The 144,179-nt window shown below is 39.4% G+C and overlaps 2 protein-coding genes across 9 annotated transcripts; one reads left to right on the forward strand and one right to left on the reverse strand.

Moving 5' to 3' along the window:
• The first annotated feature begins 44,254 nt into the window (after positions 1 to 44,254).
• LOC121315151 (protein tyrosine phosphatase type IVA 3) lies at positions 44,255 to 98,013 on the forward strand. 5 transcript variants are annotated; one of them, XM_041249123.1, is made up of 8 exons: positions 44,255 to 44,352; positions 67,310 to 67,369; positions 67,572 to 67,630; positions 88,894 to 89,534; positions 90,363 to 90,455; positions 95,369 to 95,499; positions 96,543 to 96,617; positions 96,872 to 98,013. In XM_041249123.1, the coding sequence occupies exons 4-8, from the start codon at positions 89,430 to 89,432 to the stop codon at positions 96,987 to 96,989; spliced, it is 522 nt and encodes a 173-aa protein (XP_041105057.1). In that variant the 5' UTR covers positions 44,255 to 44,352; positions 67,310 to 67,369; positions 67,572 to 67,630; positions 88,894 to 89,429; the 3' UTR covers positions 96,990 to 98,013. The 5 variants fall into 5 exon arrangements, with proteins under 5 accessions (XP_041105057.1, XP_041105058.1, XP_041105054.1 ...); XM_041249124.1 differs by lacking the exon at positions 67,572 to 67,630; XM_041249120.1 differs by lacking the exon at positions 44,255 to 44,352 and having other exon boundaries at positions 67,195 to 67,369.
• A 12,967-nt stretch (positions 98,014 to 110,980) lies between these two features.
• On the reverse strand, positions 110,981 to 135,711 carry LOC121315152 (casein kinase II subunit alpha-like). Of its 4 annotated transcripts, XM_041249125.1 has the most exons (15): positions 135,664 to 135,711; positions 134,564 to 134,693; positions 131,853 to 131,954; positions 121,296 to 121,435; positions 120,867 to 120,978; positions 117,476 to 117,577; positions 117,020 to 117,070; positions 116,570 to 116,629; positions 115,099 to 115,182; positions 113,594 to 113,704; positions 113,049 to 113,150; positions 112,654 to 112,754; positions 112,097 to 112,245; positions 111,751 to 111,840; positions 110,981 to 111,527 (listed from the first exon to the last, which is right to left on the reverse strand). In XM_041249125.1, the coding sequence occupies exons 4-15, from the start codon at positions 121,394 to 121,396 to the stop codon at positions 111,412 to 111,414; spliced, it is 1,179 nt and encodes a 392-aa protein (XP_041105059.1). In that variant the 5' UTR covers positions 121,397 to 121,435; positions 131,853 to 131,954; positions 134,564 to 134,693; positions 135,664 to 135,711; the 3' UTR covers positions 110,981 to 111,411. The 4 variants fall into 4 exon arrangements, with proteins under 4 accessions (XP_041105059.1, XP_041105061.1, XP_041105060.1 ...); XM_041249127.1 differs by lacking the exon at positions 131,853 to 131,954; XM_041249126.1 differs by lacking the exon at positions 134,564 to 134,693 and having other exon boundaries at positions 135,664 to 135,697.
• Positions 135,712 to 144,179: the final 8,468 nt, after the last annotated feature.

Consider the following 144,179-nt stretch of genomic DNA (forward strand, 5'->3'; position numbering starts at 1 on the left):
ACGAGATAGAGAGAGAGAACGGGGAATCCTTGGGCAGACCCTGATAGTGTGCTAGGTAGCTGAGGAAACAGCAGAGTAGGACGGAGACCCGAGCCCTGCGGGTAGTGACGGCTGGGGTGAAGCTGCCAAGTGCAGCACCTTTTATTTGTAGTTTGTTTACCTTTTATTTGTAGTTTTATTTTCATTTTTTCTTTCGCCTTTGGTTTTGATTATTCTTTTGAGCACCTGAGAGTGTGCCCGCACTTGTACTGTTTACCACTCGCGGTATTCCTAGGTTTTGTTATTCTTATGTCCGTGGATGGTACAAAAACCTTTCTTGGACTCAGGGTGTCATCAGTCCCTATACAGGAGAGCCTAATCTCACCGGGCCATAAGCAAATATTGGGACGGATGCATATTAAATTTATTCATGGGGATGCTTGCTCTTATCCTAAGGTTAGCATAACTATAAAAATTGGCCAGCAGGTGCAAGTGGGGTTGTGTCCTCAATTGCCAGTCCCGGTAGTTCTGGAATGGGACTGCGGGCAGTTCAAGGATTGGTTAGCTGCCCTGATGGCCCTGTCCTCCCTATTGGCTAAGAAAGAGGTAATTGGGGAGATCTATCCTTTTCATGACCCAGAGGTTTTGGCATAAATTTAAACACCGTAAAACTAAATGGTAGCTCCGGGCCGCTAAGAATGAGGGCTGGCAATGGAGGGGGGTCTGAGAAGTTTCAGGTGTGGGCGATTAGTGAAGAGTCCAGGGGGAGACTGTGGAGCCAGCGCAGGGGTCTGGTTCGGCTGTCTCTATTCAGGACTGAGCGATTTTTTAGCTCTCTCCCGTGACTTCCGACTCGAGCAAGGAAGTGACAGTGTGCTGGGCAAGCTCTTTGACCAAGCAGCGGTGGTTAATGGTTGGGTGGTCAAGCCTAGATGCATCGCCACATACCCTCACTTTGAAATCACTCGAGATCTCCTGTACCGTGTTGAGAAATTGCCCCATACTGGGGAAGTGCATCACCAGTTGTTCATTCCTCAACCCTTTAAGGAGGATTTGTTGCAATTGGCTCACACTATTCCCCTGTCTGATCATTTGAGAAGGGATAAGACTAGAGCGAGGCTTGTGTCATGGTTCTACTGGATGGGACTGGATGGTGATGTTAGATGTTTTTATGAAAATTGTGGGGAGTGTCAGAAGGCCAGTCCTAGAGTCGTTCCATGAGCCCCATTGGTGCCTTTGTCCCTAGTGGAAGCTCCATGAGCATATTGGGATGGATTTGGTTGGGCCGCTGGAGAGGAGTGCGGCAGGATACACGCACCTATTGGTCATTCTGGATTGCACTACGTGTTATCTCAAAGCCATTCCCCTCCTCTCCGCCTTGGCCAAATCTGTTGCCAACAAGATTATGAAGGTCTTTTCATGAGTCGGGATCCCCAAAGAAATACTAACCGACCAAGGCACCAACTTTATGTCCTGGCTAATCCAGAGAACATGTAAGCTTTTGGGGATTAAGACCATTATGACATCGGTGTTGCATCCTCAAACCAATGGTCTGGTGGAGCGTTTTAACAAGACCCTTAAGAACACGTTGCATAGATTTATTGATAGTGAGTTACTGGGACCAGCTGATTCCTCCCCTTCTTTTTACGATCAGAGAGGTACCCCAGGCTTCTATGGGGTTTTCACCATTCGAGCTGTTCAATGGGTGGAGACCCTGGGGTGTGCTTGACCTGGTCAGAGAGATGTGGAAGGAGCAGCAGGACAATTCGACCAATACCGTTCGGTATGTGTTGGACTGTAGGAAAGTGGCCGCATGACAATTTGCAGCAGGCTCAGTACAGACAGGAGAAAGAGTACAGCCAAGGAGCCCAGTTGCGCACATTTCAGTCGGGGGACAAGGTGCTTCTATTATTACTTAGTTCTGAGTCAAAACTTCTGGCTAAGTGGCAAAGACCCTTTGAGGTTATACGCCGGATTGGGAGGGTGGACTATGAGATTTGCCAGACGGAGAAAAGCACATTTATTATGTTAACCTCTTGAAGCCCTGTTTGCAAAAGGAGGCATTGGTACTGGCGCAGGCAGGTGACATCACAGACCTGGAACCAGATCTTTCTGTGTTGGCAAAAACAGGGTCAGTACAGATTGCAGACAGTCTGACACCAATAGAGAAATGTCAGGCTTGGGCGCTGGTGACTGAATTTCCTGATGTGTTTTCTCTCAAGTAGCCTATAAATGAATGGTCTGTTGTTTCATCAGATCTGACCCTTTAGACCAGACCTGTGGAAGCACGGCTAGTCCTGGATGAACAGAAAAGGGAAAATGAAAATGAAAATTCAGCAAGAAGGCGCAAACGAGATAGAGAGAGAGAGAGAACAGGGAATCATTGGGTAGCTGAGGAAACAGCAGAATAGAACAGAGACCCGAGCCATGTGTGCAGCAATGGCTGGGGTGACACTGCTGAGTGCAGCACCTTTTATTTGTAGTTTGTTTACTATGTTTTATTTTCATTTTTTCTTTCGCTTTTGGTTTTGATTATTTTTTTGAACACCTGCGAGTGCGCCTGCACATGTATTGTTTACCGGTCACGGTATTCCTGTGGTCCTGTTTACCATAGTTGGTAAGCAGGCCACAGATAACAGCTCCCTCTGAGGGCTAAACATAACATAACAAAAGAAACAAACTGAATAAAACAGGGCACCTGTGTGGTGTTCCAATTACACTTCTCTGTCTCTGTGTCAGTGAATTCCCCACTCTTCTACAGTCACACTAAGATGCTGAATAACAGCCAAATACACCCAAACCAAATAAGACAATATCCACCACCTGCTGGAGAAAAGGGAACATAGTCAGTTTACATGAATGAACAAGACAATTAAAGGCTTTCTTATCTGGCTTATGGCTTAGGTACATCCATAAAATAATTGAAAAATAAAGTTTAAAATTCATATAAGCTCTTGAGGTAATTAGTTCCTTATACCATTGCTACTCCTGTAGAGTGCTACACACACAGCGGTGCTAGTCTGAGCAACAAAGTGAAGATGCATACAACTATTTATGTGATTCATGTTATAGTATCTAAAGCAAAACTGACATTTCTTGATTAAAAGGTTGGGTCTTTATTAACGAATCTCCATACTACAGTAAAAGACTTGGTCACATGACATCTACTTCTAAAATCCGGCATATAATAATATATATATATATATATATATATATATATATATATATATATATATATATATATATATATATATATATATATAACATAAAACTAATGTCACCTTACAATAATTGATTTTGAGCTTAAGTGTTTTAAAAAAAAATATCAAACAGAACGAAATTTCAATGTACCATTTGTAATTCAGTAATATGAGAGAATTGGTCAGGGGCTGAATACTTTTGCAAGGCACTGTGTGTGTATATATATACAGTACTGTGCAAAAGTTTTAGGCAGTTGTGAAAAAATGCTGTAAAGTAAGAATGCTTTCAAAAATAGACATGTTAATAGTTAACAGAAGAAAAATCTACATCAAATCCATATTTGGTGTGACCACCCTTTGCCTTCAAAACAGCATAAATTCTTCTAGATACAATTGCACAAAGTCAGGGATTTTGTAGGCATATAGTCAGGTGTATGATTAAACAATTATACCAAACAGGTGCTAATGATCATCAATTCAATATGTAGGTTGAAACACAATCATTAACTGAAACAGAAACAGCTGAGTAGGAGGAATAAAACTGGGTGAGGAACAGCCAAACTCAGCTAACAAGGTGAGGTTGCTGAAGACAGTTTACTGTCAAAAGTCATACACCATGGCAAGACTGAGCACAGCAGCAAGACACAAGGTAGTTATACTGCATCACCAAGGTCTCTCCCAGGCAGAAATTTCAAGGCAGACAGGGGTTTCCAGATGTGCTGTCCAAGCTCTTTTGAAGAAGCACAAAGAAACGGGCAACGTTGAGAACCATAGACGTAGTTGTCGGCCAAGGAAACTTACTGCAGCAGATGAAAGACACATCATGCTTACTTCCCTTCACAATCAGAAGATGTCCAGCAATGCCATCAGCTCAGAATTGGCAGAAAACAGTGGGACCCTGGTACACCCATCTACTGTCCAAAGAAGTCTGGTTAGAAGTGGCCTTCATGGAAGACTTGTGGTAAAAAAGCCATACCTCCGACTTGGAAACAAGGCCAAGCGACTTAACTATGCATGAAAACACAGGAACTGGGGTGCAGAAAAATGGCAGCAGGTTCTCTGGACTGATGAGTCAAAACTTGAAATATTTGGCTGTAGCAGAAGGCAGTTTGTTCACCGAAGGGCTGGAGAGCGGTACACGAATGAGTGTCTGCATGCAACAGTGAAGCATAGTACAGGTTCCTTGCAAGTTTGGGGCTGCATTTCTGCAAATGGAGTTGGGGATTTGGTCAGAATTAATGGTCTCCTCAATACTGAGAAGTACAGACAGATACTTATCCATCATGCAATACCATCAGGGAGGCATCTGATTGGCCCCAAATTTATTCTGCAGCATGACAACAACCCCAAACATACAGCGAAAGTCATTAAGAACTATCTTCAGCGTAAAGAAGAACAAGGAGTCCTGGAAGTGATGGTATGGCCCCCACAGAGCCATGATCTGAACATCATCGAGTCTGTCTGGGATTACATGAAGAGAGAGAAGCAACTGAAGCTGCCTAAATCCACAGAAGAACTGTGGTTAGTTCTCCAAGATGTTTGGCCCAACCTACCTGCCGAGTTCCTTCAAAAACTATGTGCAAGTGTACCTAGAAGAATTGATGCTGTTTTGAAGGCAAAGGGTGGTCACACCAAATATGCATTTGATGTAGATTTTTCTTCTGTTCACTCATTTTGCATTTTGTTAATTGATAATTATAAACTATTAACATGTCTATTTTTGAAGGCATTCTTATTTTACAGAATTTTTTCACACCTGCCTAAAACTTTTGCCCAGTACTGTGTGTGTGTATATATATATATATATAGCACCAAAAAGATAGCATCATAACAATTGTGTTTTTTGAAAAAAACATTACTTGCTAAACAATTTGACTAGAAAATATGTTGTACATGAAGGTTGACAGTACATAGACTACCAAGTACAGCAAACATAGGTATGGACTGTAAAATAGCTGGTGGGAACTGGTGATGGTAAAGTGCTTATTCAGCTGATGCTGTTGGTTAAACCAACATGGCTTTGCTAACCTTTGTATCATGCATTGCAGAGTCCGAACAGCAGTGATCTGTGCAAACACTGTTTAGTTACTCTTATCGTTTACTTACCTTGACATATGAAATCATTGCATTACTTTGTAACTGTGGAAATAATTTTCTGCCCAGCTCAGAACATGGTAACATGCCTGTCTTTCACAAAATGTTTTTATCCAGACAGGTTAAAACGAGAATCATTATTGCTCAATTAAGGATGCTGTTAACACATATTTTATGTTTTAATAAAAGGAAACCGAGAGCTTTTATGTTATGTTTTAAAATGAAAAAATACCAGTATTTGCTATAATGTGTGTCTTTCAAAACAACACATTATATATAGAAAAGGGAAGTGCATTACATGTGGTTTACTGAATTATTTTGTTAGTTACACAACAATTATAGCATATATATACACACACACACACACACACACACACACACATCTACGTGTTGTTTAAATCTTCTGTAGTATAAACTGGTTGCAAATGCATTCTGAAACAGAATGATAATGTACCTTATACATACAGTACCGTGAAAAAGTATTTGCCGCGTTTGATTTTCTGCATTTTTGCATATTTTTGACACTGAATGTTATGAGATCTTCAGCCAAAATCTAATATTAGATAAAAGGGACCCTGAGTGAACAAACAACACAAAATGTTGATACTTATTTAATTTATTTATTAAAGAAAGTTATGCAACACCCAATGCCCCCGTGTGAAAAAGTAATCACCCCCTTAAACTCAATAACTGGTTACGCCACCTTTAGCAGCAATAACTGCAACCAAACACTTCCTGTAGTTATTGATCAGTCTCTCACAGCACCGTGGAGGAATTTTGTCCCACTCCTTCATGCAGAACTTCTTCAACTCAATGACATTTGTGGGTTTTCGAGCATAAGCTGCTCGTTTCAAGTCCTGCCACAACATCTCAATGGGGTTTAGGTCTGGACTTTGACTAGGCCATTCCAAAACTTTAAATTTCTTGTTCTTCAACCGTTCTGATGTAGACTTGCTTGTGTGTTTTGGATCATTGTCTTGCCTCATGACCCAGCTGTGCTTCAGTTTCAGAACACGGACGGATGGCCTGACATTCTTCTGTAGAATTCTCTGATACAGAGCAGAAGTCATAATTCCTTCAATGATGACAAGTCGTCCAGGTCCTGATCTGGGAAAGCATTCCCAAATCATGACACTACCACCACCATGCTTGACCGTCGGTATGAGGTTCTTACTGTGGAATGCAGTGTTTGGTTTTCACCAGACATAATGGGAACCATGTTGGCCAAAAAGTTCTACTTTTGACTCATCTGTCCATAGAACATTGTTCCAGAACTCTTGAGGATCATCCAGGTGCTTTTTGGCAAACTTGAGAGGAGCATTCATGTTCTTCTTACTGAGCAGTCGTTTCTGCCTTGCCATGACATCCATTTTTTCCCAGTGTCTTTCTGATAGTGGAGTCATGAACACTGACCTTAGCCGAGGCGAGAGAAGCCTGCAGATCCCTAGATGTTGTTCTAAGGTTCTTTGTGACTTCCTAGATGATTTTATGCCTTGCTCTTGGAGAGATTTTGGCAGGACGGCCACTCCTGGAAAGATTCACTACTGTCCTAAACTTTCTCCATTTGGACAGTATGGGTCTGACTGTGGTATGGGGGGCAATAACATTTTCAAACCTGAAGATTGCATGTTTGATTACCTTGCACACCAAACAAATGAAGAAGCACCAAACTTTGGTGTCCTTTTTTCTTTCAGACTCCCTCTATATACTACTACAACCCATGAAAAAATCTGACCAAATTCAATGTGAAAAATGTGCAGAAATGCAGAAAATCAGAAAGGAAACAAATACAAATACTTTTTCACAGCACTGTATATATATATATATATATATAGAGAGAGAGAGAGAGAGAGAGAGAGAGAGAGAGAGAGAGAGAGAGAGTTGGCAACTGTCTCTGTCTTTAATTAGCAAAACTGAGACAGAACTCAGAGGCTCCTGGGAACTTTTCTGTAAATGAAAAAAAGAAAATCTTGATACAGTTTGAGATTTTTTTGAATCCCAATTGCTCCCAAAAAATATGGTAAATTATACTATTCTTTTTTATTGCATAATTATTTTCTTCCATAGCACATTTTTTCTTTAGTTGAAACAATATATATAATTAATATTTATCACCTGTTCCAAAGTATGCTATTATAAGCACAATACAAAAACTAAACTGAAACATTCTTGATAAACCTGTATGCTTATTAATAACTGTTCTTGTAATACACTTGTCTGGCTATCTATGAAGATTTTCACATTTGAAATTGCACAAGAGTTAAACTTCATTAATTAATGATTGTGTACCATGGCTGAAAATGTTCAATGTTTAAAAGAGAAGAACATGTACTAATATTTTACATCATGTTGAGCTTGGCTTTAGCGTGAACAAGGTCTGTCTCCTTTCTAGAAGTGTTGATGTGCCCTCTTCTGGTAAAGAGGAGTAAATACACTAGAAATTCCATAGGTTAATTTTTGGATAAAATAACAAATACATATTATTTCAGGGTTTTTCAATAGAAAACTTATTGGCCACAGTCTTTTTTGGGGGTTTATTACTTGCAGTCAAATTTGTACTGGTAATAGAAACAGGACTGATGAAAGAGAAATACTTATATTTTAAGCCTAATATACACTCCTTGCAAAAAAGCCGGCACCTTTGCAAGGAGCGTATATCAGGCTTATGTTTTCGTATGTGATTACGTCACCTACCAGCCCTGCTGCCGCAAGTCTGCCCTGGGCTTGCTCATATGGGGTACCTGTATCCCATTCTAAAACCAGTTTAGCGATCTCAGTTAACACAGGCAGGTACATCACACAGGGTGAAGCAATCCACACACAGGTGAATATTTAACGTGGCATATATTATTTCTATAAAAATAAGTGCTGCTGTATATTTTTTAAGAAATGGACATTATGTTTTCTTTCAAATAAAAACAGAGCAAACTGACCCAATGGCTGATAGTATCTTGTTAATTCATGATAACAGGTTTTAATGACAAATCGGCCTAATGGTAGGTAACGGTTATTGTCTTGATGTCTTGAGAAGCAATGTGTTGCCTACATATCTGCTAACAAAACGTAATATTCATGGTCTGGGGTACTTCCACAAGCAGACATTTATGGCCACCTTTTTGTTTTGATGGCAAAAATACAGACAGTAGTGATTGGAGTAAAATACAATTATCTGACAAATGGAGTACTGCAAACATGCCCCTATTAGTAGGCCTGTATTTCCTAATGGCTTATTTCAATATATTTCATGGTTAAATGTAATATTTATTAAAGCAGATAACAAATCCGTTGTCACCTTAAATTTTCTCTAGTTATTATACAACGTTAGGTTATTACCATAACCCTGGTTCCCTGAAAAAGAATAACAACCATTACCGAATGGGAAGAGCCCTCTATGATATCAATCACTGAGCATATATAAAAAAGCTGCCCTATCAGGGCCCTGCTGTGAGGAGGAAGTCCCTCCCACCTCCTGTTGAAGAGGGTCATTCTCACAGTAGCATTTCGCCATTTTCTATAGAAATCAGAGGTCAGCTGGGGACACGACCTCAAAGAGAGGGTAATGGTTGTCATTCTTTTTCAGGGAACCAGGCTTATGGTAATAACCTAATGTACCCTTTCAATGGAGTGACAACCATTACCGAATGGGAAACAGTGCTCTTGCAAAGCATTGCAAAGCTCATCCAAAGAGGCGCCATGAAAGTCGCTTGGCTCCTGATTAAATGGACTGTAATGTCCCCCGGCATGGGGGCATCCGTCTATTCATACGCCAAGCGTAGTGCATCTGCCACCCAGTGAGCTAGATGTTGCTTCGATAGGGTCTGACCTCTAGAGCGGACAATCAGCTGGTTGGATTGTCTCCAGGATGCTGTCCTATCCAGGTAACAGAGCAAAGCTCGGACCGGGTAAAGCGTGTGCTGTCTAGGGTCCTCTTCTGACTCATGCGAGTGTGACAGAATTAATCTAAACCCTTGAGCCTGGCAAGGTCTGGAGAATACATAAAATAAATACTGGTATTCAGGTAGGCTCCTTATCTAATCTGTTGTTGCAAATACCCACTGACTGTAGCTACAGCATGGAGGAGTGGAAATTGGCAGAGGAGGTGAGTCCATATTATATTAGAGACATTAAAATGGCTCATGGTGTGCCTAAATTAGTGTGTGAGCAGACTGAGATGGACAAGTATGGGACTTTCCACAACTGTCCAGCAGGGGGATTCCACAAGATTTGGTGATGAATTCCAAGAATAAACAAGCTTCTCTAAGACACCCTGATTGTTGTTGTGACACATGCCAGCTAAGTTTGTATCGTTTGCTCCCCTGGAAGATGTTGTGTTTATACTGAGGTTAGCTCAGGAGAGCCAGTGGTTAATTTCAGTGGAAAGAAAATAATAAGAGCAACCTGCCTTAAGTGTAAATAACTAGTAGACTGGAGAGCAATGGGAAGCATGATATGCCTGCAGTGTAGGGAGCTTAGTGAGGGAGCTGCAGTACATTACAGGTGTCAACCACAGAGAGATCGTCATACCGGGACGGACGTTGCTGTTTGAGGGGGAAAGGAAAACAGAAAAAGATGGGGTCCCTCTTGACCTGAAGAGACGAGCTTGCTTGCTTGCTGCTGAATAGTTTTTATTGTAAAGTATAGTTGCATACTGCATTTTCTATAATTAAAAATAAACTTATGTTTTTGGTCACTAGCATCAGTTGTTCTCTAGAGAATGAATCATAGTTGTTTTTTTTTTCTTTTAACACCTTTTCAGTGAAGCAGCAACACCTCAAGTATTTATAAACAAGGCCAGAGCTAGGGGCTTTTTCTAACTAACTACTTTTTTGAACGATGAACTTTTTATCCGTCAAAAGGTCAGGGTGTTGTTTGGTCTTGCAGCAGGTTTTTAAAGAAGTAGGCTGAGATCTATTTTCTGTGAAGGTGTTAAGTCAAGATATATTATTAACATGATGAACTTATTCATTAACTGTGATGAGCTTATGATTTATATTTACTTAAAATAATACATTATAATTATATTTACTTAGAATAGGATTTGCATTTTTGCTTGAATGTGCTAAATATTTTGTAGTATGAATCTGAACATTTAGGGAAGCTTGATAGCTAGCAGACGCATTGTAACCACATACTGCATGAGCAGGGGGGGGTTGTGATGACGTCATGAATGGTGGGTAGGCAACTGAAAAATTGGTTATAAAAACTTTAGTCAAACGGTTGCCAAATGGTTCTTTTTCTGACCTCCGATCCTCAACTGAGCTTGTGAGAATTTGAACCCAGCCTCTGAAGAGTAATCCTGATTTGAGACTGCCTGAAAAGCATTTACCTACTGTTTGACTTCATCAAATTGCTCTGAATCAATTGCACCTCAAAGAGAAGGGTAAGCATATATCCATTGCCTGAATTATAGATGTCTTAAGTATGAATAATACAGCCATGATGTGAGGTGGTTTAGTTAGATTAGTATGCTTGATTGAAAGCAGTAACTGGTTTGAATTGTTTCTCGTTTGATTGTTCTTTAAATACTTGTATGATATTTTACAAACATGATAAAACATTTAGAAACTTAAGTATTATTAAACACTTGTATTATTGTGGCAGTAATATTTCTGATTAGGTAGAGTTTCGGATAAAACATTGTTAAAAACGTTGTAATATTGTCACTATTGTGCTTCATTAAATATAGTCTCTCAGAAGAAAAGATAGGATATATTGTGTTTTTTCATTTGAATGTTTTTTGAAGTTATGTAGATTACTAAATTAGTCTGGCTGCCAGTGCACCACTGAAGTGTGTGATTTACCAGAGTAAGGTCAGATATGTAAAAAAGCAGATAAATGAATCCTGTTTTAAATACCATTATACACAGCTGTAACAATTACTATATGCACACAATTATTGTTTTGCGATTCATCCTTGTTAGGGAGCTCTCCTAAATCCCTTGTTTAGAAAGATAAACGGTTTTAATGCTTGTGTAGCAGGGGGAGATCTGTGCCGACTACTGCTGGAGTGTTCATAGTGCTGCAGGAAGAGGGCAGCAGTCATCCAATAACCGCCTGCGGGTCATGGCAGTGACAAGGGGCAGGGGGAAAGGGGGTGTGTGGACTTTACCTCTCTCTGAGTGGCTGGGAGGCGAATCTTGGTGAGATTGTTAGCCCTATAAGATAATGCTCTGTTGTTTCCTCAGGTCTGCCCTTTTAGACGCGTTGAATATGCAGAAACGCTGGTCGAGGACCGAGAACCAGCTGGGAGAAAGAAAAGAAACCAACAGCAAGACAGTGACAGCGGGGAACCCTTGGGCAGACCCCCGAAATATTGTTTAGAGCAGGCTAGGGAGCCGCTAGTGTAGATCGGTGATCCGGGTCGTACAGGTTTTCCTTTTTCCTTTTGCCTTCAGTTTTTGAATTATTCTTTGGAGCACCTGTAAGAGCGCCTGCACTCTGAACTGTTTACAGTCGTTTGGTATTCCCGTGGTTCTGTTTACCATAGTTGGTAAGCAGACCACAGCCTACAGCACCAACAACTTGAAAATAAAACTGGGCACCTGTGTGGTGTTTTCAAGTACACCTGTCTGTCTCCTGTGTCAGTGAATTACCCACCACCCTTCCACAGCTTGTGACAGAGTAGCCGCCTGCCGTGTGGGTGCATGCATTTGCTGCTGAGTAACAGGAGGGAGATGGAGACGGAGGCTGAAGTTGATACCCCCCTCCCCCCCGCAGACGAACAGGATTTATTTACATATCAACACACTGAACAGGTCACGTGACACTACCAGCAATGGCAGCGCATGGACCACATACAACACAGTATACAAAAACTTTGGTAGGATCTACAATATCTGAACTAATCTTCTCTGTTCAATAATAAACTAATGTCGCTGAAGAGATTCATCATAGCAGATATGTGGTGGGGTATATGCGATGGATTACTGTATGTCTGTGTTTAAAGTTTACTTGCATGGAAACTGGGGATCATGAGTTGTTCACCCCCAGAAAAAAGGGGTCCCAGACTGAAAACGTTTGAGAACCCCCGGGTCAAAAAGAGAGAGAGAGAGAGAGAGAGAGAGAGAGAGAGAGAGAGAGAGAGAGAGAGGTGTCAAGAAAGAAAGAGAATGAGACAGAAAGGTGTACACATCAAGAAAGAGAGAGAATGATAGACAGAAAGGTGTACAGAACAAGAAAGAGATTGAGAGACAGAAAGGTGTACAGATCCAGAAAGAAAGAATCAGAGACAGAAAGGTGTACAGATCGAGAAAGAGAATGAGACAGAAAGGTGTACAGATCAAGAAAGAGAGAATGAGAGACAGAAAGGTGTACAGATCAAGAAAGAAAGAATCAGAGACAGAAAGGTGTACAGATCAAGAAAGAGAATGAGAGACAGAAAGGTATACAGATCAAGAAAGAATGAGAGACAGAAAGGTGTACAGATCAAGAAAGAGAAAATGAAAGACAGAAAGGTGTACAGAACAAGAAAGTAAGAATCAGAGACAGAAAGGTGTACAGAACAAGAAAATGAATGAGAGACAGAAAGGTGTACAGATAAAGAAAGAAAGAGAGAATGAGAGACAGAAAGGTGTACAGATCAAGAAAAAGAATGAGAGACAGAAAGGTGTACAGATCAAGAAAGAGAAAATGAGACAGAAAGGTGTACAGATCAAGAAAGAAAGAATCAGAGACAGAAAGGTGTACAGATCAAGAAAGAGAATGAGAGACAGAAAGGTGTACAGAGCAAGAAAGAATGAGAGACAGAAAGGTGTACAGATCAAGAAAGTAAGAATCAGAGACAGAAAGGTGTACAGATCAAGAAAGAAAGAGAGAGAATGAGAGATAGAAAGGTGCAAAGATAAAGAAAGGCATAGAGGGAGAGGCATATAAAGATAGAAATGGGCAGAGACAGACAGACTGCCAGCTTGGTTATCTTTGCTCTCCCTTCATGCTGTCACCTCACTTCGTCCACTAGCAGATACAATCCCTCACTGGCTGTGAATCGAATCACCTCAATGGACTGCCTGCTCTGAACATGACCTGAGAGCACAGAAGAGAGGAGAGAGGGGAAGAAGAGGGGAGAGGAGAGGGGGAGAGGAGAGAAGAGAGGGAGAGAGGAGAGAGGGGAGAGGTTCGAGGAGAAGGAGGAAAAGGGGAGAGGAGAGGTGATAGGAGTGAAGAGGGGAGAGGAGAGGTGATGGGGGTGAAGAGGGGAGAGGAGAGAGGGGAGAGGTTAGAGGAGAAGGAGGAGAAGAGGGGAGAAGAGAGAAGGGGAGAGAATGGGGAGGAGAAATTTATACTTCTGAAAACTATAAGAATGAGGAGAGCTTCAATGGGAATTGTGTCTACAAGTTTATAATATCCCCCCTATGGCAGTTCCTTAGTAGTGAAACTTCCATAGTATTTTATTATTTATCACATTTCATAATCATATGAAAAAATCAACTGTGTGTCTGTTTTTCTACTCACTCGGATCACCACTGAAATCTGCTCTGAGAGAAAGGAGAGGGGAGAGAGCTGCTCTGATCATCTTACTTAACACATCTATGTCTGTCTGTCTCTGGGTCTCACTCTCTCTCTTTACATAACAGCCTGTGTTTGTGTCTGTCTGTCTCTCTTTCAGTTTCTCTGTACCAATGAGGTTTCCAGGGTTGTTAATGTACATAGCGCACACTGGCTGACTGGATGACTCTCCGCAGCTCCTGCACCTCCAGCTCCCAGCATGCACCCTGCTCGGAGAGGAAGTAGGGCAGTCTGACTCCTCCCACTTCATGAAAGCCAAACTGGACCAATGAATGCAGGGGGCTGGGACCAGAACCACAACCAGAGGTGTGGACCAGGAGCTTCAACAAGAGCTGAGAGGGGGACAATTTAATTTGAGAGGGAAGATGAGAGAGAGAATAGAAAGAGAGATAGAAGAGAAAGAGACAGGAATGGGAGTGGAGAGGTGAGGGGACAGAGAGATGAGAGAGATAGGAGAAAGAAGAGACTGAGAAGAGAGGTGAGAAAAACTTCAATATGAGATGAGAGAGGGGACGAGAGGACAGAAGGGAGAGAGGTACTTCAATGAGAGAGAAGAGAGAGGTACAGTGTGACTCTACTCTCACATGTGCTTTCTGGCTCCCTGCAGGCAGGAAGATGTTTTGGGAGTCGCAGGGAAGTATGCACTGTACCGTCCATGCAGTAGAAATAGAAAAAGAAACTCAATCAATTAAATGACAAATGTTTGAAACATTAGACATTGAATTTACATTGAAGACACTGAGAAAGATTTCTATTCAAAACGTTTATCATTCAATGTATTACATTTCTTATAATATTCCTATATTCAGCACTATTAATGGTTTAATGGGGAACTGTAATGCAAATGAATCTATAACCATTTCAATAGAAAACATGGTAACATGATGCATTTTCAGCATCTCCTTGAACAGCATATGGTATAAAAACCATTAAAGAAATTTACACTGAATGTATTGGAGCTCTCTTCTGTCTCGCTTTGTGTGACATCCTGTCACTGACTCGCTCTATAGTCACACATAGTGTTCTATTGAGTATATGTCCCTGTAACAGGACGAGGAGCCCTGTACATGCATTTGTTTGGTTATTTTTAGAACGGGGTCTCCCCCTCCGCCCCTGTGTTATTTTTTGTGTGTTTATTATGATTTATTGTATTGTATTTGGTTAAGAGACGGCGAGAGCCGTGTGTGTTTTGCCAGCTCGTCCTCTTCCAGTGTAATTAATAAATTCATGCAGATTGTGTCCGAGGGGTAATAGAATAATTACGAGCTAGTTAAACCACTCGGCTACTGTATATAAACCTGCAGTTCTCCCTGCTCTGGGTGGGCATACGGAGGAGAGTACGAGAGCGAGAGGAGAGAGAAATTTAAAATAATTTACAGGCTCCATGAAGGCTACTGCCCAGCCGGATCTATGATTTATGTTAGTGATTTGTTTTTGTTTGCCTTGTTGTCTTTGTGCTCTGTGAGCATTTATTTTTGTTCAAATATTTATTTATTTTTTGTCTAATAAAAACGGTGCACCACGCGTCTTTTGTTCAAAGACGTGGTTTCCACATGTATTATATTAAGCACGGGCAAGAGCATATATATGTACTGGCATATATTTAACCGGTGGGATATATTGTGTTGTTATGAGTAGGGGTCTACTTAAATCACGGTAAATGTATTTATTTTTCACGGGTAGGGTGCAGAATAAAATTAGGATTTTGCGGATCTGTTTAAACATTAAATATACCTAAGTAGACAGTATTGCAGAACACTATGTAGCCTAAAAAATAGTGTTACTTGCTTCCTTGCTAAAACAGAGTGCTGTCATTTGTTAAAGGCCAGCATGCAGCATCCCCCTGCAGCTGACTTGCCCATGCATTGAGACTGCACATTCTGCACCCACTCAATTGGTTGGAAGTTAAGGCAAAGCTTTGCCAATTTATACAGATGTGGAAATCGATTAGAAACAGACCCAAAACTCGGTTACCCTAGGCATCTGGCATGCTTTAATAAAGTCAGTGTATGCATCACGTTCGTTGTCGTGTTATTTGTCCCATCCAATAATTTATTTTATTAGTACCGAGTCAAAACAAAGAAAACGTGGCTATTGGGGTCTAAAATTCCAACTGCGGAAAAGTAAGCAGCAGGTTGAAGCGAGGTGGCTGTGCTAGATTGTTTTAGTACTGATTTAACTTGCAGACAGGAATACTTTTTGTCTGGGCTGACTTTCCAGTTTGTTTTCTGAAAGCTGTTTATTTTCCGTTCTGTTCAGCAGCCTCTGTAGTAGTCACATTGTTTCAAGTGTTTCATTGTTCTTCCTTACATAGTTTCAGTAACAGCAACTCGTTTACAGTTAAGTTTACATTATTTTTTATTTCACAAGTATTCAAAACAGATACAGCCACACAAACACAGCACTAGCACGGACCGGAGGTTCCCAAATTAAACACGGACAACAACAAATGAAACAAACAGTGCTCAACATAAAAGTTAAGACAAAAAGATAGCCTTGCCCTTGGAGTCAGGGATGGCAGCGGAACTTTCTTCCAAAACCAAATCCTCAGATAAAGAGCTGTCTGCTACAGACATCTCACCGCTATGGATACACCAAATGCACAACAGCTCGCAAACGGGTGCTTTCCAACCCAGCGCGTACATTGCCTGTTAATCGCTCAATTGATTCTCTGCAGCCACAAGCTCCAACCGTGACTCCCAGGACGAGTCTAAAACACAAAGGGGCCCATGAATCTTTTCCCGGACAGCTTTTGAAAGAAACAATAAAGGGATTTACAGCACACGCTGCTTAAATCACCCAATCACTGAGGACTACCACACAATCTGGAGAACAGGCTTTTTCCACAACACGCCCACTGCTGATTCGTCTTAAAAGGAAATATAATTTCAGCAAATTTGTAGGGGGAGGAAGGACATACATACGCAGAAATAAGGTGCTAAAGTGGAAATCATAAAACGTAAATGAACAAATGACAAACTCAAGTGCAAAGTGATTTAAATGTTTCTAAGTGAAAATTCCAATGAAACGTGCTTACAAATACAAATAAATTCACCCTGTTACAAATGCTAGGCTTTTAAACTTCGATGTCATCTGAAAGGTAAACAAGGACGTTAACGGCTTTGGGTGTATATATATATATATATATATATATATATATATATATATATATATATATATATATATATATATATTGTAAATGTTATTTGTGCACGTTTTTTGTTTGTTTGTTTTTTGCTTAAGTTCAATGCACACAAGGAATAAAAAAGGGCTATCCACAGAAGGAAGATGCGTAGTTTGTGTCGCTTGCGTTGTGCAGTAGTTAATTTAAACAGTTTTTTTTTCCCCTCTCCGTACTTGTTCGGTATGCATTGGCCCCTAAAAGAGGTGAATTTCGCAGTGACCCCTCAATTTCACTATTTCCGCAAAATCCACAAAATCGCGATTTAGGTAGACACCTTATTATGAGAAACCCAGAGACGATTCCAACACCTCCAGATCACCTATCCACCACCCGAAGGACTCATTAGAAACAGGTAACTAGGCCATTGCCTTAAATCTGCTGTTTGATGCCAGGGGCCGTCTTGCATAACTCAATGGAACAGAACGTTTAATACATGTAAATGTGTGGTTTGTAATCAAATAAATGTAATCTTGTTACGTTTCAATTATGAGTGATTTGAATTGAGTCATTCTTAATTATACTTTATTGATAATTGGTAGTGACAATTAATGAATTAATGTTGAAAATGTAAGAAATTGAACAACAAACCCTACAGCCCGTTCGTGTTTGGATCTTTTCGACTTTCCATAATTAAAGTATTTTAAAGTTTATGTGTAACAGTGTAAGTTATTTCCACCAAAGGTCTTTGTTTTCCCCAACTCTTACAATAAATCACACGAGCATCGGTGCATATATTACAATATAACGCCAATATATTAACCAGTGGTGTGTTTCAAAAAGGGAAAGATGTATCGATATAAACACAGTATAATGCAAGTTTGATACATTTATGTGATAATGATCAGTGTGCATTCTAGCAATAAGGTCTATAATATTTTACAGTCTTTACTGGTACATGTCTTGGAATGCATCGTCCATATTGCTGTGTATCCACATGCCCAAATGGATTACACAGCTGGCTGTTTAAATTAGCTGTTAGATGGTGACATGAATCCATATTGACGAACTGGTTAACGTGGCAAACAGAAACGTTAAAGCCGGACGGGAAAACATATGTTGGCAACTCTCTGCATAAATTAGGTCTTTTTGCGTATGGAGTAGAAGTCGTCTTCTGAATTTGCAAGATGTTCGCTTCTGGAGACCTACCGGAGTAATCACTGTCTGAGAAGCGTTTTCTTTTCTGTGCTTGTCTGGAGAAACCAATGTTTGCCTCGACTCGCCTCTCCTCAAACCCTTGAAAAGTTCCCCGACTTTCATGTAACGGTGTAGGTAAGGGATATCCATTACAAACATGCAGGTCGTTTGTTTTCTGGGCTTGTGTATAGCCACCTCCAGCTGAATCCGCTTGTGAGTACAAGTTTCTGTAGCTGTGATTCTCTCTCAGGCAAAAACCATTCGTTCTGTCGAAGGAACTTGGCAGTTTTGGGCCCGGCTGTGCACTGCATGTGTTTTTTAACAGAGATTCTATGGAAAATGGGCTATTAAACTTCTTCACAACGTCCCCAGTAACCTGCAGAGTGTCTAAAGCTCCTGAAGGCGGGGCGTTTTCTTTGCAGCTCACTTGTGAAGGAGACATATCAGGAAAGATCTCCATCGTGCCTTGGAGGTGACGTCGTAGTGCATTTGGTGGGATGCGATTGACATCAACTCTCCAGAAATTCTTTTTTCCATTGGGATTCGCGGGATTCAACGGCACCTACAAATACAGAAGAGAAGTTAAGAGTTTGGTGTTGTTATTTTGAAAATGTTACTTGGAGTGAAACCTTTACAATGAATACATTATTCATTACAGATTTACTGAGGTGTTTGTGGTTAACAGCGTGACGATGTGTTCTCAGTCATTATAAATAAACTGATAACTAGTATTGAAACACATATTTAGTAATAGCACAACCGGGAATGTAAACTTACCTTAATGAAACATTCGTTGGATGACAAGCAGACTCTGACATTGTTTGCCCATCCTTTGCTTTCTCCTCCGATGAATTCTCTTAACTTAGCGATGATCTGAAAGGCAAACAGAAAGGTAAGACCACAAGTTATTCTCAAAGTGTTGCCGTGCATTCGTTTCTATATAATAATAATCATATTCACAGCAGCGTTCGTCTGTTGCTCTCCAAGACGTACCTGAGGAAAGGTCAAGCTTTTCTTTGTCGAGGTTTGAATCACAAACGCGATCATGTCCAGGTATGTGCAGCGGGGTTTGGCATAGCGCCGGTATTTCCTTCTCCGTTTCGATTCTGGCTGCATTCTGTCTGCAGCATCACTTCCTGACATCTTCGGTTTTGCTGCTGAATGTAATCGCTTCAATTTCGGAGCAGTCTTCCTCTTCGGGTTTGCTTGTATGACTGAGTTTGCAATGGGCAGTGGGACTGAGTGGATGGATATTTATACAGTATACTCATTGTACAGACAATTAACAATCATTAGCATAATACCTTGCAAAACATTATCAAGTGATAACTGGGAGGAACATTGCGAATGCTAATAAGCAGAAACACAACAAACTAAAATATTTGCAGTCTAACTTAGAATGAGTGAAGACTGCTATGGGCAAACTGTATTCGTTCCAATTATAATTAACTTGTAATGTTATATAACATAAGTATATAATGTATGGGTCGGAATGTATACCACACAAGTATATAATGTATGAGTCAGAATGTATAACCAAGATGAGATTCTGGGATTAATAAACTACTAACAACCAAACGAGCAAGATAGGCCGAATGGCCTCCTCTTGTCTGTAAACTTTCTTATGTTCTTATGTATGGGTCAGAATATATTGTTACACATTAATATGTCTCTGGTTGGTTTGGGGCAGTAACGCACGAGTGGCACAGTCATGGTTATTAACGGAAAAACAACCAGACATCTTTTACATGCTATTGTACAGATGCTATTTTATATGTCCTGTGTTTCTTGAAGCATACAAAGGTGAATAGAACATGTATATAGTTATTGTTTGTCAGTTTATTTTCAAAAAGTTCTTAAAAAGTTATAATTTATTAAATGCCTGTCTTTAATTTTACCTTGAATTAGGATATAATAATTGTCGCGTGCCAGTATTTTGTCTGTTACTGTATGTACAGGACGATTACAGGATGTGTATTTATTACAGTTCATGTGTAAAACTGTAAATCTGTAGAATAACCAGTAAATGTGTAGATTTACCAGCTCAGTGGTCAATGTATAAAATAACAAAGGAGATGGTAGTTTATACAACAATTGAGGTGAATTCGGAAATAAAGTAACATCAGGGAGCTTAATTGCAATAAATAAATAAATAAATAAATAAACCCATTTAATTAAGTCATTAACAAGAAATAAAAGGATCCTAGGTCGGAATCCTTTTTTATTTTTTATTTTATTTATTTATTTATTTGTTAATCGACAAATTGTCATCCAAACAATATTTCAGTTTTGTACCCACCTCTTGGCATTTGCAAGTTTGCTGTATGTTAAGTGTTCTTCACATTTGTAATGTTCCTCCCACAGTTATCACTTGATAATGTTTTGCAAGGTATTATGCTAATGATTGTTAATTGTCTGTACAATGAGTATACTGTATAAATATCCATGCACTCAGTCCCACTGCCCATTGCAAACTCAGTCATACAAGCAAACCCGAAGAGGAAGACTGCTCCGAAATTGAAGCGATTACATTCAGCAGCAAAACCGAAGATGTCAGGAAGTGATGCTGCAGACAGAATGCAGCCAGAATCGAAACGGAGAAGGAAATACCGGCGCTATGCCAAACCCCGCTGCACATACCTGGACATGATCGCGTTTGTGATTCAAACCTCGACAAAGAAAAGCTTGACCTTTCCTCAGGTACGTCTTGGAGAGCAACAGACGAACGCTGCTGTGAATATGATTATTATTATATAGAAACGAATGCACGGCAACACTTTGAGAATAACTTGTGGTCTTACCTTTCTGTTTGCCTTTCAGATCATCGCTAAGTTAAGAGAATTCATCGGAGGAGAAAGCAAAGGATGGGCAAACAATGTTAGAGTCTGCTTGTCATCCAACGAATGTTTCATTAAGGTAAGTTTACATTCCCGGTTGTGCTATTACTAAATATGTGTTTCGATACTAGTTATCAGTTTATTTATAATGACTGAGAACACATCGTCACGCTGTTAACCACAAACACCTCAGTAAATCTGTAATGAATAATGTATTCATTGTAAAGGTTTCACTCCAAGTAACATTTTCAAAGTAACAACACCAAACTCTTAACTTCTCTTCTGTATTTGTAGGTGCCGTTGAATCCCGCGAATCCCAATGGAAAAAAGAATTTCTGGAGAGTTGATGTCAATCGCATCCCACCAAATGCACTACGACGTCACCTCCAAGGCACGATGGAGATCTTTCCTGATATGTCTCCTTCACAAGTGAGCTGCAAAGAAAACGCCCCGCCTTCAGGAGCTTTAGACACTCTGCAGGTTACTGGGGACGTTGTGAAGAAGTTTAATAGCCCATTTTCCATAGAATCTCTGTTAAAAAACACATGCAGTGCACAGCCGGGCCCAAAACTGCCAAGTTCCTTCGACAGAACGAGTGGTTTTTGCCTGATAGAGAATCACAGCTACAGAAACTTGTACTCACAAGCGGATTCAGCTGGAGGTGGCTATACACAAGCCCAGAAAACACACGACCTGCATGTTTGTAATGGATATCCCTTACCTACACCGTTACATGAAAGTCGGGGAACTTTTCAAGGGTTTGAAATAGAAAACATGGTAACATGATGCATTTTCAGCATCTCCTTGAACAGCATATGGTATAAAAACCATTAAAGAAATTTACACTGAATGTATTGGAGCTCTCTTCTGTCTCGCTTTGTGTGACATCCTGTCACTGACTCGCTCTATAGTCACACATAGTGTTCTATTGAGTATATGTCCCTGTAACAGGACGAGGAGCCCTGTACATGCATTTGTTTGGTTATTTTTAGAACGGGGTCTCCCCCTCCGCCCCTGTGTTATTTTTTGTGTGTTTATTATGATTTATTGTATTGTATTTGGTTAAGAGACGGCGAGAGCCGTGTGTGTTTTGCCAGCTCGTCCTCTTCCAGTGTAATTAATAAATTCATGCAGATTGTGTCCGAGGGGTAATAGAATAATTAATAGCTAGTTAAACCCCTCGGCTACTGTATATAAAACCTGCAGTTCTCTGCACTCTGGGTGGGCATACGGAGGAGAGTACGAGAGCGAGAGGAGAGAGAAATTTAAAATAATTTACAGGCTCCATGAAGGCTACTGCCCAGCCGGATCTATGATTTATGTTAGTGATTTGTTTTTGTTTGCCTTGTTGTCTTTGTGCTCTGTGAGCATTTATTTTTGTTCAAATATTTATTTATTTTTTGTCTAATAAAAACGGTGCACCACGCGTCTTTTGTTCAAAGACGTGGTTTCCACATGTATTATATTAAGCACGGGCAAGAGCATATATATGTACTGGCATATATTTAACCGGTGGGATATATTGTGTTGTTATGAGTAGGGGTCTACTTAAATCACGGTAAATGTATTTATTTTTCACGGGTAGGGTGCAGAATAAAATTAGGATTTTGCGGATCTGTTTAAACATTAAATATACCTAAGTAGACAGTATTGCAGAACACTATAGTAGCCTAAAAATAGTGTTACTTGCTTCCTTGCTAAAACAGAGTGCTGTCATTTGTTAAAGGCAAGCATGCAGCATCCCCCTGCAGTTGACTTGCCCATACATTGAGACTGCACATTCTGCATCCACTCAATTGGTTGGAAGTTAAGGCAAAGCTTTGCCAAGTTATACAGATGTGGAAATCGATTAGAAACAGACCCAAAACTCGGTTACCGAAGGGCATCTGGCATACTTTAATAAAGGCAATGTATGCAGCACGTTCGTTGTCGTGTTATTTGTCCCATCCAATAATTTATTTTATTAGTACCGAGTCAAAACAAAGAAAACGTGGCTATTGGGGTCTAAAATTCCAACTGCGGAAAAGTAAGCAGCAGGTTGAAGCGAGGTGGCTGTGCTAGATCGTTTTAGTACTGATTTAACTTGCAGACAGGAATACTTTTTGTCTGGGCTGACTTTCCAGTTTGGTTTCTGAAAGCTGTTTATTTTCCGTTCTGTTCAGCAGCCTCTGTAGTAGTCACATTGTTTCAAGTGTTTCATTGTTCTTCCTTACATAGTTTCAGTAACAGCAACTCGTTTACAGTTAAGTTTACATTATTTTTTATTTCACAAGTATTCAAAACAGATACAGCCACACAAACACAGCACTAGCACGGACCGGAGGTTCCCAAATTAAACACGGACAACAACAAATGAAACAAACAGTGCTCAACATAAAAGTTAAGACAAAAAGATAGCCTTGCCCTTGGAGTCAGGGATGGCAGCGGAACTTTCTTCCAAAACCAAATCCTCAGATAAAGAGCTGTCTGCTACAGACATCTCACCGCTATGGATACACCAAATGCACAACAGCTCGCAAACGGGTGCTTTCCAACCCAGCGCGTACATTGCCTGTTAATCGCTCAATTGATTCTCTGCAGCCACAAGCTCCAACCGTGACTCCCAGGACGAGTCTAAAACACAAAGGGGCCCATGAATCTTTTCCCGGACAGCTTTTGAAAGAAACAATAAAGGGATTTACAGCACACGCTGCTTAAATCACCCAATCACTGAGGACTACCACACAATCTGGAGAACAGGCTTTTTCCACAACACGCCCACTGCTGATTCGTCTTAAAAGGAAATATAATTTCAGCAAATTTGTAGGGGGAGGAAGGACATACATACGCAGAAATAAGGTGCTAAAGTGGAAATCATAAAACGTAAATGAACAAATGACAAACTCAAGTGCAAAGTGATTTAAATGTTTCTAAGTGAAAATTCCAATGAAACGTGCTTACAAATACAAATAAATTCACCCTGTTACAAATGCTAGGCTTTTAAACTTCGATGTCATCTGAAAGGTAAACAAGGACGTTAACGGCTTTGGGTGTATATATGTATATATATATATATATATATATATATATATATATATATATATATATATATATATATATATTTGTAAATGTTATTTGTGCACGTTTTTTGTTTGTTTGTTTTTTGCTTAAGTTCAATGCACACAAGGAATAAAAAAGGGCTATCCACAGAAGGAAGATGCGTAGTTTGTGTCGCTTGCGTTGTGCAGTAGTTAATTTAAACAATTTTTTTCCCCTTTCGTACTTGTTCGGTATGCATTGGCCCCTGAAAGAGGTGCATTTCGCAGTGACCCCTCAATTTCACTATTTCCGCAAAATCCACAAAATCGCGATTTAGGTAGACACCTTATTATGAGAAACCCAGAGACGATTCCAACACCTCCAGATCACCTATCCACCACCCGAAGGACTCATTAGAAACAGGTAACTAGGCCATTGCCTTAAATCTGCTGTTTGATGCCAGGGGCCGTCTTGCATAACTCAATGGAACAGAACGTTTAATACATGTAAATGTGTGGTTTGTAATCAAATAAATGTAATCTTGTTACGTTTCAATTATGAGTGATTTGAATTGAGTCATTCTTAATTATACTTTATTGATAATTGGTAGTGACAATTAATGAATTAATGTTGAAAATGTAAGAAATTGAACAACAAACCCTACAGCCCGTTCGTGTTTGGATCTTTTCGACTTTCCATAATTAAAGTATTTTAAAGTTTATGTGTAACAGTGTAAGTTATTTCCACCAAAGGTCTTTGTTTTCCCCAACTCTTACAATAAATCACACGAGCATCGGTGCATATATTACAATATAACGCCAATATATTAACCAGTGGTGTGTTTCAAAAAGGGAAAGATGTATCGATATAAACACAGTATAATGCAAGTTTGATACATTTATGTGATAATGATCAGTGTGCATTCTAGCAATAAGGTCTATAATATTTTACAGTCTTTACTGGTACATGTCTTGGAATGCATCGTCCATATTGCTGTGTATCCACATGCCCAAATGGATTACACAGCTGGCTGTTTAAATTAGCTGTTAGATGGTGACATGAATCCATATTGACGAACTGGTTAACGTGGCAAACAGAAACGTTAAAGCCGGACAGGAAAACATATGTTGGCAACTCTCTGCATAAATGAGGTCTTTTTGCGTATCGAGGAGAAGTCGTCTTCTGAATTTGCAAGATGTTCGCTTCTGGAGACCTACCGGAGTAATCACTGTCTGAGAAGCGTTTTCTTTTCTGTGCTTGTCTGGAGAAACCAATGTTTGCCTCGACTCGCCTCTCCTCAAACCCTTGAAAAGTTCCCCGACTTTCATGTAACGGTGTAGGTAAGGGATATCCATTACAAACATGCAGGTCGTGTGTTTTCTGGGCTTGTGTATAGCCACCTCCAGCTGAATCCGCTTGTGAGTACAAGTTTCTGTAGCTGTGATTCTCTATCAGGCAAAAACCACTCGTTCTGTCGAAGGAACTTGGCAGTTTTGGGCCCGGCTGTGCACTGCATGTGTTTTTTAACAGAGATTCTATGGAAAATGGGCTATTAAACTTCTTCACAACGTCCCCAGTAACCTGCAGAGTGTCTAAAGCTCCTGAAGGCGGGGCGTTTTCTTTGCAGCTCACTTGTGAAGGAGACATATCAGGAAAGATCTCCATCGTGCCTTGGAGGTGACGTCGTAGTGCATTTGGTGGGATGCGATTGACATCAACTCTCCAGAAATTCTTTTTTCCATTGGGATTCGCGGGATTCAACGGCACCTACAAATACAGAAGAGAAGTTAAGAGTTTGGTGTTGTTACTTTGAAAATGTTACTTGGAGTGAAACCTTTACAATGAATACATTATTCATTACAGATTTACTGAGGTGTTTGTGGTTAACAGCGTGACGATGTGTTCTCAGTCATTATAAATAAACTGATAACTAGTATCGAAACACATATTTAGTAATAGCACAACCGGGAATGTAAACTTACCTTAATGAAACATTCGTTGGATGACAAGCAGACTCTAACATTGTTTGCCCATCCTTTGCTTTCTCCTCCGATGAATTCTCTTAACTTAGCGATGATCTGAAAGGCAAACAGAAAGGTAAGACCACAAGTTATTCTCAAAGTGTTGCCGTGCATTCGTTTCTATATAATAATAATCATATTCACAGCAGCGTTCGTCTGTTGCTCTCCAAGACGTACCTGAGGAAAGGTCAAGCTTTTCTTTGTCGAGGTTTGAATCACAAACGCGATCATGTCCAGGTATGTGCAGCGGGGTTTGGCATAGCGCCGGTATTTCCTTCTCCGTTTCGATTCTGGCTGCATTCTGTCTGCAGCATCACTTCCTGACATCTTCGGTTTTGCTGCTGAATGTAATCGCTTCAATTTCGGAGCAGTCTTCCTCTTCGGGTTTGCTTGTATGACTGAGTTTGCAATGGGCAGTGGGACTGAGTGCATGGATATTTATACAGTATACTCATTGTACAGACAATTAACAATCATTAGCATAATACCTTGCAAAACATTATCAAGTGATAACTGGGAGGAACATTGCGAATGCTAATAAGCAGAAACACAACAAACTAAAATATTTGCAGTCTAACTTAGAATGAGTGAAGACTGCTATGGGCAAACTGTATTCGTTCCAATTATAATTAACTTGTAATGTTATATAACATAAGTATATAATGTATGGGTCGGAATGTATACCACACAAGTATATAATGTATGAGTCAGAATGTATAACCAAGATGAGATTCTGGGATTAATAAACTACTAACAACCAAACGAGCAAGATAGGCCGAATGGCCTCCTCTTGTCTGTAAACTTTCTTATGTTCTTATGTATGGGTCAGAATATATTGTTACACATTAATATGTCTCTGGTTGGTTTGGGGCAGTAACGCACGAGTGGCACAGTCATGGTTATTAACGGAAAAACAACCAGACATCTTTTACATGCTATTGTACAGATGCTATTTTATATGTCCTGTGTTTCTTGAAGCATACAAAGGTGAATAGAACATGTATATAGTTATTGTTTGTCAGTTTATTTTCAAAAAGTTCTTAAAAAGTTATAATTTATTAAATGCCTGTCTTTAATTTTACCTTGAATTAGGATATAATAATTGTCGCGTGCCAGTATTTTGTCTGTTACTGTATGTACAGGACGATTACAGGATGTGTATTTATTACAGTTCATGTGTAAAACTGTAAATCTGTAGAATAACCAGTAAATGTGTAGATTTACCAGCTCAGTGGTCAATGTATAAAATAACAAAGGAGATGGTAGTTATACAACAATTGAGGTGAATTCGGAAATAAAGTAACATCAGGGAGCTTAATTGCAATAAATAAATAAATAAAAAATAAATAATAAATAAATAAATAAAAAATTAAGTAATTTGTTCTTTATTTTTCCTAAACTCCAGCCTTAGATTTTTTATTTATTATTTATTTATTTATTTATTTATTTATTTGTTAATCGACAAATTGTCATCCAAACAATATTTCAGTTTTGTACCCACCTCTTGGCATTTGCAAGTTTGCTGTATGTTAAGTGTTCTTCACATTTGTAATGTTCCTCCCACAGTTATCACTTGATAATGTTTTGCAAGGTATTATGCTAATGATTGTTAATTGTCTGTACAATGAGTATACTGTATAAATATCCATGCACTCAGTCCCACTGCCCATTGCAAACTCAGTCATACAAGCAAACCCGAAGAGGAAGACTGCTCCGAAATTGAAGCGATTACATTCAGCAGCAAAACCGAAGATGTCAGGAAGTGATGCTGCAGACAGAATGCAGCCAGAATCGAAACGGAGAAGGAAATACCGGCGCTATGCCAAACCCCGCTGCACATACCTGGACATGATCGCGTTTGTGATTCAAACCTCGACAAAGAAAAGCTTGACCTTTCCTCAGGTACGTCTTGGAGAGCAACAGACGAACGCTGCTGTGAATATGATTATTATTATATAGAAACGAATGCACGGCAACACTTTGAGAATAACTTGTGGTCTTACCTTTCTGTTTGCCTTTCAGATCATCGCTAAGTTAAGAGAATTCATCGGAGGAGAAAGCAAAGGATGGGCAAACAATGTCAGAGTCTGCTTGTCATCCAACGAATGTTTCATTAAGGTAAGTTTACATTCCCGGTTGTGCTATTACTAAATATGTGTTTCAATACTAGTTATCAGTTTATTTATAATGACTGAGAACACATCGTCACGCTGTTAACCACAAACACCTCAGTAAATCTGTAATGAATAATGTATTCATTGTAAAGGTTTCACTCCAAGTAACATTTTCAAAATAACAACACCAAACTCTTAACTTCTCTTCTGTATTTGTAGGTGCCGTTGAATCCCGCGAATCCCAATGGAAAAAAGAATTTCTGGAGAGTTGATGTCAATCGCATCCCACCAAATGCACTACGACGTCACCTCCAAGGCACGATGGAGATCTTTCCTGATATGTCTCCTTCACAAGTGAGCTGCAAAGAAAACGCCCCGCCTTCAGGAGCTTTAGACACTCTGCAGGTTACTGGGGACGTTGTGAAGAAGTTTAATAGCCCATTTTCCATAGAATCTCTGTTAAAAAACACATGCAGTGCACAGCCGGGCCCAAAACTGCCAAGTTCCTTCGACAGAACGAATGGTTTTTGCCTGAGAGAGAATCACAGCTACAGAAACTTGTACTCACAAGCGGATTCAGCTGGAGGTGGCTATACACAAGCCCAGAAAACAAACGACCTGCATGTTTGTAATGGATATCCCTTACCTACACCGTTACATGAAAGTCGGGGAACTTTTCAAGGGTTTGAGGAGAGGCGAGTCGAGGCAAACATTGGTTTCTCCAGACAAGCACAGAAAAGAAAACGCTTCTCAGACAGTGATTACTCCGGTAGGTCTCCAGAAGCGAACATCTTGCAAATTCAGAAGACGACTTCTACTCCATACGCAAAAAGACCTAATTTATGCAGAGAGTTGCCAACATATGTTTTCCCGTCCGGCTTTAACGTTTCTGTTTGCCACGTTAACCAGTTCGTCAATATGGATTCATGTCACCATCTAACAGCTAATTTAAACAGCCAGCTGTGTAATCCATTTGGGCATGTGGATACACAGCAATATGGACGATGCATTCCAAGACATGTACCAGTAAAGACTGTAAAATATTATAGACCTTATTGCTAGAATGCACACTGATCATTATCACATAAATGTATCAAATGAGTTGCATTATACTATGTTCACATCAATCAGCCTGCATATTTCCTGTCTGTAATTGTTTCCCTTTTAAAACACACCACTGGTTAATGTATTGGCTATATAATAGACCTTTGGTGAAAACAGCTTACACTGTTACACATGGCTAAACATGTCACTCCTGCATTACAGCCCAAAACCAACTATACACATATAGCCTACTTGTGTGGTTATACACTCATGACCCATACATTATTCTATTTTGATAATGTTGATGTATTAACTAAATTGATAAATAATTCTTGAAAGACCTAATAAACAAACAGCTTAACATCTCAAACAAATAATGACAGGTAATTACATGAATGAAGCAATCCGCAACCTGGTTCTCCCAGCTTCTTGGTGTATAAAATTAAAAGTTAATTATAATTGGAACAAGTAAAGTTGGTTTATATTAGTTTTCACTAATGTTAAGTTAAATTGTAACTATTTCAGTTTTGTACCCACCTCTTGGCATTTACAATGTTCCTTCCACAGTTATCACTTGATAATGTGCCATTTTGCAAAGTATTATGCAAATTGGTGTTAATTGTCTATACAATGAATCCATTGTATAAATATAAATAACCAGGGGTCACAAATGGAGATTAGACAAAGGGGCAATCAGAACACAAAATAGGAGGTCCTTTTTTATGCAGAGAATGGTGAGGGTCTGGAACCAACTCCCCAGTAATGTTGTTGAAACTGGCACCCTGGGATCCTTCAAGAAGTTGCTTGATGAAATTTTGGGATCACTAAGCTACTAACAACCAAACAAGCTAGATGGGCCGAATGGCCTCCTTCGTTTGTAAACTTTCTTATGTTCTTATATCCATGCACTCCGCCCCACCACCCATTACAAACCCCCAGTTTCTAGTTAACATTGACATGTTGGACTTGCATTGTGTTCAAAACTGGCTTGCGTTAAATAGAATAAAATTGGAAAAAGTACAGTTACTGATGACTGATTTTTGTGTGCTGCAATTTTCACAGGAGCATATACTTTCTCTATTAGTATTGTTTCCCAAATCCCTCCTAATATAGATTGGCACTAGATTGTGTAACATTACTTTAGTTATGATGTCTGAATACAGTATCTCAGGTCAAGTTTACAATTCCATCAGACACAGGATGGCGACAGAGACTAACATAATGTGACATCAATCTGTTAAGCTTACTGTTTGTAAAGTGAACCGCTGTGGAGATGATATCGGTCTGACTCAAGTGCATCTATTCCAATATCTGATACAGGGTGTAAAAGAGCACCTGGTGTGACAACAAAACAGAACAAAACAAGTTCAAATTACAACACTTCTTCCATGAGTGGAGCGCATTAGTGTACTATATTAAAATATATATTAAAACATTTGTTCTTCACAGCACAGGGGTTGTTTTCGGAGCAGGGGTGTAATAAATATTGTTTTGGAAGTGTATCTTCTTAAATAAAAATAATTCCAGGTGCATATTTGGGACTGTGAAATAAAGGGGGGTTGAAAAGAGTGAATTAGGTATATTGTAAAAAAAAAAAAAAAAAAAAAAAAAAAAAAAAAAACAGGCAAATATTGTACTTATGTTAACTATGTTAAATTGTGACTGATGGCTGTGTCATGGTAACAATTTATTTATTTTGGCAGAAGGTTGTGAAGGTTGTGTGACTCCTGAATACAGTAATCTCAGTTGTTGGTGATTGAGTCCTTGAACTGATAAAGTAGTCTGGAAAGAGTCTTTGTCTGCAACTCCACTGCAGATCAATGCCCTATTGTAAGTGACTTTGCATATAATGCACAGTTCACAGCCTACCTCTGTGAAGCGCTTTGTGATGGTGGTCCACTATGAAAGGCGCTATATAAAAAAAAGAAAGACGAAGACGAGATACAAATTATTGCGTTTCATATATACGTTTTCAATACATACGCTCACAGTGAAAGTATGTCAATGCGATTGTGCTTAGTATTTTCAATTTGTGCAATCCAATAGCAATCCACACAGGACTTTTTTGTAAAGCATTGATAGGAATATAGGCAGTACAGGTCCACGTTCCCCCATAACAGACATAGTGTACCTGGATGAATGTTTAAAGAGCCAGCATCACGTCTATCAGAGCTATAACACTACTGAGATGTACTGGACCTTGCTGTGTTGTTATCCCCGGGATACCTTGACATTACATTCAGTACTTTTTTTTTGGAGTCTGAACAGCTCTGATCTATCACAAAGCATTGCAGCAGTGTTTACATTATTGCTTCTAGATAAAAGCCAATAGACCATCTTTTGTAGTTTTATTATTGTATTTTCAGGCACAATTAAAAACATAATTACATTTTTTGGGGTGAAATGCCAACTGCAATGACAATTATATAAATGAATAATATGAAGATGATTGGTGTGTTTGCAAGCCTGCTTTGCTGTGACCTGAGTGAGGTCAGAACCACAGTGTTCGTCTGGAATCTTGTGCATGTTCCTGCCAGTGTAAAAACGATTAGCTCTGTCTGAAGTCAGGTTTTGATGCTAACTCTATACTGCTATGCAGGACAAATGGGCATCTTGCGTAAAGGCTGTTTATGCTTTCGTTCAATCACTCATTAGGCTACGGTTATGTTACTGTAATAATATAATTAAAAAAAAACATGTTTAAATTATTATATTATCAACCAGCTCTGAACATCTTTTATACCGTGGCATTAAATAAACCAAAATAGCATTTTGCTTCTATTTTCTTTTTTAAATCAATGTGTATTATTATTGTTATTGTTAATATTTTTATTATTAGGGCTACAACATTATAATAACGATCTCTTTGACTAGCATATGTGTAAATTAGGCATTCTTTTTGTATTTAATTTAGGCGATATTTAGCCCATGTTATTCTGCATATTCTTTAACATTGGGCAAAAAATTAACATTGTTATTGTTGTGTAAAGCAACAATTTTTGTTGAATTTGGTACTAGACATTAAGATAAAGTAGGTGTTTAGAAAATGGCAAAGGGTCGTGAAAACTCACCTGAGATAATAAATAACTTAATAAACGTTAATAAGTAATAATAATGTTTAAAATGAGATTCAAAGAAATTTGAATGTCACTATTAAGGAAGTATCTAACCCAAGTGTAGTTCTCTTCCACTGACAAGGTGGCAGTATTGAATGACAGGGTACTTCTATCGATGTGACAGTGCAAAGACAGCAATACCTCACTCAGATCACAACTGAAGCATGCTTGAAAACACATGCCTGGTCTTGTTTTTCATGTATACAGCTGCCTTTGTAAGAATGTCAATGTCAAACACTGCAACAGTGTTTCTGAATAGATTATGAAGATGTTCATAATCCCGCAAAAGTACTGAATGTTATTTCTAGTTCTCCAGTATGGGATATGGCCTGGATATAACTTCTCAGGGTAGAGATGTACATTTAGAGAGTGCCATCTATAGGGTATGTTGTTTCAGTAATATGTTAGCCAACAGATAAAATGTTAAAGAAGTGATATCACAGGTTTAAAATCTATTTTCTTACTTTGTATTAGTGTAAGCCTACCCTACCTTTGCGCTTATACTTAAAACCCTACCAGAGTTCAAATGCTCAATTCAAATGGTGCCTCACCACTGCAACTAACGTACTTATGAGGAAGACTGAAGATCAAGCCAATCGCCTCCTTTCACCCACGACACCAAAGCAACAGTTACTAAACTACTGAACCCCAGAAAGAAGACCAAGCCTTGGAACTCTCTGCATGGACTTGGTGGTGAACTGAAAGGAGAAAAAACGCCTGGCTGTACATGCATATAAAACTGTACCTAACCAAACAACTACACCATATCATTTCAAATACCTTAAAGCACTCTCGGTGTGTTATTTCACATTTTGTAACATTTAAAAGGATTTTTCTCTTTTAAAAAAATATACATTTGTTAAAGATTGGAGTAAAGAACATATTACCAAATGAGGTAAATCCTCAAATGCTGCTTACGACAAATCATCTTTAACACATTATCCTTTCTGGTAAATTTCCGGGTATTTATGGTTTGATTTTTGGGCTACGCCGATTTGGAGGAAAACTAGTCCTTTGTGCTAAAGATGATTTGGTGTCAATCTCGGATTGTTATTAACCATCCTCACAATTCTTCTACTTGTTCTTGGCGAAAGAACCTTCTTTCTTCCAGACTGAGGGAGCATTGTGACAGAACCATGAGTTTTGTACTTCTTGATAATTGAACCACTACTTGAAATTGGGATACTCAAATGCTTGGAAATCTTCTTATATCTTTCGCCAGCTTTATGACAATAAATAATTTTCTATCTAAGGTCTTCAGATAGCTCTTTACTTTTTCCATTCCACTGGAATATGTAAACTTTTGACTACAACTGTATCATCATTATCATCATCTTAAGCCTTTTTCAATCCACAACTGGATGAAGGTCTCCCCAAGATTCTTCCACAAAAGCCTGTCTGCCGTTCCTCATCTACGTTGCTCTGGTGTGTTTCCTAATTTCATCTTGCCATCTTCCTCTCTCTCTCTCTCTCTCTCTCTCTCTCTCTCTCTCTCTCTCTCTCTCTCTCTCTCTCTCTCTCTCTCTCTCTCTCTCTATATATATATATATATATATATATATATATATATATATATATATATATATATATATATATGTGTGTGTGCACACAATGTAGAAATTACACTTCACAGAAATGGAATCAAGCAAACACGGATTTATATGGGTCTCGTGATGAAATGTGCTATTGATGTTACACACTTAATAAAATTAATGCATACACACACACACACACACACACACACAGTCACAGAAAAAAGTATTTGGGCAGTTAAAAAAATGAGAAAAACCACAAAGGAAGTGATTTCTATAATTTCTCAATGTTCTATTGAAAGATTTAAATTAGAGATTCAGCTTTATAATAAAATAAAAAACTATTACATAACATGCACAAAATGAAAAATAACATGCAACAGCTAATTTCCTACTTTGACAAAAGTATTTGGGCACCCTTACATTAGTATTGTGTGTGCCCACCCTTTGCTTCCTATAGTTTGCAGTCTTTTATTGTGTTTTGAAACCAGTTCCTGGCATCTATCCGGAGATATTTTTGTTCATTCTTCAAAACATACAGCTTTGAGTTCTGCAATCGACATTGGTTTTCTTCAGCCGTAAAATCAATCCACAATATCTCAATAGGACTCAAATCTGGGGACTGAGATAGCCAATCCATAACTATAATCTTCTTTTTTTTCAGAAATTCCTTTGTATACTTCGCAGAATACTTAGGGTCATTATCTTGCTAGAATACAAACTTCCATTCAATAAGCTTTCTAGCACTGGGTGACAAATAAGAGTGCAAAATGTCTTGGTATTTTGTAGCATTCATTGATCCTACAATAAAAAGGTGGCCAGTGCGATCCTACAATAAAGGTCTCCAGTGCCTGAGAAAGAAAAACAAGCCCATACCATCACACAACCTCCACCATGTTTAACACTGGGAATGATTAACTTTTCTTTAAACTCTTCTTCTCCCTTCCTCCAAACATATTCTTGCTTTCTTGATGAAAAAAGCTATATTTTGGATTTGTCAGGCTTCTTCAAATATTCAATGGAAAACTCCAATCGCTTTCTTTTGTGTATTGTTTTTAACAAAGGTTTGCATCTTGGTTTTCGCCTATGTACATGGACTTGTTAAAGTAAATATGGGAAGAAAAAGCTGCAAGAAGAAGCACAAGCGGCAGCAGCCAGAATAGCTGGGCAAGAGGTGATGGTCCCGGGTTCCAATGCAATTTGGACCCCTGGACTGGGCAGCTGAACAGGAGCAGTGGAGAATGGAAGGGGCTCCTATGTGCGGCGCCTGTCGTGAGTTTGGGCATGTCCAGGAGGACTGCTCTTACGGGGACCCCCAGTATGAGGAAGCCTGGAACAGGGCCTGGTTGGGGATGCGGCAGAGTGGTTCTAGGTGAGGGACCAGACCCGGCCAACACCCAAGAGGGAGGAGCCCGAACAGCCACAGCCCAAGCTGACACCCACAGGGGAAGAGTGTCTGCTGGTCCCACCACAGCTACCAGAGGAGAACAGCTGGGAAGCCTTCTTCCGCGCTTTGGGGGTGACCACTGAGTTCTACCTCTGCGGGGAGTGGGGGCACTTTACAGTCAACTGCCCCCTCAATCCAGAGGAATGCCTGTTGCACCCATCCCCACCAGCAGAGGGAGAGTGCCTGCTGGTCCTGCCTCCACCACCCACAGCAGAGTAAAAGGACCTGCTGTGGTCGTCTCCACCAGCAGAGGGAGCATGCCTGCTGGTCCCCCCACTGCAGCCAGAAGGGGAGGAGCCCCAGCCGCCTTTGCACCCAGAAGGGGAGGAGCCTCTGCCGCCTTTGCCATCAAGAGGAGAGGAGCAGGAGCTACCTCTGCCTCCACCACCACCACTGGAAGAAGTGGAGCTCCTGCTGCTGCCTTCATGGCCAGGGGCTCCCCTGCCACCTTCATGGCCAGGGGCTCCCCTGCCGCCGTCACTTCCCAAGGGTCCGCTGCCGCCGTCGCCTCCTGAGGATCCGCTGCTGAAGAAGTTTGTTACTCTGTGTTTCGCTGTGTTTGGGATAAGGTTCAGTGAAGGCTCTGCCCAGCCTGAACAGTTCTGGGGGAACAGTCCTAGAGTCGCTGAGGTCTCTGCTTCGCCGGGGGTCGTCGCCAGCTCCTCTTCACTGGGGGTCGCAGCCAGCTCTGCTTCGCTGGGGGTCGCCGCCAGCTCCACTTCGCCTGGGGTCGTCATCAGCTCCGCTTCGCCTGGGGTCACTGCCAGCTCCGCTTCGCCTGGGGTCGCTGCCAGCTCCGCTTCGCTGGGGGTCGTCGCCAGCTCCGCTTCGCCGGGGGTCGCCGCCAGCTCCGCTTCGCCTGGGGTCATCGCCAGCTCCGCTTCGCCTGGGGTCATCGCCAGCTCCGCTTCAACTGGGGGTGCTGCCAGCTCCACTTCGCCGGGGGTCGTCGCCAGCTCCGCTTCGCCGGGGGTCGTCGCCAGCTCCGCTTCGCCGGGGGTCGTCGCCAGCTCCGCTTCGCCGGGGGTCGTCGCCAGCTCCGCTTCGACAGGGGGTGCTGCCAGTCCTGCATTTCAGCAGGAAGTACTGTGGCCGGGCCCCGCATATGGGAGCTGCCGGCCATTAAGAAGGGGGGGAGGTCAGAAGACCAGCTCCCCCTGCAGCATTTTCGCTACTGGGAATAGCAGCCCGGCCCCGGAAGAGGGAGCGGCCAGCCACAAAGAGGGGAAAGTGAGAAGACCACCTCCACCACAGCCCTGACCACCACCTCTGTGCCCAGCACCTGGAGGTTGGATCCCTCGGCCTGGGCTCCCAGACACCCAGGCTCCATGTCTGGACATTTGGTCGCTGGGCCCATCTCCCAGGTTGTGGCACCACCAGGCACAGGAGGTCACCTGGTCTCCTGCTCCTCTCCCCCTGGTTACCCAGACATCGTTGCCTGTAAATATTGTCTTGTGGTGTTTTGGTGGTGGTTTGCAGGGATGGGGTTAATTTCCCAGCCCTGCCAAAATGAACATGAGAATGTGGCTGGAGCTGATTGAATAATTGATAATTAGGCAAGGGAAAAAAAGGGAGAAAATCCTGTTTGGTGGAGGGAGTTTGGGAGTGAAGAAGTTTGTTACTCTGTGTTTCACTGTGTTTGGGATAAGGTTCAGTGAAGGCTCTGCCCAGCCTGAACAGCTGTTTAAAGATTTTGTTTTGGCCTTTGAGCTGGTTATTTTTGTTTGTTATTGTGTTTGTAACCTGTTTTGTTAAGCCTTTTATTTTGCTCTGTGAGCAGTGTTTTGTTCAACTTTTTGATCTATTTTTGTTGATTTATTTTTGTTGATTAAACTGCTCAGCCGCGCTTACACTGCAGCTTCCTTGTCTCTGAGTCTCCTTGCCTGCCGATACCATCTGGGCCCGCAACGCTACCCTGTCAGTCCTCCACACCTGCAGCTAGTTGCAGTAGTTCCTGTTCTTGTTTATTTGTCAGTAATAGCCCACACAGTGCTTTTCGTTAAAACAGGTCTTTCTGCTATTTTTCTGGTAGTTTCTCCTTAGTTGTATCATCAGATTGTTGCTGTACTCCTTAGATTTTATTTATTTTTCAGCACTTAATAATTATGTATTTATTTATGTATTCTATAATTATCATCAGGCATTGATCTTCAATCATGACAATTGTCAATAATTAGTAATGAATGGGTTTCATATGAAATATGTTGATTGGCTATCTCAGTCCCCAGAGTTGAGTCCTATTGAGATGTTGTGGATTGACTTGAAGGCTGAAGGAAACCAATGTCGATTACAGAACTCAAAGCTGAATGTGTCGAAGAATGAACAATAATATCTCCGGATAGATGCCAGGAACTGGTTTCAAAATACAATAAAAGACTGCAAGCTGTAAAGGAAGCAAAGGGTGGGCACGCACAGTACTAATGTAAGGGTGCCCAAATACTTTTGTCAAAGTAGGAAATTTGTTTTTGCATGTTATTTTTCATTGTATGCATGTTATGTAATAATGTGTTGTTTTATTATAAAGCCAAATCTCTAATTTATATATTCCAATAACAATTAGAAATTATAGAAATCACTTTCTTTGTGGTTTTTCTCTTTTTTAACTGCCCAAATACTTTTGTCTGTGACTATATATAATTAGTAAATAATATAAATGTATGTATAGTTTTGTGCTCTATATATTCAGGGAATATGTGTCTGTTGTTATATGTGGTCAGATTATTATGTAGCTTCATAAGTAAATGATTCAAATAAAAATAGAAAGCATTAATGAATCTACCCCTGTTCTGCTGAGGTTCAAACAGTACACCCTCAGGTTAAATAGATCAAAATGCTATGAAATAAAATGTGACAAGTTACAACAAAATATCAGCCAAACAGGGCTGTGCAAATGCTAGATTAAAAAGACAATACATTTCCCTAAACGTTGGAAAGTTTTCTTTTAAAGGCTTCACTGGGCCTAATCTTTTCATCAAAAAAATTTTTTGATACCTGTAACTTGGCTTGTGTGGTTAATAACATAAAACTCCCGCTTTTTCCTCTTGGGTAAATGAACCAGGTGAAATACAGTCATTGTGACTTCTTTGTAATACAGCACAAAGCATTGTATTTGTGCAAGTTCAGCAGTGAAAGGATACCAATTCAAAGAATCTGCAGCCACTCTCTTCTACTCTTTAATTCAAACAGTCAATCTGCCAAATATTTTTAGAAAAACCTGCACACGAGAATGAATCGTGACGTCACAATCAGCAGTTTCTACAGTCCATAAGGCTGTACCCCATTAAGCAGGTAATATCCTTGAGGACTGACTTTATCACTGTTGTGCACTAATTCTGTGCAGCTGGAAGTCTTTGAGATCGGTGCAGTGTGTGTCATTTACATCTCAGTGTAGCAAGGGGGCCGGAGCGAGGCGAACAGCAAAGGAGCCCACCCTGCTACCAAAAGATGAAACACATACTACCTATTGTACTAATTGACTTATTTCATCACTGCAATTATAGTTAACACCGTGTAATAAATTACTGTAGTCCCAATTATGGCACTTTTTAGTTTTTATATAGAGGTGAGAGATCCCCTAGAATGTTTTAATTAATCCCCCCCCACCCCCAAACTATAAAGGCAAACCAGAATAAAGTAGTTCCACACACAAAGGTTCTTTTACTAGGAAGTGCAGACGCACACTCACCACACAGTCAGAAAGGAGTTTACCACACCCAAAGATTTGTTTGAAATGAAACAATCTGTTGTTGCCACAGTACCATCATATTTTAAAAAGTAAGCCAGTTCTAACGGTCAATGTTTCTCAGCAATTATACACAGAAAGGCGGATATATATATATAAACCGGTTAGCAGCTTTAAATCGAGAAGCCAAGTTACAGTGAAGCGAGAGAACTGCCAGTGATCGAGAACGGTAGTTTCCCGAAGCGCGAGAACTGCCAGTGATCGAGAAGAACGGTAGTTTCTCGAAGCGCGAGAACTGCCAGTGACTATCTATACAGCATGGATATTTTATGTGTTTTCAGGGTATTGACACAGCAAAAGTAAATCAGCCAAAAGCACCATTCCACATTTAATTTGTAGTTCCCAACACTCCTAGGTGATCTGTAGAAAAAAAAGTAAATACTTGTCATACAGTAAGATAAACAAGTCGCCAAAGGAAGGTAAAAATGTCCTTCTCCTCCTCCTTCAGATGTATATTCTTTACAGATTTTTGCAGACCACAGGCACTTTTATCCACACATATGTATATTACAGGACATCCAAGTTTAATGACAAAAATCAACATGGAAATATACAGGGGAACGCACTTATTTTGATGTATGTATCATTTATATTAAACAATTTATTGATATTTTAAAACGGACTATTCGCACGCAAAAATAAAAAATTGAAGACCCCAGACACTTTTATCTACACATGTGTATTTTACAGGACATCTGATTTTAATGACAAATTTGTCTTGTCAGCATGGAAATATACTAGGGAATGCATTTATTGTGACGTCTATCAATACATAATTTATATTAAATGATTTATTTCTGTTTTAAAATGAAACATTTGCCTGAAAAAAAAAATCTTAAATATCTGGTATACGTGGGATTTGCACCTACACCCTTCAGCTTGCAAGCGTGTTGTGTGAACTGTCAGTGCTACACCATTAGTTGAGACAAGCAGTATTTTGAAAGACGAATTCTTTGGACTTCCTGTTATATTTTTGAGATTTTTCAAGCCATCATTCATCTTCATCCTCATTCTGAGATTTTGAGCTTGAGTTTTGAAAAATGGTGGTTTCCTGTGAGTGTAACGCTCATTGTGAAGAGTAAGAGTATCATAACTTTGTACAGGATAAAAAAATAAATAAATTAACTTTTGTTCTACGAAGCGTCAGTAACTAGAATCTGTATATTTCCTGTAAAATCAGCTTCAGCTAGTGACAGATAAACGGTTAAGCTAAACTGAGCCAAGGAGACTTCTGTTCAGTTTTCAAGTAGCCTAAAATTACTGGTAGATGGATGCTGTTTGCAATTATGCTGATTTTTTTTTATTTTTTAAATTTAGTCATTGCCAATTATTTTTGTTATTTTCCCCCAATTTTTGAAATGCCCAATTATATGTGGACTCAGCTCACCGCTACCACCCCTACGCTGACTTGGGAGGGCGAATATGAACACACGCTGTCCTCCGAAGCGTGTGCTATCAGCCGACCGTTTCTTTACACACTGCGGATTCACCATCCAGCCACCCAGGAGCTACAGCGTTAGAGGACAACGCAGCTCCCGGGCAGCTAACAGGCAAGCCCGCAGGCACCCAGCCAGACTACAGGGGTCGCTGGTGCGCGGTGAGCCGAGGACACCCTGGCCAACCTAGCATTATATATGGCAGGATTTGAGCCCTAACTAGTCATACTTTCACTCCAACTACATAACCACTACACTACACAGATTCACATCTTAACCCTTTCAACAGACTAGGCTACTATTTACATTTACCCTATTCAAACAGCAATACATTGCCTCAAAACAGGTTGAACAATTTTGCTATTCCAGTAATATGTGTGTGTGTGTGTTAGTTATAAAGTAAAAAAAAAACGAAGGAAGTTATATCTGAAACAAAAACACAATGGAAAATGTGAAAAAATGGCAAGTTATCAAAAGTGCCCAGCCATTTAGAGAAGAGATATCAAAAACACAAGAAACCATTGGGGCAGCCTTGCCAATCACAAAGCAAATAGGCAGAACTGTAAAACCCATGTTTCTACTAACTTGGCTTGTGTTTTTAATGTGCTTGATCCACATTTATTTAGCCTGAAAAACACAAGTGAAGTTAGTAGAAAAAATTGGGGCAACCTTGGGCCCCATGGGTTTTACAGTTCTGCCTATTTGCTTTGTGCTGGGCAAGGCTGCCCCAATGGTTTCTTGTGTTTTTGATATCTCTTCTCTAAATGGCTGGGCACTTTTGATAACTTGGCATTTTTTCACATTTCCAATGTGTTTTTATTTCAGATAATACTTCAACAGGTAGATATCAATATGCAAAAACACCACATAGTGTTTAAAATAGGTAGCGACAGTCACTGGAAATACATAGTAGCAGTGTCTTGTAAATTAGTACACTGAAGAAAAAACACCAATCACTCCCCACCCCAATGGCTAGGATCCGAATATCCTGCGGGGACACACAAGCACTTGTAGCCGGAATGGCCCTAGGCAGCCAAGCACAAAACCACCAGTTCCCCCTTACCTGAATGGTGCCATTTCATTGACTAAGCTTTTTACCTACATGAGCAGCCAATCACCACCAAGCCCTCTATTGTACAGAGGATGGTACATTGAAAAGCTCCTCCTCTCCTCCAGGTAGCAGCACTCTTTACACACCTCAGGACACCAGGAATACAATTTAGAACAAATAACCTCTCTCCTTAATCAATTAAAGGCAGAGCACAGCCAGGCAGAGACCACGATCATCTTACTATTTACATACAACATTCATTTAAAAATCACAAACCTAAGACTGGTAACATAAAATACAAGAAAGGACTACCTATAAAACACAGAGCACTCTCAAACCTAGTATGTTTAGTTCCATTTAATTCTTATTATAATTTTCAAGTCGCCTGTATAATTAATTCAAGTACCTCCAGTTTCGGTTTTAACATATCCATATCGTCGATATTATTCATTAGACAACATGCACACTTCAGTTTCACCATACAAAGCAGAATAATAATCAGACTGCTTTTAAAACATATCGTTCGTGCATCATTACCATTTCAAATCATTTTCTTTAATCCAAGACCGTTATAGCTCATAATGTATTGTAGCGTTCTGTGCTATGGAGGTGAAACGGATTCTAGGAGACCAAAACAGATTTTCGAAATAGATTTTCAATCGTTAACTAAAATAAAATAAACAAACAGCAAATCTCTGTTTGGCCCGGGGTTAACGCCAAAATAAATATAAAACTAATTCTCTCTCTCGCTATACTTTCACTCTATTTCTTTTCATACACTGCTTCAGACTCGATCTAGACTATCTCACTGGTTGTTTGTTAGGTAGTCACGGGAAATAAGTTAGTCGTGAAATAAGTTAGGGCAAAAAGGCAAACGCTAACTTATTTCACGGCTAACTTATTTCCCGTGACAACGTAACAAACAAGACAAACAATGCCGCCATCGCCTGGGTCCTTACAGTATATTTTAACAGTTACATACAATATCCCTTTGCTCAGGTAACAAGGTCGAGTAATATAATAGTGAATGTGCGTCCCCGTTACCTGCGACACGTGATCAGCAACCTGTTCAATTCACAAAAAACAAAACCAGGACTGAAAAAAGACAAAGGCCGCACAACAACAGACACACACACACACACACACACACAAAGCACAAAGCACAAGCTACTTTTCTTTTTGCCCTCTACGTTGTTTCTCTTTTCTGGTTTGTTGGTTTTAAGTAAGCTGCAAGCGGAAATTGATTCAATCATCGATTCTGATGCCTTACTCTTGTTCGGAAGACAGCTGTCAATCACAAAAAAAACCCGACTGCACTCTAAAATTCAGCAGGATCATCCACTCAAGCCAGTTGCAGGGTTAGGAACACAAAACAAATGAATTATGCCGTGATCAAACAGTAATAGTGAATAAACAAAAGTAACACTCGTAGTAAATCATTATAATCTAAGTGGTACTAAATGACAAACCATATTGTGAACTTGCAAATAAAAATACGTTAAAATAACACCATGTTACATCAGACAATCAGTCCACAGCGTAAACGGCGGTGTGATTTGCCAATAGAAGCGCTCCTTTCAATTCTGCCCTTCTCTTTTTATTGCTAACCTCCAACTCGCGCGCTACTTGGAAGCAGTCTGTTATTTTATTTAAGGCAGAAGATGGAGTATCATTGATAATATGCTTCCTTGTTTTTGCATGTCAGTATGGTGGGCTGGTGGGTTATGGGGTACTTTCTTGTATTAACTGTTAACAAGTAGTTTTGTAATGTATATAACTTGAATATTATTATTATGATTGCTATTTTTCTATGCTTTCCCTGATGTTTTCTTCCCCTTTAACAACTCGATTTATCCCTGCTAGCCAGGTAGTAGTAGAATTGGTTTATGTGTTTTGCTGCATACATAATTAAGAAACTGCAAGCAAATGAGGGTGCCACATTTTAATAAGCGATTTGTCTATAATTTTAAAAAGATAAAATGCAGGACATACTGTATTACAATCACTATTCGTAATTGATTTAACATTAATAAAGGTTGGTCATGTTGACCTCTCGTTTTACGTTCTTTGTTCTGCTTTTAATGAGAAAGTAAAGACTTTTCAACAATTTAGTTTCATATTAAAACCTTGTAAATTAAACTGTAGTCACTATTATTATTACAATATACATTTTATATGACGGTCTGGTCTCACTTGTAACGTCTATAACAACAGTGCTTTCTGCGATCGTAATATATCTGCTAACGTATTGAAAACGCAGTTAACTTTTTTTAAAGGCATTTTTACGTTACTATAATAAATAACATTGCAAGTTATGTTTGCCTATAGAAAATGTATATAAACTGTCCGAAGGCAAATTAACACACGGCAAGTCTCACATAATTAGCCAGTGTCGTCGAGCCGGCCAAAACAAAACCAACCCCACACGGGCCAAAATGATTAACTGGCCTTATAGTATCTTCTGATGCTAACCATTTAAATAAGGGTTAAACAAATCTGGAAATTCTTTTTTTTTTTATTTGTATTGTAATGATGAGTTACATTAACGTCAGGATGCAACTGGCATGCATAATTGCAGTAGTAGCCGATTAAAAACCAGCTGTCAGATTTATGAACGTTTTGCTAAAACCGCCCAAAAATAGACTTTTTCTCCCGCAAAACGGAGCACTGGTCCTACCCCGCCTCGTGCATTTTTTTATATCAGAAGAGGGCTACGCCGCGTCCCCATGGAGACAGGAGGAGGGACAAGAATGTCATTCTGTCACTCAAAGAGCGTGGAGTGGAGTTCTAACTGGGAATCCAATGTATTGGTTAATATTGCAGAGTGAGCACAAGAAGGGATAGGGTTATGAGGAATAAAGCAACAAGACGAGTTAAGTAATCTGGAGATTAATAGAGGTGAGTGTACATTTTTACTCCCTTTGTTTTTTGGAGAAAAAAAAATGTTGCAGCAGACGGCTTAAACACACCCATGAAAAGCGTGAGAAAAAAATCATGAAGGTGACAGACTGGTCATTTTGAATGCATACATGTTAATAATTGCAATCGTCTTGCTTGCAACATTTATTTTGTAATTACTGGGTTAAATTAACTATCGGTATGTGGAATCAGCATGGGTGGCAAATGCTGTGTGCTCAATGATTGAGAAGACCAGTGTGGATGAATTGTCTCACGAGTTAGATAAGGGAGTGGTTATACATGTTTACAGATGCAGAAAAAAGGTTGGTGTTTCTTTAAAAATTAAATAAAAACTTGTGGAAGGCGTGTTTTTTGATACGTATCTGGGTCAGATTAATTAAATCCCCCTGGTCGATTGCTAAAACACAGTGTGAGTGTTTTATTAAACCGGAAACAAAGAGCAGGCTCCTTGCAAAAGCAGAGGTGGATTTGATCACTAAACTTAAACGAAAAACTGGTAATAAAGCACAGTCCTGGCATAAAGCATCGTAAACTGTAGACGAGGTAAGAAATATTCGACTAGACCCCCCAAAAAAACCCACACATTTTGTGCTGCCTCGCCGAACCAACATAATCCCGTGTATAATACACACGGTGTATGAGCTGCATTTCTAACACAACTGAACTGCAGGACTGGAGTGGGCCTCTGAATAAACTGCTCAGGCAGAAGTTGCCATCATTATTGGGATATGTTTGGAACTCAGTACTTATGAATTGCTTTAAAAATACGAGGAATATTTCAGACTGAATATTGCTGTATTTTCAGTTTTCTTGTTCAATCATTAATTTGTTCTTTCAATGCCATATGTACCGACTGCCCGGGTAGATTGACTTCAAACTGCAATTCTCCTCCGGTCAGGTGTAAACAAGCACAGGGGGAAATGGTAATCGTAATGGACAAATGCATTGTGTACGTTGTTCTCGGTAGTTGAATGCTTGTACGCCTCTGCAAGTCCACAATTATGGAATACATGATTTTATTGTATGCATGTATTTTACCAGACATTGGCAAAGTAAAGTAACCACCTAGGTTCTTAAACTTCCATTTGAAATAATTAATAGGGGAAGAAAAAAAAAAAAAACGAACTCAGTTCTCTGAGTATCTGTGCTTCTGGTGAGCTTTGTCAGTTTTAGTAGCTGTTCACCCCAGAAGGGAGATGTGTTACCCAGCAGTACAATTCAGGGTGTGGGGGATTTACTGAGAGAATAGGTTGGGATGAATGAATACCTTGTCTGTTGGTAACAATTTGGGGTCAACATGTATCACTTAATGGTTATTCTCAAGATCAGCAGAACAATGGTTGAAGGGAAAATAAAGAAGGCAGATGAGCTGCTTGAAAGGGTTGAGTGAGGGTAGTTAATTGCGATGTGGATGTACTGTAACAAGGTCGTTTTATTGGTGTGGGTTCTGGGACTCCCTCTTCATTTTAAAATAGAGTTGTCACTGATGGGAGTCGTGGCAGCCGCTGGTACAGAGACTTGCTGTACCCATATTTGGAAAAGACCACGGTGGAAAGGATAGGGATGGTTCTTGTGGAGTCTGCTCACCATTCAGCTGTTATTTGTGTGAGTGGAGACTGGCTACTCTAGGTAAGTCACATGGATAGGCAGACTGGAGAAGACTGTTAATGTTAGGTCTCTGAAGAGGCCAGGTAGAGATTTTTTTGGAAATCGGTTCATTTTAAATATCTATCTCATTTGCACCTGTAAATTTATCTCTGATAAAAATAACTCGGCGAAATTACTTGCAGAAATAAATTAAATAAATGTCACTTTGTTCCACTGAGTTAACCTTTTCCAGAACTATGTAACTTTACAGAAAAATATTGTTATATAACTAAATAATTACATTGTTTCAGTGTCTTGTACTGAAAATAAATTGTAAGTGCATGTATTTGTAACAGGTTATTGTATTGTTATTTTGAGTTCATAGACCTGTATAGAGGTTTGCAGTATTGAAAGAGTTAAAGAACAGTGGTGTGGAATTGTAATTGTATTGGGTGTATGAAGGCTGAAGGCAGCAGGACATCACAGTAAAGCCTTGATTTTCATTTGAGTAGTTGATGTACTTGTGCAAGTGAATCTAACTGCCTGGACGATCTGTAAACAGGGCAGGCAGCTGTCGAGCTGTGTGTGTTTTTTAAACCTTGGAAGCACGCAGTTTGAGGATTCACCTCTATTAAAACAATGTGCCCTATTACTACCCTGGAGGGTTAGAGCTTCATCATTTTGGGTAGGTATCTCAGATAGGGAGTAAGTCATCTAGTTCACACTTGTGGGGGGGGGGGGGGTGTAGACTTCAAGGTGCAGTATTGGTAAAACAATGTACTTTATAGATGGTTTAATAATAGCTTTACGTGCATTTTATATCCTTCTAACCCAACACGAATGCTCATGTTGTCTGGCCAACCTTGTCTACATTTTAACAACTTGCTGAACTGTGAATGATTTAGTGCCCATTGAAGAAAGCTGCTAAACTGGCGTAATGCAAGAGCTGTTCCTGAGATAAAGGCAGGGTACAGTAAAGGAGTACAGTTCCTTTGTCAAACTTCAATGAAGTCTAGTAAGATACAGCTCCAACAGTAAATGCCACAGACTGAGCCCCCCATTTCCCCCCTAAAAAGAAAGGCAGCTACAGTTTCCCAGATCTGCAGTAAGCAGCTAACAAGTCAGGTTTCATGAAATTAGGGCTAGCCATTAAATTTGACAAGTCAACTAAAACACAGTTTACATATCTTTCTTAGTCATGGCATAGTTTGTTCCCAGATCTGATAACTGTAAAGGTGTAAACTTCTGGTTAGAATGTACTGCACCATCTAACACAAGAATGGCTTTGTCATCGTTATAATAATTTCCCAAAATAGGGAATACCATGTTGCTTTGAATTGCCAGCGCCACACTCTGTGATGAAACATGCACATTTTCATTCCTATGCCAGCTCAAATAAACGCAGCACTTAATAAAGAAATGCATACAAAACACAGTCTGGCAAAATATTACAAACAGAAACAAAGTGAATTGAATAAACTGTATTTAAAAGAATTCAAATACACACTGAAGCATACCGGTATTTTACTGTAAAGTTTACAGAAGCCAAACAGAAGAAAGTATTGATACACGGCACAGACACTGGTTGCAGGACTTCTTTGCCATTCTGATCGAGCTGTATCCGCAGAAATAATCTTCAATGTACTCCTCCCTCAAATACCGTAAAAAAAGGCAATAAAAAATAGCGCCTTTGGAAAACCATAGTACTTCTGCTTACCCCTGCCCTTGAATAAGAGCCGCAGCTGTTTTTAGCAATTTCAAATAAACACAACGCCATTAATTCAGAGTAACGCAGTACATTATGCACACAAAGGCTGAGTTGAATTCTGGGTGCTGGTCCTTAATTGAACTTTCCTGTTCTGTATTTAAATGGTTTATTAAAAAAAGAGGCCTTATACTGTCAATTATAGCACCTGTTTCATTGTTGCTTTTAATTTAAAATGCACAATATGGCTTCTTTTTTTTTTTTTTGTACATTTTGCAACTGTACTGTGGGACCCATATGTGCTTAAATATGAAGAAAACCTTTTTGCTGTGTGCTGCCTAATTCTGAATTCATGGTGAACGTTCTTTCTGCATGTATTTCTAGCAGTATATTGTACACTAATGTATGATGTTTGTATTCTGTATAGATGTTTGTGTGTACTACATACTGCAGTTCTTGGAAATGTAAAAGTAATGACCTACTTAATGTTGTAACCCCTGAGCATTTTTAAAGTGGGAAAAGCTACTTTATTTACGTAACTAGATTCCGTTTTCTTGTGCAAACCCCTTTTCTCTGTCTGACAGCAGCCAGTGCACTGTACATGAGAAATTCTGGCTTGTGAGGCTAGATTTTAGCAATAACAAGAGGGATGGCTAAGCATTGTATCTTATGTGTGATCCAGAAAGGAGCTTTACAGGTTTAGAAGTAAACTAAAATACATCTTCCCTTTCAGGATACAGTGCATGCCAGACATCTATCCCAGCTACTGAGACCAGGGTTGGTGTAAAAACTGTAAATTGAAGGATGTTGGAAATGGTGGTTTGTGAATAGTTACATACCAAACTAAATTACTAAATCTTAAATGAATGCATAAATAAAGCAAATTATTTATCAATGTGGCATCCTCTAAATGTGAACTACAACTACAATGTGAACTAAGAATTTAGCGATAGAGTACGCCGGAGAAAAATCCCCCTCAAAAAAAAAAAATCCCCCCAGCCACCCAGTCATTCTTCTCTTTTACTTTTCTTTCTTTGATTTCCTCTTTTTGTTTCAGTCCAAACACACTCAATTGTTACTTAGGACTGCTTTGCTTTTTATAGTGTGTTCAGTTGTTAGTTCCTGATTGCACCACTCAATAAACCTGGTTTCAACAGGTCTTAACACAGTGCTCAATTGTTTATTTGGGACCCCATTGCACAGAATCGCTGTGGTGAATATGTTAATGATGGGGCAGGTGCTCTATAACTGGGCAAGACATTTCTTCAGAATACCGTTTTAGTTCAGTATTTATGCACCACAGAATCAGGGGCAAGTGTTCGTAATTGCACTCGCATTTCCGCTGTGATCAGAATACAGCCCTAAGAGTTTTAGTTCGTAGACGGTAAGAGTTTAAGATGTTTGTGTTAATAAAATGGTTTTAAAGCATTTTTCTTATTTTTTCCCTTGAGGGAAACTATATAAAATAGGTAGTAAATGAAAAAAATGATTTCAATCAATGATTTAAATCGACTTGATTTAAATCAGCCAACCCTGATTGAGACGCTTATCTTCTGCTCCTGTTGCTCACCCTCAGGTATACCAAATTTACTCAAATTAGATTCCCATGTCATAATCTCGTTTGCTGCTGTAACAGGTCCTTGTTTTCACAGATTCTATAGCAGTTCCCTAGACTGTGGGCTGTGATGATTTTCTCTGTAAAAACCCATCACGTTGAGTCCATGTTTGTTTTAATGTACAGTACTGCAGTGGTTGTTGGTTGGGGCTTGATGGCCTATTTTAGATGTCAGGGGCTGACACAACTGTGGATCCAGCTTTGTTAGACGCAGTGAATTTTTATAGACTGATGTTGGCCTGACGTCAGTCCTAAAAGTTTCGTGATGCAGTTTACTGGTTTTATTTCCTTGCTGTAAGTAAGCAACTGAAGGCCCTTCAAACTCTCAAAGGTTGTGTTGAAAGATTGTCCTTGTGGAAGCAATTAATATCTGGCAGCTACTGTATGAGACTTTGTTTTTTTGGGGGGGTTTTTTCCCCCGTTGTCCACAAGTAGACAGAAGTTAATGTTTTGCACAAAATGATAAAATTCCTTAAATACTGAAATAGAATGCTTCTTGCTTTGCAGTGGTCTCTGTATCACCAATGACTTACAGTTGTGGTGTCTGTCAGTGTCTTTGATCCAAAAGGGAGTGACTGTTGAGAGGGGTCCTTTACAGATATTGCAAGCAAAGCTCAAGCAAGATCAAAGCTCTTGGGTCATGTTGAAGACGCTCACCTGTTAAGGAGCTGGTCTGGAAAGCTGGAGATTATTGAGGCCTAGCACTCGGAACATAAGACCTGTTTACCTAGCTTGCTACAAGAAGTACCACTCACACTTTTAGTCTGGGCACACATGTTACCAGGGTTGGGTCAATTGCTGTTTTACAATTCCAATTCCATTTGTAATTCCTTTTTAAAATTGATTCCCAATTCCCATTCCCTTTTATGGAATTGATCCCAACCCTGTGTTGGACATATTGCCTCCTGTACTGCAGCTAAGTAATCTCTCCTTAACATTGGCAAAACCTCTGGGTGTCATTACTTTCAGCACACTCATACGTTTGATTACTGTATAAGGGCTTGAGGCCATTTCACACTGGATCCGATCATGTGTATTCCCGATTGCACCTTGCACACTGAGTCCATAATTATAGTACAATGGTGATGTGTCAATTTTGGAATCGAAACAAGTTCAATTTGTTCCGATTTCACATGCGTTAATTACGATAGGGAAGACATGTGGATTCTTGCACTTCTTGCAAAATGGAAAAATTAATTGTGTGTCGCCAAACAAAAATTACTTTATGATAAATCCAACAAAGATCGCAAAGACTTTGAAAAATAGGAAAACATATGGAAAGACATTGCCGTGGACTTGGGCATGAATGATATGCATTATAAAATATGACATTATGAACTGATAGCATACATAAACACATGGATATTGTGCAGCAGGCTACATGTTATTAAAAGCATTTATTTTATTTTATTTCAACTATAGTCGAGGAAGTAAACAAAAATAGTGGCCTAACCTGGAGACACATATCAAAGAAAGAAGCGTTACAGGGCAAGTGCGGTCAGGGCTGAACAGTCAGAAAAGAGGGGCAGTACATGAAAGTGATGGAATTTCTGGCCCCATACACAGAGTAGTAGAAGGTCATTATGGTAAAGTATTTTCAGTTGCTAATTGCTAGCTTCCCAACTTTTTACATACATTTATTACAAGGAATGAGTGTTTGATAAATATGCTATGACAGCTATGTTGTGTAGTAAAATATGGTTTGTTTTTTTGGGTTTGTTTTTTTATGTGTTGCGTAACAACATTATTATAGATCTAGTAGAAATGTAATAATTAGCAAACGTTTTAACTTCCATTAGCGTTTGCTGATCATTAAGTTTATTCTACATTTAAGGAGCAGCAACTGGCTGTGGTTGATATGGAAAGATTCTGGCTGGGGATTTCAAGCACAATAGGAAGAAAGCAACGCTGATATACGGGTAAATAAGCTGGGCTGAGTTGAGTGGGGGACGGAGGGTCGACGAAACACAGAGGATGGAAGGTGCCCACTTGAAGAGCCCAGAGATGTACCCTACTTAATTCAATCCAGACGGTTGTCACGCTGATGTGCTGGGGAGACCGCACTCTGGTTGATCCGCAGAGCCAGCATCGCAGCCGTTGTTTGTGCTGATGCACTGGGGAGGCAAAAGTAAGCTGATCCAAGGAACCAGCATTACACTTCAGCCATCAACACCAGACAGAAGGATATCTACATCATCGGGTGGAAAGAAACACAAATGGATGGAGATGCAAATGGGTCACATTAGTTTACTGTAAAGCTACGTCTTAGTGGTGCTTACCTTGCCAGAGCCGAGTTCAAATCGGCATGAAGTTTTAACATTTACTCTTGTGTAGTGGAAATCATGAAGATCTGGATACGTCCAGTGACTGCTGTGAATAGTGCAGTTGGCAACAAGGGAAAGTCCTTGTGACAGCATGGAGAGACAGCATTTCAGGAAGAAAGAGACCACATTGGGGCTGGCAGGGGTTAGCTACCCTGGTCGGCAGTATCCAACTCTATGTTTTCAAAGGTAAACAGGATGCTGGAGACACCCGCCCAAGGCTTCTAAGAAATTAAAGAGAAAAATACCCCTAGAGTCTGCGAGAGCGGGGGTGGAAGAGATTCAGCATTGGATAACACGGTAAACGATTTAGGAACAGAAACGTATATGAGAATGGAGAGCACTTCACAAAAGATTAGTTCAAGATCTGCAGTTTGCAAAGACATGGAACTCCAGGTTTGTGTCTGCGGCTGGAGCAAGTCAGTAATGTTCAGGGGTTTGAAGATTTATCAAGGGAGAATGAAATGCTTGAGGGAGAAGGGACAAGGGCCTCGCATTGAGCAGTACTTCTTACGAAGTCAGTCAATTCAGTCGACTGATATCCAGCGACAGGAAGCAAACCATAGTTCACAGGATATCAGCACCCCTGTCATAAATGTGAGGAGGACTTGTGTGGATTCAACTAGTGGTGAACCTAATGATCCTCAGGAACCCAGTCAGACGAACCAGCGTAAGAGAGAAAAGAACCTCAACGGGCACAAGCCTGGAGTTAAATGGCCAAGAGCTTGTGAGAGAACTGCACGGGACACAGTAAACACGGATCTCTGTTTTACTTAGGAAAGGCTAAATGCAACAATTAAAAGGAAGCTGGATAAATTTGGGGACATCATCTACGCATATGGAAGCAAGAGATTTTGAGTTGAAAAAAACAAACTATTCCTGTAAAGTCTAGATGGCAGCAGGAGATTGCATGCTTAGAGAATGGAGGCAGCTGAGGAAGCAATGGAGAAGAGCAGAACAAAGTCAGAAGGAGGGACTCAGTTTGTTACAAAGGGTCATAAAAGATAAGCTTGCAACACTGCACAGAGCTGAGCGCCTACAGAAACGTTACAAAAAGAGCGAGCGTGCAAGAACTAACTTTATTATAATGATCCATTCAAATTTGTAAATAAGTTATTCACCAGTGAGAAAATGGCACACTAAAATCATCTAAGGTTGAGCTGGAGAGATATTTGGATGAAACACATACAGATTCAAAAATACAGGAGCCTATGTCAATTCCTTCATACATCCCACCTATCAATCCACCAGAATATCACATGTAGGACTGTGCACCTAAGTGGAAAGAAGTAGAGCAAGCTGTGAAAAAAGCAAAAGCATTATCATCTCCAGGGCCTAATGGAGTTCCTTACAGAGTGTACAAGAGTGCTTCTGGAGTTCTGCGAATCCTGTGGAAATTGATGAAAGTGGCATGGGAAAAACCGGTTGTACCAAGAGCATGGTGCCAAGCAAGTGGAGTCTTTATACCAAAAGAAAAAGATTTTACAAGCATCAGTCAGTTTCACCCTATTTTCCCATTAAACGTAGAAGGCAAGATTTTCTTCATTGCTCTGAGATTATCAACCTACCTATTAAAGAATTGCTTCATTGACACTTCAGTACAAAAAGCGGGCATTGCAGGTTTCCCAGGATGCTTAAAACAGATCAGCGTAATCTGGCAACAAATTCAATCAGCAAAAAAGGAGACGAAGGAGCTCTGTGACATTCCTGGATTTGGCTAATGCATATGGTTCAGTGCCAGATGAACTTCTTTGGGCATTATTTGATTTTTTTCAGCGTACCGATGACAATAACAAATTTAGTGAAAGCCTACTTTGGAGATTTGCAATTTAGTTTTTCAGCTTCAGAATTCAGCACTACATGGCAATGCCTGGAAGTTGGAATAATGGCAGGATGTACCATTACTCCACTGGCCTTTACCATGGCAGTGGAAATAATTATTATGGCATCAAAATAGGTAGTGGGAGGAGAGCACTTGGCTTCTGGAATGCAACTACCACCAATTCGAGCATAACAACCATGACTACAACAATAGCATGCACTAATTGGTTTTTGGGCAAATTAACCAATAACATTGAATGGGCACAAATGCAATTCAAGCCCACGAAATCTAGGAGCATCTCAATAATTAAAGGTAAAGTAGTAGATAAAAGGTTCTACATTAATGGTGAGGCAATACCAAGTGTCCAAGAACCCAGTGAAAAGTCTAGGGAGATGGTATGACGGGGATCTAAAGGACACAGTTTGTGTGGGAGCAGTTAGACAAGCAGTGGAATAGCTGAAGAGCATAGACAGCAGCGCTTTACTGGGCAAACTGAATCTCTGGTGCTTTCGGTTTGGTCTACTGCCAAGACTGCTGTGTCCACTGACTGTGTACAAGGTTTCCTTGACAACAGTTGAGAAGCTGGAAGCTTTAATCAGTTCATAAGTCAGGAAATGATTTTGAGTTCCACACTGCCTCAGCAGAGTGCGACTTTGTTAAAGGAATACTGCAGCTACCAGTCTCTGCTCTAACTGAGGAGTTTGTGTGCCAAGGTCCGACGGGAAATGACATTAGTAGATTAATATGACAAATGCGTAAGGGAGGCAGCACCTGTGTTGAAACCTGGAAGAAAGTGGGCGGCAAAGAAAGTGGGAGGTGAAAGTTGCTAAGGCTGCCCTTCGAATCAGTGATATTATGATGCAAGTTCAGCATGAAAGAGGGGGTCTTGGTCTCAGTTCAGCTCCTCCTACATGGCACAAGGAATCCGCAGCTCAGCAGAGGAAGTTGGTAATCAACAAGTTGCAAAAGCAGGAGGAGAGGATGAGGTGTTTTTAAAGGCTGTTTTCCAGGCCAAGCAAGGAGAATGGATGAGATGGGAGAATGTGGAACAATGCAAGATCGGCTGTCAAGACCTATGGACAACGGAACAGAGCAGGATCAGTTTCCTCATCAGATCAATATATGATGTTCTCCCATCACCACAGAACCTAAACCTCTGGGTGGGTGAGGATCCCTCATGTCCTTTGTGTTCATCACCTGCAACATTAAGGCACATTTTGACAGGACGTAAGGTGGGTCTTAGCCAAGGGTGCTTGACCAGTTGCTGGGATGTTTGGCCTTGGGATTGGAAGACAAGCGTAACCTGACCAATAAGTTGCCACCAGTTCCATCAAAGCATTACACACAAAAGACAATATTCCTCTGTTCAGGAGAGCAACCACCAAGAAAAGGTGTTAAAACCAAGCCTCGCCCAGGACGACTGGAAGCTGCTAGAGACTAGAAAATGCTGGCAGATGTTGAATTGAAGAACTTATCTGAAGCAGCAGAAAGGAGCAGCAACTGGCTGTGGTTGAGACGGAAAGAATCTTCCTGGGGATCTTAAGCACAATAGGAAGAAAGCAACGCTGATGTACAGGTAAATAAGCTGGGCTGAGTTGAGTAGGGGACGCGAGAATCACTGTCGAGCCCTCTTGAGGGTTCGTGGGCTAGTTGACGAACAGAGGATGAAAGGTGCCCACTTGAAAACCCCAGAGATGTACCCACATAGCTCAATCCAGACGGTTGTCATGCTAATGCGCTGGGGGAGACCAGAATGTGGTTGATTGCCCGAAACCAGCATCGCAGCCGTTGTGTGTGCTGATGCAGACGGAAGGATATCGGCATCATCAGATGGAAAGAAATGCAAATAGATGGAGATGCAGATGGATCACATTAGTTTACTGCAAAGCTACATCTTAGTTGGTGCTTATCTTGGTGAGAGCCGAGTTCATGAAGTGTTAACATCTACTCTCATGTAATGGAAATCAAGGGTGTTTTTTTGTGTTCAAACTTATGTAAGAATTAACAACAGAATTGTATTTATTTTGTATTTAAATACTGAAACTAGGTATATTTACTACAAAGCCTCCACTGCACATCAGTGCTGTGAAGTATGATATTAATGCATCTCTATTGTGTGCAATGGTTTGACGCACGACTTTTAGCATCCTTCATCCGAAAATGATGGAATGGATCCAGTGTGCAATGGCCTTTAGTTGGACTTCTGGTATTTTAACTGGGTTTAAAGTGGATTTAAAACTAAAACAAAAACTTTGGGAGAGTGGTACTGTATGCATATAAAAATGCAAAGGACGTCCTTTCTAACGCAAGCATCGGAGCTTTTGGCTCAAGTAAGCCTTCACCTCTGCAGAAAGGGGCATTCTCAGCCCTGATGAGAATTTCACAGTGACCCTGATGAGAGCTCAGAGTTCTAAATACTTCCACATGACCCCTGCCTGTGCCAGACCGCACAGTTCCCTGGCAGAGAGTGACGTTACAGTCGTGTTCTCTGTGGTCAGGGTTAGACTGTGCCTCCTCAATACTTTTAGTTCTCAGATGCGGGGGCTGGGGGGGGTGCTCGTATGAAAGAGTGACTCTTGGGCTCGGTTCCAGGGCACTTACAAGGTTCAGCTGTAGTCTGAGAAAATGAAATATGTGTCAAACAGTGTTGTGTTTTTTTGTGTGTTTGTTTGTTTTTTTCACTATTATATGATATTATGAAATCTAGAATACTATATTTTTATGCTTGAATTTGTTTTTAAGCAAATACATTTTTACAGTACCACCAGCGGAAGCAGCTCTTCGTTACTATAGCCCTTGGTTACAAAATAAATAATGTATTAAATGAATTGAATGTGACTGATTTGTCAGTTTTAGTTGAAATCCTTAGTGAATCACTGCTGTAACACGAAGGGTAAACTGTTGTATTTAGTTTGTAAATTACATTTTTAATATGCACAAATTCTCTGCCGATTTGACAGAATGGGTATTATAATTTTTCCAGAAAGACAAAACAACCTTGACTTCAACAGTCTTAATGTCTGTGCATATACTTTAGCCTAAATACAGCACTATTTCCCCTGGGTTTTGGCACTTGTACAGTGCAAAACATTTGAAGCAGTGAGTAATACAGTAGTAAAATATCTAATAAATTACAGAAAACTTCAGCACTGATTGTGTAACCTCAGGTTCTAGATAGTTCTCCACCAAATACTGGCTAGGGTATTGTGGGAATCTGATAGTAGATAATCCACTGGTAGTGACAAGATCATCCCTCTGGTAACAGCAATGCCAGCAGCTTGGATTTCTTTTTTTGTTTAGAGGCATCCACATTTATTACTTTAAATAGTTCTCGGGCTTGACCATCAATGGTAATAGTTATTTGAGTCACCACCCCAGCATACCCAGTTACATTTAAGTGATCAATTATGTAACTACCTAGTTGGTTTAGAATTTACTATATATATATATATATATATATATATATATATATATATATATATATATATATATATATATATATATATATATATATATATATTGCATAGATTCATTCATTCCAGAGCACCACTTCTTGCTGTGAACTGTTTGATTTTTGGGGATTTATTCAGTCTTTGTGATATAGTAAAGAGGTTCATGAACAAAATGATCTTGAGTAGCCTACACTCTAGTGCTCTGGCTTTGTGCGTAATTCCTTCCTCTTGTGCGTGATCCTTATCTGTATCAACTGCAGAAAGAAAACAAAGTGCTGTCGTTCGCTTAGCGCTTCTGGGGTTCAGCGCTGAGGCCTTCCTTTTTAAACTAAAGTGCCAGCAGACCCACCAATTTCTCTCAACTTCTGAAACAAAAAAAAGACCAGGCTAGGACCCACTTGACCATAGAGGCCATTCTCCTTTTGTTTTTTGTTCACCCTTTTCAGGTTTAGCGTGTTCTTTTTGGGTAGTCAAAGTAACTGCCTTTAACCTCCTGTTGGGTATCCTTCTTTATTGAGTTAAAAAAAAAAAAAAAAGAAATGCTAGATAATAGAATTGTACTCACTTTAGAAGGTTAAAATGTAATACAACCTGACAAGCCATCTCTTGTTAGTACAGAATGTACTGTAACATTACAATATCCCAAATAAAGATTTGTTTTTCAAATTTTCTGATTTAATATTCTTGGTCCCCAATCTCATTTGTGAGGTAGCAGAGTAACAAGACACCAAACGTAAAGGGCCACAGTGCAGTTGGGATTAGACGTTTGTAATTCTTCTGAGTGACGTGCAGGGATACAACATGTGGGTATGTTGTAAACCATAAGGTTTTAAGCACTACTGTGTTCTCATTGTGTGCTTAAATTTTTTTTACCTATCAGTAAACATTAGGGTGATTTAGTAGTTATGAAATTAGACAGAAGCATTTGTGTAAATAATTATAGCAACAAAGATAAATTCACCATGTATGTCATTGAACTTCACTCCAATCTGCCGTCGGGCTGGTAATGCGCCATGTTAGTTCCATAGCACTCTCAAATTACTTTATTACTCTGTGTGTGTGTGTGTGTGTGTGTGTGTGTGTGTGTGTGTGTGTGTGTGTGTGTGTGTGTGTGTGTGTGTGTGTGTGTGTGTGTGTGTGTGTGTGTGTGTGTGTGTGTGTGTGTGTGTGTGTGTGTGTGTGTGTGTGTGTGTGTGTGTGTGTGTATTTTTTACTAATTGTTTATTGAAAATGGAATTAACCAACAGGGAACAGTGCTATTTTCTATTGTTAGGAGTTGAAAGCAGTTTTGTAACCATGACACGATAGTCAGGGTATTTATAAATCTCTCATTAGACTGGTGATGGAGTATACCCAGTAGGTACGGTATGCTGGTTTGACAGAGGAAGAATGAAAGAAACTACAGTAGAAGCTAGAGCAGTTACAAAGCATGGCATTGTATCATATTGGGTGTACTGTATGCCTACAAATGCATTGAACCTTAGTGGTTTTAAAAAGTTGTCAAAGGTTATTTCTTCAAATATAGCAACCTGAGGCTGAATTACATTTTGGTTTGACGGGGAGGTTGAATATTTTTGTAACTGAGTAGCTATGGCAACGCCATAAATTTGATTGAATTGGCTGACCTGATTTTATTTTTTGCTCCTGCTTTCAAGTCTGTGTTTGTATTCTTCCTGTCCATTTATTTTTCTCTCTCCATTCTCATTGAGGTTTTATTTTGCAAAGATGCTTTGCCTTCAGTAACTGAAGTGCCCCAACAGATATCTTCGTCAAATCCCTTTCCTAAAAGGCCCTTTCCGTAGTGCCAGAGAGCGCACAGCCTGAGCTGAAGACTTGAGGCAAAGGCTTCCTGCCCCCATGCCCAGCTTCCTGCTCCCATCCCCTCCATCCTGACTGCGTTTCCACCCCAGCTGTGTGCCCTTGCACTGCTGGCTGCAGTCCCAGTGTTGGAATGTTGAAGGATCATGGCAACACACATGGACTTTGCTTGTGTTTTCAGAACGCGAACAGATCTCTGTGGTTCTAATTCCGCCTGAGTGTTCTTCATTAATGTTTATTTCAGACTGACTCGGTTTCTTGGTTGAAACGCCATTATAAACATTTTCCTGTATATTGCGCAAGAGGTTGGCAGAGGTGCTGCTGCTTAATGTCATATCTTTATGTTTATTCTTTGGTTTCTGACCAACTGAAAAACACAACCTGACTTGAATGTCCAAGATGGTACCCATGCCCGGTGTCAATATTTAAATGTCTTGTAGCATATTCTTTAACAAGGTTTCCACCTGGAGAGAAGCACTGTTGGCTACTGTACACTAATGCACACAGGCTTGTCTGAAAGCAGGGTTTGTAATCCTCTTGAAGCACGTTGCATCTGCTGCCTCTCCTCCTTTAACACTGCACCCCTGCCTATGCAGTTACTTGCAAAAAGGTGCTTCATTGGACAACTACAGTACCATTGTCAGTGTCACAGTCAGCTGCATTGGGAATTTATAGATTAAGCGGCATTTAACCACCAGTTTGTTTTTTACGTCTGTCTTGGGGTCTCAGTGTTTTTGTTTTTTAGCTCTGTCTTTACCGTTATCATTGGCCACTGGGTAGTGTAGCTTTCTGTTGGGAGTATCTTGACCCCTTTTTTTTTCTTCTCTCTGGGACTGCACTCCTTTAAGCCCTTTTGACTCTGAAGTTATGCCTCGTGTCCACTGCCTTTTCCCAGGGATGGTATAGCTGAGTTGGGTGGTCTGGTCGAGGTGTACATTAGTTAAAGAAGGGTGTCTGCGTTCCAGTGTAATTGTCAGATGTAGCTGACCCAGGAAGTAGTAGTGTGACACTTAAGGACATGTTTTGTGGGATTGATTGAATATATGTAAACAAGTGAAGATAGACTAAGTTGAACAAACGTTTGTTTTTCCACGGCTGTCTGTAGTCTTTATTAATCAGGTTTTCTCCAGCAATAAGAGAAAGTGGCCATTGCTCAAAACCCTTTGCCTCTTCTAAGCATCCATTTCGATGGCATACCTCCACACAGCACAGTTTGGCCCCGTTGAGAATGAAATATGAGACTGTAAACTCTGAACTCTGAGGTGTAGCGGAGGTACAGCCGAGTGTCAGTGGAAAGAGCCTCCAGATACACCTCGCCAAGACCAGCCAGCTCAGCTATAGCAGGGGAAAGGCAGTGGAAAGGAGGCTTTGGTGTGTCGATATCCTGCGATCCAGTTTCCTAATGATAAAGTAAATGGCAGGATTTCCCTCTGATTGTTTCCAGGGCCATGGCCTACAATTTTATTCTATTAGATAAATATTGGCAACTTTCTGGTCATTTTTCTTGTCACAGTTTCCTATCAGTAATTTACTGTACTATTGATAGGACGGTTGGAGTGACCCAACCATCTGCAGAAGATTAAGTGCCAGCAGCAGCTTATGATGTTACTGAGAAGCTATTGTACGGTACCAATTACAACTTCGGGTGACCTAACATGTGCTGAAGAATTTGACTTATGAATGGCCATGGATCTCAAGCTGTTGCTCTTCTTTGAATAAGCACACAAGCACACACAATATGTGCCTAAACTTACTGAAAATGGTATTTTGAGCCAGAAGGCCACACTGGGTTCCTGTTAACACTTCAGTTGCTAAACTTTGTTTTTGGAAGACGGAAGAATATTCTACTGTGCAACAAAATAGGGCAAGAACAACATTTAACCTTTGAACCCTGCAATAGTGTCTGGCATGAAGTTTCTGAAACCCTCTCTTGTGGTGTGGGGTGGGGGCACGTTGTCCCTATTCACATTAAACGGTGCCTCCTAGGAATTGTACTGTATGTACTACCTTCTCTGAGACTAGCGTGCAGCTTAATGAGCCAACATCACTTGCTGTGAATCTCCACGGGCTCCGTGTTTAATTGCCTTCTACACAACTTTTGTTTTTGCATTCGTGATCACAGTAACAAGCATAGCCTTGTGAGTTTGTTTGCTTGCTGCAAATAGGGGTGAATTCTGTTAGAATGTGTTTGAGAACAAGGAGCAAATTAGATTCCACCCTTCCCAAACAGCACAGCAGATGGAAGCCTTATATAGCAATAATATAACAGAACTAGGAAAACAACTCCTGAGTCAATGTGGTACAATACAGGTAGCACAATGCCCACTGATGTTGACTGCAAGCACACTAAAACAGCAGTGACTTCATTCTTCATGTTACCCGAGTTTCTGGTACATTGTCTACAGCTACTGTACTGTAGCTCTCTAGAAAAAAAGGACAAAAAATGTCCCGTGGGGTTATGAGAATTGGAACTGATCTTGACAATATACTGTAAGCAGCCCTTGTACTCTGGAATGTGTTGCTCCTAAAACTCCTAAACTTGTCTCATGTCTCCTCCCCCCCCGCCCCACTGTTCAGCCGAGCCTGGGTTGTTTTTTCCACAGCAGAGCTGAGCCGTGCTACTAACGTCACACGCAATGAAAGACAGTTGTTGTTAATTGTTATTAATTCACTCTGTTTACCAAAAAATGCGGAAACAAATGGCATTCGTTAATATAATAAAGGTCAAGAATGAGGAATTTGGTAGAATTGTGTTTTTTAGTGTGCGAGTTAAGTGTACCGTACCCGCAATTTATGTCCATTTGCTTCAGGTCTTCAGACGCACGACTCCAGATCTTCCTGAACACTTCTATCTGCCCACAGAGAAACAAGAGCCTGCTTTTCCTTAGCGTCCCAAGGCTGTACTTTTCAATCCTTGCACTCGCTCCCTTCATGTTGTTTGTCTTTATGGAGTGTACTGACTGATGCAACATAATGACAAAAATTCCCCACCCCTGGCTCGGCTCGGCTCTCAGCCGGATTCAGGTCGGATGTGCCAGTGGAGAAGCACCCATACCTATACCGTACCGAGCCCTCACTGGTCGGATGTGCCAGTGGAGAAACACCCGTACCATACCAAGTCCCCACGGGTCGGATGTGCCAGTGGAGAAGGGGTATAAATATATAATAATGTATCCGATTACATAAATACAGCGTTTGCTCTGATTTTTTTTTTTCAAATAAATTAATGCAGCAATTTAATGGGTTAACCCTTTGCAGTCCATTTATTCGGCGCTTGTCAGATGCGTCGTGTCCAATTTATTTTCACATGCGCTGTTTAAATTTTTTTTTTTTTTGCAGAGTAAAACACATTTAAAAAGCACTGAATCGCAAAAGGACTGTGTACTGCTGTACTACTGGCAGATGTGCTGTTTTCTTGCTAATTTGAAATGCCTTTGAATACCTGTACAAAAAGTGTTTGTTCTGATATTGGGGTATTTGTCCCTACACTGCTCTGCAGTTTTAAGGACCAGACATTGATGCAGGCCAGTACTTTGCCATTCTTGTTTTGCCATGTAAAAAATTGGTTTAGTAGAAGTAACATGGTAGTTTGTGTGTGTGTCTGTGTGTGTGTCTGTGTGTGTGTGTGTGTGTATGTGTGTATATATGTATATATATATATATATATATATAACACACACACACACACACACACACAGTGCCTATAGAAAGTCTACACCCCCTTGAACTTTTTTCACATTTTGTTGTGTCGGTGCCTCAGAGTTTTTCATGCATTTTAAATGAGGATTTTTTTTCCACTTATCTACACACCATACTCCACACTGTTAAGGGGAAAAAAGTATTTATTGAGAAAAAAAAAATAGATATTAAATACAAAACTGAAAGAATTGGGTAATAATTGGATAAGTCTCCACCTCCCCTGAGTTAATACTTGGTGGAAGCATCTTTGGCAGCAATTACAGCTGTGAGTCTGTTGGGATAGGTCTCTACCAACTTTGCACACCAAGATTTGGCAATATTTGACCATTCTTCTTTACAAAACTGTTCAAGCTCTGTCAAGTTCCTTGAGGAGCGTTGATGGACAGCAATCTTCAAGTCATGCCACAAATTTTTGCATTGGATTTAGGTCTTGGCTCTGAAGGGGCCACTCAAGGACATTTACCTTTTTCTTCCTTAGCCACTCCAGTGTAACTTTGGCTGTGTGCTTTGGGTGGTTGTCATGCTGAAAGGTGAACTTCTGTCCCAGTTTCAGCTTTCTTGCAGAGGGCAGCAGGTTTTCCTCAAGGACTTCTCTGTACTTTGTACTTTGCTCCATTTATTTTCCCTTCTATCCTGACAAGTGCCCCAGTCCCTGCCGATGAGAAACACCCCATAACTTGATGCTGCCACCACCATGCTTCACAGTAGGGATGGTATTCTTTGGGTGATGCACTGTGTTGGGTTTGCACCAAACATAGCGTTTGCATTTAGGCCAAAAAGGTTCTGTTTTATTTTAGTCAGACCAAAAAACTTTTTGCCACATGGCAAAACTTTTTGCATACTTCAAACAGGATTCAAGGTGGCCTTTCTTGAGTAATGGCTTCCTTCTTGCCACCCTACCATACAGGCCAGATTTCTGGAGTGCTTGGGATATTGTTGTCATATGCACACTTTGACCTGTCTTAAACACAAAGGCCTGTAGCAAATAGCAAATTGCCCTCTTGGTAGCCTCTCTGATCAATCTCCTTCTTGCTCGGTCACCCAGATTGGAGGGATGGCCTGATCTAGGCAGGGTCTTGGTGGTGCCATACACCTTCCACTTCTTAATAATCGTCTTGGCCATGCTCCAAGGGATATTCCTTTTGATATGTTTTATACCCATCCCCTGATCTTGGCCTTTCAACAACTTTGTCCTGGAGTTCTTTTGAAAGCGCCATGGTGCTCGTGGTTGAGTCTTTGATTTGAAATGCACTACCCAGCAGAGGGAACCTACAGGAACTGCTGCATTTATCCTGAAATCATGTGAATCACTACAATTTAACACAGGTGGAGGCCACTTAACTTTTGAAGGCGATTGGTTACACCTGAGCTAATTTTAGGATTGCTATTACAAGGGGGAGGACACTTATCCAACCAAGCTATTGCAGTTTTTATTTAATTTAATTTTCTACAAATTTCTACAAATTCCAGGCTATAAGGCAACACAAGGTGAACATTTTGAAAAGGGGTGTATACCTTCTATAGGCACTGTATATATATATATATATATATATATATATATATATATATATATATATATTATATATATATATATATATATATATATATATATATATAATATACACACACAACTTTTTGAGTTTTTACATGTAACTGTCGATTTGTATAAATCATTGTTCATGATTGTATTATTCAGGAGCTCATGTGACAGTATCATTATTTTTCCGGTTCATTTTCAGATGCCAAAATTGAGTGCTAAATTAACCTTACAAATAGGATTAATTTTTCTCGTTCGCTCTGATAAATGACTCGTGCTTGGCACCTTTAATTAGATATGCATGATGCTACAATACATGCCAAATGAAGGATTTCTGGTATTAACCACGAACTAGCATTAAAACAAATCTACTCTACGTAACCACTTGTAGGGTACTCTGGTACAGTGATGGTTATAACTGCTGACCTCAATAGAGTACAGTTGTTTATATGCAGGGCAGCATTGCGAGTCAAGGGTGCTGTTCCACCACTGGTATTCTCACACTGCCCATAAACTAGGGTGTGAGTCCCATCGTCCGGCTTGTCGTTCCTCTCTAATCAGCCAGACGGGATGTGCTGTCGAAGGGCAGGGTTTCCTGGTCCCTGATTTGGTGCCTCCTGCAGCGACACTGCAGGCAGTGTTTGCTACACCACCCCTGCGAACGGTGGGGGATGCTGCGAAACTGCCAGCCATTTTAAGCAAGCTTTCTACAGCAGCAGGTGCTTCTGATTGGAAGTTCATGGGCTTGATCCTTGGCAATCGTAACAATAGTTCAGCCATGACGTAAATGAGTGCCCTGGGGCAGGGTGGTTCCCTGACTAACAGGGTAGGGAACTCCTGCTTTATTAGGAAAATATGACTGTGTGAGCCAACGGAGTTGGCCTCTTGGTTCCGTACTGTACTTGCCTCCGGCAGTGTAAAATCTGAGGGAATGCAAGAAAGATGGAAGGAAATGGAGTGAGTTAATAGCGGCTGTTTTCTACGTAAGGTTTAAAACCTTTTATTTTGTTCACGTGCACACACCACACAAGTGTGTGTTTTAACATGGGATAAATGTTTTGTTATTTCACTTCAGTGGGATACAGCATGTGAGCAGAGTGGAGTGTTCATAAACGCCACTCCTCACTCTCTTCCTCTTTTGAAAGCACTCGCTCCAAGGCTTTTATTTCCCCAGTCTGCCCTGCTCCGGTGCTTCTTATTCTGCAGCCAGCTGTACTCGCACTCCACTCCACTGCTAGTGTAAATTGCTTCCGAAATGTAGAGACTGGTTCCTTTGAAATCAGCTACCCAGTTCCTGCTTATGGCAAAGTGGATACAAATATCGGGGGATCTGTTCCAGTGAGTACTATTATGTTTTTAGTAAAACATTAATTTGTCAAAAATACATTTGATAGCTATAATTGACATGTTCACACTTAGAAAAAAAGGCCTGCAAAATATGTATTATTTAAATGTGTGTTTTATTTATTTATTTTTTATTGTATTTATTTCCCTGGAGAATAATTCAGTTTCACTTTTACATGAAGTGATGAAAACTCTGGGTAAACTTTTGGGTAAAGTGAATCTTCTGCACCTCAATGGTGTCATTCACACAACCCCAAGCTGAACACCACACGATTTCAGCTATCTAAAAAAGTAATTTAACCCCAAGCCGATGGGGTCGTATTTTGGCTTGGGATCACTGACCTTTCTGCACATACCATGTGGTTAAACATTTTAATTGTATAAGCTTTGTGAAATTTACAATTAACATGGTTCATATACAAGCAGACAATGGCTTTCGCTGTTGTAATAAAACTTTTGCTGTGCAAATTTGATATTTATTGATTATTTTGCTAACTTTAATTATACAGGGCAATTTCATAGATTGCACAATATTGTTGGAGCATCGCAAAAGCTGTGTCGTTGATGGATCATATCTTATATGTACAGTATCAAATCTTTTTCCTCTGCAAACCATCTTTTTGAATGGGAGCGATGCCAGAGGCTTTTCGTGCTCAAGCTTTGCTCAGGCACTTTACCCACTCCACTCCACTCCACGCACCTAGCAAAGTGGTCCCGCTCTGCTCCACTTACATGCTCTGTTTGGATAACATGCTTACTGGGACTAGTTTTGAATGTGCCTTTGCTAACGTCCAGTCCTGCAGTGTGCTGCTGAAATTCAGGACCGAGCTGCATTTCGGTAGTTCACACAATACTGCCACCGATACATGATTTTATAACAACTTTAAAATGCCTGAAATTTCAGATTTCTATTTTTGTTTTGATTTGCATCCCGATTTGCAGCCTTCAGCTCCTTCATTAACACCGGGAACGGTAAGAAGCAAGAGAGGCTGCATTGACAGAGTAAGCTCATGGTTCTATCTAAAAAGGCAGTAACACTACATCCTATCAGTCAGAATTATCAGTCAAATAAAATATTTGCCTATACCATAAGATTCCAAAGAGTCATAAAGGAGTACTTCACAGCATTTCACTTTTTCAAAGTGCTTAATTTGGTACCTCGTTCTGTTATATTCCTCTGTGTGTGTAACTGTTTCTGCTTGGGTCATTGTTTACCAGGCTCACAATAGTAACTGATGTTCCTTTTCAGCCACGGAGTCTGATTCTGAAAAGTCTGATGCTTTGAGTTTGGGCTGTAATGGACTCCTCTTAGCCTTGCCCGCTGTCATCCACCTAACTGGAATCTTTCTTTGTACAGGAACCTACATCCGTATTACCCTGGCCCCCAAGGTCTTGGATTGGGTTTAGAAATTAAAAGGGCAGGGTGGGGTGGGGGGGAGGGGGGACACGGACTAGTGAAGCTTTCAGATTTGTGCAGCAGCCAAATGAATGGTTATATTGCGATTCCCTGAGGAGGCGGCCTTCCTTTTCCTTCGAGCTGGTATTTCAGATCACTAATTGAAAACAGATATCCCAGCACAGGCAGGCGAGCTCTCAGGAAACTCGTTGTTTAAAAAGCGTGTTTTATTTGGAGGGGTGGGGAGAGTGTCTCTGCCCATTTGGACTGGCAGACTGCGCAGGAGGTGAGATCTTCTTGTGTCGGTAACGCCTCCAGTTGACTTTACATTTGCATGCTGTGCTTTTGTGTGCTCGCTCTCTTTCTCTCGCGCTCTCTCTCTTTTTGAGTTCTCACAGTGGAAGGACTCTAGGACTCTAGGTTATATATATTATATATATATATATATTATATTATATATATATATATAATGATCTAATATATATAATATATATATATATATATATCAAGTACGTCTGAATCCAAAGCAGGAAAACCTTTGACGTTAGTTTTTAATTTTGAGATCTCACAGCTGCTCAAGGGGGATATCCCAAAAAATAAAAACAGGATTTCACTTTTTTTTTTTTTTTTTGCCTTGCAGAACTCGAGGTCCTGTTTCACTGGCAAATAATTCAAATATACTGCATGTGCTTGGTACAGGGTAAGCAAACACTTCTTGGTTTTATGACTTTATTTGATGACGTGACAGTGACTTGAATAGTGGTGTGTGAGTGTTTTTTGTTTGTTTATTGAAGTAATGTATCTTAAAATAATATTTCTACTGTAATTGTATGCAGTCACATGTATTCAATAATATATTAAAATGTGTTGTGTGGCACTGCTGAATAGGAGACTTTTCACAGGACACATTTTGAAGAAACTTTTCCAGCCCTTCACATGATATGGGGAACACTGGTGACAGGTAATTAAATTAATTCACTCAATAATTTTCTTTTTTACAAAATGTGTAATAATGTCTTAACAATAGTCCATGTGTTGTAATACAAAGCTGAGTAGCAGTACAGCATTATTTAGGGTGTGAATGGATTGAAAACTGTGGTTTTAAAGTTCCTAGAACGATGAATGCAATGCTGTCCTGTTCATATGTATTTCTGTGCTCGAGCAGCAGTTTCCAGGAAAGGCTGCACCCTGTTGTGAATGTGTCAGTGTACAGCAAATGTTGCAGCGTTGTGCTGAAGCACTTGGTTCTGCTGAAGCACTTCACTTCCTCACGGCTCAGGAAGGCAACCAGTAAACTGAACTATACTCTCATATTTAGAGCTTTTAAACGCTTTCCTTCCTCACGGCTCAGGAATGCAACCAGTAAACTGAACTGTACTCTCATATTTAGAGCTTTTAAACACATCCCTTCCTCACGGCTCAGGAAGGCAACCAGTAAACTGAACTGTACTCTCATTTTTAGAGCTTTTTCACCGCCATGTGTTTTTTTTTTTTTTTCAATTTCTTTTAACTGACATCTTTTTTTAGCTGTTTGTTCGGGGTGTGGAAACAAAATGCAGTTAAGTCACTGTAACAGATGTAATAACTGAAAATGTACAAAAACAATCTACAGCACAGCAGTCCTGCTAATTTTAGCAGCTTTGAAAACAAATAAAAATAAAGAAAGGCTTCAGAGCAGCTGGATTGAGTTCTGCTTGGTAGAGTTCAGTTTAATGTAAGCATCTGCTTTGGGTGATTCATATACACTGATAGAAAGATAGACAGACAATATAGAGCTCTTTCTTATGGCACGTCTACCAGGGTCCAGACTGGGGTTCTGTCTACTTGGGTCACAATCCCACATAGTGTGAAGCCATGTACTTGGGTTAACCTGGGTAGGTTTCACTTCCGTAAGGAAAGGTTTTGTTTATTCTGTTTATCATATTGTTGTTGCTTGACACGTACCATGAGCCAGATTGCAGCAGGGATGAAGAAACGTTTGCTCTAATCAACTTTTGGGCCAACGGTTCAACCCAGAGAAGCTTGGACGGAAGCGTCAGTAACAAGCTGCTTCCGGGGCATTGATACCCGCATTGTGTGCTTGCGTCTGTCACCCAGGTCAACCCTGCTTTATCAAAAGCAGTGTGAAATCACAAAGCCGACACATATGACACAGAGTCATGACCCGGGTAGGTTCCGACCTGAGTAGAGCATGCCAGTGTTCAAGGGGCTTAAGAGTGTGGAATTTAATATTAATCAATGATCAGACCATACAATAAACACGTTAAAAAACATTTATTTATAAGACATATATGGAAGGTTTAAGCACGTGCTGGACTAGTAGAGGTCTGCTTGTAGTGTCTGACAAATTACTCCATTAGTGCAGTGAAGGAGCTTTATTTCAGCACTGCTCACAGCAAGGCAAGATCAACAAGAAGAAAAAATTACTTTAGAACATCAAGGCCCCTGCAAAACAAGACTGGCTCAATATGTGTGTGGAATTGGTGACTGTGTACAGCTGTAATTTGATAAACCGCCTGCTGCAGCTCCCATGCTCAGTGTCAGTGGAGTCCTGATCTGACAGCATGCAACACAGACAGCTCTTAGGATTATATGTTGCCATTTATTTTTCAGTAAAAATGAGTCTAAATTGCACCGAGTTCATTCCAGTATTTAAGATGTTATATACACCACAGCAAGCACATTTCAGTTCAGTTTAGAGAGCTAAATTTAGTGAATGCGTTTCTGTTTCAAGTAGTATAACCATTACCGTATGGGTATTTACCTCGTAGAACCCTGAAACCTGAATAAGATATACCAAAGCCCACCCCCAAAATCATAAAGACACTGCGCTCACAGATCTCCACCCCAGTACTATCTCTCCCATGTCATCCTTTTTGAAATCCAGTCTTCCTGGGATCACCCGGCAACAGCTCCTGCCGTTTCCTGGTCGATGGACACCCAATATAAGGTAAATGATGCGCTAAAGCTGGGCCTGGCATTTTCCTCCGGTGGAGGTTTCTATTGCCGCCTTGGTCCAGGCACCTAATTTTAACGCTCCTGTCCAAGGGCGCTACCTGCCTCAACAAACAGTGCCGGATCTCTTGAGGTGATCCTCAAGTGCGCCTATTTAGCCAGTGTGTTTGTCCCAAGGGTGGGCAATTTTATAATAGCATCCTGGTAGCCTAACGGTGCCATTTGCTGAGGTCTCTTTTTTTGAGAACCACAGACCCTCACCATAACAGCTGAATGAGCTGTGCCTGGTTAACAAGAACCTGCTCCATGTGTCCAACAGGCTGAAGGTAGAAACCTGGCTGTTCTGGTAGCTGCACGCAGGCAGCTTTGGTTTTCCCAGCCACGCATGTCTGACGGGGACAAGGCACCGCTGTTGGATGCCCCTATTACACCAGGGCATACGTTTGGTCCCGCGGTGGACGAGATGCTGCAGCGCTCTCACCATGCGCGGGAATCTACAAAGGAGCTGGTTTGCTTGCTTCCCAAGTGACCATAAGTTGTGGTAATATTTATTACATTTACCTATGTTAACTACCAACATTTATATTTATGTTCAAATGCCATATTTAATATGTTGATAAAAAGTTGGAACAAATTCCATTTTTGAAAAACAGAATTTGGTATTCCCAAGAATGGATCAATTAGTAACCTTACAGATGGTTACAACTGAAGGAAAATTGGACCTGTGCAGACTCTACCTTATGGCATCCCAACCCATCGAGCCTGCAGCTCTGGTTCTGGCCCCTGAACGGCTGCATTTGAAACAGCTAGTGCTATTCAGACATGGTGTCTACCTCGTGGATTTGACCCCACGACCTGTCCCATGATAGTTATACTGAAGTTTTTGCAGGACTTTTTTGGGGTAATCTCCCTCCATGTTTATACAGTCTATTTGGCAACCATTTCAGCTTGCCACCAAAATTGACTCGGTACTTGGAATTATTCTTATCTAAATGGAGGGCCGAGCAAGGCGGTTGCTGTAATGCTGCATGAGAGGGATCACCTGTTTTAAAAGTGTTTGCTGTTCATTTCATCCCGTGGCAGAGGCAGTGCAGTTGTGGAAAGAGCACATGGCAGAGCTGTAGATGGAGTCTTTGGATTGGCAGGTTGTTGCTTCCGTTAGGTGGTCCGACATGAAATGTATGGATCGGGCAGCTAGAGCTACAGTAGCAAATGCAGAAAAGGAATGTGTAAGGATTGGAGTAAAACCAAAATTCCAAGTAGAAAGGTTGTGAATGGACAACTGTACGAGGCACACGTGCATTGTTCAGATCAGTACTTGCAATAGGCTGCCTTGTTATTAAAACTTTTTTGAAAAGTTGTCAATAGTTGAGTTTGTTTTGTTTTTGCAAAACCTCAGCAATGCAAATCACTCTAGATTTTTTATAGCTGCTCTGTCTCTTGCTGTTTTGCCTGGGAACATAGTTTCATGATTTTTTTTTTTTTTTTTTTTTTTTTTTTTTTTAAATAGTTTGAAATGCTATTAACTAGTCAGAGCCTGTTAAAAAGCTGCCTTTGTGCTGTTCTTCACCACCCTTAATGTCTGAAGATCCTCAGTGCCTAAACTATGGATATTTACGCTTTATTTATGAAACTGAACTTTGTAACTTGTTGTTCGGTTGGTTGTTTCCTTGGTGGGTCGTGAAATAGTCAGCAGAACACTTAGTCACCTATAGGGACTCCACTGGTAATGAAGAGCTCCATCGCCGCTCCATTTCCATGGCTGTTCTTTGTCAGCCATGCAGGTAAAAGATTGTGCTTATGCTGCGGTCAATGTCTGTATCGGTACATTTAAATGTTTGGCACCAGACGCCTCAACAACTCCATCAACTTGACAGTCACATAGTGCAGCTGAATACGGTGCTGGCAGGTTTTTAGTGTGTAATATGTGAAACGTGGATAACACACGATGATGACATACTTTATACAGTAAGCAGGTGTCAATTATAGACATGGAAAGCTTTAATTGTGGGTAAGATTTAAATACACTCTGTCACTCGGGTATGTGTTAGTGCCTGTCAGTGCTGGGAATATGCATGCAACGCTGTCATGAAAGTTGTGGAAGGTGTCGGGGTGGAGAACAGGCATGGTTTGGATTTTCATTGTTTAGTAATCATGGGTGAGGACAGTGCAGACTCATTATCAGGCAAAACTATCATTACTTAACGTAGCAGTTTACTTGAAGTCAACAGGCTGCGGAATTGCTGTTTAGGCTATTGGTCGCCAGAGTTTGCTTTTACAAAAATTGCTTGAAAACAAGCTTTTGGGAAGCCTCCTGTCTTATTATACAGTAGTTCCTATAGGGAGGTTGCTTTTGAAAAACCTGTCATAGGCTGTGAGGGAAACATTTAAACTAAAGCAAGTGGGAAGACCCACTGAATACTTTAATGGAGAGAAGAAGGTTAGCGCAAAGGAGAAATCGACAGAGAGGCAGGCTTTGAATGCCAGCTGGGCTACTGACTTGCTTTGTAACTTTGGGCAAGCTTATTGATCTCTTCCTGCACCCAGTCCTCTGCTGAATTTCTGGATAGAAGCCTTAACTGGAAGCAAGATGTGTTGGGCTAAGGAAGGTACAGTATGTGCTTTTGACTGTTACTAACGTATAATGATTCTCTATGGCTTGCATATTTTTGTTGGTGGTCACTTGTTTGTTTTCTTGTTTATTGAGGTTATTGTTAAGCAGTGTTTAGCCTCTTCTTTATTGAGCTGCTTGTTTGTATAGACCTTGAGTTTGATGCAGCTTGCCATGTGCAGGTACAATCTGGCTGTTGCTAAACAGAAACATAACATTTATTTATTTCAGACGCTTTTCAACTCAATGTGATCCTCCCATGCGCAGCAGGCTTCTGTATGTCCAGGGTCAGCTTTAAAACATCTCTACATGCACTTCAGCGCATATGTCTGTCTGCAAGTCTTTTGGAATATAGAAGTGTAAGTGTAAGTGTGTGTGTGTGTGTGTGTGTGTGTGTGTGTCACAAAATCACTATGTTTTGCCATTACAGGAAGGTGGTCATTCAGGATAGGAAGGATGGATGTGTATTAGCAGAGCGGTCTCTGACATAAGCAGTGCTGGCCCCTCTTTGAAATAAAATTCAGATTTAATGTATACATTTTTAATTTTATTTTTATTGTCTGCAGTAGAAGTGTGAGACTATTCCTATGCAGATCCCATACATTCCCTCTGCGTCCATATGTATTAAAATTTACTTCCACTGAAAAATACATACAGCCGTGTGTATTATGTGATTGTATAGATCAGTTGTTGTGGACTGAGCTTGATTCAGAATTTTACATTGATGGTTTGATTCAGTTATAGGGTTAACAATGCACAACTTTAACATTCGAAAAAAAAGAGACAATAAATGCAGTAGCCTCAAAGCAGAAGTTGGGTTTAACCAAGTAAACTATGAGCGGGTTCGTATAGCAGTAACACGGGTCAAACACCTGACATGTAAACCATGAGCGGGTTCCTATAGCAGTAACACGGGTCAAACACCTGACATGTAAACCATGAGCGGGTTCCTATAGCAGTAACACGGGTCAAACACCTGACATGTAAACCATGAGCGGGTTCGTATAGCAGTAACACGGGTCAAACACCTGACATGTAAACCATGAGCGGGTTCCTATAGCAGTAACACGGGTCAAACACCTGACATGTAAACCATGAGCGGGTTCCTATAGCAGTAACACGGGTCAAACACCTGACATGTAAACCATGAGCGGGTTCCTATAGCAGTAACACGGGTCAAACACCTGACATGTAAACCATGAGCGGGTTCCTATAGCAGTAACACGGATCAAACACCTGACATGTAAACCATGAGCGGGTTCCTATAGCAGTAACACGGGTCAAACACCTGACATGTAAACCATGAGCAGGTTCGTATAGCAGTTACACAGGTCAAACACCTGACATGTATGTAATCCATGAGCGGGTTCGTATAGCAGTAACTGTTGTGAATGGCTCTGTGTGGTTTCTCCATGCACCGCAGTGGGTGTGTGGCAGGATGTGCTGTGCAATGTTTTGTGGCCTCGGCCGTGACTGAGCAGTAAACTGCAGCAGCTGGAGTCCGGTAAACTGCTTGCACATGACAGGAAATGTACCACGGAAATCTGAAATGAGAAAAATAGATCAAAAACCCTCTGAACAAGTAAATGAGCGTGTATTTGTCACGTACAGTAAACTGAGTGCACATCTTAGGCAGGAAGGGGCTGCATTTGCTTTACTGCAAACTAATGGTACAGTGGAAAGCCTTTATAGGCACAAGCAGAATGGCAGCCTGCCAGCGGAGACCTTTGACATACAGTACAGTGGTTTTCAACCTGTGGCATGCGTGCCAGTGCTGGCTCGTGACAGGCTTGCACCTGTACGCACTGGCAGTTGTTCTTTGAGCAATCATATCATCATAATCACAATACTCCCTCAATCACACCATCATAATCACCAATCTGTTTGTACCACTGAACCACAGCAAAATGAGAAATTATGATGCAGGGCTCCAGACTGCGACTAAAATGGGTGCAAGTGCAACAGGTTTTGACAACCTGTTTTTTCAGGGTTTGGTACAAAAATTCTGCCTCTCCCTTTTAAAAGCCTGTGTCAATGCAACATGACGTTGGTATGTATATAAAACGTGTGCAAGTTCTTTTGTGCAAAAAATGTGCTTAAAATGAACGGTTGCATTCAAGAAATATAGAACAAGATCAGCGAAAAATAAAAATACATTTAAGGTTTGTGTATTGTACATGTGCCTTTAACAAAATGCCCTGGAAACTTAAAATAAAGAAAAGAGAACGCAAGCAAGAAAGCAAAGCTGAAAGCAAGCAAAGTGTTCTTCTAGCCAAAGTGTTCTCTAAGTCGGAGTTAGCCACCAGACACAAAGCATGAATCAGTAAATACATGTATTACTTGTCATGATGCACGAGCATCATCATATGAAATGTGTCTCATATATATATTAGTAGCGATCTCGGTTAACACAGACAGGCCCGTCACACAGGGCGATGTAATCCACACAGACAGCGCGAACCCGGGACCTCTCGCACTAAAGCTAGTGCGAGTACCACTGTACAAAAGAGCTTTTTTACAAACAGTACTGTGTCAATTGTGAATGAATCGCCATCGGTTCCATTAGCCAGAGCATTTACAATGATAAAAAGCCTGTTTCACCTCAAGGGTTTTCTCTTAGGTGTAGTGTTCCCTTTGGAGGTGTTCCTTTACACAGAGACTCCTGTAATTTTAATGCACCAAAAAGCTCAACAAATTAAACACAAAGTGAAAATGTTACCGTAACAAGCTGGAAAAAAGTTAGCTGTGAACTCCAATAAACCAGAGTTATCTTACGCCAGTCAAATCGTAGAGTGCCTAAATAAAGTTTTGAGTCAACACAAACTGATTTTTCTGTTGCAACTTGCATCCCATATATAATCGATTTAGTTACATTATTTATCGTTTAAGAATGATTTCTCAGTTAGATGATGAGTAGAGGTGGAAAAAAAAGCCATTCGCAAAATTTAGCACTTGGATTGTGCAAATGCCATATATTTCAAATATTTTCAATGTGCTTGCTGTGGTGTATTTAATGTCATACGTACAGCAGAACAAACTTACTGCAATTTAAACTGTTTTTACTAAAAAAAAAATAATAATAAAAAAAAGTAATATGTAATCCATAAGAGCTCTCTGTGCTGCATGCTGTCAGATCAGGACTTCACTGAGCATGAGAGCTGCAGCATGCTATTCCCGTATTGCAACCAGACACAATTAAAGGTGCGGTCACATACTTGCAACACTTGCAAAATATTTCAAATAGAAACATGCTGAGTACAGACACAATAAACCAGGTCTCAGTTTTACAACAGCCGTTTAAGACTGCACATCGTTACTGGTACACCCGGTGGTCCCTGCTGGAAACACTGGTACTTGAGATGAAAAGGTTGAAAACCACTGGGTTAGTAGAATCTGGTGCCCCCATACAAGCAAGCAAAGGCATTATCTAAAATTGACTTTTTTTATCATCAGGACTGGTCGTCTTGAATAGGTAAACTACATTATTAATTTGTTTATTGGCACTTGCACTGAACCTCCTTTTTCTTTTCTGTGTTTCCTTTTAATTAAAATAAATACATGAATCCTACAGTCCTCGGGGACTAATGATGCCCTTTCGGGTTGTGCTTTCCCCAGTGATTGATGCACTTTCAATGCTGTGCCACACACTGTAGTCGGATTTATGCTGTACATTGTGAGAACCGTTTTTTTTTTTTTTTTTTTAAACTTATTTGTTTTCCTCCAGAAAGGTCCAGCTGAGATGCAACATCATTTCCAGTGGGAGTCTTTACAAGCTGTCCCCAGTCTTCAATCCCAGTGGGATTAGAACAGGAACACTCCCTCACAGGGGCTGCACTGCCACTTCACAGTGAATCTCACGCTGTACAGAGTCCTTCCCTCCAGCTCTAACTGCAAAGCAACTTTCTTTCATCTAGTGGCACAAATTAGATGGACCCCTGAACTGATATTATTATTATTATTATTATTATTATTATTATTATTATTATTATTATTATTATTATTATTATTATTATAATAGTAGGGGTGCCAATACTTGTAATCCCTTTAAGAAGATTGTGTTGGCAGGTACTGTATTAACTGAAGCCAAACCTGTTAATCAGTTTGCTTATTTAAAAATGGAGAAATCCCTCAATGTTAATTAACTTGCGAATTAAGGGCTCCATTTTCAAGAGAGATGCGATGGCGCAGCAGGGTTTGCACGTTTGTTTTGGTTGCAAGGACAGAGTTGCAGCTGCGGTTGATTTTCAATGTCAGAGTTGCACTGAAAAACTAGCCTTGAGTCAGTGCATGGTTCTGTCGGAACTTTGTGGGCGTTTTCAGGATGTTCCATGCTTTTTTTTTTTTTTTTTTTTTTTTTGACCCACTGCCCAGTTTACCTGCGATTTCATTCAGCAGAATGATCGCATTTCGCCATGTTGCGTCTCTTTGACTTGGGTGCTCTTTGATTTGTTATAAATGAGTCACGGTTGTTGCAGTCAGGCGTAAAAGTTTTTAGTTTGTGTTAAGAATAGCCGGGTTTGTGTGAAATGTGTTAATAAGGGGAGCACTATTGTGTTAAGTCTGTAATTGAGAGCATATTTGATTTTGACACAATCTCTAAATAAACCCAAACTTAAGCACGGCAAGAACTATGAAAACTTGTGAAAGAGACACGGTGATTGTGCAGCAGCAGTTATGATGCATATAAAAGTGTCTGCTAAATGATTAAATCATAGTACTAATAATAAACTGACGATCTACAGAGTGCTGTGCCGGGGCCATGTCATGCCAGTGCACATGAAGGGTACTGTTGCCTTATCCTTTTACACATCCGGCTCGTTCCAAGTCCCAGCTGGGGATGGTTCTGCTACATGCCAGTCCTTTTACACACCCGGCTCGTTCCAAATCCCAGCTGGGGATGGTTCTGCTACATGCCAGTCCTTTTACACACCCGGCTCGTTCCAAATCCCAGCTGGGGATGGTTCTGCTACATGCCAGTCCTTTTACACACCCGGCTCGTTCCAAATCCCAGATGGGGATGGTTCTGCTACATGCCAGTCCTTTTACACACCCGGCTCGTTCCAAATCCCAGCTGGGGATGGTTCTGCTACATGCCAGTCCTTTTACACACCCGGCTCGTTCCAAATCCCAGCTGGGGATGGTTCTGCTACATGCCAGTCGTTTTACACACCCGGCTCGTTCCAAATCCCAGCTGGGGATGGTTCTGCTACATGCCAGTCCTTTTACACACCCGGCTCGTTCCAAATCCCAGCTGGGGATGGTTCTGCTACATGCCAGTCCTTTTACACACCCGGCTCGTTCCAAATCCCAGATGGGGATGGTTCTGCTACATGCCAGTCCTTTTACACACCCGGCTCGTTCCAAATCCCAGCTGGGGATGGTTCTGCTACATGCCAGTCCTTTTACACACCCGGCTCGTTCCAAATCCCAGCTGGGGATGGTTCTGCTACATGCCAGTCCTTTTACACACCCGGCTCGTTCCAAATCCCAGCTGGGGATGGTTCTGCTACATGCCAGTCCTTTTACACACCCGGCTCGTTCCAAATCCCAGCTGGGGATGGTTCTGCTATCTACCAGTCTTCAATGTTTTCATGCACCAGCCAGGTAACGGCTGCTTTGGTTAAGAGGGCAAAAAAAAGTACATTTGTTGTTCCCATATCTCCTGCAAGCAACACTGCCAACTGGAGTTTATCTGAAGTGCCAGTGTAACCTGCAGATGTTCCTGACTGCGTAACATTACTACACTCCGCTTCATTGAGTCATGGCCACTGACTCCCCCAGTCAGCTGTGGATGAATAATTACTGACACCTGTTCCTCAGTACTGATTCATTGTATGTTTGTGGAGGGTCCCCCTCCAGTGCCATATATATATATATATATATATATATATATATATATATATATATATATATATATATATATAATTTGTCGTAGTTGCTAATTTGTCTTTTAGCACAGGCTTTAACATCATAATACCTTTTTCTGATGTCTACAATATTTATTGAAACCTTCGACACAGCATTAACTGTTGTCTTTTTTTTTTTTTTTTTTCTGGTTTAGAATGTTTTGTATTAGGGCCTTTTCCAAACAAAGCCGATTTCATTCTGTATTACTACTTCCAAAATGATGTGTGCCTCTCTCTGTGAAGTTTGCTTTTCTTTTTTTAGTGCAACCTGTTGGAGAAGCTGTTTGTATTTCAAACTACTCCAGCACAACCCTTGGCGAGTGGGTGGGTTTGTACTTACTGAGGCCATTTAAATACTCCTTCACCATGAGGTTTATGACTTTTTATATTTTCCTGTTGAAAATTGCATTTTTGGAACTGGCTGCAAGTCGGTTGCAGTGCAAGCTGCGTTGTGTCTGCACTTAGAATAAGACTAGCCCTGTACAAACATGGGGCCCCAAATTGTTTAAAAGCTGATTGGAAGCTAATAATCCTCTCGCCCTGGGCACTGGTATCTTTACTGTCTTAGTGCCCTACAGAGGCCATGAACTGGCAATGAAAATGTCACAAAACTGACTGGTGACGTACATGTGACCTTGAAAACTGGGAAATTGATTTTTATTTGGAAATTAAAGTAGGCTTTCTGTCTCTGTTGGTACAATACAGTTTGTCATACCAGTACTGAGCAACTCTGACCTTTTTAATTCAGCCAGGATTGACCGGTTTATTGTACTTTTTAGACCAGTATTGTGTTTTGAGTCCCTCGGCGTATTAAAGATCCTGAACTAGCTGGGTTTCGATACAGTACATCTGCTAGTAGCAGAAATGCTGTAGTAGTCGTGTGCATTTTAATGCAACTCTTTCTCTCATCTACTTCTGATTCCACCCAGTGGTAGTAACACTGTTATCCGCTAGTTATAAATGACCCACTGCTTTTAGTTTATTAATGAAAATCCTAAATGTGTAACTCTTTGCAGTCGGAAGATTCTTACCTAGGACTTTTGTATCATCATAACAAACACATTCTGTCTGTCAAGGGACCATTTATTTTCGTACAAAACACACTCTCCCAGAAAGCGGGGAAACAAATGCGTTTACACACAAGAGGACCCTCCTGATCGATTACTAGCACGTCAGTGCAGTCACTTGTGTATTATATATATATATATATATCTATATTATAGTTATATATAGATATAGATATATATATATATATATATATTATAATGGTTTTGCATAGAGGAACAGTAACCCGCTATGTCATATATAAAAACAACTGTCTGTGTTTTTACTTTTCATTGCACTTGCTTTGCACTCAACACACAACCTCTAGGGATCCAAACATGTGCAAAAACTGTGCTGTATTTGGCACTTGATAGCCATGCTGATAGTAAAACCTATACAGTAACCCTTAGCAGTCCATTTATTCAGCACTTGTCAGGTGTGTCAGTTCCACTTTATTTTCACAAGCGCTGTTTATTTTACATGCGCTGTTTTAATTTTTTTTTTCCCCCAAACTAAAACAGGTTTAAAAGGTAGTGTATGGCAAAAGGACATCAGTACTGCATCTCCAGCTAAGCTCCATCCCTTGTTTTGATGTATTTTTCACATACCTCTTTATAGACGTGCATACTGATAAATCCTCTCCTGATCACTCGTTTTATCACCAAACTCCTCAATAATGTGATCCAAGTCATTATTTTATTACTATAACATCTCAAAAAGCTCTGCAAATGTTTGTGATATTCTTTGAGCGTTGGATGCAGAAGCAGCTATCTCCTTTGTCTGTGTCCATGTTATCTCTATGGTGCGTGGGGCTATCGGATACGCCCTTTTTTTTTTTTTTGGCTTCATGCGGCTCATATTTGTCACACTTGGCCATTGAAAGGTTTTCTCTGCTTTTTCTGGAGAAAAAATGACTAGAGACCTGTGTCTTTTTGATGATAGCAGACTGAAAGGTAAAATTATAATGTCGGACCTGGTCTGACATAGGACTGCAAAGGGTTAATACTGCAAGAGACGCTAGTCCTGGAATCCAGTTCCGTTAGAGGGTTAATAAGTCGAAAGAACGATTTGAAGTGGTTTAGGACCTGAGGTCATACTACAGAACAATTTCCTAACCTAACTTTCCTATCTTTATTTTATCTTTCATGGCTAGGACAGGCTTTTTCCTAACTTGGTATTACAGAAGCATTACCTCAGTCAGTAGTGTCTTCAATTTCCCAAGTGTCTTATACAATCCTAACATTAGTTAGGAAATCCTAACTTTAGGGATAAGATTTGTGTTAGATTTGCTAAATAAACAAATAGATAGGATTTTCTACCTAAATGACTGATAGTCTGAATGGAGCAGGTTGCAGTTCGAGCTTCATGTCTAAAAATAAGTTCAGGAATATTTTCCACCAGCGTTTCTTTAGAAGCAAAGAGAAGCCATGGGCCAACATTGCAATGGCCATTTCAGCTGGCTGTGGTAATCCTTGGACAGCTGATGCGGTAAAAAAAAAAGCAATCCACCACATTCAGTGAAACCAAAAAGGGGCAATGGTGAAAATGGAAAGGCAGAACTAGAGGAGGTCCATTCTCAATAACTCCACCCCCCATCCCCACCCCCAACTAGAAGAAAGGATCCTTCTAATAATTGGTCCTGTGTTACCGAAGGTACATTCAGAGAAAAATCTACAGTCAAATCTAGTTTACAACAATAAGTAAATACCGATATTTAAAAATGTATTAATGAAGCAATAATTATACATGTATCATAAACCATTTTATTTTAATTGGGATTGCCAACATGGTGTTTTAACAGCAGCTTCATTAACCATGAATTTACAACATGCCATTACCAGATTACTGTCCGAGCTGCTAGCTCTCGATTCAAAGTTAACTCTCCCGTTAAGGTGGTGTTGCTGTTGACATTCTTTCCAGTTTCTACAGAATTCCTAATTCTGAAATTTGAAACGGCATACTCTGTCCTCAGGCACTGTCACATTGCAATATATGGGGATTTGACACCCCCCACCTGCTGTCCTACTTCAAGGAAGGCTTGCACTGTAAGCATTTCCAGGCCACGCTCCTTGGTTTTCCACTCATTCAGTCATACGACTTGTAACACTAGGCTTTTCAGCCAAGATACTGTGCCTTGTCAGAGTGTTGTGCAACTAACCTCCAGGCTGTGCACACTTTCCTTGAGACGGAATGTCCTCATCGTGCTGTGCTTGATGAGTTTGACCTCCCCTTAAAGATCCAGTATCATAGTTTAACCTATACCTGTGCACGCATTACTTTTTCATACCTAGAAAAGGTTTTCATGCTGTGTTTTGCTGTTTTCTTGTTTTTCCACTGCAGGAATCGAGATTTAACTTGCTCACTGCAATAGAAGTAACCTGTCATTCAAATATTACCAGTTTATCGGTGGAGAAGATCGAACCTCGGGCTAAATTTATTTTCTAAATTGACTAGTAGCAATACCAGTTCTTAAAATCCTATTATAAACATTTGCTAATTTATTTGGGTGCATTTTCAAGACCTATGGCCCTGACCACTGTCGAGAATAAAAGGATAAATGTAGGCAAAAGAATGAAGAGGCTAATTCAGGACTGCAGCCAGAAATGTACATTGATGGTACATAGCCCCCAGCTTTGGGATAGATTGTAGTTGCCTGAAGCAGTTAATAATGCTGAAACAGTACTGAAAGCCATTTCAAATGATCTGTGAAGATAGGAAACAGCACAGTAAGGTGCAATGCATCTCACAGGTATCAGTATCACTTATATGGGCGTGATGCTGGGGTTTTAAGGAAATGTCAGTTCAAAAGAAATGTCATTCATTTTATAAACCATGTGCAATCCAATTAGAAATAAATAAATGTGGTTTCTACAGCATGTGGGGAAAGTGAAAGATCAGTGATGCCATTTCAGCACTAAAGTTTGCCTGTAAACCTCTTCAGATATGTTTATTAAACTGATTTTCATCAAATTTAGTCAAAATGTCCACTTGGCTTAAACCCAGATTAAAGCCCTACCGTAGAAAAATCCCCTTAAGTACGGCATAAATAGGATGTAATAACCTGCCACATCAGCACCTGCTGCTGGAAAAGTTGATTATGTGGAGGTGCTCATCTCTGTACGCCAAAACATTGCATGAACTTTTGTTATTTTGAAAATGTTGTTTAAGCTATTGCATTTGATTGACCCCTAGGCACTGCTGTGGTTAATAATACAAAGGGGGCTCCCAAGTGGCGCGTCCAGCAAAGGCACTCTGCCCAGAGTGCAGGATGCGTCCTATAGCTTGGAGGCGCCAGTTTGAATCCAGGCTATGCCACTGCTGAACGTGGCTGGGTATTTCCATGGGGCGGCGCACGATTGGCCAAGTGCTGTCCGGGCTGGGAGGGATTTGGTCGGCTGGGGAGTCCTTGGTTGACCGCACACCAGCGATCCCCTGCATCTGGCCGGGCGCCTGCAGGCCTGCCTGTGTGCAATTCAGAACTGTGTGGTCCTCCGACACTAGTTCTGTAATGGCTTCACGACGGGCTTGCGGTGCGAAAAAAAAAAAAGCTGACGGTACACATTTCGGAGGACGCGAGTGCTCGTCGTCTTCTCTCCCGAGTTAGTGCGGGGGTTGACTAATGGGGCATTCCAAATTGGGAGAAAATCAGGAGTAAAATAACTGAAGATTCCAAATAATAGTACAAATTATACAGAGGAAGACTGTGAATGTGTACAAAGTAATTGAAACTATCGTCTGGTTTCACAACCTCAGATTGTCACTAATCCTGCACTGCCTAATGTTTAATGTAGTCCAAGCTTGGTAGTAAACACTCTCTGTGAAACCTGCTTTTATTTGATGTGCCTTATTTTATTATGTACAACATTCTGTTATCTATTTACTAACTAAAGGTTAGTTTTAACACAAGTAAAAACAATATACCTGGAGTTTGTCAACTCCTAAAAATGGGGCTTTCAATCCTGCACTGATCTAGTCTTGTGTGTTACCAAGCCATAACCGTCAGATCTTCTGACTCCCTGTTTGATTTAGGTAACTTTTATATGCATCTGCATGAGGCGCACTCTAGTTTCAAAACATGCCCTTCACCGCAGTGCTGGCGTGTGCTCAAGTTGTGTAGCACTTTCCTTCATTTGAGCCGTGCTCTGTGTATTGGCTTAACAGATGGAAGGTTAAATTTAGAAATCAGGTGCCAGCAGGGCTGTTGCTCAGTGTTTATCCTGGAGTGGAGTCCTTCAGAGTAAGACACTGTGAGCTGTCCAGTACAGCTTGCTGATCCTGACCAGAAGCATTCCCTGGATATAATGGGGTAAAAAACACCTAAAGGGACCATTTTATTGTAGCATTTCTTTTCCCCTGACTGGAGCCTTGAAGTCACGTGGCATGTTGTTCCCAGCAGTCCAGATAATCTGAAATGCACACTAAAAATTTGCGTAACAAATATGCAGAGCAATTTTGATTCACAGCTTGTCTGCCTCCCCTAAAACTTCCACTAACTACATCTCCCAGAATACAATGCCTTCAGTTACTAGGAAACTACAAAAGTAAAACCAACCCAACAAACATTATCCAATCTCTGGCTAGCCCTGTTGCCTTTGCAGCCAATCACAGTAAGAACAAGAAAAAAGTGAAGCTACACAGGTTGAAGCATAAACACCCCAGTGCAGCTGCAAATCCAACTGGAGCCATCATCTCAGGCAACCGCTAAAAAAAGATGCCTATAATGTTAAACTTTTAAGTTTTATAACTTATATATGCATTTCCATATTGTTTATCGATCGTATCGCTTTATATTGAAGTTTTAACATGTTCACTGAGTTTAAGCATTTAATGTTAAAATAGAAGTAACATAATTAATTTGCAGAGTCAGTGTGATACCTCAAAGAAAATGCACTGAGCCAGTAAAGAAGTATATGACCCACACATGGTTGTACAGTAATTCAAAGTAACATTGCAGTTAAAATGGAAGGCTGTTTTTTAATGCCTACCCCGTTACCATTAAAGAATGTAGAGTATTCATCAAGATTACTCATGACTCCAAGGTAATGTTGCATTTTATCCCCATTAAAGAATGTAAGAAAAATTGGAGTGAACTAATTTCAAATTAAACTGGAATCAGATATGAACAGTCGGAGTGAACTGTGATCAGATCACTGGAGAATAAATGTGAAGGTGCCGATTTTTGATAACCGTATGTTCTCCATAGGCCGCATTTACACAAGTCCCCAGTCTCTGTCTAGAGCACACTTTACACTCGAGTCTCCCTGTAGCGTATTGTGAGTGCCAGGCTGCTGCTCATGAGCAGCATCATATAGTTGGCAGTGGGGTCCCTACTGTCCTGTCCAATAACGAGGTACGTGGCCGGCATGCAGCAGTACAGCAGGCTGTTTGCACCAATGGGCTACCTCAACATTGACAAATGCCCTCTCCAAGCACATGGACGACATATCTCTGAGTAAAACATAGTGTAAACAATATGCTTGTTCAGAGGGTACACTACTAGCACACGGGCGCATCTGACTGCACCTCATCACTCTGCACTGTACTGGTGAAGCTGGGGCAGTGATCCTCATTGTGAATAACCCCTGACTGCACCTCGTCACTCTGCACTGTACTGGTGAAGCTGGGGCAGTGATCCTCGTTGTGAATAACCCCTGACTGCACCTCGTCACTCTGCACTGTACTGGTGAAGCTGGGGCAGTGATCCTCATTGTGAATAACCCCTGACTGTACCTCGCCACTCCATGGTACTGGTGAAGCTGTGGCACCTGTGGTTTGTTTATACAGTAGCTGTGGCATGATTATAGGCATGCAGTGAGTATTGAACATTTTGTTCTTGGGTTGCATAACAAAAGCCTAATTTGCTGGTCTCGCTGGAGTAGGAACCTAGCAACATTCTCTCAACTTGAATCTGGTTTTGTGTAACATCCCAAGGGTAACCCCTGTACAGGCATATTATTTTCCAAGCAATGCACTTTGCGAACTCAGGCTTAAGTGGTAAATACTTTAGCCCTGGGTATTCTTTAGTAGGCAGCTTGTTGAGAGTGCACTTTCTCGACATCCCGTTTCAAGCTTGTCTGCATGTACCCCATTTCATTTCATCTCTACTTGGGGGGGCAGCAGTGTGTTTTGCTGGCTATTTAAGTTTCTTCCCTATATCGCCAGTAGTTCAGGATGTTTTTCTAAAATAGTGGGGGGGGGGGGGTTTCATCTGTATATCATCAGTCAACTGCTTTAAACATCTTAGGTCAGTTGTTGGCATCAGTCATACAGTATGTATCGATTTTAATTCCTGATGTTGCCCGGCTGTCACTGATATTTTCTCTGTTTCCTTGATTTTCTGTTGTTGGATCAGTCTGTTCCAAACATATGCAAGGACACATTCCAGCTTATGAACAGATGGAGCTAGGAACTTTTGTAATGGTGTGGGGGGCTGTGCACAATGTACAGTGCATGATGTTGGAGATGCCTACAGTAACTCTGTGGTTTTTTGGGGGTCTTGCATGTGGTTAAGTGATCTGATCTTCGCAACCTAAGGCCTTTCACTTTAGGACAATGTACTGCAACCACAAGGATGGATGCAGTGACCTACAGTTACACTACATTACATGAAAGTGAAGTACATTAAACAGTATTAATCCAGAGGGTGTCCTTTTATTAGAAAGTAGAGCGACCAGGCTTGTTTTACATTAACCAAAGTTTAAGTGCTCCCTTTGTGTTGTAGGTATTCAGATATTCTGCTTTAGTGTGTGTGTGTGTGTGTGTGTGTGTGTCTCATGTATATATATATATATATATATATATATATATATATATATATATATATATATATATATATATATATATATATATATATATATATATATGGATGGAACAGTATTCAAACCTTTGACCTAGAGGCTACATGCATTAACTTGTATTGGCTCTACAAACACTACTGCCAAACATCTGAGCTGCAAACCTATTTTAAAGTAGCTTGTCATCCCCAGATGACTCTGCTGGCTGCCAGTTTCACTACAAATCAAATTGAAAAGAATTGCAGACCATGTGTTTTTGTGTCCAGGCTTTGGGAGGGTAGGAAGCGCTTGTTCAGTGGGCTGCAGAAACAGCTTGCCCAGACAGTAACACAAGGGAGGGCAACCTGGGCTTTTCCAAACACTTTGGGGGTATTCACAGATAACATGTTCGAAATCCTTTATTTCAGCTAGTAATAATAATAATACAGTGTATTTCTAATACAACATCATGAATCGTTATTTGAGTGCTGTGTTAAATGTTTACTATCTGTTGCTGTTGGATTATTGGAACAGAGGGGGGAGGGAGCACTCCTGAGCTCCTCAGCGCTCTCCTCCTAGGAGTATTAAGAGTGCATTTGTTTGTGACATTAGCAGTGAGCTGTCAGTGTCATATGGCAAGCCAAGGCAGACTCAACTGGTTCTGTGCAGTGACGGTGATTGCTGTCAGCAATAGAGGCTGTTTACTTTGTGTTAGTCCCATCAAAACGAATGGCTTGATCCTCAGCAGACCACGGTACTGCAGAAAGGTAAGGTACACAAAGCCCAGGCTTGGCACAGTGGGAAACTAAACCAACTGGAACCCTCCTACCTGATTGATTCGATCAAGCTGTTTACAGGTGTTACTGCAACCATTGTAATGAGTTACATGTAAATGGAAGGGAAAATAGCAACTGGCACATCTCTGCCATTTAAAGTACTTAATCGTGATGGATATAATATATATATATATATATATTAATAGAGATTTTATATATATATATATACGACATTATATATATATATATATAAACTATGTAAATGAAAAATCTGCTCATCATATTTGACTTTTTAGACGAGTAGCTAACTTGTCCATGACACATCGATTGAACATTAGAATCAGAAAAAAATAATTAAGAGATTGAAAGAAAGTCTTCCATTAACCCTTTGAATTTAGAATTATCAAAGTTTTTACTGTGGTTTACCATGGCAAATCAGAGTAAAGGTGGTCAAGTACAGAAAAAGTATACTGAATGCCTGGTGAAATCATTATATATATATGTGTGTGTGTGTGTGTGTGTCTATATCTATATATATATATATATATATATAATATATATATATATATTATATATGAGATATAAATATAATATATTTACACAAAGACAAATAAAATATATATGCTAATGTGTTTCTTGCATTTTTTTCTGAAGTCCTCGTTTGCTAAGAATTACTCAGATTTTTAATGCTGGAAACAAATGTGTAAGAAACAAATATAGCAGGAAACGTATGTTATAAAAATAAAAACTGATATCAGATATGACATTCCCTAATTCGGAAGCTTGCTGGGGAAAGAACAGCTTATCGAGTTGCCATGGAATCTTCTGAAATTAAGCTGAACGCTGATTTCATGTTTGTTTTTGGGTTTTTTTTCCCAATGGCTTTTATGTTATTTTCTTATCAATGTAATTCCTGTATAAATGTCTGAACAAACTGCTTCAGAGATTGCAGTGTATGAAGTGTTAATTGAGCGTGTGACTGTAGGAATTTGCACATACCCTGTAACACTCCTGTGATGTGTCTTGTATTCATTAGTTATCATGTGGTCTCAAAGGGCAATTTGGACATCATGATGTTTTTGTTTTTTCAGTTGACTTTTATGTAAAGTAGTCATGCCTGTATCAAGAAGAGAAAGATGAGTCAAGCATGGAGGACAGTTCACCCTTAATATTCCCTTCTCCCCTCCCCCTTGCAATCTCAGGTCTCCCTTGTTGCAGGGCAGTTTACACTCTTTATTCAGCATGTACTCTGGCAGCACCAGGTACTGTCACTGTAGGCCTTGTCACCCAATTCTGTTCGTCCCAGTGGCATCTTCACTGTTCTTTCACTGTTTGTCGGAGCTTCCCACCTGCGAACCAAGCTTTACAATCAAAGTGAACAGAGTAGTTAAAAACTGATAAAACTATCCTTTGCTTCACAGATGTTGATACCTTTTTATGTACATTTAAATGGGAGTGGATTGTTGTACTTCGTTACACCAGGAATAGCCTGGCAGAACCACAGTGCTGTACTGGATAAGTCCAGTCTGAAGTACGTTACAGCCAGGGCAAGGACTATTCAGTCATTTTTTTAAACCACTGCTGTTTTGATCACATTGTACCCCAGTGTACTACACTACCAGGAATCTGGTGCTTTTTGTCTTTCACGCAGTGCGCAGTGTAGTCGCTAGACAGTGGAACTGTTCATTGTTTAGTGAAATTGTCAGAAATCATAACGAGTCTGTGCTGTAAATGGTAATGCTTACGGTCGGCACGCTGTGCTTATTGTTTTGCAACTCGTTTTTGGTAAAGGCATGCAGTGGTTTGGAAGGTAAGGGAAGGTGACATGGTTTCTTGCCCTACATTTTCGCAAATCCACCACAGAGAGGAAGCCCCCTCCCTTGTTTCCTTGCCTCAGCCCTGACCGGCAGGGTCCCTGGTGGTACAGTCAGGCGGGGCCCGGGGGCGGCGGCCGGGGGGGGGGTGGCACCGCCACCTAGTTCCATGTACACCCAGGTTTATTCCAGCTGATACAATGTTATGTACAAAGCACAGTTTTTTGTCTTGCAAGAACATGATGTTGTTTTAATTCCTCAGTAGGGGCCAACCTGAACTTGTAATGCACTCCAGTTCATTTAAGAGTTTTATCATTTTTAATTTCTTTTTTTGTTTGTTTGCAGACAAACTGCAGCTTGACTGTTGGGAATCTGATGGAGTTCCTGAGAGGGAGTGGTGACTACTGCTTCGCACAGCATCGCACCTGAAGAAATAGACGCGTGAAGAAGCCAAACCAGCCTCGACCAATCTGAAACCAGGATGAAGGCAGAAACTGAGCAGTGGATGTGAACAAAAACTGTTGCACTGAACTCCTTTTACAAAAACTTCACTCTTTACTCTGAGGAGCACTGTAGTCTTCCAGATGGGGTAACACGATTTATCTGCAAGAAACATATGCTGCTTTGAAGGAGCTCTGTGTATCCTCTGCTCTTTCACCCCCATCCCCCGCCCTCCAAGCAAGACAAATAAATAATCTGTGGGGGGGGAAAGGGCAACGGTAGTAAGGAAGGATTGTTGCATCTCCTTGTGCAGAACTGCATTGCATTGTTTTTGAGCACAGCATCCTGCTACTGTACCATTCGTTCAGGGAAGCAGCCTTGCCATTCAAGGATACGCTGACAAAGCCGCTGTCGTGTTTGTGAACTGCAGCTGCTTCATCATGGCTCGTATGAACCGCCCTGCACCTGTGGAGGTCTGTTACAAAAGTATGAGGTTCCTCATAACCCACAACCCCACCAACTCTACCCTCAACACATTTATAGAGGTGAGGACAAACAGCTGGCATGCCCTGCCTTGTATATCTAGTTTAGTGAGAGTTGCTGAGGTGTACTGTAGCAGTGGGCAGCACGTTGGCACTATGCAATTATCCAGATGAGTTCGGTTTGGTTCGATTTTAATGTTTAAGAACCATTGAGATTAGATTGAGACTCCTTGTGCATGACATTCTGAACAGCCACAAGCCCAACTCAAAGTTCAGTGTTGTATAGAGAGGGAATTTAGGGTGGAGGGGGGGATTGTTTAAGATGCTGGAATAATTTATTGTACACCTGAAGAACAGGAAATGCTTTTTTGTTTTAAGCCAGCTCCTCCTGCAATGATACCAGCAATTGTGATTTTGCTGTTCATGCCAAAATTGCAACGTTAGGGACATTGACAGGTGGAGCAAGGTCATACAATGTAGGAAAAGTTACACAATGCTTATTCGCTAGACGTCGTGTGCTGTGCTGCTTCGCTCTTCGTTAGTGTTTCACAGTGCTGTGCGTTTGCACAAGCTGCAAGTTCTCATCATAACAGCTCTGTCACAAGCGTCTTGTTTCTATGGAGACCAGAGTCATATCTGCTTAATTATATCACATGGATGAAAAAGAGCATCATCTTGAAAATGTCAAGGTTCCTCTACCTTGTGCAGTCTGTTGTATTGTTTTCAAGCCAGCAAAAACAATGCTCACTATCCAGGTTCTGAATGGCTTGTATTACCCCTTCCATTTAATGAAAGTGGTTGATCAAGATTTGCAATAATTTAAATGTGTGTCGCTTATAGAATATGTGCCTTAATAAATCTACCCATAATTGTATTATTTATTGTATGTAGGATTTGAAGAAATATGGTGCAACAACTGTCGTGAGAGTGTGTGAGATCACTTACGACAAAACACCACTAGAAAAGGATGGGATTACAGTCATGGTGAGTACAAGGTACACTTTGCTAGTATGTGTCTTTTAAACTGGGGGTCAGCTGCACCCTATGGTGCCTCAAGGAGGTTTCAAGGGATTCCCTGCATGCTTATTAGCTTCAGCACGTCATAAGTCTGCGCAGAAATGAACGCGTTCTCAGGTTATGTAATGCGTTCTCAGGTTATGTAACGCGTTCTCAGGTTATGTAACACTTCTCTCGTTACATGTGGTGTAGTGGAGCTATTTCAGCAGGAGCACGACAGATTACAAAGCAGAGGAAAAATCATTGGAAACACACAAAATAAATACCAGATATGGATACATTTTTTATTCGACCATCTGCATCAAAGCAACAAAACCCACAGAATGATACAGAACCTCCTTCAATAAGTTCACCCTTAAGGACTGAAGAACAGGGAGGAGGTGGTGGTGTGAGTAAAAAACATAAAGCCGTTATTAACCCTGCAAAATGAAGGAAATACGACGACAGCTACTTGAATTTTATTTGTACTGAAAGTGGAGATATATCTCAATCACAGTGTGTAATTTGTGCTGTCCAGTGAATGTTTGAAACCCTCCAAATTACAGAGACATTTAATTACCAAGCATGGAATATATAAAAACAAGCAACCCACTCTTGCTCAAGTGCCTGGAAAAGTCCTTGTAATGTCTGTGATGGGTGACGTCTACGTGCACATGTATCAAACTCTTCCCACACATGCTCAATGGGGTTCATATCTGGTGATCGAGACGGCCAGGGAAGTGCTTGAATATTGTTCTGAGTGAGGAAGCTGTGGTGGCCTGGGCTGTGTGCGGTCGTGCATTGTCATGCTGGAATGGAATGTTATGAATGGGATCGTGAGTTCGTATGATCCCTTGATCTCTTACAGCGCTCATCTGTAAGGATGCCTTGAACATGAACAAAGTTGGTTTTACCACTGTCTGAGATTGCCCCCCACACCATGACACTCCCACCACCACATCTGTCAGCCTGTCGCACACAGTTGGCCGCAAAACCTTCATGACGTCTGTGTACCAGAAGCTGCAAACCTAGCTAACATATTTTGACCCATAGGTCGTCTAAACAGCTATGGGTCGAAACGTGTTAGCTAAGTTTGCTGTGAAGTTTTAAAGATCTGAAATAAAGAGTATTGCGTTAGTTAAGAACTGTTTGGATATGGACTTGATTTTAACAGGAGTTTGTCTTTTTTGACCTTCGCTGTGGCTGTCCAGTGGAGGAGAATTTTGTGTGTGTTTGTTTATATATATATATATATATATATATATATATATATATATATATATATATATATATATATATATATATATATATATATATGTATGTATGTATGTATGTATGTATGTATGGTGGGCTGAGGAATTTTTATAGCGGGAGGGTTCACAACTCATTGCAAGATCGTAGAGTGCTCTATACACACAGAAGCCCATTGCAGACTCTCATTAACCAACAGAGAGGTTGATGAGGTTAAAGACAATTATAAGGCAATATTTCATTCATAGGGGCATCCCTTTGACCGTAGCAGCAGTAGGGTCATTGTGCAATAAAATAAGCAAAGAAGCCTCTAGGTCATTAAAAAAAAAAGGATGAGTATATTGGTTACGGGTTAAACCACCTGTAGTAAACAGAAAGGCAAAGTTTAACCAGTGGAGGGGGACTTTTAAAGCAAAACAAAAGCCAAACAATTAGGGAGCAAACTGCACTTAACATTTAGTTCTAAAGCAGTGCATTTCTCCACTAATAAACAAGTAAGGTATACAAAACTGTCGGTCACTAAGGGAAAGTTAAAAAAAAATGCAGACTGCAGCACAAAGTGGCACTTGAATGAAGTACAATGAAGACGCCAGCTTTCATTTCATCAGTATTTGCACAATGATGATAATCATCTGACAGTCTGGAAAGAGAGTATAAATAAAAACATGCTTCAATAAAAAAGTAAAAGCATACTTGCCTGCATAATCAAATAGTGTGATAAGCAGAACATTTGCATAATTCGTTGTGCTTTTTGATTAGAAGTAGTTTCATGCATGACATGTCTCATTCAGGGCATTCATAGCTCAGATAGGTCACGGTTATTAACTCCTTAATGGTTTACAAATACTATTAAAACTAATTCTAACCCGTTCAAATCCCTTACTTGAAAAAGTTGTCTGCTGCTGTAAAGTACCCAGCGTTGTGCAATGATTAATTGTAGGCACTCTACAGTAAAGTACGATGCATCTAGTTTATAAATGAACCACAGTTGGCTAGCACAGTGGCTCAGTCAAAGCAAGCATAATTACTTCAGTATGGCTGAGCTTGTGCTAGTAGTGTGTGCCTTGACAAGCAGGTAAAGCTTGTGATAATGTGGAGTTTCCAGCTTTGGTGCTCTGCTGAGTGCAATGCCACTGGCAGGCTGTGTGCATTGCTGAGAGCTGACAATGTGGGTGACTGACCTCTTGCTAGGAGTATGTTTCCTTGACAAGCAGGTAAAGCTTGTGATAATGTGGAGTTTCCAGCTTTGGTGCTCTGCTGAGTGCAATGCCACTGGCAGGCTGTATGCATTGCTGAGAGCTGACAATGTGGGTGACTGACCTCTTGCTAGGAGTATGTTCCTTGACAAGCAGGTAAAGCTTGTGATAATGTGGAGTTTCCAGATTTGGTGCTCTGCTGAGTGCAATGCCACTGGCAGGCTGTATGCATTGCTGAGAGCTGACAATGTGGGTGACTCTGATCTCTTGCTAGGAGTATGTTTCCTTGGCAAGCGGGTAAAGCTTGTGATGGAGTTTCCAGCTCTCTGGTGCTCAGCTGAGTGCAGTGCGGCTTTCGGCTCCCAGCAATGCATATAACCTGACAATGTGGGTGACTCTCGGGCCTCCACTGTCCTGGTTCACCCTATAGTGATAACCTGAATTCCAGTGTTTAAAGGGGTACCTTTTTCATACAAATGTTTTCCTCATATTTAATTTCTTACTTGCTTAAAGATTTGTTTTTTGTATGTTTTCTCTATTGCTTGCTTGCTATACGGCTTCTCAAAAGACTCCACAAGACTGAAGTGAGATGGGGTTGCTCTGTGCACTGTAGCCTGTAACAAAGCACTATGTCTGGGGAAGCATGTGCAACGCTAATATGCTTCCTTAGTCAGCCTTGAGGAAACCTTTTAAAAAGTAATTTGCACTGGAGTAGGAGTAAACAAGGCAGAAACTAAGCAGCAGTGGAGAATCGTACAAAACATAATTATATATGCAAGTTCATTTTTTTTGTAATATTTTAACACAATGGGTAGCACGTTTGCACTTTATTGTAAATGTAGGTTGTACAATTCTGTGAAGTAATAGAGTTGAAATGTTTGCAGGGTTCATACACTTTTTTCAACATCAAAATTCCATACATCTTCCATACTTTTTCCAGACTTTGTTTTGTTTTTCCCAGGGTTGTGTTATAGTTTGTTTCTACTAGTTTTTCGATAGTTAACCACATAGCCAGGCATCCGAAGACCATTATAGCTTTTTGAGCCAGAGCAGAATCTGACATTCTATATTATTTTTGTAAATAATGCAAAGTTGTGTACTACAAGTGTAATACCTGTGCCAAAATAGGATAGTGTAATGGTGCCAATAGTATTGTAGCGATCTCAGTTACACAGGCAGGTGCATCACACGGGGTGAGGCAATCCACACACAGGCAGAGGGCGAGCACGAACCCAGGACCTCTCGCACTAGCTTAGCACCGATACAGCTGTACAAAAGAGCCGGCTCCTTTGCAAGGAGTGTATGTCGGGCTTATGTCTTCATGTGCGATTACGTCACCTGCCCCTGCTCTCCCCTGTGCATGCCACAGTATACTAAAACAATTAGTTTCACTGGAACAGGCAGTCGTGTGACATATCCCAGTGTGCTGACTGGATAAGATTGCTTCAGTTGTCAGGACGTTGTCAGGGGTGTTACACGGGGCAATCCTCGCAGGATTTGGTCGCAAGCAATATAGTTGCTACTAGTAAATTACCTAAACAGTTGCCGCTAAAATTGCTGACAAGCTTTCGAGATCAATTATTATTAATAAAAAATAATCACAGAATGATTTTCATTCTCCAGTGGTACTAGTAAAATTCCAGACCTTTTCAAGACTTTCATAACGGAGACATGGTTTTTCAAGACCTGGAAATCAGTTTGCCATTTTTCCATACTTTTTCCAGACTAGCATACAAACCCTGTTTTGTAAGAATGCTTGCCAGCCCAGACACCCCATTGAAACCCACCAGAAGTACCCACCCTTTCTTTCTGGGATTATTCCTGTAATGCGAAGTTGGTTTACAGTACACAGTGAGTATTTATTTGAACAGTACTGAATTCTAAGTCCTATGTGGGATGTAGTTTATCTAAAACCCGCCAAACAAAAAGTGCTTTTCAGCTGGAGAAGCTCCCGCTTGTGTGTGTTTTGTAGCTTCTGAAGGATGGGTGATGAATGTGTGCTGATGTACTGTAAGGAGGGAGTTCACCTCACACTGATCAAAGCATTTCCTCTTTCCTGAAATCAAGTCCTCCTTAATCTCAAATGACGATCTTGTCGAGGTAAAAAATAAGTGTGTGTGTGTGTTTATTTAGAATACAAATTTAGCATATTTATAATAATTACAGTGCTGTATATATCATTGTGACTCTGGTGTTTTGATTAGTGGAATGTCTTTTGCAGGAGTAAGCTGTGTACATAATAACCTGTTTAAAAGGTTTATTTCCCTGTATAACAAAGCGAGATTTGTTGAGAAATCCTGCTTCTAGATTTCTTTTACGTTGAAATGGTATTTTCTAAATTGAGAAACTGTGCACATGTCTTTTGAATGGCTAAACCTACACATTGTTACGTCTCCTGTTTTTTTTTTCATATATGTATAGTTTGGAACTCATTCACATGTTTCCTCCTTGCAGGACTGGCCTTTTGATGATGGCGCACCACCGCCTAAGAAGATAGTTGAGGACTGGCTGAATTTACTGAAAAGCAAGTTCTGTGAGGATCCTGGCAGCTGTGTTGCTGTCCATTGTGTTGCTGGCCTTGGAAGGTAAATTTTAATCACATGAATCTTGACGAGGGGCTAGGGCATAGCGAAATTATACAAAATAGATCTTTTAGTATGTGAACATACAAAGAGACAATACTACCAGATTTTTGATAGCATCCATATATTATACTAAAGAATGTCCCAACCAAGTTTCTGTGATTTGTGACGAGCAGCAGTCCTGCTTCGGTAAAGCCAGGTGTGTAACCCTCCAGGGGGCTCCATCCGTTGTGGGCGGCGTGTGACTGGAAGATTGGAATTGACACCTTGGTTAGTGCAGCCATTGTTTTGAGAGATGAGCCAGTTTAATTTGATTTACAATCTCACACTTTATTTTCACATCTAGTAGTAGCAATAGCAGTGTGAATGCATTAAACAACACAAGCTACTGTTAAGTTACAGCCTTTGGTTAGTAAAGTATGGTCTGTGACTCATTATTTATTCCATCAAGACAGATCATTTTTTTAAAGCAGGCCAATTGTTTGAACCCCCCCCCCCCCCATTTACATATTTGGTAGGTACCATAAAATGAGCAAATATTCTGTATAAAATTCTTCATTCAACCTCTGTGGGCTCCTTCGCAAGCTTGTTAAAGAGCCCATCATCTTTACTGATTTACCTGAAGCTACAGGTGTGGCTGTGAGGAGCTTCTCATTGCATCACCCCAGCAACCCTCTGCTAGAATGTCACAGAAATGGGCCTCTTCATTTAAACTATATGCATGTTTATTTCACTTTTCAGTGTCTGAAGGTTACGCAGTTTGCACTGTTTTCAGCGGAACCTGTTGCTACATGAACTTGCTTGAACACTAGATGGTGCTATTACACAGAACAACAACCACCTGCCCATCCCAATCATTCTAATGTCCGTCCGTTTCTTAATGTTGAATTTGTAAAAGCATGTTTTGAAGAGTTTTTTTAAATTGATGCTGTTTTATCTTTTTTGTTAATTTAGTAGTCGGAGAGATTACTTGTAGAATGGATATAGCCTAAGGTGCGTGCCAATGTGACACATTTATCTCATTCTGTGTGTGTTTTTTGTTTCAGAGCCCCTGTCCTTGTTGCTCTTGCCCTTATTGAAAGTGGAATGAAGTACGAGGATGCCATACAGTTCATCAGGCAGTAAGTGTGCCTCTTATCATTCGGCGCATTCATACTTTACAAATATTTGCCAGCAAGTCATGAAAAGCTTGGCTAGTCAATTTATAACTTTAAAGATAGAGAATAAGCATTCACTGCAAATCAAAGTTGTCTTTCTGCCCGTGTTACTAACTGTCAGGATCATTTGAAGGTAGGAGTGTTTTAAATACAATAATAATTAAAAAAAAAAAAAAACTTAACATTTTATTAAACCCGAATGTGTGTGCTTCTTTCAGGAAACGTAGGGGAGCCATCAACAGCAAGCAGCTCACCTATTTGGAAAAATATCGCCCCAAACAGAGACTCCGATTCAAGGAGCCACACAACCACAAGAACAAATGCTGCATCATGTGATCTTGGGCACTGCCTTCCTCTGACAGCAAACCGTTCACAGGGAATCGATTTGTTCACAACTAGCGCACCTGAATTCTGCCTTTCTGTTTTAAACAAGATCCTTGTGAAGCCAGTAGGCTTACCTAGGAGACACGAGTTTTGACATGGCTCAGGGTGTTGAAGAAAAGCCTATTGCATTTCCCCTTCATTTGTACACAGTATTACCATGTGTTGGCACGTTCTATCATTGCCAAGCACTGACCCTCGTGTCTTGAACACAGCATTTTGTAAATTCTGCAGTCGTGTGTGGACACATTAAATGAACACTTGTTGAAAAGGACAATCAGTACCACAAATACTGGAGTAGTTACTGGTAAACAGACTCGACCATCCATCCAAATTGTTTAGATGTAAAGGAATCAATGGAGCACATGCAAAAGAACTTGACTTAATTCTCAGACGACTTCTATCTTTGTCAATTTGCTATCAAAATGCTTCCGTTTTGTTTTCTATGTTTTCTATACGCATTTCTAGTGCATGTCACTGTGGAGTCCCTTATAACCTGTACGCCACTGAGATGTCTGTGTCACCACTCCTAGAGAATAGCGAGGGAGGGAGAGAGTTCCACTCGGGGCCTCTGTATTTTTAATAGAAATTATTTTTGCATTTGTTTCATACAAAATGTTAAGAACATGTAGAATACCTCATCCAAAGCTGATCTCCCAGTTTGGGGTGTGTGTTGTGATCACAGACAAAATGTAGTTTTGATTAGGTTGCGGGTGATGGATCTGCAAGCTTTAAATTAGTGTATGGCCTAATAATAATAATAATAATAATAATGATTTAATAATATTAAAAAGTAAGTTGTTCTTGAAGTTTTAATAAGCCAGCTACTCTGGAACAGCAGGCAGTAATGTGTCAGAACCCCTGTTACCCGTGTCAGTGTGGATAATAATGAACAGTAGCCAGGTACTGAATGATGGGATACAGCAGACGTTTCTGCCTTCAGTTTGTACACTGCAAAAAATAAATTTAAAAAATTTGAATTTAATTTAAACTAAGTTTTTTTTATATATATATAATATATAATCTGTGTGTGTGTGTGCGCATGTGTAACGTGTTTCGACCAACAGGTCTTCATTAGAGCACAAACAGGTTTGTCAAGAGAGGGGTCTCCTCCCTCTATATAACATTAATAATATCTTACAGGTGATCAATGACCTACACCAACGTGTCAATTACAAAGAGAATGCCAGATTATTAATTGAATCACAAAAAGGATATCCATAAAGCTTGTTATACAGTAAGAAAAGTCACATGCATACAAACATATATTAGTCTTTTAAGAATCATATTTAAAATCATCTTTGCTCGTATGCATAAATATATATTACACAAGAGTACACCCAATTAACCAGTCAATCAGTAGTTCAAGTTAAATTGGGTCCTATATCTTTAAACCACTGAATGCAAATCTTTAGGTATAGAAGCATTTAATTACATAGAACAATAGTATAGCAGATAGTACATAGTTTAACTGGTAATCCAATGATTAATAAGATTTAAGATAGAGGACATAGGTTCAACTCTTTGTTAAGTCCAAATGGTTCTAATGTTTGTATGCAATTATCCAATAGGCCTTTCATCGTAGGAGAAGTTCAACTAGATTACCACCCCGTATAGAAACAGACACTTTCTCTACTCCAATAAATCTTAATGAATGTGGAGTGGAGTGATGACCAGAATTCTTCTTGTTTTTTAATAGAATAGTCATAGTTATTATTTCTAATTGCTGCTTTGTGTTCAGCAAGTGCCTATAGAAAGTCTACACCCCCTTTCAAAATTTTCACCTTTTGTTTCCTTATAGCCTGGAATTAAAATGTATTTAAAGTTTTTTTTTTTTTTTTTTTTTTTCATTTCTCTAAAAATTAACTTTCATTTATCTACACATCCTACCCCACAACTTCCAAGTGAAAAAAATATTCTACAAATTTGTAGAAATTTCATTAAAAATAAAAACTGAAATAGCTTGGCTGGATAAATGTCTTGTCGATAAGTGGGGAAAAAAAATCCTCATTTAAATGCATGAAACTGAGGCACTGACACAACAAAATGTGAAAAAAGTTCAAGGGGGTGTAGAATAGGCACTGTGTGTGTCATAGATAGATAGACAGATAGGTAGATAGATACACACACCGAAAAGTAAAACTGTTTAACCCTTGTAAGGTACTGTTTTTTTGTTGGGTTTTTTTACAGCAAGGTGCACGAAAAAGGGTTCAAAATTTACTGACAGATTGGGTACAAATTGTCAGTTTCCTCCTTGTGATACTTGAGTTGCTTTGAAATGTATTGTATTCGGAAAATATATACTATGTGGTTTAAAGTTTTGTGCAACCAACAAAAAGAAAATGGAGAGGCGCTGAATTTAATGTTTAACCTTTCCTTGCAGTTTCTCCAACTTGTAGACCCTTGTTCTTTTTACTGTATGTCAAAGGTCATCCATATGCGTTGCGGTCCTCTCATGCATCGGTACCCATTTTAGCTTTTCCATAAAACGTGTTCTGGTAGTTCCTGCATGTAAGCTGTATGTGGGATCCACAATGAGAGGGTCTTGCTCGAACAGACTTGGTGACACACTATCGGTGTCCTGTACGGGATGGGGCCTTGCTCGCCAATGCCTTCTGTGATCACACCTGAAATTGCTTCTACGTTGTCAGACACATATATGTTTGGTAATGCCAATTTCTAAAAGTGCTTTTTTCTTTTTTGGCTTCCAGGAAAAAAAAAAGCCTGCCTCCATTAATGTTATCTTACGTACAGCACTGGAGCTAGCAGCTACAGCAGGATGATTTTCTTCTTTTTAAATTGGCACAAAATCAGTAATACACTTAGATCAATATTTGTCTTAAGTGATCAGTGTTTCTGCCAGTTATGATTTTTAAAGAAGAAAAAAGTTGGAAACCGACAAGCAAAAGAGCACACAAGGTGAAGGGTACAATTTGGTGTGTGTTTCAGAATATTTTTGTATTCATTATCTTAATTACAAAAATATACTTGCCCTAGAAACTATGTATTGCTACAATAGGTTATACATTACATGTTAAAGCGTCACTCAAGGTACAGTGCCAGAAAGTATAAATTGAGTGTTTTAGAGTGGTGCAATGTACATTGCTTTAAAACAGCCCCCACAGGGTGGTGTCAATAAGCCTGGAATTTGCCCCTAAAACATTAATGAGTCTGGAAATTCCAACATGGATTATAAAGGTTTGGAAGAGCACCGCTCCTACCTCATGTCTTCCTATACCTCCCCTTCTGCCCTCTCCACTATTCCTTAGCTGCCTTCATTCCACTCTCCATCCTCCGGTGCCCGCTCTTTCTCTTCCCTAACCCTCTTTGATTGAACCAGCTACCGGAGAACTTCAGGACTGCCCTGTCTCTCACTGCCTCCCACCGCCTCCTCAAGACCCCCCTGTTTAGACTGCACTGATCTACCCTTCTTACTATACTGTATTTGCTTGACCTCAGCATCACATTACTGGATCCTCAGCTGATGCACTTTCCTTGCAATATTGCACTACAGTGATGTCATTATAGATAAACATTGTTCATCCTAACGGTTGCAAAGTTCCCAATAACAGGAACTGGTGGCTGGATATGCATGTGACAGGCCCAGAACATCCAGTCCTAGAGTGACTTCCTGTAGGGCGAGCTGGGGTGGCTTTGGGAGGACTAGACTGATACCACCTCCCCACAGACACGTAGGTCATGTACAGACATTCCCTACAAGGCAGCATGTTAAATAAATCCAAACAGCAGCTGGCTGTGATGCTGCGTAATAAATACCCATTCAGACACTGCCTCAATAATAAACAGCTGTTACCGACACTAACCTTAAGCATTCAATACTTCACATCTCATTGAATTCTGTACGATATCACTCTGCCAATCCTCAGAAAAACATTTACATGTGTTTTTGTTTTGGTTTGCAAGGAGCAATTGGAAAACCAGTTCATTTTGGTGATTAATTCTAAATGTTTTAACATTTTTTCACTAAAGAAAGCTCACTTGTGTAATTAACCCCTGAGTTTGCATAGAGACAATAATGAAAACTGGGAAGAGGAGGGTAGGTTTAATTGTTCATTGTGCTTGTAGACACAAGCGCTGGTGCCATTTTGAAGAGTGTTGTATCGTACATACTACACAGCGCTGCAGTAGAACACGAAATAGCTGCGTTGAGCAAGTGCAGCTGCACGGATCATTGTTTCTGTTTCATATTGCAGGGGTTTGATGTCTTCATCTCCCCTGCACCTGTGTGAAGTGGGGAGGAAGCCTGGGCTGTGCACGTCTGAGCGCCATTCATTCCCAAGACTTCTTAGAAGGCATGGGATTACAACAGGTCAAGCTTCAACTGACGCTGGTCCTCTCAGGGAGGTGTCTAAGGGACAGGGGGGGGCTCTTCGTCTGTTTTGGTCCCTAAATGAAGGTCTGGATATTATGTTCAGCAAGTAGAGGACTTTCCTTGCAACTGTATCCCTTTGTAACGGGCCACCATTTGGAAATCCCCACGCTATGCAGAATAATCTCAAACTCTGACTGTTGCAGAAACCCCATTCCGTCTCTTAGTATCTTCATTCTATGCGTGCCAACATTCCAATTAAAAAGAGCTTATTAGTAACTTTAGTATTTTGACCTTTTGACCATAGCAGTCAGCTATAGTGATTCCTGAGACATTAATAAAGACTGGTTTCAGTGACAGTGATCCACAAAAACATAACCTTCTGCGGTTACCAGCCTGCAGAGTGCATGGACACTGTTCAAATGGCAACAAGTGATTTTCAGAACTTCAAGACACGCTCTCATTGAGGATTGTAAAACCGTCAGATACAGATTAAGCACAGCCCTTGTTAAAGTCACTAAGAAAAGCTCCTGTGCTGTAATACATTACCAGCAGACCGATCTTAATTTCAAATATGAACTGTATTAAAAAGTACCATTGATACAATACTTTTACAGTTTAGTCTTTTTAACCTGACTGTTATAATTAATGATTATTATTTTATAATTTCTATTTCTTGATACTGCATACTTTTGTTCTGTTTTAACTGATACGTAAAGGCGTTGGTACTGATATTTTTGGTATCAAAGGCGATATATAAATAAAACAAATTGCAATTGCGTTTAAATTATAATTTTTTCAGACTCGGTTTAGGAGCTGTCAGTGTTTCAGAAATGATTGTTTTACACACGGTTGCCTATGCAGAACATCAGTGGCCTAAAATAATCAACTTTTTCTCCGATGAGGACTGGGAGAAAAAAAAAACAAGCACTGTCCATTTCTTTAAAAGAAAAATAATAATAAATTTAAAGAAAAATGACCTCAGTACTCAATAATATAACTTTGGCACCTTAGGAATTGATGCCGCAAGCATTGCAGCAACGAGTGCTAAATAAAAACGAGTTGAAATGTCAGGGCTGACACTTGTCATTTTAGAATTTCCCTTGCTGTCACGCACCGTCGTAAACAAGAGCGCGTGGGTGTGCCGTGTGGCTGGGCACTCGGTTTTAAGGGTTTGCATTTAGCTCGTGGTTCTTTTGGAATGCAAGTTCATAGGCTTCAAAAGCAATGCTTATTAGGGCCATTGAAGCAGTTTCCATAGCCATAGCATTCTAAGGTCATCAATCTCTTCTGAAGGGATTACATTTACAATAACACTGAACATTTAAACAAAGTAGGGTTTTTTTTTTTTCAGTATTATTATCATTACAGAAATGTTTTTTTTTTTTTTTGTTTTTTTTTAACGTGATTTCTAACATGGTTTTCTGCGTAACATTGACGTGGAGTTAAAGTAAAAACAGGTTCATAAGTAACAGTTCGGGACATATGAAATCCGTTTTACTGTTTTCTGATTTCAGTTTTTACCGTTTTAAAAAATGTAATTAGGTTGATTTAATTTAACATACGTACACCGCAGGAGTGGCGAACAACACAAAACCGTGTTTCTACAGGCTGTTGTCTTCCATTCGGTCTGAGTTCGTGTGCATTGGAGTAGGAGTCGTTTACGTATTGATTCCTTTGGAAAAAAAGAATTCTTGCCTCCTCACAGGAGCCTCCACTGTAAATATACATTAATTCAGGTGCATCACACCTATTGCACAAAAAAGACACAAGGGCTGGAGTTAGGAATGCCAGCTCAGTTACCACCTTAGATTGACATTTGTAAGCTTCAATTCCACTGACCTATAAAAAGATTTAGCATCTCTGTTGACATTTCATGTCACTTAACTGACATTTTAACATCTGTTTTGCTGTTGTTTTCAAAGAGGAACACCCTAAGGCAGTAGTCTTTCCATTGTAGTATAATACTTCCTTGACACACACAAAACAATAAAAAAAAAAAATCTGTACCATTAACCCAATAGGTTGAATGCTCATTTATCACATGGTTCTGAGGAACCAGAAACAAATAAAAAAGCATGGCAAAACAATACCATCCAGCAAACTAGATAGCATCAAGCTTGACTGAACAATAAAAACAAAATGTTATGAGTAACACAACCAATTCAGAATAACTACATCACAAAATAGATGGGGGTAACATGTTAAAAAAAATCGACTCAGTTACTGTACAGAAGAGTTCTTCTTTTTGGGTACTGGTATTGTTTGATTACTGTATATAGCCTTGGTTGGACGGATACATTAACACTGACAACCTGATGTAATCATGCAAATCAAATCTGGGATGTCATAAATAGAGAGCGTCACACAGTGTCCCAGTGGAAAACCACATGGAATAAATAACAACGCGTCTTTGCCTATAAAGGTGTAAGAACTAAAGGGTTAAAACAGGCTCTTGATTAATGTTCCAAAATAAGCTCAGGCACAATAAACTTATGAATGGAAAACAAATTATCAAAGGGAAATATTACGGAAACTTCCTTCCTTCCCACTGGAATTTTTTTTGTTAAACAGGAAGGTGTGGAGGATGCATCGCTGTCGGTTCAGGAGGCGTGTGGCAGTTTCGGGCTTCAGGAGTGCGCTGTGTGCAGCAACAGGAAACATCACCTGTCTTCATCCATCCAGGGGGAGAGATGCCACCTGCTGTCCAGAGACAAGAGGAAACAGGAGGGCCACACGTGTAATTAATTTAAAACAGCAAGAGAAAAGGAACTCATGGCCACAAATGGTAAGAAGCATAAGACTTTACAGAAGTTGTTTAAGATGCCTAATTAAAGCATAAATTGTTCTAAGATTTTCCCTGTTGTTTTTATATTACTGGTTGCGGTTTGAAAATTGAAATTCTCACACAGGTTTTCATGCAGGTAGGTATATGAAGGATATAAATGACAGATCTTGAGGTTCTAATAATCTTGCACAATGCTTGTCCATCGCCTATTCAACTACTTATTCACAATAGTATATCTCCTAAAGCAAAATGCAATGCTCTACTCACACTTGCCATCTTCACCTTCAACTAGGCTTTATTGTACTGAAGTTAGTCATACGCACTGTATCAAAATGTGTGATATAACAACTTAACAATGGAAACTATAACGCAACGTTGGCCTCGATCATAACTCCTTTTTTTTTCTCATTATACAATTAATTTGAAAATCTGAAAATATGATAATGTATGCAAACAGAATTAATAGAGTTAGCACAGGAGCAGGACTGTAACCTGGAATTATGACTGAAGAGCAGAGGAACTGGCAGCGCAGATCACCCTACTGGGGAATTCCAAGAATCTCTGTAACGGAGAGGCATGTTCCACACAGAGAAGCAGTCAACAGGATCTCAAGGTAAAGTCTCTGTAACGGAGAGGCATGTTCCACACAGAGAAGCAGTCAACAGGATCTCAAGGTAAAGTCTCTGTAACGGAGAGGCATGTTCCACACAGAGAAGCAGTCAACAGGATCTCAAGGTACAGTCTCTGTAATGGAGAGGCATGTTCCACACAGAGAAGCAGTTAACAGGATCTCAAGGTACAGTCTCTGTAATGGAGGGGCAGTCAATAGGATCTCAAAGTAGAGTCTCTGTAATGGAGGGGCATGTTCCACACAGAGAAGCAGTCAATAGATCTCAAGGTAAAGTCTCTGTAATGGAGAGGCATGTTCCACACAGAGAAGCAGTCAACAGGATCTCAAGGTAAAGTCTCTGTAATGGAGAGGCATGTTCCACACATAAATAACATTTTATAAAAAAAGGAACTCAACTAAATGTAAATCAAACACATCCCAGCTGCTGCACTTAAACTTAGAAAACTTTACACTAAATAAATAAATAACAAGAAGAACAATACCCATAACAAGTATTTAAAATATATAAAACAGTCAAACAATACTAATGGTACAAATAGTAGAATATGCCATATAGAGACGAGAGAATACCTTTTTAGATAACTGGATACACCAGGCTATAAAAATGTGTTTTTAGTCGAGATTTAAAACCAATCGACCGTGGACTGGACAGGTCATTCCATAATTTCAGTGCAATACAGCTGAAGCATCTGCCACTAGAGGGTTTTTTTCTGAATAATGAGCATAGAAAATAATCTGACATCCTTGGATCAGAGTGACCAATTGGGGAGGTGTGGTGTTAAAAGCTTTTTAAGGCAAGGAGGAGCAAAGCCATTTAGAGCCTTATAGGTTAATAACACCTTAAAATCTATCCTACATCAGACAGGAAGCCAGTGTAGAGATGCCAGCACAGGAGTGACATGATCTTGTCTCTTAGTCCCAGTTAAAACTTTTGCAGCAGCATTTTGTACAAGTTGCAGGTGAGATATCCCATTGCTACCAATACCAATTAAAGGACCATTACAATAATCAATTCTTGATGCTATAAAAGCATGCATCAATCGCTCAGCATCCTGTCTGGAAAAAATGTGTCTCACTCTGACAAGGTTTCTTAAATGAAAAAGACGCTTTTATAACATTTTTAATGTGTGCCTCAAATGAGAGGTCTGGGTCAAAAATGACACCCACATTTTTTTTATTTCTGCTCTAAAATCTGTACTAAGACCATCAAATGATGATAAATACCATGTATTGTTTTTCGGGTCCCAATAACCTAAATTCTGTTTTGTCTGAATTTAGCATTAGGAAGTTTTAAAACTTTTTTTTTTTTTTACCACCGCTAGACAGGTATTCAAAATGTTAGCAGCAGACCCATCACCCTGCTTGAGGGACAGGTATCATCAACAGGATTTCTGTTACATGAGAGTACATGTTAAAACTTCATGCTGATTTGAACTCAGCTCACGTCCAAGATGATCCATCTGCACCTCCATCCATTTGCATTGATTTCCATCTGTTGATGTAGATATCCTTCTGTCTGGTGTTGATGGCTGAAGTGTAATGCTGGCTCCAGGGATCAGCTTATTTTGACTCTCCAGATCATCAGCACACACAACGGCTGCGATGCTGGCTCGGGGATCAACCCAGTGCGGTCTCCCCAGTGCATCAGCATGACAACCGTCTGGATTGAGCTAAGTAGGGTACATCTCTGGGGTCTTCAAGTGGGCACCTTCCATCCTCGATTTTCGCCAACTTGCCCACGTCACCTCAACAGGGCTCGACAGTGATTCTGGTGTCCCATCATCACCCCCCTCCATCCCCCACTAAACTCAGCCCAGCTTACTTACCTGTACATCAGCATTGCTTGAGATCCCCATCCAGAATCTTTCCGTCTCAACCACAGCCAGTTGCTGCTCCTTTCTGCTGCTTCAGATAAGTTCTTTACTGTGCGATGCAACTCCTGGCCACTGAACCTGACATCTCCGAGAAACTGAATTATAGTGTGCCACAAATCCTCGACAACCCACCTCCACTGGGTAAACCCAGACTCTCCATCCTCGCTGATCTGCTTCAGCAGCTAGTTGCGCGCAACCAGGACAGGACAGTACCTGACAGCCCCACCATATTTTCAATTAAAAGTGGTCAATGGTGTCAAAAGCTGCTTTTAAATCCAGTAAAACAAAAACCGAAAGCGAGCCCACATCAGAGAACCACAACACATCATTTAGCACTCAAATTAGCACCGTCTCAGTGCTATGATATGGCCTAAAACCAGCAATGTTCTGTGCAGCAAGAAATCGTTAATTTGCTCTGCCTCCGCTCTTTCTAACACCATGGATAAAAAAAGGATGATTGGATACAGGTCTGTAGTTATTAAGCACATTGGTATTAAGGGTGGGCTACCTGATGAAAGAGAGCTGTTAACAATATTTAAAACAGTGGTATTTATTTTTGGATATACTTCTTTTCAAAGTGTAGAAGGAATGGGATCTAATGCACATGTTGTGAGTTTTGTACTTTTAACTGACACCAAGCTCTTCTTCATGCATCAATAAAAAATGCTCCAAGGTTTGATTAGACTCAGACAGACCAGAATAGTGGCATCATTATTTTTTATCAATTAACATGTCTGGATTTGGTAGACAGTTGCTCATCTGATTTCTGATTATTTTTTATTGAAACAATTTCTTGTTCTAGTAACTTCTCTATATAATCAGACCTCAGGTTATTTAAAAAGATTCCAGTGTTTTTGCTTGTTTTTTGTCAATGGTTTTGTTTGCCAATGTTTGTCTTCCTAGTGCAAAGTGTTCAGTAAACCTACGCCCAGGGCTCACAACCTAGGATTTTTCAGTACTGAGTTGCGATGGGTGAATGCGCTACACCAGAATGTGCTACATGGAATAAAACTTCAGCAACTGAGTCAGTCAGTGATCAAACAAAGTGGGAACACACAAACACAGAAAGCAACATGGAATAGAGCGGTCCTGGTTCCCGAGGGCTTGTTTGAGAATTAGGGAATTCATCATCCTGTACATTCATAGGAAAAGGAATCAAATATACCTCATCTGCAGTGAAACAAAAAAACTTCAACAAACCCATCACATGTCCATTGTACGTTTTTTTTTTTTTTTTTTTTTTTTACGTTCTTGTTGCCGTAGAGGTATTAACACTTTTTAATATTTCGTATCTGTGCACAAGGAATATGTTCTAATGTATCCCTGCTAAAGAAAGTGATAATCCTAAATTGCTCATTTTAAAGGGCTGTATTTTTTCTTGAACACTCAATGGGTATTCTGAAGAGAGAAACGTACATCTTAATTGCAAAGGAGATGAATAAACTTCCATATATGCAGTACTAAGGCAATATATTTAGATAAAGCATGTCTAATGTACCACTACCACAGTGCACAATTAACAATTGGTTAAGATATCCTAGTGCCACCTAGTGGTAAACATTCATTTTAATTACATACATTTTAATAATTACCCATCTTGAAGGCACAGAATAAGAGTTAGTTATTGGTCCTTTAACTTCCACAACTCACGTAGTTCTGCTGCTAAACCGTGAATAACACTCCGCTAAATATGGACTGTTGCAATACATATCAGGATTAACATAGGGTTTCTTAAGTTTTTCTAAAGAAACCCTTAGAAGTTTACAGACACTTTGCCCATCACCTGTCATCCTCTGTAATACTTGACCAACAGCAGAGCCCTGTAGTTGATGTGAAATCCTTTTATTATCCCCAGACACATTCAGAAGCTATGAAAAAGACAGAACTCAGTGGGATTTTATCATCATTACCAAAGTATTCCAGCAGTATTAGGCCCATGCTGTCAAGTAAGATTCACACTACACGTTTTAAGTTGCCTAGGACAACATCAAGAGCCCCTTAAAACCCTTTGTTTGAATCAAACATGAATAAATAAGACTCCCTAAAGCAGGTGAAAGGTCATCCTGTTAGGAACTCTTCCATCTCTGCTGCAATAGCAACCTTGCTGTGCCCATTATCAATGAAGATGTCCCTGCAAACGACAACCTGCGTTATGATGGGACCTTTGGAAATATTTCTGCTGACATTGGCTTCCTCAGGATAGGTCATCATACACAATTCTTCCTAGGTCACTATAATCTTAGATTTCTACCCGCTATACAATTCACTCCATCTTTGATACTAGGGCCCCCAAGAGTGGCATTTTTGTACAAAACTGGAAGCAAGCACTATACTAGAAGTGTAGCACGGGCTGAACACACTGCCCCTCTCACCGCGTCCGCAGTGACTCGCACAGAATACTTGTGTTTTGACAGCAGGGTGGTTCGAATCGTGCTCACAACACGTGGTGCCAGACGAGTCAAAGTGGATTTCTCCAGCATTCAGCAGCTTGGTAACTTCTGTTACTTCGGTCCAGCGGGTGAAAAGATGCCACTGACTTAACAGCAGGAAGAGAAGTCATCTGTCAATCTTCAGCATTACAAGTGAAATCCCTTTGGTTGAGCACATGGCTGAAGGTGTGCCATCCAAAAGGAGTTTATCTGCTGGCAGTGAGCGTGCGGACCCTGGAACCGCAGGTTGCCCATTGGAAGACTTCAAAATCAACGGATAACACTTCCTTCATGCAAATTGGCCATAGCAGAGATAGGTAACCTTTGTGCTTCCAGTCCAGGACTACTTTCCAGCCAGTTCCATATTAAATGGAGCCAACTGAAGTTCAGCTAAATAATTAAAGGATTTTTTTTGGCAGTCTTGCAGTGTAATGCCCTGAAGGAGTCAAGGTTGACCACCTTCATCAATGACCAGATGTATACCTCTGATTTTTCAGTTCATGTTACCCTTATATTGTATTCCTCACGCCCAATATGTTTGCAGGTAAAAGTAATCTGCATACTACAACATATTCAAGCTCTTAGGAGATATACTTTAGGTAAATTAAATAATCATTAAACCTACTGCCAACAAACTACTATACTTATAGCAATACATGTGAAACACACAAGTTAGGGTTTAAAGTCATGTAACAAAATGGCTAAGGGAAACAGACGGATATTTAATACTAAAACACACAAGGTTTTTTTTGTTTGCATTTTGTCCCCCAAAGGCTTTCTGAATATTCTAAAATACTGTAGCAGTCAGTTTGGGTTGAAGTAAGGATGTGCAATGGCTGTAGTCGATACGCTAACAGAGGAGCGCACTTCCTAGTAGATGTACTAGGGTTACATATGGGCATTACTGTTGGAATAGACAGCATATCATGCTACTAGTATCTTATTTTGAATGTTAGCTTGACTGCTTTTACATCATGCTTATCACCCAACTGGTGGGGTCAGAGAGGATTCTGAATTTGATTTGAACACTACATTGTAGGAGTAACTTAACAGCTGTTAAATAGTTAGATTTTGTGTGATCCCCCAAAAAAAAAAAAAAAAAAAAAAGCAAGTTACTTTCATGCTTAACCTAAACAGATTGTTTCAAATCTGCAGCTTACAGTTGTTTGTAAGGGTGATGCATATATAAAAAGAAAGCAAAACTAGGCACCACCATTGATAGTTCAGCACATATCAACTGTCAATATGAAAAAAATAGGTCAACTTAATATAGACATGCAACCATTTTATGTGCCTCTTGGAGCGAACCAATGTATTCCACTCATTTCATGCATCGTTAATGTTTTGAACCTAACTGATCACAAACAATGAAAACCAAAAGAAAAACCCAAGCCAGGGCTGTTCTTCTACTGCAGGATCTCCTGTGTTTCACAGGCAGTGTGTAGACAGGCATCTGCATTAGTCATGCTCTTTTGTTAATATACAAATGTTAGGTTGTCGTTCTATGAGCTAGTTATTTGTTATATTCACCAATCTGAAAGAACTCTGCCTCAACATAAAGCTTTATTTTTGCTCAATCTAACCACTGTTGCAGCACTGCATTCCCACAATTTAACAACATCCCCTGTACAAATAAAATGATGAACAGTGCCTTAAAACATACGTCCAAAAAAAAAAAAAAAAAAAAAAAAAAAAAAACAAAAAACACAACTAATGAACAGACATATGCAGTGTTGGAAACGCAATTTCCCTAAACAAAGAAAGTATGGGCTTTCTGTGATATTTAAAAGTAATGTATTTTCCAAATAGAAATGCTGCACATATTAACGGATGAGGCAGATTTTTTTAGCAAAAAAAAAAAAAAAAAAAAAAAAAACTAAAATTTAAAAATAAATCATTGTTAAAAGGGAACTTTATTGGGAACATCCAAACTTGTAGTAAACAGCCTCCAACAAGGATGTACTTTAAGGACATATAAAATTAATTTTATTATCCATTTTTTTTCTTCTTTTAATTTCTACATTGTAGTAGTTGCATTTCTAAACACCATCATCATGAAAAAACGCAGCTACATTTAATCCAGACACAGACGCAGCAAATATCTGTTGTGTGTCCGTATTGCAATATATAATTATTGTACGGGAAAAAAAAAAAAAGAACCTAATGTGTTTGCTTTTCTCTTTTACTCAACATAATAAAAATAAATTCCAGAGCACCGAACACCTTCACTGAGCGCAGGACTGGCGGGCTGCCGGCTGGCCCACATAAGTACATGAAAAAAGGTATGACGTGGTGGGCCTTGTCACGCTAATCAGAGGTCAGAGTTCAAGGCTGCGCTCCTGTGGCAGCTGGGATTGGTGCTCCCAACGTATTCGGAGAGGAAATGACAGGAGATCCAGCGAGATTACCAAGAGGCTGCGACGAAGACATCGATGTAATACCTACAAAATAAGAAAAAATAGTGAATTCAACTTTCCAGGCTAGGCTGACACAATGTCAGAGCAGAACATATAGGAAATTATAATTTTTTTTTTTTTTTTTTTTTTTAAAAACACACTACAGACAAGCATGTCAGCTACAATCACATCATTTTACTTTTTTTCTCATTTTATTCCAACACGAGTCAAAAGGACCTTACCTGAAGTTCAAAATCTGATTACATACCTGCCATCATACTGGAGGAACTAACTGGGGTGTTGCCAGCAGACATTGCTGATGAGGAGCCCATCCTCACCTGGTCTTTTACTATTGGATCTAAAGCGGAATGCAAAATTTGTCATGACCAGGGGAGATGAAGGGAGGTTTTAGTTCTGAGTAACTGTTTTGTAAGCATTATGAAAGTTTGTTCACCACTGCTACGTTAGAAAATTGACTTCTGCATTTATGTGGCAACAGCCACAAGTGAAACAGCTAATTTACTACACAACACCCAAAACTATGAAGCCAGCATGACCTCAACAGTTTGTAGCTAGCTTGTCCCAGAGAGGCAGGCATAGCATAGGAGACTCACAGAAATAAGGATGCTCCATGGCCTCCCTGGCTGTGAGGCGTGCTTGATGATCATAGCGAAGCAGTTTGTCAAGGAAATCCAGAGCTTCTGTGCTCACCAGGTGCTGGTTCTCACTGTGTACAAAGCGCTCCCACCTTTTACGGGAATGTCTGTGGGACAGAAAAAAAGAAATAAACAATGTTAATGAAGTGATACACTACCATTTGTATTCCAAATCACAGCAATGCCAATAGCAACACTCATATGTGCATCGCTTTCCAGTAGGGATTTTCCTCTTTAGAAGTTGTTTGTTTATATCAAATCCAAGTCATATCAACTACTATACATAGAGTTACCATGCTGAAACTTGGTCTATAATTTGGAGGTAGAATTTATAGGAGACTAAAACACCTGGCATATTTAACTCAAATTAACTATACATTTCAGGTCAACATGGCTGGCATTGCCTGTTTGCTTTGCATAGGTGCAAAATTTCTAATAATACTAATAATAATAATAATAATAAATAACAACAACAAATAATAACAAGCAAAAAAAACACCAAACAAAAAACCTACCTGCCCAAAATATCATTAAACCGAGGATCTAGTTCAATGTTGTATTTGTCAATGTAGTCATACAAGTCTTCGGTGCCCAGGACTTTAGCAATTCTTACAAGCTGTAGAAATACAAAATGAGCAATATAAGTCTAAGCTTTTTCGTAACTGTATATTAAAACGGGAACACACACACTAATCTGAATATACAAATGTTTAAGTTAATGGAGCTATGTTTTTATATTAAAAAATGGTTAACTTATTGCACCTCTTGTTTTTCTGCCAAATATAATTAAAAAAAACATCCAAATTCTTTCTGTAAAATAATCTTCTAAAAGCATTCACAGCATGATAGAAATCAGTCACAAACAGAAGCTTAAAAAAAAAAAAAAACTGCCTTGCTTCATTAAATGTACCTGGTCATAGTTATCATGTCCATGGAAAAAAGGTTCCTTTCTGAAGATCATACTGGCCAGCATACAACCTAAACTCCACATATCTAAACTGTAGTCATACATCTAGAAGAGCACATAAAAAAAGGTTATAAGCTTGCAAAGCAACAGTAAACCGTAGAATTATACCAACACATTAAATAAAAAGCCTGTAAGTTCTATAAATGTTACAAAAAATAAGTCAAATGTGTACTAACAAAAGGCTTTCTGAAAGTGTTCAGTCCATAGCATTGACATGAAGTTAAAACAATGTAACAGTGAAATAGTTAATCTTTACTAGGTAAAACTGTGAATGTAAATTAAGAAAACAACAACTGTAGACAGCTGTATACCAAACAGTAATACAATATCTTGTATTATTATTATATTATTATTGTAAACTATGCAGTCTATATTACACACACACACACACACATGTGTGTGTCTGGACTAGGATAACTATGCTAAACTGAAGTTGTCTTATTAGCTGAATGTGTACATCCAGATAATGCATGGAAAAATGTGCTCACCTGGTAGTCCACCAGTAGTTCCGGTCCTTTGAAGTACCTGGATGCGACTCGGACATTGTATTCCTGGCCAGGATGGTAAAATTCCGCCAAACCCCAGTCAATCAGACGAAGCTGTAAAATCAGAAGCATAATTTAAGACATAATAAAATAGAAGCAATTTCACAAATACCCATGCCACCCTGCTCCCTCGTCCAACGAGGTTTCACAGCAAAAAGCCAATCCTTACTGCAGCATTATCTTTTAGGTATGATGCTCCCTGCAATTCTAATGAAGTGTTTAAAGACTATCCAGAGACAAATGAAAAGTTGATAATATAACAAAGCTATGCGCAGTACCAATGGGAAAAAAGTCTGTGTCATTCTTATTACAAGCAGCCAAATGCATACCAACAGTTTTTATTGAAGTTAGTCACATAAATCAATTTAAATTACAGTACAATGAAAACAAATTATGCATTTCAATGTTGTGCATTTTATTGAAAATACAGGTGTAAGTGAACCTTTAAAAACTGTGCACTGCAGCTTGAAACGTGTGTCCCATTCTGATCACAGGCATTTTAAAACGAAACGCAAGATGTCTTCAACATCAGGGTATTGAACAAATCGGAAACGCCGACGACTTGCTTCCAATTTGCTGTTCATAGGGTTGAATTATCCCATTTTAAGAATGGTTCGCAGGAATGTTGAAATCTGCAGCAACAACTTTTTTTCTTGTACGGCGATGCATTATCCACTGCTTTCAACAACACTTGTCTGCAAGGATACTACAAGCTTTTGGCGCTTATCACTCATTTCTATGCTTCATGGAAATAGCATTGATGCATGAGCACTGTGGCAATTCAAAATGCATCATAGGATCAGCAGTCCCAATGGCACTAAAATACAGTACAGAAGTGCCAATGTGGATGCAAGTTAATACTTTATCCAATATCCTTTACACTCAGCTGTTGAAACAAAGGCAATTCATCTTATTCAAATGTTTCTTCCCTGGAGGGACTCCAAAGTAATTTGTGTTAAGTGAATTTATATTACAAGATGTAATTTCCAATAAGCGACTGCTAAATTAGACGGGACCATATAGAACATATGTAGTATCACGAAATGTGTTTTATCTGAGTTAGTTAATGCGAATTGACTGTACTTAAGTTTGCCATTTGTTAAAATGTTTTTATGGAAATGTCCATGACCACAGTGAATTGTATGTATGTATATAAACCCTTACCTCGCAAAGGAACATGCTCTACCCAATTACTAGAATAAAAAGGTAAAATGTTTACTACGGATTGGTCCATTTATTCGTGCCTCAATTGTTCACCCTGTACAATTTTGTACACTGAGAAGCAACAGTATGTGCCGTTTTAAAAACAAGGATTTGGAATTATTAATCCAGAGAAACAACAGGGATTATGAAATTCGTTGGGCTTTAATGCCTCAATTATTTAACCTTATGATGTTTTCACAAGTAACCTTTATGGAATCTCAAACTGGAAACATTTCCTACAATACCTTTCTGTGTTCGTGGTCGATCATGACATTGTGCGGTTTGACATCTCTGTGCATGATTCCCATACTGTGACAGTAATCAAGGGCCTAAGGCAAAACGAGAAAAATAGGGCAGTTTAAAAGCAGCCGCATTCACTGCCAAAAGTAGGTCATCTGGCAATCACAGTAACGGAACTGTTTCTAGCTTTTCGAACATCTAAAAATCCTAAGGCTAACATCAGGCTACAAGACACACATGAACTGCCTGAAAAACATTTCTGTTGCGTAGTGTATAAATGACAAATTTCAGTAAACTTCACTGATGTTTTCTGTTACTCTAAACTATGCCAGGGTCGTTCTAAGTTTTTTAAATGGCAGAAGCATTTATTAATACAGATGCACACCACAACACACATTCTGTTTACAGCTTATTCAAGAGTAGTGTAAATTAAGATGGATGCATAGAATGCATTGAAACCTATGACTTGTTTTTTAAATTTGGCCATTCACTTAAACATGTAACAAATATGCGAGTGCATGTACATATCACGTACTGCGCGAACAGTTGTGTGCGTTTGCCAGAATATGCTCCATATTGCTATAGCAAGGCAATCAATAAGGAATACAATATTAGTTTCTTTAAATTATATACATAATGTGCATAGAGGCCCTTAAAGTATATTCCATCTGCAGCATTGGAATTTAAAATGTTTACATTTGTGTTTATTTGTTTCACAGCCATATTTGTCGCCAATAAAGCAAATTAGTTAAAATGTAAGGTTGTAGTTAATGCATTAATGTATTTACAGTATTTATTGAAAGTATTCATGACTTCAAGGTAATGGTGCATTTTACTCGCCCAAAATATCTTTAATGTCTAAATCAGAGAGTAAAATCTTATCTGCAATCACAAAGCAAACGCTGCAATTTAGTAGTGAAAGAGAATATTTCTTTCTGCTTCCGTTCCAGGTCGATTACACAACTCAGTAGACTACTGCAAAATACTGGGGCTTTGCAGCTTTCATGCTGGCAATAAAAATATGGAAATCCACACTCAAAATACAGCTCCCATCACCTGCTTTAAAAGTTGTAATTTAAAACCTTTTTGCATCACTAATCACACTAACAACAAACTAGATTGTTTGTTTACAGAACCTTCCATTTTACACCCATTTGCTAAAAAAACAATTTTAAAAATAAATCATATGATCCCTTTCCCAAAAATCTGATCAGTTAACAAAAAAATAAAAAAGGAAGGATCTCCTATTTAGAAATAGGATGCTAGCTTGATGGCTAGAAACCCATTGGTAAATGCCCAGCCCTCTCTCAGAAGCATGTGGAGAGTTGCTGCTGTAAGACAATCTGTTCCTGTCTGCAAAAGGGTACAAACAGTGTCTGCAGCTGTTCTAGCATTTAAATCTATTAAACTGTGATGGGATTAATACAATTTAAGATTAGAAGGAAAAGCTATTTGAGTCTGCAACATCAGCATTACCTTTAATATTTCGTACATGTAGAACCGAATGTCGTAGTCTGATAACGTTTGATATAATTGCTGCAAAAAAATAAAAATAAGATTACTACAACGCACAATCAAGAATTGACCCATTATGTATCAAATACATTTCTTTAAAAAAATAAATCACAACACAAGTTGTATTCAGGTCATTTGATACATTACATTTAACTTTTGTGGATAACAATTAAGAGTAAGTTATCATAATAGTTAGAGAATTAAAACATTTTTACACTACCGTGAAGGATACAAAACTACATAAAAATCCATTATAAAAACATACCCTTCACTTCATAAACATTACAATTACGTGTTATTTACTGGCTTTAAAATGCAAGTGCATGTCAGACTGTGCAGTGCATTCCAATACAAATTCTTACATAAAAATAAACAAATCTAAGTATCTCTGAGTACTTCCGAAAGTCTTACCTTAAAGTCTGTGTTGTTTACATGTTCAAAGACCAGGGCTGGTGTCCTAGACTGAGGGATACACAGACAAACAAAGGAAAGGAGACTAGTCTCACACACAGGCTCTTCTGTATGACTATCCCTCCCCGCCCCCCACTAATGAATAAAGCAACAACAATGCAACCTTTTCTAAAGAGTTACATATAAATTATTAAGCCATGAATCAAAAAGGATCTGTCTTGTATTAAATCATTACCTTAATGTTTAATTGTCAGTCATACTTTTAATTGGGAAAAAGGTCCAGATTATTGAATGTCAATGTTATATTTGAAATGTTGTTTATGCCATCATTAAGAATGTTTCTCTGAAAGCCACAGTCAGCTACTGTTGTTTAGAGAATGGCAAGAGTTTGGACTGTGACTATAAATAAAAATCCTCACGTTAATGTTAAAATCCTCAGTCACTAGCAGCACTCACCACAGGATCCTTGACGATGTCTAAGAGAGCGATTATGTTGGGACCCCCTCTGAGATTCTCCAAGATCTTAATTTCTCGCTTGATTTTCTTCTTTTTTACTGGCTGCAAAACAGGAAAAAAAAAAATTTGAGAACAAAAAAATTATATTTCCTTCAAATAACATAATGCCATATAAAGAGATTAAACAATGCTATAATTGGGAAATAATCCAAATATGAGAAGCCAGATCTACTATAAAACTAGGGCTAAAACAGTAAATAAATAAATAAATAAATAAATAAAACACTAAAACAGTAACATAATGTCTGGACCCGCTTGTTTGTAGCCTCATTCTGCTGAATGGTTAATATCTATGCAGCTGATGACTGCAATTAACTCAGCATGTTTATTTTAACTAATGCTGGGACAAACATCCAAAAGAATATTTTGACAAATTCGGATACAAAAATCCGATGTTTGTATTTGCTACAAATGACAAAAATACTCTGCACTTATTTACCGTCTCAACAGAATTTGTGTAACAAATAAGAGCGCTGTGTGATGTGAGATTAATTTATATTATATATAAAAACACACAGAATCAGCACAGCAGCTATTGATCCTCTATTTAAAAGTTTTAGACAGCGAAAATTAAACAAACCAGATTTTGCGTGCACACGCATAGTGATCTCCATGGAAACAAAAATAAGTTGTGCTGCTTTAGAGCGAGCCAGAATCTCATGGGACAGAAAAGGCAACCACGTCATTCTGAAATGCCTCGCTTAAACAGTGCCCAACTTCCTGAAAATGTTGTGTAGTGATTTTTATATAGACTGTATATATCATATATTTTGTTGCATGTAATTATGTGGAATGTAACGAACGAGAACCAAAACGATGAGTTTTTTCCCCTTTATTTTACAACACCAAGTTTGTTTTAAGTGTTTAAAGTTAAATTTCAGTTTGTTTGCTTGTTCAGCTACAAAAAGGCACAAGTAAACCTCATGTTATTACTTTATGAAAATGTGTCAATGGCCACTGTTTACTGTGAAGAAACGGTAACAACAAGGAATCTGAATTAATTATAGACAGAGAGAGAGAAGAGAGACACACACATATGCACTGTCAACTTTTTGGGAATAAACTTTTTTTGGGGAACAAACAAAACCACATTTAACTTTAACTGCTATTTAGAATCCTTTGTTTTGTAGTTAATTCAGAGGGGTAAAGCAAGTCCTACACAACTTATTCTTTATTTATGGGATATGTTTCTATTTTAAAGTGTTACATATTGTAAGGTCTTGCTGTAAAATAAAAGGCACACACACAGGGGCCCTAGCCATGCCCCCTGCCCTGCTGCTATGCTGTCTCTGCCTGCGTTCAGAGCAATATAATGGATTTATTACTTTTTGAAAAACAAATGAATACCCAAACGAATATTTAAATTATGAGCAAATATCTGAACATGAAAATCCCGTGTTCGTCCCAGCACTAAATTTTAAATAATTAAGTGTTGTGTCTGAATAGCTGACGGCAGTCACTGCACCTCTAATTGAGAACAGTTTTAACATTTGAAATGGCATGCTGCAGCTCCCATGCTCTACATGTTACTGTTTATTTTTCAGTAAAAACAAGTTTAAATCGCAGCGAGTTGGTTATGCTATTTACAATATTAAATATGAAATTTGTATACAACACTCGAACACACCTGCTCACCGTCACAATTGTTGCATGAAACTGGGGTTCCCGTATTCTGCTGCGGTTAATACAGCTCCTATCTGCGCTTGCAAGCATTTGTACAAGCATTCAATGACATTACTTAGTTTGTTACCATCCTTCTCGCACTTCAGTTTATTAAAACGTGACATGTTTTTTTTCCCCCACCTTATAGACCAACGTCATAGCGCATTCATAAATACTGACACATGCTTTTAAAAGGGAAAGGCAGCATTTTTATGTTACAGGTGTCAATCCGCCTAACCCCTAAAACTGTTCACAATTTGTCACAACTGCAACCATTTGTCTGGAGCCTTCAAATACTGTAAATAATAATAAAACAAATCAATGTGTAGTTACTGGAAACAACTTTTTCCAAAAGTTATAACTGACAAAAAAGAATCTCTAAATGCAGATTCTTTAAAAGTATACAATTTTATATATTTCGAGTTTTTTCTTGAGGAACACTAAGTGATCTACAAGTCTTGGTTTGAGTGCTCTTCTCCGCTGTTATCACATCTCAAGCAGTGGAGAACACTCCATCAGCAGAGCCTGGTCCCTGGGATGTAATGTAATTCTTACCAAGAACATGATGCGAGTCCCCACTGGATTTTAAACCAGCCAGAGGAGGTCGAATTTCACCCTCGCTCTGATGAGATTATCAACATTAACCCTTTCGGTCCTATGTCAGACCAGGTCCAACATTACACTTTTTCCTTTCCACTCCAATGTCAGACACTGTCCGACCATCAAAAAGACGTAAAGCACAGGTCTCTAGTCATCTTTTCTCCGAAAAAAGCAGAGAAAACCTATCAATGGCCGAGTGAGACCGATAGGAGCCGAATGAAGCTGAAAAAAAGGACGTATCCCCATGCACGTACGTAGCCCCATGCACTACAGAGCTAACACAGACACAAACAAAGGAGATAGCTGTTTCCGTATCCAGCGCTGAAAGAACATTGACCATTTGCAGAGCTTTTTGAGATGTTACAGTAACAAAAAAATGACGGATCTCATTATTGAGGAGTCTGGTGATAAAATGAGTGATCAGGAGAGGATTTATCAGTATGCACGTCTACAAAGAGGTATGTGAAATACAGCGAACAAGGGGTGGGGCTTGGCTGGAGATACAGTACTGATGTCGTTTTCCCATGCAATACCTTTTAAATCTGTTTTACTCATGTGCGCGTGTGAAAATAAATTGGACCCAACACGCCTGTCAAGCGCTGAATAAAACCGTCCCCACTCAGTTTCCATTTCGCTCGGCAGGCTTGACAAAAACACCCTGAACACAGCGATTGGCAGTTGAGGCTGCTAGAGTACATGCTAATAAATAATGTTCTCTAATTATCAGTGAAGACATGATTTAATGCATGCTCAAGTTTGTTAGCAGATCAAATTTTACTTAAAGAAAATTAAAACAAAAATAAGTGTATAGATAATCATATCGTCCAAAAAAATATCACAGTTCACCGTATGAATTGGCACACCCCTAACTAACAGGAGCAGGATATGCCTTTCCTTAAGAAAAGGAATTTACTTCAACATTACACAATGGGACCTAAACAGATGGCTCAAATAAGAATCTATTAATCTGATCGAACCTAAACCAGTTCAGGTCCGAGTAGTAAGTGTAAACACAGTATAAAGGACAGTCGCAATGTTTGGGGTAAATAAGTTATTCTTTAGCACCTACCTTAAGTATTTTGACAACTACTTTTTCATTGTTTGTGATGTTAATGGCTTCAAACACTTCACTGTATTTGCCTCGGCCCAGTTTCCTCACCAACTGATAGTCATCTTGGTTTCTGTATAAAACATATTTATGTTAGAAGTACACACACAAGTTGGGTATATTTTCTTAACCTCCAACCATTTAAGACAAAGCAGTTATAAAGTCAGTTTGAACTGCTGTGCTGCAAAAAAATAAACATAACTAATTTGAAGTCTGCCATATTTTAAGAAAAGTGGTCTTTACTCTTTTTGGCAATTAAATGCTTCCACAAGACAACAGGTACCTTTATTAATGCTGTTAATTACACTCAGCTACACAGTGATTTATGAACTGTGCTAGCAGCTCCAACACCTTTTACCACCGTTAGGTACTTCCACATGCCAAACTCACCCCCACTCAACGACATGCGATTCGTAGTCCCAGTACTCCCGAGGTCTCTGTGTGTTTACATCAGGGTAAACCCTGGCTCGACTCGGAACTGGTCCCGACATATTCTCAACACAGAGGTGAACGTGTTATTCCGGGAGCACCTAGAACAAGAGAAAATAGATACATAAATAAACAATGCATTTAGGGTTCTACTATCCTGGACTTAGAATATCACATTTCAATATTTACAGAACTCTGACTCCATAGTTGATGTGAGATGTTTGTAGTCTGAAAATGTATAACAATAGTCCAATTGTTTGTCTAATTGTTGTTGTTTTTTTGTTTTTTTTTGGGGGGGGGGGGGGGGGGGGGGGGGGGGGGTTGTTTTTATATACAGTATTAAAATTTGGTTTCGGTTACTTTCCAAAATGCTTGGGTGTTTTTTGTCACAATAGTAGTAACTCGACAGTACTTGCACACTTCGTTGTACCTTCTTTCCTTTGTCTTCCACAACAAAATCCTTACGGTCACAAGCACATTCTTCTGTGGTTTCTTAGTGTCTTTCTTTCTTTTTTTACATTTCGCCACAATTTGTAATTGTTTCAAATTCCCACCATTTAACTAATATATTTTTAAATCCCATGAACAAGCATACTATAACTGTAATCTTGTTTTAACACGTCATTGACTGTTTTCACTTTTTAAATTTTAATTACTCTGTGTGTAAAAAAGATCCACAGTTGTCTGTTGTTGACTTTTCCTAAATACATGTATTAAATACCCTAACGGCATTTGAAAGTCAGAATCACAAAAATAAAAAAAAGTTATAAGCACTTCTACCTAGATCCGCCCAAAGTAGTAATTTTGACAGCTTGTTACAACATGCTTTTATTGTCAATATAACCTACAATACGATTTTTTTATATGTATGCAAGCCAGTTTGTTATCTCTACCTCCACTGAGTTTACAGCAGTATGTATTTGAACAGAATATTGCTCTTGAATTCTAGATGCGTTACCCAAATCTCTGTTGTAATCCTATCAATTCCTTGGATAACTGCCGTCTGGCTGTCTATGTGAGAATATATAGTCTGCCGTCTTAATACTACTACAAGACTTTCAAGAAATCTTGATTTCTGCGTTTTGATTTGAGAGCAACTAGAGATATATTTGCCTTGGCATCACAAATTTGGAACAACTTAATTGAAAACAGCATTGGCTGTTTCAAGCTAAACAAAACATTACACGGACAAGCAGCTGTTTCCGACAAAAGCACGGTGTCGCTGGACACAATACCTGTCAAATTTGGGATCAAATTTTGGCTGGCAGCGGACTCTACCCCTACCTGTGCAAAGATGAAACTCGTCCAGCTGGTCAGAGACTGGGTGACAACGTGGTACTCGGGCTGATGTAAGCATGCTTAGAAAAAGGGATGAACATTACCAGTGACAATTTTTTTCACTAATTAGCAAAACAGTTAAAAAAAAAAGCCTGGTTGGAACAGTAAACAAAGTGAGAAGAGAGTTTCCACCATCTGCGCAAAACCGGTGTCCAGTTGCTGTATTTTACAATGTACTGGACATGGCATCCATCAATTCCTTTGTTTTGTACAATGAATGCACCAAGGACAATATCATCTTATGATGCTAGCCATGGAGCTTTGGCAGAAACATTTCGATCAGAAAAATGCAAAGCAGTACGGAAACGCAGCTCAACCTGGATACAGTGCGCATCAAGTAACAAACGCAACAGAAAACAATGCCAGGTAACTAAATGCAATAAAAATAAAACGTCTGATATATGTGCCCAGTGTGAAAGAGTAGTATGTGGTAAATGCACACGACGAGTTGGTAAGTGTTACATCTTTGTGGATTGTGCCAATATAGGGGCTACTTTAAAAGTATGTTTCCCTGAATGTGCATTCCCATTACACAATGTGAACAGAATTATTTTCTTTTTTACAAATAATTATTTCAATTTTACAATTCTGAATGTAGGCCTACATATAACCTGTTTACAGCTGGTTACACTATTTTCTTTTGAAACGTTTATTTTATTATAGTTTAAATTTTTTTTACGTTATGCATTACATGCGCTAATTTTAAAGCGTTTTTGTTTGTTTTTTCATTTAAATAGTGTTTCTGCTATGCAAATGTTAGCTATGATGTTCATAAATAAAACTTTTGAGTTGTATCTGACAGTTTACGTTTTATTTTCATATCAAAGCGGTTTAAAATGTGCCCATCAAAACGACTACCGCTGGCGGTTCTAGTGTTAAATCTTGCAAGCGAGCCTCCAATAGAAATGTAGAGTTTGCTGCCACTCAGTAGTTGGGGTGGGTTTAAAGAATTCAAAACTAATCAATGATAGCTACAAGTCAGGATGGAGGGACATTGCCCAACTGCACAGAAATAAGCCATTTAAAAAACAATTACAATGGGAAAGCGGTGAACTCAACTTGAATTGTGTAATCATTTCCAGTGTTTTTTCTGGTGTTTGGTGGCTGGCTTTCACAGAGGTCAGCATTTCAAATGGTTTATTAGCAGTGTAAACAGTACTGGCAGCAGATTGACAAACAAAAATAATGGCAGAGTTATTTGTTTTTAGCAACATTTGACAATTTTCCTTCCTGAAATAATTAGCTTATGATTGAAATTGTATAATCTAGACCAGTGAGTGGTTCTTAAGCATAAATTTTAAAAGGGCCACATTGGCAGCCTTGAAACATGACATGGGGCCACAGCAGGTGCAATTCAGTCAGTTTTGAGAATCCCCCCTAAAGTTATTCAGTTCACACTGCTCTACATATTTGTATAATGCATACTCAATGCATCATTAAAAAATGGATAAAACACTGCACAGCTATAAAAGGATGCCTTTCGTAATAAATGAAAAAACAATAAAAAAAATGTAATTTTTAATTGTGAACAAGTGTCTTTGACTGCTGTGTAAACATCCTGGCCTCTCGTTTGCCCATGCTTGCCCAGGATCAGCGTTTCCTCATGACAGACCCTGCTATAATCCACCCATCGAACCCAAATACATAGTTGAGTGATATCACAATTGGCAGTTGACTCACTGAATGCCATGCTAAAGCCAGGCTTGATTTGATTGCAGCAATGAGACAGTTAGAAATGTGATCAGATATATTGGTAATGTTCCAGGCTACCGTGTCACTGCTCAGTTGCAGGGCGTACATTTTACACATCACCTCATATTTTTCCTCTAATGCCAACTAAAAAAAGGTCAGATAATTAAAAATACCTCTTTCATAAATTCGCCAACACAGCTGGCAAATAACTTCATACGTTTGTCAAACACTGCAGACTTTTTCATTTTAAGTTTACTTGCCACTATTCAATGGATACTGGCAGAGTTCACTTGAATGCAATTCACAGTGGCGTTGCACGTAAAAGGTTTCTTGTTATTTTCAATTACAAACCGGCACTCACCGATGTTGGCTGATTACTTTGTTGGTTTATTGCCATCAGACGCTGCTTTAGGCCAATTCAGAGTAAACCTGGCAATACATTTAATCCATTATGAAACACTACTTAAAAGTATCTGTAGGCCTTATCAAATTATACTGCTGAACAATTAACTTGGTAGAAGCCATGGGGGGGGGGGTTGAGAAAGCTTCCAGTGGGGTAAAAAAAAAAAAATCTAATCAATCAAAAAACTTAACCTTCACATTAGCTATTTATTTTAATTCAAACAGTACATTTGCATAGGTATAAACACAATATCCAATTAGCCTCCAATTCAAGTTGCAGCAGAGCTCCGTGGCAAGTTCCAAGGGAAAACCCCAGGATCAGCCAAGCTTGAGGAAAGCATTTAATAATGTTGCCAGGGTTTATACCGCCAAGTATCAAGACAATGCACTCGGTCCTTGGAAGAGGAATCTGGCGTTAATCTAGTGGGTTTTTAACTAAAACTGACTGTACAGCCAGCCCAGTGAGAGACCCACAAAAAAAAAAAAACACAATCTTCAAAGCTGGACAAGCAAACATTAAGCTTTCAGGTGCTATTAATTGCAGGTGCAGTAGCTTGGAAAGTCAAAACTAAATTCTCACATTTCAGAAAAAAAAGTTCAAAGATGAGTTTATATCTGCAGCTCGCAAAATGCATTTGATCCGTTTGAGGACTCGTGAATACAAGATCGTCTTTCGAACTTGTTTTCATGCAAAAAAAGCATTTTGATTGATTTGCTGGGCTTTGTAGCATGAGTCGGCGATTTCCCCACCCTTTTAAGTCATATCATGTTTTGGCCATGCACTTCCTACAACGTGTGGAACATGTGTGCTATGTCATTGTCACGACAATGGAGAGAGAACTTGGAGTTTCTAAAATACACAGAAACCCAGCCATTGTGTGTGTTTAATGCAATAAATACAAAATACAGTAAGCCATAAGTTGCTGTCTGATTTTAAAGCTACAGGAAATTGTTTAAATTAGAGTTCAAATTTATAAGAAAACTCTGGCTACATTCACACTGGGTCCGTTTCAGACGGACTTGGTCCGGCTCGTTTCGTTTCAAACAATGTGCTTGCTGTTCACACTTATATGCTCACAGAGTTTGTTTGTATGCAAGCTAAAAGCAGGGCTGCAATGATGGGTACATTTTGACCTTCAAAGGTTCAGAACACATTACAGAAGGAAGGTTTGAACCTTCAATGGTACTCATTTGCATAATTTATTGGTGACGTCACCATAGCTACTTGTTTATATTTGATTGGAAATCCTATTATTTTACAGGTAATCCATATAAATGGAATAAAATATTCACATTAAGTGAACAACAAGAAAAATGTTGTTAAAAAAAAGTGCGTAAACCCGTCTGACGAACCTTCAAAGGTTTAAAACAATATTTGAATCTCTGAATATCAAACAAATCTCTGAAAACAGCCCTAGTTTTCCCATTTTTTCAGGACCGAGTTTGTTTGTGTTCACAATGCAGCTTGCAAGTGCACTCGGCTCGTTTATATGGTGTGTGAACTGGATGTATATTACAGTAAACTGCAAGGTATATTGAAAGATGGCAGCTGTTAATGTATTTCTCCGGTTGTTAATATAGCATGTTTTACATTCTTACAGACTGCTGTGGAACAAAGCACTGGGGAGCACGTCGTTAATTTAATGAATACATTTCTTGAATGACTAAAGTAGGAGAATGCAATTTATGCAATTCTGCACGGTTCTCCTAATGTCGGCATTAAACAAAGTAATTTGAGAAAATACTCAATATATTTGAGAGTTTTGTCCAGTTAGGCTTGGATTTAGGTATCGGACCAAATTATCTCCATCAGCTTCAGTTTCTTGCACTATCGATGTCGCTTAGGATTAGGCCAATTGAAAAAAAAAAAAACTGTGTGGTTCGGTTTACCCGACCATTCTAATTTTTTCCCACCTGGCCCTAAATATTTTTTGCTGATAACGGGCTACATTTTTCAATATCAATCTGAAGAATTGATCACAGTGCGCAGCCTCGTTTTCACTCGTGCGATTTTCCAGAAACTTTGTGCAAACAAGACCTTCAGTTTGAAATACGTTGTCGACGTTTGAGCATCACCAGTACCGGTAGCTGTTTTGCACCATGTTTGAAAAATGCGACCACATCACAATTTGCCACAAATTATGGATTGCCTTAAATACTGTATTCTGAAATTATTACAAAATGTTCAGATCAGATGAATAGTCTTCAAGGTTGTCATAACTAATTTTCATGGATTGAAAGCACTTAATACGTGTGTGAACTGTAAAGGAATACTTCTAACATCAAAACCATTTCTGATGCCTTCCAAATACTGTTCCACGAAAAAAGTTAAACAGTCAGGTAATTTATTTTAAAGTTCCTTAACAATCAAATTAACACACTCACATTTTAACGTCCATTTAACTGCTGTCAGCTACTTTTGTACATGTCCAACTACGAAAATGTACAGAAATATGAAAAGTGAAAAATAACTTTAATTTCTTACTGGTAGGCCTATTGTATTACTGTGATAACTACGTGTTTTTTTTTTTATATTGTCATCACAAAACATTTTTAATGTACACAAAGCCAGAAAAAAAAAAAAAAAAAAAAAAAAAAATATATATATATATAATATAATATATATATATAATATATATATATATATATATTATATATATATATATATATATAGATATATATATAATATATATATTTTAGACATTCCTTGCCATTGCCGTTTCTTCACAGTAAACAGTGGCCATAGACAAGTTTTCATAAAGTAATAACATGAGGTTTACTTGTGCCGTTTTGTAGCTGAACAAGCAAACAAACTGAAATGTAAACACTTCAAATAAAACAAACTTGGTGTTGTAAAATAATGGGGAAAAAAAGTCATCGTTTTGGTTCTCGTTCATTACATTCCACATAATAAAGCTGCAACAAAATGTGATATATACAGTCTATACAAAAATCACTACACAGCATTTTCAGGAAGATGGGCACTGTTTACGCGAGGCATTTCAGAATGACGTGCTTGCCTTTCTGTCCCATATTTTTTATATATGAGAGCGCTACGTGTTATCATTTAACGTGATAAAACACATAATCAGGACAATTAAACATCCATTAAAAAAATAAATGACTACTATTATGTTTTAGTTTTGTAATCAAAAAGCCATTACAGGTGCAGCTTATCACCAGTCTATCATTAGGGTGGGCGAACTGAGTGTGATTGAGTTTGTCTTCTCATTCTGCCACCAACTAATACAGTGGAATAGTTTAGTGATATGAGCAGGTTTCTGAAAATTTGAACAGTTTGAACGGGACCTAAATTAAGTTCCAAGTTATTTGGTTTAAATAACAATATTAGTAACCGGACAACCAAGAAGCAGCCAGGAGGTGCGAAAGTAATTAAAACAGAAAAAAACAAACATGTAGCCTATAATCGTTTAGAAACTCAAAATATAAAAATTACCTTGACAAACTGTTTTCCCGGTACTCCATACAAATGTTTTAGCAGTGTGCAGAAATATCATTGAAATAGGCTTTGCAAGAAAATTTAATCACTGCAAACAAATTTTCAGAAACTCGCTCATATCACTAACACGCCTATATGTACAAATTACTCTTGAAAATGTTTCTTTGTTATGGCTTATCCCAGAAGATTGCAATGCAATGTTGGGTCTATTTACAAAGATACATATTAAATACAGAACACAGTAAACACTGCAATCCAAAATGCAAGCAGCAACATCTTCGGAAACAGGAGCCATTTATTAAATACCAGCAACCAAATTAGTTCTGCCTGCAACGGACGTGTTTTGCAGAGTCCTTTAAATCAGTTCTACAGGCAGTGTTCTGCAGCACCCAGTGCCCTTCTGGGGTCGTTTCAATTTATTGACTTTTGGATTTGCAATGTTTTTTAATGTGTACAGTATGAATACTAGTTCACTTTGACCTGGTTAATCCAACATTTTTATTTTGTCAATTTAAATATGACAGATTTCAGATATTAATGTTGCAAATACATCATTGCGAATCATGTTTGTTTAAGATAAATATGGATGCACTCTTTTAAAAAAGCTGTTTAGTGACTAAACACATGTACCAATAACAATGCACAAAAAACTCAATTTATGTAGGACTTTCAAAGCTAAAACTCTGACTTATCTCAGTTAACTGTTGTTGAAGCTGACACCCTGGGATCCTTCAAGAAGCTGCTTGATGAGATTCTGGGATGAATAAGCTACTAACAACCAAACGAGTAAGATGGGCCGACTGGCCTCCTCTCGTTTGTAAACTCTTATGTTTTCATGGTCTAACGATTAATTGCCACATCTATTTTGCTATTTTCTGAATTCCATCAAGATTACAAATATTGCAGATTTGTTATTTAATAGGAGACTCATCTTTCTTTTTTTCCCTCTCCTACAAAAATTACTTTATATGCAGCAGACTTTTTTCGCAGTGTAGAAAAGAATGTAGACAGTCATTAAGTACAGCAGCATCATTACTGCGACATTAGTCCCAGTGGTTTCACTGCTTAGCGCTACCTGCCTATAGCATAAAACAAGGCACGTGGAAAGATTATTAATGAAGATGCACCCTCAAAATGAGACTGAGCCAGCTGTGAGGTGGAGAAAGGGGAGAATGAAGCAAGACAACAGTAACTAATAAAAATACAATGCTCACTCACTGCTTATTCAAGAAATAAAAATTAAATAAATACATTTTACCAGCGTAACCCGAACCACTTTCTGTTTTGTTTTTTGTTTTGTTTAATTTTTGGTCTTTCCAGATTTCCACAGTGAAATCTGGGTCTTTTTTTTTCTTTATTCAATTCACTGATGTCATAGCCGTTAACAAAAACAGTAGTATATAAAATAACACATTAGTTAAAAAATTAAACATCTGGTGATTTTGTTGCAAATCACAACTTATTATTTTCTTTATATTGCCACCTAGTCAAAACAGTTACAAAAAGACAGATTTAAAAAATAGATCAGCTATTACCATTTAAACATACACAATCAGAACGATTAAACAAATAATCCATAAGAATGCTTATTTTATTTATGAGTGATGCTGAAACACAATCTAATACATTACTCAGCTATTTACCAGGACGATTACCAATTATACTGTTTCCGACCGGGACAAAAAATTAAGGCTGAAAACTGAGTCAATTTTTCCAGGATGTCTTGTAACCCTAATGCAGTTGGAGACATTTTTTGTTTTTTGCTCCCCTTGTTTCCTCAGAATATGAATGAAACTGTGAAGTTACCTTGTATAGTTTGTTTCCTGTGTGCAAAAGGACTGGCCAGCTTTTGTTCACATTGAGGATTAGGAAGCAAACCAGACTGTGCGTTTGCCAAACTGACTGAGATCACCTCTTTAGACGGACTCAGTACGGTTTGTTTTCCATGCAGACTTTGTACTTGAACTGTGTACTGAACTGAGTACAGCCCAAACCCTCTAAACAGACCCAGTGTGAACACAGCAAGAGACGCACTCAAAAACTCGTCCAAAGTATAAAATACACTGCGACATCTTGTAGGATTATAAAAAAATAAATAAATTCTAACCAACATACATTCCTAACATAAACCAATATTTAAGAAATAATGAATTTAAGTTGAAATTAATTACAGTATATGCAAAATGCTTATTAAGTCTATCTACCATCTTCAGAGAGACTTGAAATCACTGCACATGTACAAGCATAACAATTTCTGCAGGCATGCAAATTATCTGTTGCCATCCAAATGGTAACTGTTGGTATGTCAGTTGATAGCACACATGCCTCTGGATAAACATCCCCTCCTCCCGCACGCTTTTGTTTGGAGCTATGGATGGCAGCAATCTTGTGTGCTTTTGTGTGTTGTAAGAAAATTCACTTCACCTCCTAGACAAAACAAGATCAGTGCAACATCACTGACTGGCACTCTGTAGAACTAGGCATGCTTATTGGGTCCCAACCAAATCCCTACCGAAATGAATTGTTCAATACCCTCTACAAGTCTTTTCTACCTAAAATTAGTGTAAATCAGTGCAATCCAGCACACGGTTATGTGATTTCTTTTTTCCAACTTTAAAACTAGTATAAAAAAAATTAAAAAAAACAAGCAAGACTTTGCATATATACTCACATCTCCCACCAGCGCCATTCTGAATTGTGCAGTTGTTGAACAGCAAATAAAACGTCTAAACTTCCACTCGAGCTATCTCTTCAAAGAAAACAGGCACTTATCAAAAAGGCTGAAAGTTCACCAAAACCAACACAAAAGGTGAAAAAATTCCAAATCAAGGCAAACCACTTCAAACATTGTGAAAAGTAAAACCCTACTGTACTTAAAACACCAGAGAAAACTTAAATGCCTACAGAAAGTGCCTGAATCCTGCATGCAGAAACAGTAGAAACAAGTGAATGTCTTTCTACGTGAATGGTTTAAACAGGCTAGTGCTAATAACAGGCAAAGACTTTGCTGAGGCATTCTTGTTTATTATACCTGTGCATCTACAGTTTAAAGCTTTCAAATAGTTATTTGATCTTTTTGTAAAGTATAGCATTTTATTTACAGCAACTAATCCAGCGCAACTGTCAAACCTGGCACAATTTTCCAGTCCCAAGTGATGCCAGATTCAACAGGTTTTACTGTAGCAGTAGTAATAATAATAATAATAATGTAAACTATAACCAATACACAAAGTTATCCATATGGTGCATCCCCCTCCCCCTATCACACCATAACATAAATCATTCTAACTGCACACCGGTGGTGACACATGAATGGATCTTACTGAATTTAATCTATTAGAAAAAGACATTCATAACTGTTGCCAAGACCTCAGACTGAAGAAAATATATCCAACATTCCTTACCGGCTTTCAGTGACCAACTGACCAACACCTTTTAAGCATCATAGTGATCTTTACCGCAGAGCACAGATCTATCATTCTTCAAAACAGGTCATCATTCATTTCAAAAAGACATGCAGAACAATGGTTATTGTACAATCTCGTAAACAGGTTCTCACTAGCCAGATATCCACTACGTTGCTTCAACATGTCTAAATGCAATGCATTTCAATAGCCTAGCCTTACCTGTTAAAGGACTTTCCTGCAGCAGGTACAACGGTGCAAGCAATCAGGAGCAACGCAATGGCTCAGCAGGAGTTGATAACGAAGGAACACAGGCTGTGCGACCTCCAAGTATAAGAACAAAAACAGAAAGTAAGAAGATGGGACAGAAACGGAAATAGAGCCTTGAAAGTGACACAATTATAAAACAAACAGGGATGCACCAAATCCAGGATTCGGTCCAAATACCTACTTTTTGAGCAGGGTTCAGATTTGGCCGAATACTTAGGATTCGGTAAACCGAATATGAATCCTATATCCGCCCACACACACATCCATTTTAATACATCCCTCCAATGTGTACGGTTCTTCTTTAAATGACACAAATCCATTATTGAACGTAACTGTTGTATTTAATAATAAGAAAACGTTTGATGAACTCTGTCGAGGCTCTCAACTCCTTATTACTGATGGTACCGCACTAAACATGTCATCCAGCTGCTGAATGCAAACATACCCCTGTATGCAATAGCTGTCACATCACACTTTTCATGGAGTGAAGTTATGCAGTAAACCTGTAATATATATTAAACGCAAACTGTCGTAGACTTTTGTGCTTTGTTCCTTTGTCCAAGATGTGTTCCAGAGATCATACGAGAGAAAATAAAAAATCAGTGCACAGAAAAATTTTTTTTGTAACTTTACAACTGTCAGATGTGCAAGACGTTGTCAAACAATATGCTTTAGTAAATTGCATTTTACGTTATTGTAATGTGCCAATACATTTGGGAACTGCTGTGTTTTATTAAAATAATGAAAACTATTTCGTAGCCTACCTGATATGTTTTAAACACGGTGCATTCAAATCAATCTGGGTTTTATTTCACAGGGAGATTCAGGTCACTCATGTTAATTCTTTCCTCACAGTTCTCAGGATAGGGTTGTCAACAGGCCCCAGAACCTCAGGACACTAAGGCAGGTCAAGTTTTTTTTTTTTTTTTTTTTTTTTTAACTCACATCTCTAAACTGCAATGTATTCGACATGTAAAGTGAGTGTGAATTGCTTGAGCAGTTTAGTAAATGTACTTAATTGTTTAAATTGTGGTGTCGATTCTATCCGGAGAGCCTTGTAACAACAATAAATCTAAATTTTGTTTACTGTTACTGTCTGGATGCTCTACTCTCAAAAATGCAGTCTATAAAAGCACTTGCTTTATATTTGTTACAATTACAAACAAGTTTCTAACCACCCCCCTGGGCTTTGACAGTAGTACCCAAAAGATCCCAATCTTAATCTCAAAAACACAGCATTATATGGGAGGCATTCGGCCGTCTAACAAAACATTAGCAGGGGTACCAGTTGTGTGCCCTCACATTCCATACTGACGAGTGTATCCACCTAGCTGCTTTGTAAGATACTGCACAATTCAATTCCCTTTAGTTCATCTCAATTAAAACTGACAAGAAGCAAGCTTTCAAAACAGGAAATTTCACACAAAGCCACTACAGAAACAAAAATGTAAACGACAAGCTTGCATTTTGATCACATGCATCAAGAGAAAGAACTGTCTTCCTGAACGAGGTTGTAAGTTCAAAAAATATGTAACTGCCAAAACCGCCCACCATAATTAATCATTAAGATGTTTCTGTGTAAGAACTACTCTTCAGTAGGTCTCATTCTCTGTGGAATAGTGAAAATATCAGCAAAGAAAATACTGATGGCGTTTACTAGTAGGCCCTACGACATGAACGTCTACTTCCCACTACAGGTCACTGTGTTAGCTGATCAAGGTGAAATACATATTAAGGTACAGTACGCATCGTGTGCAACTAGGATTCATATTTTGTTAACTATAACATTTGACACAGGGCCTTACCAATTAAAAAAAAAAAAAGTGTTTCCTTGTATAGAATTTAGAAGGTTGTCCAGATAACACCAATTTAGAAATTAACTCTGTGTTATCTATATAATAACTTCAAAACACAAATAATTAACTGTTTTATAACAGTAGTTATAAAATGGTTCAATCCAGAGAAGCTTGGGCGGAAGCACCTGTAACAAACGTGTCCAAAGTTTCACAGGAGTACTATTATTAACAGTCCTATTATGTTCAATTGTAATAGAAACTAAGGTTAATTGATCATATAATTTCTAAATTACAGCAGTATGGCCTAATTTGTAACAATGTTTGCCAAATGAACAGAATATCGATCAGGACGATTAACTGGCTGGTGTGGCGGTGCTTTTAACATAAGAACCCTTTGAAAGAGGCCTGGCGTAACAAACTGATACTGAAATATGCAAACTGATGCACAGTAAGCAATAGCTGTTTTAAGTTACTGTACAGCAAAACTGCTTTTTCAATGTACAGTGATTGATAGTGTGCATGGTATCCAACAATAAAAGACAGGCTTCTGCTACTTCACAAGGACACAGATTGTAAATATACCGATTTGGATAACTAAATATTACAGTATCAAAGTTATATTAATGCATTACGACTTAATTCTACAACACTATGGACCCATTCAGCAAATATTCACCAACTACATGCCAACAGTATACTGTATATTAATCACGGTCTGCCATATTTAAGTCATTTGCATGCTAACAATGAAAGGTAAAATGCCAAAGCAGAAATTCAAGGAAGTTTAACCCAAAGCCAGTATTTACAGGCGTTGCCTAACAAAACATCTACCTAAAAAAATACATTAAAAGTTCCTAATATTCTTACCCAACCCCCGCGTCTCCTTTCAAATTAAGGCCACATTCGTGGCCTGGGATTTTCCTGACGAATATGCCTATTTAAGGAGAGGGGACATAGGGAGGTGGGTAGAGCTTCTGTACTACTGTGGTATTGGAAACTGTAAAAGAACAAAAACAGCAATATACTGTTTAGTCACCTACTGCAGGTAAATTACGGGTTGTGGTTTATGAAATACAAATAAAACAATTAAACAAACAAAAAAACACCCAGACAATTCTGTGTTAAAAAACAAAATTACCCAAGTATAATGCAATGTATCTGAACCTGCTACAACCAACGAGATAGTAAAACTAGAGACATTTAAAATCGGTGTTCATTTATAATATAACAAAGTGTGGACATATCGTTCCTTTAAAACGTCACATATTTCCATTCAAGTATTACAAAGGGGTTAATGCGACTTGGTAGTCATTTTCAAGAATTCAGAAAAGAGAAAAACCACACATTTTACTATCCTGGGCTTCTTAAAATGGTGACTATGGTCCCTCGCAGAACAGAATATTATCGTTATATATTACACACACATCAATTCATCAGTTTGGTGTGGAAAAACATACCACTAGATTTGTAAATGTGTGTGGGGGGGGAAAAAGCAACTATTCACATTGTGCTATTTAATAGGACTACCGCTACTACGAGATGCTACTGTAGCCGGATCTCTTCCCCACCACCCTGTGCGCCTCACAATTGGATAATTGGCTCAATGCAGCAATTTTACTTAATTTCCCCACAATTTAACCAATAATCTAAACCTTATTCTTTGAATAATCGAAACTTTTTTTTAAGTTTATGTATATATATAATTTTTTTTTAAATCTAAAATTATAATTTTAATATGCCAAGCCTTTCAAAAGCGTCGAAGCCACCTTCTTCAGTGTGGTCTATCTCTAAACCGGCAGGGAGAAAACCGAAGAGCATTTGCAAAAATACTTTACAAAAAGAGCTCTTTGGCTTTCAGCTCTCGTTAAATGTAAGCTTTACATTTTAAGCCCACATTACTACAATTGTTTCAAAGTGTAGAATAAAGGCTAAAATAGTTGTGAAATGTAAATTTTGTACCGCGTTACCTCTCAGCGTCTCTGGGTTGACAATATGGCGGCTCCAAGCAAAACAGCAGAGATAAAGAGAGAATAGCCTCCTATTCGCTGGGGGGCGCAACAGTCTTCCTTAGGCGGGAGAAATTAAGCCTGAGAGAAGAAACAATACAGCTGCAGCTTTGTTAAACTGCATAACGCAGGCGGGGGGTGATAGGTGCTAGGAAGGGAAGCTTAATTTGGAAAGGCTTGTTTGTCGAAATATGTTCTATCATAACTGAAAAAAAGTTATGTCTCAGTCAGAACAAAAGTTTTGAGGCAAAAAATGGTATGACAAGACCTTTCTGGATGTACTGTTCAGCCAATAGACACAAAACATTAGGTTGCTTACTTTGTATTATTATTATGTGTTGTGTTAAAGGCAAGTTATCTCAGAATTATACCTTATGTCAGAACCACCCTGAGAACCTGAAACGCCAGGTAGTGTGAGCAGTCTCCTTAATTGGAGCCTGGCTTAACCTGTTAAATGCCATTGTCCTCATTTGAGGGTTTGGAGCATTTTGACCTGTTATTTAGATTTTCTCTTTAACTATAGTGTCATTTAGTGATAACTTACTCCAGTTTTATTAACCACAAAAGTTAATCCTAAATGAAGGTATCAAATGACATTGCAGCCCGGGTTCTGATTTTTTTCAAAGAAAAAATTATTTGCTACAAATGGGTTAATGGACAGGAAGACACACAGTCAATGCCTTTATTAAACAAGCAGGTTGAGAAATTGAATACAAGTAACAACAGTTAATAGCAATGTGAAGCCAATCATCCAGGTCATGGAGGGCAATACTGATATAATTTTATGAAAATGATTTCCATGTTGAACGTCATGCTGATTAGAACTCGGCTCTCACCAAGATAAGCACCAACTAAGACGTAGCTTTGCAGTAAACTAATGTGATCCATCTGCATCTCCGTCCATTTGCATTGTTTTCCATCTGATGATGTAGATATCCTTCTGTCTGGTGTTGATTGCTGAAGTGTAATGCTGGCTCCAGAGACCAGCTCATTTTGCCTCCCCAGCACATCAGCACACACAATAGCTGCGATGCTGCCTCCGGGGATCAAGCCAGTGCGGTCTCCCCAGCGATTCAGCATGACAACCGTCTGAATTGAGCTAAGTAGGGTACCTCTCTGGGGTCTTCAAGTGTGCACCTTCTATCCTCAGTGTTTCATTGACTAGCCCACAACACCTCAAGAGGGCTCAACAGTGATTCTGGCGTCCTAGCATCACCCCTCTCCATCCCCCACTCAGCTCAGCACAGCTTACTTACCTGTACATCAACGTTGCTTTCTTTCTATTGTGCTTGAGATCCCATTCCAGAATCTTTCCGTCTCAACCACAGCCAGTTGCTGCTCCTTTCAGCTGCTTCAGATAAGTTCTTCACTGTGCGACTCAACTCTTGGCCACCGAACCAGACATTTCTAAGAAACCGGGTTGTAGAGTGTGCCACAAATCCTCGACAACCCACCTCCACTGGGTAAACTCTGACTCTCCATCCTCGCTGATCCGCTTCAGCAGTTAGTTGAGTATACCAAAGTTTCTTCCTCTCATACTCCTCATCCACAGCATCTTCCCATGGCACTGTTAACTCTACCAGATGAACAAGGCGTGCTGATCCAGACCACAAGACAATGTCTGGTCGAAGGTTAGTGGTGGCAATCTCAGGTGGAAAAATAAGCCGTTGACCAACATCTGCCAGCATCTTCCAGACTCTAGCAGCTTCCAGTTGTCCTGAGCGAGGCTCAAAATCAATTAGTGTAAGGTGACATTGGTTTTATGTTGGGAAATATTTTTAAGAAAAATAAAAAACTGAAATATCTTGCTTGCATAAGTATTCAACCCCCACACATTAATATTGGGTAGAGCCACCTTTCGCTGCAATAACAGCTTTAAGTCTTTTGGGGTAAGTATGTACCAGCTTTCCACACAGTGTTGGAGTGATTTTGGCCCATTCTTCTTGGCAGATTTGCTCCAGGTTGTTCAGGTTGGTTGGACAACGCTTGTGGACCTCAATTTTCAATTAGTGCCACACATTCTCATGGGATGGAGATCAGGACTTTGACTGGGCCACTGTAGGACATTCACCTTTTTGTTCTTGAGCCACACCAATGTTGCTTTGGCCTTGTGCTTGGGATCATTGTCCTGCTGAAAGGTGAATTTCAGTCCCTGTTGATGAGAAGCATCCCCACAGCATGATGCTGCCACCACCATACTTCACTGTAGGGATGGTGTGTCTTGAGGCATGGGCAATGTTAGGTTTGCACCACATATAGAGCTTTGAGTTTTGGCCAAAAAGCTCTATCTTGGTCTCATCTGACCACAGAACTTTTTCCCACATCGCAGCTGGGTCACTCTCATGCTTTCTGATAAACTCCAGATGTGCTTTCAGATGGATCTTTTTGAGTAACGGCTTCTTTCTTGCCACCCTCCCATATAGGCCAGTATTATGCAGAGCTCTTGATATGGTTGACTGGTGCACCATTACTTCACTACCAGCCACTGAACTCTGTAGCTCCTTCAAAGTGATTGTTGGCCTCTCTGTGGCTTCTCTCACAAGTCCCCTTCTTGTTTGAGCGCTGAGTTTTGAGGGACAGCATTTTCTTGGCAGTGCCTGGGTGGTGTGATGCAGCTTCCACTTCCTGATTATTGATCCAGCTGTGCTCACTGGGATATCCAAACACTTGGATATTATTTTGTACCCTTTTCCTAATCTATGCATTTGTATTACTTTATCTCTAACTGTACAATGCTCTTTGGTCTTCATTTTCCTTCAGATTCACAGCCTTACCAATGATCCTTCAACAGTGGGGCTTTTATCCAGAAAATGTGACAGCAACTTTAATGGTTCACAGGTGGAGGCCAATGGTAAGGTAACTGTAGCCTCGTTAGGGCAATTTCTTTCATCGGTGAGCTTCCACAGCACAGGGGTTGAATAGTTATGCAAACATGATATTTCAGTTTTTTTATTTTTCTTAAAAATATTTCCCAACATAAAACCAATGTCACCTTACAATAATTGATTCTGAGTTTCAGTGTTTAAAAATAAAATATCAAACAGAACAAAATTTCAATGTACCATGTGGAATTCGGTTATATGAGAGAATTGGTATATATATATATATATATATATATATATATATATATATATATATATATATATATATATATATATATATATATATAATGCAGATAAAATACAAACAGATATATACATACATATACATATTATAAAAATGCCAGCTCAAACAAATATGTTTCTAGTCTGGTTTTAAAACAGATAGAGTCTCAGCTTCCCTCTCATGTGCTGGCAGCTCATTCCTAAGTTTGGGGACTCTATGACAAAAAGCCCTTCCTCCCCATTTCACATACTTTATTTTGGGATTACCAGCATTCCCATATTCAGGGATCTAAGGTTACGAGTGGGGATATAAGGGGTTATCACTGAGAGTTTTTCTCTCAATGTAAGGGGTTATCACTGAGAGTTTTTCTCTCAATGTAACGGGTTATCACTGAGAGTTTTTCTCTCAATGTAAGGTGTCGTCACTGAGAGTTTTTCTCAGTGTAAGGGGTTATTGCTTGACCCATTTGGAAATCCTCCAACATTTCTTCCAACACGTTGTCAGCAGTCTATTGAACAAAAGGCCCAAGTTCATGTATATAGAGGGTAAAAGAAAGCAGTCTTGTTTACAATGCTGTACCTGAACATTAATAAACAAAACAAACAATCGAAAGAAACGTGTAATGATCTAGTTGTTTGCAGGTATATTCTGATTTCCATTAAATTCGTTAAAATAAAAAAACCCTCATTAAAACCATTGTATTTTTAGGTACGTTTCTGTACCTCAACGTGCTTATCTAGTTGCATTTTATTATATGGCAAGTAATTCATTCCTGGGGTGAAGAAGCAGAATGGGGTTATCTGATTGGAATCCAATGTGTAAATGTGTACTCTGAACACACTGTTAATCTTTTTAACCAGTCCTGTGGAAACTGCATACATGTTAACACTTTAACATGAAAAACCTTATCAGAAACCATGGTATGAGAAATCTGTCAATCCCTAAACAACTTGTATGTACAAGACCTTACAGTATCTAGAATACAGGGACAGAAAGTGCTCAGAGGACCAGGGACAGGCCTTGACAAGCAGTTGCTAGGGTGTAGGATTAAACAGCTTCTCCTCAGTCTCACATCTCTCAACAGTTGCTCCCTTCTGAGGTCTCCTATCTTTCAGCAGGCACTATAAGGGATCTGCACTGGGGCAACAGAATGAAATTATTTCACACATTTTATTTTTTTATTTTTATTTCAGATCGTATTTGGAATTTGTTTTGTTTTTTTATAAGAAAAAATATATAATTTCCAATAATCCCAAACTAGTAAGAACGATAGTTTACATTGTTTGTTCTGAAAGACCCCCTATTATCAGGGTACAGTGTTATTGAAATTGACTATAGGGTCATGCCATGTAAATGTAATGTTCGTTACATAATATAAGTCATCAGTATCAGATTGATTTCAAGTGCAAGACTTTCTCTAGCTTCTTTATTATCCTTATTTTTTATTTATTTTATCCAAGGTTTCTGTGTTTTAGACTAGACCTATCACTATAAAAGTCATGGGCTAGCCAGTATTGATCACTTGACCATTTTCCTGGATGGCCCTATAGCTTATATTACAGGGCTTCTTTTATTCAAACTGGAAAGGAGAAGTAAGACTTAATATCTGCATTTCAACTTCAAAAAGTTTTGTTTTGTATTATTAATAAACTATAAAGAATTGGAAAAAAAGAAGATGGGATTTTGTAGAAATATAAACATTTTTATCAATCATATTAGAATGTTTCACAGGCCCAATCAATGCGTTTGTTTTTACTTAAAACACTTTCAGTTTTTTATTTTTTATTTGTGGACTTCCATTGTAGGCGGTAGCAAAATAAATGCAGATTGTACTGTCCTCAACTGCACTTTCAGTGGGAGAAGGAAAGCAATACCAGTCCCCAAAGGGTTAACTCGTGCTGGAATCTACCTTGCATTCTACTTGGAGAATCACACTGTTCCACATTAAATTGTGTTGCTTTTTTTGATGTTTGATGTAAGGAAAGTAGTTGTACGACTCCAGCTGGTTATTTTAAGATTAAACATGCTTTCTTTTCCATACACTGAGTATGTTTTCACTCATGAGGATGGCTGGAAACACTTGTGGATTAAGTACAGTACCTTCCTATATTGTTGTTAAATATGCCAATAGCAGTCTAAAACCATTCCTTTAATATCAAACTCAAGAGCTTTGTGAACACGGACAGGTTTCTCTTTAAAACCCCAGCATTTTAATAAATGTCCACATCTGTTTTTTCCATATAGCCTTCAAATCCAATCTTGAACAAGTTCACAAGGAGAATGTTAAATGTTATTATTGGCAGGTGTCCTTGCTTTCCAGCTATTTTCCAGGGTGCGCTTCAGGAGGTGACTTAAAAACTTGTCCTGGGCACAAACATTTCTGTCGACGGCACTGTTGGAAATGGAACATTTGGAAACCTTTAAAAAAAATCTGCCATGTACACAAAATACAGTATGTACCTTCTTTTGTGGCATCATTAAAAGAAACTAGAAAAGGCTGAGGAGAGAAAAAGAAAGAAGTGTAAGTGAGGATACATACCGGAGCCAGTCTGGAAGCTAGGGTTGGTTCTGTTTCAATGAGCTTGCTGAAGACATTCTCCTAAGGCAGGGGTCTCCAACCCTAGTCCTACAGAGCTACTGGGTCTTCTGGTTTTTATTTCAACCAAGCTCAGTTACTTAATTGCACCAATTATTGGCTTAATTAGTCAAGATTAACATGTGTTCCAGATCTTTAGCTACTGATGATGTAAAGGCACTGTGAAAACCTGCAGGACCAGGATTGGAGATCTCTGTCCTAAGGCATGGCAAAGATAGATTTAGCTCCAGGCTGGAGAGTAGGAAATTAGACTTAATATATCAACTTAAATAAATGACCAATAAAATAAATTATATACCATAGGCCTACAGAGGAAATGAAAGTGAAAGGGTTTACCTGCGCTGAGGAAAATAAACAAACACTGCTGAGGAAGGGCTAAAATAATATACAAGTTACAACAAACACTAGCAACTCGGTTTGTTCCCAGAGAAAGGAAGTGGTATCATAATACGAAACTTTGAAAATATGTCTCACTTACAGAATCTCTCGGTGTCACAATATGCAATAGCCATATGCACGTGCAGTGTCTTCTGGGAATAGTAGTTTGTTCGGTACACGCTGAAAGGTGTTTCCAATCAGCAGAAATGCGGACGAAAACTACAACAGACTGGCTTCCTATTTAACTTTCTGTCAAGTTTTTAAATTAAAAATTTTAATTTAATGACGTAATTTCAATTATTCAACACTTCACTCGTAATTGAGCACAGGTTAGCAGTGCTTCAGCAGGGGGCGGGAGGGTATGAGATGCACCTCCAATTAAAACCAGGGATCAGACTACGTCTCCTGTCATTGTTAGTACTGTGGTTATAGAGATAGGTGTTTATAAAGGAGGCTGGTCTCCTCTTTTGAAAAAAAACTCTCTGGGCTTCTCCAATTAAAACCTGTGCTCAGATCACATGATCTGCTACTGCTAGTACTATGGTTAATAGCAGATTGGAGTTTGTAACGGATACCTGCCTCCTCTGATGAGCCAGAACTGCTGTTGATATAGGAAAGTTGAATCTAAGGGTTTGGTTCAAATGTAATTTTTTCTTGCGTTTTAGACAATATTTTTGTTTTTGTTTTATTGAACATTGTTATATTATAATGCTGCACAACAATATTTCCTTTCACTTTGAAATTTTGAGGAGATGCTGCCTCTCTTGTCTCCTCTAATGAGCCTCCACTGATAATGGTTGTTTAAACATTTTTAAATCAGTTCACTAAAAACTGAGCTGAGGCCACCTTCCTGGGCTGAGATCATGGTGTGAATGTTGAAATAAATTAGTTGTTACTGTCTTACTGTGGTTCCCCCATGTTATTTAAAGTGCTTGGCTGGAGAACCACATGCCCCAATTATATATTTATTGGTGTAGAGACAGAAAGACCATATTTTTGTTCCATTCATTTCAGACATGGTTATACCTGATGTACTTAGAATAATGATCACAGTCAGTGAAATGCAACGCAAATTGAAACAAACTCATTAGGGGTGGGTTGGAATGAAAACCATGCGCTGCAGCAACCCAAGAAGCAAACAATAAGTTCCAAGATTTATCTTTTGAAAAGCTTTTTAATTAGGGGCCTATTCATTGGGAGGTTGTTGGTTTGATGTTTAGCAGGGAATAACAACACTTAGAATCCATCTCTCTGGTATGCTCTTTGGAGCAGGCAGGCAGATTACAAAATGTGGAAGGTCCAGGGTTAACCACTTAGCCCAGTGCTTAAGCCTGACAATGTGTGCAATGCTGCTAAACCCTTTAATTGTTGCATTGTCACAGTAAGCAAGGAAATGGGATCGGAGTTAACTCCTCAATCTAATAACTATTCAAGAGGAGTTCCAAAGTCCAGCAGTAAAGCCCATAGCAAGTATTGCCATGTGATGATTTTTTTTTCCTTTCTGTGCAACAAAGGAGGCCACTGACCCACACTCATTAGTTTCTGATGCCTGATGTATTATATTATATAGACTCTCTCCCCTTTAATAAATCCTGTCAGGTATGCCATGGTTATGTGCTATAGTTTTTCACGGGAATGCAGGGTAATACAGGTTGCTCCAAACAATTATGGTTCATTTTGAGACTGTGGGGTTATCTTTTAGCAAAGTCAGAACTGTAATATGATGATGTTTTACATCATCACTTTATATTTGAAGTCCTCAGCATTTAATTAATTATGCACTGAAATACCAGTGGTCTTTTTTTTTCAATAACAATCCTCTTATTGATACCTACAATTTTTCACTGATACCTAAAATGTTTAGAATAAAACCTTAGATTACAAAAAAAAAATCTATGATTGTGTGATTATGGAAAGCAGATGAAATTGCTAGTTTCATTTGTACTTTGAATCATCCCTGTTAGTTGTTATAAAGTGCATGAACTCACAGATCATATGCTGCATGTGTGGCATCACAGACCAGGGAGGTGGGGGGTGCAGGAGGAAGGTGGTACAACAGACTCATTTACTTGCATTTAATGTCTTCCCCTGTCAAGGGAAGTTGACTGTAACAAGTTTTGTGCTGTGCTTTATTCACAAATAAAAAAGTGTTGGGGTTATGTGCCCTGTTAAAAAAAAAAAAAACCTACCCTGTGGTTCTGAGTGCTGTTCCTTTGCTCCGTTTCCATTCTGGGTCAATCTATTAATGCAATGGTGTTCCACCCCCTTTCTAGCTGGCTGACTTCCCTCGAACCCTGGGAAAGAACTGGCGGGCCAGCTCATCCAAGGAACTCTATTCTCCTAGCGCCCTCACAGGGAGGGAGGGAGATTTACTACCAAGAATTATTGTATTTCTCTC

The sequence above is a fragment of the Polyodon spathula genome, chromosome 4, assembly GCF_017654505.1.
Source record: "Polyodon spathula isolate WHYD16114869_AA chromosome 4, ASM1765450v1, whole genome shotgun sequence".
Taxonomy (NCBI): Eukaryota; Metazoa; Chordata; class Actinopteri; order Acipenseriformes; family Polyodontidae; genus Polyodon; species Polyodon spathula.

Coding starts and splice junctions, on each gene's coding strand:
- LOC121315151 (XM_041249123.1), top strand. CDS start 89,430: ATGGCTCGTATGAACCGCCCTGCACCTGTGGAGGTCTGTTACAAAAGT. Junction 90,456..95,368: donor AGGATGGGATTACAGTCATG/GTGAGTACAAGG, acceptor TCCTCCTTGCAG/GACTGGCCTTTTGATGATGG. Junction 96,618..96,871: donor GCCATACAGTTCATCAGGCA/GTAAGTGTGCCT, acceptor TGCTTCTTTCAG/GAAACGTAGGGGAGCCATCA.
- LOC121315152 (XM_041249128.1), bottom strand. CDS start 121,396: ATGTCGGGACCAGTTCCGAGTCGAGCCAGGGTTTACCCTGATGTAAAC. Junction 117,071..117,475: donor ACATCGTCAAGGATCCTGTG/GTGAGTGCTGCT, acceptor TGTATCCCTCAG/TCTAGGACACCAGCCCTGGT. Junction 111,528..111,750: donor TTCCTCCAGTATGATGGCAG/GTATGTAATCAG, acceptor CTTATTTTGTAG/GTATTACATCGATGTCTTCG.